This window comes from Peromyscus maniculatus, chromosome 5, assembly GCF_049852395.1.
Source record: "Peromyscus maniculatus bairdii isolate BWxNUB_F1_BW_parent chromosome 5, HU_Pman_BW_mat_3.1, whole genome shotgun sequence".
NCBI classification, from domain to species: Eukaryota; Metazoa; Chordata; class Mammalia; order Rodentia; family Cricetidae; genus Peromyscus; species Peromyscus maniculatus.
Genome location: NC_134856.1, coordinates 95,655,267 through 95,779,218, shown reverse-complemented (window position 1 = coordinate 95,779,218; position 123,952 = coordinate 95,655,267). Strand labels below are relative to the sequence as shown.

The window sequence follows — 123,952 nt, the reverse complement described above, 5'->3', positions numbered from 1 at the left end:
AGGCGTACAGATGTCTGCACCACGCCTCCTCCTCCTCCTCTGTAGGAACCTCCTCTAATTCATCTGACTGAGTTTGTCACACGCTATGCTAGACAGGGACAAACCTGGGATGAGCGGCTGACCCCAGTGCAATCTGGTTGATTTGTAAATACTGAACACTCGCCGCGCTCAGCTAGTGAACACTTTATCACTTTTGCTTTGTCTGCATTCCTAGAGGGTGGTATTTTTTCTTATTTTTTCTTTTTTTACTATTTAAAATATGACTTTTGGAGGGGGAAGGGGTGTGTTTGAGACAGGGTTTCTCTGTGTAGCCCTGACTGTCCTGGAACTCGCTCTGTAGAACAGGCTAGTCTCGAACTCAGAGATCCGCCTGCCTCTGCCCCCACCCCACCCCACCCCACAGTGCTGGCATTAAAGGCATGCGCTGCTACTGCCCAGCTCGAAAAAAACTATTTTCAATTAAAAAACTAAAATGTCATCGGGCAATGTGAAGGGAGAGTTCAATGGGGGAATAGCTTCTGGGTGTGTGGGGGGGTGTGGGGGGTGTCCTTCCTCTCTCAGTGCTGGGAGCCATCTGGCCCAGACCTGTGCCTCCGTTCCCCCTGGCTCTTAGTATCTTTTCACCTCCTTTTCTCAGGGTTCCCTGAGGGAGGGATTAGATAGAGACATGCCATTTAGTACTGAGTCCTTGAGGTCTCTCACTCTCTACACATTGTCCAGCTATGGGTCTCTGTAGTCTCTTCTTCAGGAGGCAGTTTCTCTGATGATGGCTGAGCAAGAACACCGACCTATGAGTATAGCAGAATGCCTTTAGGAGTCATTTTATTGATCTAGCTATATCTATGTATTTATGTGTATATGTATAATATATTATATATTAAGGTGTAATATGAATGTAACATAGAAGTTTGTATATTATATATTATATTATACATATGAACAATAGTATATATATACTATAGGAACAATAGCATATATATGAACAATAGTAGTTGGTTTTCTCCTAGTTCCCTGGCCTATCTAGTCTCAGGTTCTTGGCCACCTGAGCAGTGTCAGCCATGGGATCCATCTCATTTTCTTTATTTCACTTGTCCATTGGCAGACATCTAGTCTGTTTTCAATTTCTGGCTCTTATGAATAGAACAGCAATGAATGTGATTGAGCAAGTGTCTCTGTAGTAGGATGTAGACTCCTTTGTGTATATGCCCAAAAGTGGTATCTTACTTAGGGTTTCTATTGCTGTGAAGAGACACCATGACCACGGCAACTTTTGTAAAGGAAAACATTGAACTGGGGATAGCTTACAGCTCAGATGTTTAATCCATTATTGTCATAGCAGGAAGCAAGGCAGCATGCAGATAGACATGGTACTGGAGAGGTAGCTGAGAGTTCCACATCTGGATCCACAGGGAGCAGAAAATGTCAGTGACGCACTGGGTGTAGCTTGAGCATCTGAGACCCCAAAGCCTACCCCCAGTGAGCACTTTCTCCACCAAGGCCACACCTACTCCAACGAGGCCACACTTTCTAATAATGCCACTCCTATGAGCCTGTGGGAGCCATATTTTTTTCAAACCATCACAAGTGGTGCAGCTGGATCTTGAGATAGATCTATTGCCAGCTTCCTGGAGAACTTGTCACACTGATTTTATAGTGACTGTACAAGTTTGCACTCCCACCAGCAATGGATGAATGTCCCCCTCACTTCACATCCTTGTCAGCCTGAGCTGCCATTTGTTTTATTGATCTAGGTCATTCTGATGGATGTAAGATAAAATCTCAAAGTAGTTTGGATTTGCATTTCCCTGATGGCTAAGGATGTTGAACATCTCTTTTAAGTGCTTCTCAGCCATTTATGTTTCCACTTTTGAGAATTCTCTCTTTTGATCTATACTCCATTTTTTAATTGGGTTGTTTTCTTGATTTCCAGAGTTTTTAGTTCTTTATATATTTTAGATATTAGTGATCTATCAGATGTGTAGTTGGTAAAAATCTTTTTCCATTTAATAGCCTCCCACTTTGTCCGATTGATGGTATTCTTTGACATACTTTTGAGTTTCATGAGGTCTCATTGTTTTTCTTAGTGCCTGTGCTATCTGTGTTCTGTTCAGAAAGTCTTTTCCTGTGTCAATGAGTTCAAGACTACTCCCTACCATCTCTTCTATCTGATTCAGTATCTCTGGCTTTATACTGAGGGTCTACAACCCTTTAGAGTTGAGTTTTATACCAGGTGATAAATATGGATCTATTTGCATTCTTTTACATTTGGTCATCCAGTTCGACTAGCACCATTTATTGAAGATGCTCTTTATTTCCAGTGTGTATTTCTGGCTTCTTTACCAAAACCCAGGTGTCCATAGGTGTGTGGATATTTATATATCTGAGTCTTCAGTTGAATTCCATTGATCAATGCGTCTGTTTTGTGTGCCAATACCATGCTATTTTTATTACTATGGCTCTGTAGTACAATTTGAAGTTAGGGATGGTGAGACCTCCGGCAGTTCTTTTTTTATTTAGGAGTATTTTAGCTATCATGGGGTTTTGGTGTTTCCACATGAAGCTGAAAATAGCCCTTTCAAGTTCTGGGAAGAATTGTCTTGGAATTTTGATGGAGATTGCATTGAATCTGTAGATTACTTTTGGTAGGATGGCCCTTTTTACTATGTTAATCCTACCGATCCATGAGAATGGGAGATCTTTCCATCTTCTGATATCTTCTTCAATTTCTTTCTTCCGTGTCTTAAAGTTTTTTATTATACAAGTCTTTCACTTAATTGGTTAGAGTTACTCTGAGATATTATGTTTTTGAGGCTACTGTGAAAGGTATTGTTTACCTGATTTCTTTCTCAGTTCATTTGGCATTTGTATATAGGAAAGCTATTGATTTTTGTATATTAATTTTGTATCCTGCTACTTTGCTGAAGGTATTTATTAGCTGTAGGAGTTTCCTGGTAAGATCTTTAAGGTCTCTTATGTATACTATCATGTCATCTGCAAATAAAGATGCTTTGACTTCTTCCCTTCCTATTTGTATGCTCTTGATCTCCTTCAGTTGTCTTATTGCTGTAGCTAAGACTTCAAGTGCTACATTGAATAGATAGGGAGAGAGTGGACAACCTTGTCTTGTTCCTGATTTTAGTGGAATTGCTTTGAGTTTCTCTCCATTTAAGTTGATATTGGCCGCGGGCTTGGTGTAAACTCCTTTTATTATGTTGGATTACATTTGTTGATGTATATGTGTTGAAGCATTCCTGCATCTTTGGGAGGAAGCCTGCTTGATTATGGTGTTCTTACATTAATTTGCCTACTTGATTCCCTGGCGTGGCCAGCTAGTTTCCATGGAGATGGTGTCTTGGGTCAGACAAAAGGGTGGTCGGGGGGAGGGTAAAGAAGGCTGCAGAAGAAGTACACAGTACCCTGGGAATCATAGTTTTCTTTTAAACCGTTCCTGGGTCAGAGAATCGGCTCAGTGGGTAAAAGCACTTGCTGCTAAGCCTGCCGACTTTAGTTCAATCCTGGGATCCACGTGGTGGAAGGAGAGAACCAGTTCTCACAAGTTCTCTGACCTCTGTATGGCCACGCACACACACATAAATAGTAAATTTCTAAAAAATAAAGCCTAGTTGAGGCACAATTTACAAACAAAAATGCGCCCATTTCTGTGAAACTGTTTGGCAACTTTAACAAATGGACATGCAGGTGTGACTGTGTCCCCAGCCCAAACAGAAAGTCAGCAACCCTAAAATATTTCCCTGCAGCCTCTGCGATGATGTCAACACATCCTAGCCCCAGGGGTACCAGGTCACCATACAGCAAAGCTGCGTATGTTGGACACTGTGGACCAGACAGACGAGGCTGGATGCTCTGCCTGTCTTTCTGGAGGCATTCATTTCTCTCCAGAGATGGGGCTCATAGATACAACAGTGTCAGGTTTTCTGCACCCCTCTCTGACTGGAAATGAGGGCAACCCAGCTGCCCTTTGCAAGGAATGCTTGGCAAAATTCCTGCATTTCTCTTCTTTTGATTAACATAATTTTTCACTGTTGTCTTAACACTGTTTAAAGTAAAAAAATAAAAAAAGTCTCATGTATTTCTGCAGACATTTAATAATCTGCATCTACGTGAGGTATTCATTGCCTTGCAGAGAACAACAAGAAAGGGCTGGCAAGGTCTGTTTCTTCCTTCCAGAATCCTTCAAAAATTATTCTTCTTTCCTGAGTGTCCCAGAAAACTGACCTTTCTAAAAGCAATTAGCTTTGAATATTTAGTAAAGAATAAAGTCAGTCTTATTTTAATCCATAAGATACTTTAGCTTTGAATATTTTGTGGAAAAAATTCTCTTCTCTTACGTATAAATAGTCATATATTTTGCATAAGCCATATGTACATATGCTTTTTTTAAGGAGTAGAGTCTGTGTAGCCCAGGCTGGACTGGAACTCTTGGCACTCTTGACTTACCCGCAAGTGCTATAATTACAGGTGTGTATGCCATCATGCTGGACTCCTCTGTGTGCTTTTAAAAGCATTATCAAAATGGAAGTTTACAATGTGATACATTTATTTGGTTCAGTCTGTTTCTGCAGCTTCAGTGGTATATAGTATAGTGCCATTTTTACTTACAAGTAAGCTAGTACTAGCAAGAACACTAATTCAGATCATATACATATATACATAGTATACATATACATAATATATACACATTATATAGTACATAATACATATATTTAAAAGGTTCTCACTAGCCGGGCGTTGGTGGCGCACGCCTTTAATCCCAGCACTCGGGAGGCAGAGCCAGGCGGATCTCTGTGAGTTCGAGGCCAGCCTGGGCTACCAAGTGAGCTCCAGGAAAGGCGCAAAGCTACACAGAGAAACCCTGTCTCGAAAAACCAAAAAAAAAAAAAAAAAAAAAAAAAAAAAAGGTTCTCACTATACAGTCTTGGCTAGCCTGGAACTCACTGTATAGACCAGGCTGGCCTTGGACTCACAGAGATCTCGAGCTTCTACTCTTCAAATGGGGACTTAAAGGCACGTGCCACTACACTAGGTGAGGCTCCAGGTTTGATCCCCAGCACCAGCCCCCACCAAATAATCTTCATATAATTATGTCTATCTACAATAGTGATCAAAGAATTATTTATATTCAAAGTATCTAAATTTGAATGCTTATATAAAATTAAAAGCTACTTTTCACTTGTTTATAAAATAAAACTTCCTACTGGACAGATGGCTCGGGGATTCAGAGCATGTACTGCTTTTGCAGAGGACTTGAGTTCAGTCACCAGCACCCATCTTGCAGGGATTCTACCCACCAGCTCCACGGCATCCAGCACCCTCCTCTGGCCTCCAAGGTACCTGCACTCATGTACACAAACACACATAGTCACATAATTGAAATAAAAAAAGTTCTCTTTCTCCTAAGAAGTCAAATGCAGATGATAAGGACAACATTTTAAATAAAATTATTTAAGTAAACCTAAAGTTTTAGTCCTTGATAAATAATATCTTAGGAAGTATATCACAATAATAATTATAATTTTATTATTTAGTATTGAGTCATATAAGCTGTTTAATATTGCTAACTATTCTTTAGCTGCTGCATTCCATTGTTGGGAATGCTACTCTAATGTCTGAGTACACCTATAGCCATAAGCTGGAAATACATAGGGAGACTGGAAACTGGATCTTTGCGACTTCTTAGAAATAATATCCACTATTCGAGAATATGTTATGTTATGAGATTAAGGGTAACTAGTTCCCCAGTCCCTTCTTCTCACTAAGAGCTACTTATTGAGACCCCCCCTCCATGTAGCCTGAAGCCATGTCCAGAAAAGCACAAGCCCAGGAGCATCCAGCCTGCTGTCTATTGTGAGGACACGGGAAAAGAGCTGGTTCCAAGAAACTTCAACACATGAATATTTATTTTTAAATTTTTATTTATGCATATGTGTGGGTGAGTGCACGTATGTGTAAGAGTATATGTGTGTGAGTGCATGCATGTGTGTGTGCATGTGCGTGTGCATGTGTGTGTGTGTGTGTGTGTGTGTGTGTGTGTATTTGTGTAAGTGTATTGTTGTGGGATATTCACCAGAGAAGACTGCTTGGACATAGGCTTATGCCAATAGAAAATCTTTATTAGCTGGCTGGCGACTACGCTGGATGTTCAGGATCTCAGTGTAGACCCAAGCTTTTCTCAGGATGAGCTTTTAAGCACAAAAACCATGTTCTGGATTGACACACTTCAGTTGACAAGAACAGTTAGCCAGCACACACACATTTTTCATGAACCAGTATTTGCAAGTGCTGAGGAGACAGAATGCAGGCTGTCTGGCTTGGCCTCAGACACATTTTTTTTTTTTTTTTTTACCTACCCAAGTTTATCTGTTGTTGAAAAAAAGAAATGAGATTAGCTGGGCACAGGGACACATGCCAGTGATCACAGACGTGGAGACAGAGGGATCAGGAATTCAAGGTCATCCTCAGCTACACAGCAGGTTTAAGTCCAGCCTGGGCTACATGAGACTGTTTTTTAAAAAGAAAGGAAAGGGAAAGAAATAGAAATGGAGGGAAGAGGGAAAGAGAAGGGGAGAGGAGGAAAAGAGAAGAAGGAAGGGGAAGCAGGAGAGGGGAGAAGAGGAAAAGAGAGGGAGAAGGAAGGGGAAGCGGGATAGGGGAAGAGAAGGGAGGAATATCATTAGCAAAGTAAACTCAAAGTGTAAAGTCTACATTTTGTCCAAGTGCTAAACATACATAACTAAAAGATTGAGAAGTTATTCATGTTACTATGAATTTGAGCACCTAAATAGTCTTATCACTAAAAATTATTTTTTTAGACTGTTTTGAAACTACCTGAGAGGGAGGTAGAAATTGAAAAAAGGTATTTTAAAATGATAAAAATAATATAATAGTTCATATTTCAAAATGTAATAGTATTAGAAGCAATAGATAAAACACGATCTTAACAATAAAACCCAGCAGTATCAGTTTTAATAGTTCTGATTACTTATTATTGTGGGACTTTCCTAATATCAATAAAATGAATTAAAAATGGAAAAGCCAAAGAAAATTCTTTCCCCGCTTTGGGAATATTTTACTTAAAGCAAAATAAATAAATCAAACAAACCAACCCCCCTGAGACATGTAGCCCAGGCTGGCTTTGAATTCCTGATCTTCTTGCCTCCCCTTCCCAAGCTCTAAGATGAAAGGCATTTTTCACAACACCCACATAATATTTTACTTTTAAAATAAATAAATTTAAAGTTTTGAGTTTGGTGTGTGTGTGTGTGTGTGTGTGTGTGTGTGTGTGTGTGTGTGTGTGTGTGTGTGTTTAAGAAAAAGATTTGGAAATACACATTAGCAAGAAGTGCCGGTTAAACCTCTGGAGACCAGCAGGTGGCACTAAAGCCCCTTTCACGGGCCTTCCGGTGGTCAGTAGACTTCCCCAGCTGCCTTATTGAAAGCAGCCTCTTTCAAATTAGAAATGTATATACTGTTGTCTAAATATTGATTCATTAGCCGTGCACATGTTGTAAAATTCAGTAAAACAATGCTTAAATGCCATTTATGGTGCTACAGAACTTAAAAATGTTTAGCTGTTCTTAGCTAGTGAGAACCATTCAGTCATCTGCTTAATAAACCCATTAAATTATAGGTGTGGGAAGCCCTAGTCCCTTTCTTTCCCTCTCTCTGCCTCATACTACGCTAACTTTTGCTGACTACTTGCCACCACAAATATTGATTATTGATTAATTGAAAAAAACCAGAACTGACATAGATTTTAGAAATGCCAACTAATGATAATAAATGGTTTATTATATTTATGTTCCACATCTTTAAAAAGTTAAATACAGGATAGGTGGTGGTGGCCCATGCCTTTAATCTCAGCACTTAAGAGGCAGAGGCAGGAGAATCTCTGAGTTCGAGACCAGCCTGGTCTATAGTGTGAGTTCCTGGACAACCAGGGCTACACAGAGAAACCCTGTCTCGAAAAACAAACAAACACAAAAAGTTAAATACAGGGGCCAAGGGGATGGCTTGGTAGGTTAAGAGCACTTGCTGTGTATGCACAAGGACCTGAGTCTAAATTCCCAGAACCTTTGTGAAGAAAAAACAAAAGCTGGGTATGCTTGTGACCACAGGGCAGAGTCAGTGGAGACAGGAGGATTGCTGGGACTTGCTGGCTGCCAGCCTAGTCCAGATTCAATGGGAGACCATGTCTCAAGGGAATAAGGCAGAGTGACAGAACAGGACACCTGATGTCCTCCTCTGCTCACCCCTTCCCCCCCACACACACATACACACTAACAGGTGTGAACGATATGCATCTTATGTACATCATGTATACTAAACTAGAAAACGTTTAAGTAGCTGGGCAGTGGTGGTGCACACCTTTAATCCCAGAACTTGGGAGGCAGAAGCAGGCAGATCTCTGAGCTCGAAGCCAGCCTGGTCTACAGAGTGAGTTCCGGGATAGCTAAGCCTACACAGAGAAACCCTGTCTTGAAAAACCAGAAGAAGGCTGGGCAGTGGTGGTGCATGCCTTTAATCCCAGCACTCGGGAGGCAGAGGCAGGCAGATCTTTGTGAGTTTGAGGCCAGCCTGGTCTACAGAGTGAGATCCAGGAAAGGCGCAAAGCTACACAGAAAAACCCTATCTTGAAAAAAAAAAGAAAGGAAAAGAAAAAAGAAAAACCAGAAGAAGAAAAAAAGAAAAGTAGAAAGAGTTGAAGTAATAAGATGTATAGAGTAATATTTATTATTATCATTTAATATTTAATAACATTATTCAAAGTGATATTACTTGTTCCTGACAAAGACATATTTTAACACATTACCAGTAATATGGTAAGAATTACCACTCTTTAGGAAGCAATTTGGAAACATGTGTCTGGAACTCGACATATGTGCATTCCAATTAATGCACTAATTCTATTTCTGGAAGTCTTTAACAAGCCAACATTCCAGAGCCAGAAACAGACGATTATCATCCTATTGTGTGGGATGTCAGGTTTTTTTCAATTATAGGGACTAGAGAGAGGGCTCAGTGGTTAAGAGCACTGGTTGCCTTGTCACAGAACCAGGGTTTGTTTCCCAGCATCCACATGGCAGCTCACAACCTTCTGTAACTCCAGTTCCAGGGCATCCGACACTCTCTTCTGTTCTTTTTGGGCACCAGGCATACACGTGGACATATATTTAGGCAAGATGCTCATACACCTAAAATAAAATTAAAAGTTAAAAAGATAAGTTGTATATCATTAAATATAAATATAGTTAATAGAAATACATAGTCTTCTCTTTCTTTTTGAGACTGAGTCTCACTATGTAGTCCTGACTAGCCTGGAACTCACTACGTAGACCAGGCTGGCTTTGAACTCACAGAGACCCAACTGCCTCTGCCTCCCCAAGTGCTGAGATTAAAGGTGTGTGCCACCACACCCAGCATAAGTATAAATATTTAAATGTAGTCTTCAAAAACTGTAGTTTGATAACTTTAAACAAAAGCAACCAAAGATATTTTTCTAGTTTATCCATGCATATCAATAACTTTTTGTATAGTGTCATATTTTTGTCTTAAATCAACCTCTAAGGTTTTAAAGCTTAATATGCATGAATTTTTCCTATATTTATTTATTCTTATTTTATGTATATTGATATTTTGCCTGTGTGAGGGTGTCAGATCTTGGAGTTACAGACAGTTGTGAGCTGCCATGTGGGTGCTGGGGATTGAACCTGGGTCCTCTAGAAGAGCAGTCAGTGCTCTTAACCACTGAGCCATCTCTCCAGCCAGAATTTTTCCTATAAATAACTTCATGTAAATAACTTAGTGGAGACAATATACCAGGACTTCGATAGTGCGTATTTTGGGTCACACTATTTTAATGGCATTCCTTAGATGGAAAATAATTGTACCCTCTAAAGAAGGCTTTTAGTGCTGGGGTCAGTTTTCCAGAGACAAGGAGCCAGGGAGTGGATGCAGTCCTGTTAAAGACACTGGGGGCTGGGAAAACCACAGTAGCAGAGTGCCTGCCTAGCATGTGCAAAGCTACAGGTTTAGGGGTGTGTGTTTGTGTGTGTGTGTGTGTGTGTGTGTGTGTTAAATATTGGGAAATTTTGAATTCAGTTTCTCAGAGGAACTTCCTGGGGAAAAAAACAGTATTGTACAGTCAAAACTTTCAAGCTTGTTTTTGTTTATTTATTTTGTATGTATAGGTGTTTTGCCTATGTGTATATTTGTATATCATGTAAAGTATCTGGTGTCCTCAGAGGCCAGAGGAAGGCATCAGATACCCTAGTTTGGAGTTAGAGTTGTGAGCTACCTTGTAGGTGCTGAGAATTGAACCTGGGTCCTCTTGGAAGAGCAACCCGTACTCTTAACTGCTAGCCATCTTTCTAGCCCTCACTATTTTTAATTATGTGCATGCACATGGTACATGTTACATGCATGTGAGTGCTGGTGCCCAAGATCAGGGACAGCAGACCCTACACTTGGGGAGCTGGAGTTGTAGCAATTGCAAGCTGCTCCATGTTGTGCTGGGAGTTAATCCTCTGCAAGAGCAATGCTTGCTCATGACCTCCGAGCTATCTCTCCAGTCCTCAATAAACTTTTTTGTAAATTGCCACTTAAGCTGGATGAGGTGGTACATGGCTTTAATCCCAGCACACAGAAGGCAGAGGCAGAGGCAGAGGCAGAGAGATCTCTGTGAATTCAAGGCCAGCCTAGGGTTTATAATGAGACTCTGTCTCAAAAAAAAAAAAAAAAAAAGTAAATCAGAAAAGAAAGTAAATATTTGGTTCTATGGCTTCTTAGAGAATACTAACAAAACATTGTCATCATCATCTGTGTGTGTGTGTGTGTGTGTGTGTGTGTGTGTGTGTGTGTGTGTGTGTGTGTTGTGTGTATCTGAACCTGGGTCCTCGTGATAGAGGAGCAAGCATTTTTTTAACGACTGACACATCTCTCCAAACACAATTTCTTTTTTCTTTTCTTCTTATTCTTTTTTTTTTTTGAGACAGAGCTTCATTTTCCAGGCTGGCCTTGAACTCACTGTGCAGCTGACACTACTGGCCTTGAACCTCTGGCCTTCCTTGCTCTACCTCCTAAGTATTGGTACCACAAGCATAGGTCTGGGCATTTGTTTATTTTTAGTTGAACTCTTCCCGTATCCTGGCCCCTTTCCTTGAACCTTCTTTTGTCTATAGACCCAGTGTCTCAGAGCTCTTGCGTCACAGCCACACCTTGGCCTAGGACTGTGACTGCAGCCCCCTCCTCCCATGGCTGTGCTGGGCTGTTCTATCAGCTGTGGTGTCCTGTCCTTAATGATGATTTTACTTCTTGTTGCTGTTTTGTGACAGCGTCTTTTTATGTATCCTAGGCTAGCCTTAAACTCACCATGTAAGCCTAGGCTATCCTTGAACTCATAATCCTCCTGTCTCAGCCACCCAAGTGCTAGGATGCCAGGCATGTACCATCACTACCACCAAAAGTAAGGCTTTATTAAGGCATCATTTACATATAAAACGGTGACAAAAAATCCAGATTGATATTTTGCAGTATGCTGTTCTTAACAGCTCTTAAGTTATATCCATCCTCTTCATGTATACATATGGTGAACTTGGCCTCTGGGTATCACTAGTGAATTAGTGTAGCCTCTGGGTATCACTAGTGAATTAGTGTAGGTATCACACTGTATGTAGATCAATGACCCTTGGTGCATCTCTGACCTCTTTTGCATTTCTCCTGCCTCTCTCCCTCAACGTGAGCCATTCTAAACATGAGATATACTTCCACTTGAAGACCTTTGCAGTTATTGTCCCTTCTCTTAGCTCTATAGGTATTGTCCCCGTCCTGGTTAGCTTCAACTGTCAACTGGACATAACCTAGAATTATCTGGGAAGAGAGCCTCAGTAGAAAAACTGCCTGTGGGCATGTTTCTTGAGGGACTCTCTTAATTGCTGATTGATAAAGGAGGGCCCAGCCACTATGGGTGGCATCATTCCCTAGACAAGTGGTCCTCAACTGTGTAAGTAAGTTAGTTGAGTCTGCTTGCTAGCCAGAAAGCAGAATTCTCTATAGTTCCTGCTGTGCTTCCTCAGCTATGAAGAGATTCCTTGGTTGGATATAGTGCTGTGTGGACCACCAAACAGGCTTGCCTTCAGGTTCCTACCTTGAATTCACTCCTTGATATATACCTCAGTAATGCACTGTGACCTGGAAGTGTAAACCAAATCAACCTTAAGTTGCTTTTGGTCAGATTCTTTTAGCACAGCCACAGAAGGGAAAGTAGGGCGGCCTCTCTGTAGGTCGCTGTTTGAGTACCCCAACCTGGTTTTGGTGAGTCCTTGCCTGGAGATTGCACAAGAAGCTCCAGGCCATCGTCACTGGCATGGCACCTCTTCTCCTTTCTTCAGCACATACTGCTCAGCATGGCACATGTATCTGTCAGGCTTGTTTACCTCCTGCCTCTCAGTCTGAACTGGAAGTGCTCTGCATGCAGAGATCGATGTCTGCAACACTCACTGACACAGATCAGGCACTCAATAATTATTCTTTGAATTTCTTATCAATTTGACAAAAGCGTTTCATTTTTCCGTAGTACAATCCCCCATGCCCTGCCCAGATTGACAAGATGATACTAAATTGCAAGGGTGACTCACAATTCTGCTTTAATGCTTCAGCCATTTTTGGCTAGAAGTTCTTGATGCTAGGTGAGTGAACAGAAAGAGCTAGACCACACAGGGGATCCTATGCCTAGTCAAAGATTCCAACAGTTCACTTGGAAGTCAGTTGATTGGACCTCCTAAACTTACTTTCAGAACACTATGGGCACAAAGGGACAACTTCAGAGAAGCCTGAGAAGATCGCAAGATGCCAGAACTGGAAACCAGATCTGCCCCCTGGGAAAGGCTGGCCCTGGAAGGACAGGAACAGGTACGTTGAATGCCAAGGGCATTTGGTGCATTTGAGGAGATGTTGTCCTGAAGACAGGGGCATCAGGGAGCAATATAGAGGGCCCAGAGGAAATGACAACTCTGTTGGGAAGAAGACATCAGCAACTCACAATCTAAGAGTGATGATGCTTAGAAGATAAGCTTGTCGAAACTGCCAAGAGAAGATATACAGAGGGGGTGCCGAGGAGAGCTCAGAGGGTGGAGGGCTTGCCTGTCGTGCATGAGACTCAGGGTTCAATCCCCATCTCCGCATAAACCAGCATGATAGTGCATGCCCCAAATCCAACACTTGTGAGGTAAAGGCAGGAGGATCCGAAGTTCAAGAACATCTTTTTGGCTACATAGTGAGCTTAAGGCCAGCTTGTGATACATGAGACCCTGTCTCAAAAACAAAAAACAAATAAACAACAACAACAAAACAGCAAGAACAAAAGTAAATGAGAGTAAACTACAGGATATGGAAAATCATTGTAATTCATATACCTAACAAATGGCTCATAGTGAGACTATTTAAGAAATTATTCCAAATTATACATATAATCATATGTGCATGTTTGTGTATGTACATATAATGTATGTTTGCAAGGGGATGCAGTAAAGAAATTACTGAAATGGCCACTGCATTATCAGGGGAGAAGGCTTTTATTGTTGGTAAGAGAGAGAAAATATCCAGAGGCTACTGGAAGAGTCCAGAGCAGAGAGAATAAAAAAACAGACCGGACATGGCCAGGGCTAGGAAAGTGGAAAAATCATGCAGGGTGTAAGGAGGATGAGTAGCTAGGGGGAGGGAAGCTTGTGAGCTGGAACAGACCTGGGGGTTTATGGTAGAAGTGGGGGTGAGTGAGAGATGCCAGGATGCTAGCTAGCATGGATTAGAAAGGTGTAATACATACTTGTGACTAGAGACTGCAGGAGCCTGGAGGCCAGCATGGACTTGGATATGCTGATAGGTGCCACAGGTATATGAACCGTATGTTTCTTCTGCAGGGGAGATGACTCCTTCTGTCAGACAGAAAACAAGTTCCTGAGGGACTCTGGCTTTTCTTTAACCACAAGAAGTCCTTCTATAGTCCATCTTGAGCACATTTCTAGATACGTGCATCTCCCCAGACCTATCCAAACACACACACACACACACACACACACACACACACACACACACACACACACACGGAAAATGAGAGCAAGATACCCGAACAGTCAATAAAACAACCGTGATGTTCTCCACATTAGGTGTAGCCCATCAATCAAAGCCACAGTAGGGTTTCACTTCACATGACCAGCATGGCTGATGCAAGAGAGATTGTCAGGGTCTGGGGGTGAAACTCTGTACTTGTCTAGCATGCATGAAGCCCCAGGTTTCATCCCCATGGGGGAAGAGGAAAGAAGAGAGGAGAGAGGGAAAAAGAAGAGAGAGATAGAGAGAGGAAGGAGAGAGGGAGAGACAGATAAACTAGCATATAGGAGCTGGGCGTGGTGGCTCACACCTTTAATCGCAGCACTCAGGAGGTAGAGGCAGGTGGATCTCTGTGAGTCTCAGGCCAGTCTGGTCTACATAGAGGGTTCCAGGTCAGCCAGGACTGACATAGTGAGGCCCTGTCTCAAAAAAAAAAAATCTAATATACTGCTGGTACAAATGCAAATTGGTACAGATACTTTGTTAAATTATTATTTCACAATTACTTAAACTCTTAGGTGTGCTGTTCAGAGCAGAAATATGGATGTATATGACCAGAAGACATGCCTAAGAAGACCCACAACAGTATCATTTGTAACATCTTGACCCAGGGCCAAGCCAGACATCCAGCAGAAGAATGGACACATGTGCTTGGAATGCCACACGTGGGAATCCTGCTCAGCAGTGAACCAACACTCCATTGCTCTGCACTGTAATTAGACTTTCACAAGCATCCTGGTGAGCAACAGGCATCAGATATGGAAGGATGCACGTGACATAATTGTACACATATGAGAAAGTCAATGGCTGCTAGTGCCTCTTACAGAACTAACCTGGACAGCAGGGATAGGAAGTTAATGGGCAGGGTGAGGGGTTTCTGGGCTCCTGTGATGGTCTCTTTCTGGATGTGGGTGATAAAATGTGCTCACATTGTGAAAAAAAAAAAATCTTCAAGCTGTACATTCTACTTTTCAATATACAAGGTATATACTAATAGAGTACTTTTTTTTTTTTTTGTTTTTTTTTGGTTTTTCGAGACAGTGTTTCTCTGTGTAGTATTGCGCCTTTCCTGGACCTCACTTTGTAGACCAGGCTGGCCTCGAACTCACAGAGATTCACCTGCCTCTGCCTCCCGAGTGCTGGGATTAAAGGCGTGAGCCACCACCGCCCGGCAAATAGAGTACTTTTTAAAAAATTATTTAAAGAGAAAAGACAGAGCCGGCCTTAGGCAGCACTCGGGATGCAGCAAGGCCCAGATGCCAGGCAGAAGGCCCAGGCATGAGAAGTAGCCTCAGGCAAAGACAAACAATGAGAGTTACACAGTCTCACAGCCAGGAAGAACGAAGTCGCTCTGGAGAGCAGAGCTACACAGACGGCTTTAGCACAGACAATCAGCTCAGGGCACAGAGCTGCCACTGACCGCTTCCCTTGCCCCAGTGGCACATCTGGATCTCAGCTACTGTGGTTGCAAAATAGAAATATGACAGAGCTCCCAAGATTTCTATGATATGGAGAATGAGTTTACCAAGTATTCGCTATGGTAATAGTCTCTTTACTTCAACAGGGACAAGAGGTCAAATTTAGGTCCCATGAACAATGTGGAAACCCACAAACACAGAACAAGGGTCAAAGGCAAAGCTGAAGACACCCTGAGAGAGACTCAGGTGTGTTTCTGAATCCTGGGCTTACGATGCTCCAAGTTCAGAATGTAGACTCTGCAAGAATCAGGTTGGGAAGAGGATGAGGAAAGAGAGAGACCTGGACCTAGCAGGGTATTTTGTCCATAAGTGTGACACGTGGTAGTTTCTCCTGCCCTGGTACGCTTCTTCCATCATGTATAATGGAGTCTGTTTTAAATGAACTAATTTTATTTTATATATGTAAGTGTGTTATCTCTGTGTATGTATGTGCAGCACATGTGTGCTTGCAGAGGTTAGAACAGGGTGTTAGATACCCTGGAACTGGAGTTAGGGATGCTTGTGAACTACTTACTCTCCTGGTGCAGGAATCCAAACAGTGGTCTTCTGTAAGGACAAGAAATGATCTTAACCACTGAACCATCTCTGCAGCTCCCTCTACTCACTCCGTTTTCCCTCCTGAGCCAGCACTGGCCCTGGGACTTGCGTTGACCAATACAGTTAAAACAGCCATGATAGTCTTCCTTGCCATTTTTGGTTTGCTTTCTTGGAGTCCAGCTGGCAACTATAAGGAAGGGCAGGATCCCCTCCTGGAAAGAGAGACCACATGGAGAAGCTAAGGAGACAAGGAGAGCCAAATTCTCCAGCCAAGGGTCAGAGCCAAGACCCTCAGCAGGTGAGAGAAGCTTTCCTTCTGGAAAGCTCAGTGACCCACACAACCCAGATGGATCAGCAGGTCCTGGCTAACATCTTAGATAGCAGAATCGTCCATTCAACTCACAGAAGCATAAGAAATAAAAAATACTTGCTGTGTTAGGTTTGGAATTGGCTCGACATGTTAGGTAGGATGGTTAATGTTACATTGTCAACTTGACAGAATCACCTGGAAGATGGGCCTCTGGGTGTGCCTGTGGGGATTGTCCTGATGGTACTGAGGTGAAGGAATGTGCCCACTCTGGGTGGCACCATTCCCTGGCTGAGACCCTGGATCACACAGATGGAGAAGAGAAGCTGAGCAGCAGTGTGCATTTGCTGCTCTTCCTTCTGACTGTGGACATCATGTGACCAGCTGCTTCCCGCTCCTGCTGCTTTGACATGCTTGCCATGGTGAGCTGGATCCCGAAAATGTCAGCTAAAGTAAACCCTGTCTTCCTTAAGTTGCTTTTCTGTCAGGATACTTTTATCAAAGCACCAGAAAAGCGGATGGCTTCCATGTATAACTGTCATCAAAACGAGTGTCTCACAGTGAACAACTGCTAAGGAAAACCCAGCCCGCGTGCAGTGGCTGTGGGGTCAGGGAGGAGGAAGCTGGAAAGGATGTGCAGAGCTGATGGAGCAGTGAAGAGGAGCTGAGAGCACAATGCCAGGACCACATCAGAACCTGGAAGAAGCGTGGCAAGGGCTGTTGGTGACCACGAGACCTGTACCGCGTTAGACTCCTGCCTGGTAGTCTTGTGAGCTTTGCAAGGAGATTTTCCAACACAACGTGGAAAGTACCAGTTGCCGCATTTTAACTGCCTGTGATAAGACAAAGGAGCAAGATGAGATGAAGAAAGGACTGCCATGCTGCTGTGATCAATAGTTGACAAAGATTACCTGAAGGGAGGGAGGTTTGGGTTCATTATATCTGAAGGGATACAGCCCGTCATGTGGGGAAGGACATGGTGGCAGGTGGCGCCATGGTGGCAGTAGTGTGCATCTGGGACTCTTTACCTCCTCACATCTTGTCAGAACAGGAAGTAGAAAGTGGACAGGAAGTGAGGCTGAGCCAAAAACAATCTCAAAGACCACCCCCAGTAACCTATTTCCTTCAGAGAGCCTGCACATCATAAGAAGTCTCCCAAAACTGCATCACTTGTTGGGGTACAAGTGCCCAAACATGTGAGCCTATGGGAGACATTTCATGATACTGTGAAATTCAAACTATGACACTGTACTAAAGTGTTAATCTAATTAATCTTATCAATAAAAAATCAGGAGTTAAAAACCTGAAAGATCAGAGAAGCTGGGGAGCAGCCGCCAATTGCTTCCTACCTCTTCCATTCCTCAGTCTAAAAGACCAAGATCCTCTCTCAGCCCTCTCTCTACAGTCCTCCAAACCTCTATGGTCAGCTAGTTACTAGCTCTACCTCCGAACTCCAAGCTAGCTTTATTTATCAGAACACAACCAAAACATCACACATTTCCCCCTTTTTGTCTAAATAAAAAGCGAAGGCTTTAGCTAGCATAGTAAAACTATATACAGTAAGAATGATAACTATATTCAAATATATAAGATAATAATTACACTAACAATGTCTAGTACATTTGCATTTGACAAATTCAGAGAAAATATTCCATTATCTAGCCTATCTTTGGTGAGTCCAAAATGTTGTACCTAATTCACTTTCTATCCTAACTTGCATTATCAACCCAAAACTATCTGTGTCTCTCAACTTACACACTTTATACCTTATACTCTTTATACCTCTTTGGTGAGTTTCTTTTCTGAATTTGTTAACAAGGAATACTATAACTATCTAGTCTTCAACTCCATCAGAGACCTGAGAAGGAAATAATATTATCTGAGTAAACAGGAAGTACAGAGCAAACAAATTCCCAAATTTAAGAAATGACAGAAACAGCTGGCTACCTGGACAATCACCCAAGATTCCTGTGCAATGTTGGGGCATCCATCTTTGGCCTACACACCTGGAATATCTGATAGACTTTTCTATGAAGCAGGATTTCTAAAGGACTGTCCCACCTTGTCTTGGCAAGGTTCAGCAGTTACTTCCTTTTGTGTCCTGCTTGTCCAATTTGTACAGTGTACTGTCGGCAGTTGATAGAAATAGCATGAACACAAATATAAGTGGTGTGATGGCTTAAATGCAGGGAGGGTGCTGGGATGAGAAAGGGTCACAGACATTGCTGATGGGAAAATGGACCCAGATTATAAAAGGGTGTGTGTCACAGTGAAATGTGTACTATGCATTGCAGAAGCAAGAGAAAGACCCCTTGGAACAGCCGCAACACAGGAAATCAAAAGCCCATGTTTCTGTTTCTGCCGTCCTCTGGATAGGACTGCAGCCTTCTACACAGCCCGCTTTACTTTTCCATCAGTAACAGACTGCCTGACAGAGGCAACTTAAGAGAAAAAGGACTTTGTTTTGACTCACGGTGTGAGAGGATGTGGTTCACCGTGGTGAGAAAGGCATGCTGGAATTCAGGGTGGCGGGAATGTGCACCAACTTCTCCTCACACTTCAGCAAAGCAGAGAGCAGAGAGCACGAAGGCCAGACCGTGAGGATCGCCACTAATGCAGGACTCCCAGCTGTCCCATCAGGTCAGCCCCAATGTCCCAAAGCAGCAGCACCAGCTGGAGACCAAGTGTCCTGACACTCGGGACATTCATAGTGAAGCCTGTCTGACTGTGAGCCAGAGCGAGTCCTTCCCAGAGCTGCCTCTGCGAGGTATCGGCTCTTAGTGAAGAGAAGAGTTGCCGGCACACTCTCTTTTTCCAGCAGTTCTCATGGCAACCCATGTTTCACTGTCCTTCAGTAACTAGTGTCAATCCTGCACTGTACTCTGCCTGCCTGTGGTTTGCCTTTAGCTTCCCTACCCAGACGCAGGTAGACCTGGAGAGGGTGGGGAGGAAGCTAAACCATCCGGGGCAAAGAGTCACAAATGATGAATTCTTAAAGGGCAGCCTTCTTTTCTCTGTTATCCTTGTGGAATTTACTGTGAAACAAAACAGCATTGCCTGCTGACCTTATGCGAACATCTGATAAAAATGTCATCCATGGGCGGGGGAGATGGCTCATTGGGTAAAGGTGCTTGCTGCCAAGCTTAATGGCCTGAGTTTGATTTCAGGGACCCATATTGTGGGTCTCTTGAAAGTTGTCTTCTGATCTCCGCAGATACTCACACAAAATAGATGAATGAATGAATGAATGAATGAATGAATGAATGAATGAAAGAAAATGTTTTAAAAATGTAAATATATCAGTCATGGCCAGAGGAGATGGCTCAGGGAGTAAAGATGTTTGTTGCCAAACTTGACAGCCCGAGTTCCGTCCTGGGACTGGACCCACATGGTGGAAGGAGAGCATGAACTACCACAATTTATCTTCTGACCTAGGCACCGTGGTGTACCTACACACACACAAATACACACATACATACATAATATAATTTTAAGTCATTCCTTTAGTTACATAAGGATCTACAAACCAACTTCCAGAATTTATTAATTTTTAGCATATTTCACTGTTTTTTTGGTGTATGTATATATATTATTTTATTTTATGTGTTTGGATATTTTGCCTGCATTTATGTCTGTGTACCACATTGGTGCCTGGTGCCTACATAGACCAGGAGAGGGCATAGAATCTCCTGGAAATAGATTTACAGACAGTCGTGAGCCACCATGTGGGTGATGGGAATCTAACCTGGGTCCTCCAGAAGAGCAGCTAGTGCTCTTAGCAACTGAGCCATCTCTCCAGCCCCTAGTTTTGTTATATTAACAACCAATGTCTGCCTATTAAAAAGAAAGTGTTGCCGGGCAGTTGTGGCACATGCCTTTAATCCCAGCACTCAGAAGACAGAGGCAAGTGGATCTCTGAGTTTGAGGCCAGCTTAGTTTACAGAGTGAGTTCCAAGATATCCATGGCTGCTACACAGAGAAATCCTGTCTCAAAAAACCAAATAAATAAATAAAAAGAAGGTGCTAGAATCCTGCCTTGGTTTGCAGAATTCTGGGGGGAAATGGTGCTAGTAGAATGCTACTGTGTATCTTCTGTAAGAACAGTTCAAATAGGTATCCCTTAAATGTGTTCCCTCTTCTGCAAGACAAGCCTGTAAAGACTCATGTATGTTGCTGCATAAGATGACTTTTCACATGCTTTCCTCTCACTAGCTTATGAACCATCTTTGGAAAGGTTCCAGGTTTGTTATTATGTGCTTGTCTGATCCTGTTTCAGTGCCTTCATCATAGTAAGTATGACAATGGGCATATGTTGGCTGGTCTGCTGTGTGCAAATGTTCAAGATGAGCACATAGGAAGCTGTGCTGGGCTGAACAAATTTTGCCAAAACAAATTCACCCTTTAAATGCATAAGCATTTTCTTCCAAAGCATATTTCCAACATCAAATGTTGATACAAACTTTACTTCACCTTCTCTGTGATGAGCAGGCTTGCTAGAGAGGACACCCAAGGCAGAGAATCACACTAGCATCCTCAACTCATGATGTCATCGTATGCATTCATAGCCCTGTTCTCTTCAGCTTATATAGCCCTGGCCAGCGGCACCATCTGAGGTTACAATGCCACTCAGGTGGCTCACGTCACCACTTTCCATTCCCTCCCACTGCTGGAGTCTCATTTTAGCCTCGGGGATCACGAGGCATGGAGTGTCCCGAATGTCACTTGTAGAGATAACATTACTGTTTGCCTCTACTGTCTAATGACCCTGCGCTAGCACCTAGCATCACGTGCTGTGCGTGTGACTTAAGAGGAGGGTGTAAGCAGAGGGCTTCGCTTGGGGCTGATGTGGCCAACAGAAAATGCAAACAAGGCAGTTTCTTGGTGCTCAGTTACAAACTTGGCGTCCGTCCCTATGTGGCTGTAGCCCACATCCCACTTTCCCTGCAGCAAGTGACAATAGTATTTAAATACTCCATTTCCAAGCGTTAGGAGTCCCTGTGTTCTGGAGTTCCCACCATCTGCATGGTGGAAGCAGGCATGGCAACCCCCACTTTCCCATCCAGGAACATCTCTTTGGGACCACCACTTCCATTTTATGGCTTTTCAGTTTCAGCCCCATCAACATCCCCTCAAAGGGAAATACAGAAATAGAATCAAGAGAGACAAGGAGAGAAGGCGGGGCGACAGAGAGCTTCTTCAGAGCCCCATGGACTGTTTGGAATTTCCTTTCTCAATAATCCGCAGATCATCAAAAATAGGGTCTGTCTGCCTTCTGTGGCCATGCAAAGTTTTAGGTCTGGGCCCCTCCTAACTCAGATATGCCACTGGGGTGGTGGGGAGGGCCCATGGGGCAGGGGTCGCTTAAAAGACAGCTGCTCCTGAGCTCGGGAGCTTACCCTTGCCAGCCAGGAGCCGTTGCCAGGTTTCTGGAGTGTTAGAATAGTAAACAGTTGTTTCTCAGAAACAGAGATAGGGTGATCCACAGCCTCACATGCTAAATTTAAATTTCATTGCGCTCTTTCCTAACAACAGGGATCAGAGATTTTTCCAGCCGGGTGGGGTGGAGAGAGACGTAGCTCTGGGGAGGCTGGAGGAAGGAACCACTGGGAGATTTGGTATGTCCAAATCCCAAAGGATGCTCTGCTCATGTGCTCACAGTGTTCCTGATGTTTTGAGATGAGCCTAGAAGCCCTCAGGGAAAATTAGACTGGGAGGTGTCACAAGTTCTTGGCCATTGAGCCCAGGGCTGCCCCTGTGAACTTTCTCACAGTTAGCAGGAAGCAGCTAAAGGCAAATGGTGTGGACCTAATTAAATACTGACAACAGTCCACTGAGAACCTCAGGGCTGACTGAGCCTTGGGGCTGTGGAAGGCTTAGAGGGTAACCTCGGGTGTCATCATCCATGTCATCAGTACAGGGGTGGCTAAGCAGATGAAAGGCAGTGGAGGGGCTGAGGACAAACGTACGAGCACCAAGTCCTGAGTTCAATCTCTCCAACCCACATAGAAGTCTGACATGGAACACGTCTGTAACCCTAGCCGTGGAGAGGGTGAAGACAAGCGGATCCCCGGAGCCTCTTGGCCAGCCAGTCTAGCTAATTGGGGAACTCCAGGTTCAGGGAGAGACCCTGTCTCAAAAAATAACATAGAGAGCAGCCAAGGAAGATAACAGAGGTCAACCTTGGCCTCCATATGCACGTGCATACCCATCTGTGTGCCCAAACACATATGTATGTGTACACACAAACACCACACACACATACACCCAAAAATAAAGTGATAGATAAACAAATAACAATGATTATAAACCTGGAGCTTGGAGCAAGGCTTGAAAGCAGAAGTAGAGCATCCTCCCAACCACCCACATCTCAGCTCACTGTTATGCTCCACGCCCTCCCTTACCTGTGCAGTTGGGACAAAGACTTGAAGAGAAGGTGAAGCACAAAATGCAGATGTTTGTTTGAGCCATGACCTTTGAACTCTTAAAGCAGAGAAGGAAAAAATCCCACAGAGAAAGATGGAACTGCCAGGAAGAAGTTTCTTAGTTCAGCGACCAACATTTCATCTGGCTATTTAGTTACATAAATACAAAGTCAAACCCAAAAGTGGAAATGGGAACATAGCAGGTACTCTTTTCTTTTTATTACATTTAATTGATCAATGGCTGGCTGAAGTGTGTGTGTGTGTGTGTGTGTGTGTGTGTGTGTGTGTGTGTGTGTGTGCGCGAGGGGGGTGAGAAAGAACAGGATCCATGGTGAGAATGTGGATGTCAAAAGACAACTTGAGGGAGTCCTCTCCTTCTACTATATGGGTCCCAGGGTCTGAACTATCTATCTGTCTGTCTGTCTATCATCTATCTATCTGTCTATCTTTTTTTGAGTAAAAATCTCATGTAGTCAAGCTAGCCTTGACTATATAGCCAAGGATGACCTTACATTTCTAATCTTCTTGTTCCCACCTCTGAAGTGTTGGGATTACAGGCATGCATCACCACACCATTTTATACACTGCCGAAGAGGGACCCCAGAGCCTCCTGTATGCTGGAGAACCAACTGAGCCCCAGCCCTTCTGAACTCTCTTGGTATGAATACTGGGACATATTTGCCTTTCCCCATGTGTTACTTCACTAATCACTGTGACGAATGATTGACAAAAATGACCTAAGGGAGGAGTGGTTTTGTTCAGCCTGTGTTTTCCAGAACCATCGTGGGGAAAGCGTTCATGGAGGAGTTCATGCCAGCTGGAGTGTGGAAGTACCTCACACCTTGGCAGATCAGGTAGCTTAGAGCTAGACGAGAACTAGAGGCCTCTATAATCTCAGTTTATAAGGCTCAGTCCTCTATAATCTCAGTTTATAAGGCTCAGTTTAGCAACTCTTCGGCTAGCTAGGCCACATCTCCCGAAGGTCCCACAACCTCCCAAAACAGCGACACCATCTGGGGACCGAGTGCTCAAACACGAGTCTGAAGGAGACATTTCAAGATGCTGCAGTAACAGCCACTCTTCTGTTCTTGTGAGGAAACCAGCACCAGGTTTCTAGAATGTTTGAATAGTAAAGAGTTCACCCCCACACAGGAAGTGAAATGAGAGAACAGGAAGTAAGGTCAGCAATAAAACCTCAAAACCCGATTTCCAGTGATGTACTTCCTCCAGGCTCTGTCCCCCAAAGGCTCTATAACCCTCATAAACAGAACAAGTGACTGGGAACCAAGTTTTCAAATACATGAGCCTATGGGGGACTGTTAACATTCAAACCACCACAATCTCCAGATGAACGCCTGTCTTCAGATATCAATTACTATTGGTGGCAAAGAATTAGAAAATTAAATATTTGTTTAAGCCTTATGACCCATTAAGTATGACCTACCAAAGCAATGTGTTTTTAGGGTTTATGTTCTTGTTTCAATTATTTTGAAAATAGTTGATATCACTTTGTTCTAAACCAAGCATGGCCCTTTTTGGAAAGAGCAGAGTTTGTGAGAATTCTCATTTTAGCTTAATATAAACAATATTTTCCTTGTGTACAGAGACTGGGTGTTGACCTTGCTTGGCACCTGCCTCAATTTGAGCATCTATAGACAAACACTCTTCCCCCTTACTATTACATAGAACACTTCTGCTACCCAACATACTGGGGTTTGACACCCTATACTCAAACAGTTCTCCAAGGCCTTGTTCATAGCAGTTGGATGCTAATGATAGTTAATACTGATGGTGAACTCAACAGAATCTAGATGTACTTAGAAGATAAGCCTCTAGGAAAGGACATGAATGATTGTCTAAATGAGGTTAACCAAGTTGGGCAGACCCATCATAGCTGTGACTGGCATCTTCCCATGGGCCAGGGTCTGGACTAAAGACAAAAAGAAGAAAACAAGTGGAGCACCAGCATCCATCTCTGTCTGCTTCCTGCTACAGGAGCAATGTGATCAGCTGCCTCAGGCTCTTGCACCATGACCCCCTGGCTGTGGTGGACTGTATGAGTCAAAATAAGCCCTTCTTTCCCAAGTTGCTTTTCCTAAGGGTTTTGTCACAGCAATAAGAACAGCAAAGAATATAGTGCCCTGCAACTCCATGCTGTTTTTGACATTAACCAAAGCTAGCACAAACCCAGTCATTAAGTGCTCAGTCCCACAAGCCTGTGGCCCTCTTCAGATGTCAGCTGCAAGCTTCCACTTGTGACTCCTACTTCTACCTAGTTGTACCCATAGATTTCAGATGGTATCTGGTTGAATTCTTAGTTTTAAGGTTGGTGGAAGTTAGATTGGTTAAAGTTAGATTGATGTAGTGATGCATGCCTTTAATCCCAGCACTTGGGAAGCAGCTGGCAGATCTCTGTGAATTCGAAGCCAGCCTGGTCTACACAGTGAGTTCCAGGTCAGACAGAGCTACATAGAGAGATCCTGTCTCAAAACAAACAAACAAACAAAAACAAAATAAATAAAACCAAAAAAATTGTTGGAAGTTAGTGGTCTGCTAAGTTATATAACCCAAAGGTGTTTCCTCATAGTCATAAAAACATTAATTTAGTGGTGAATGTTGAGGATAAGTGATTTCTAAGAGAACTAAAGACAACCAAAGTAATTTTGGTTCTAGATCTTGGTAATGGTTAATTTTCATTGTGAACTTGACTAGGTTTGGAGTCACCTAGAAGACACACCTGCACCAGCCTGTGAGTTGGAGACTTGGACTGAATAAAAAGGGAAGAAAAGAGAAAATGAGCTGAGCACTAGCATTTATCTCTCTGCTTCCTAACTCTGGGGCCACCTCATGCTTCTGATGCCATGTCTTCCCCACCATGATGAACAGTCTCTTCAAACTGAGCAAAAATGAACCCTCTTTTCCTTACGTGACAGGCAGTTAGTCACAGTAACACAACAAATACAATCTGCAGCATTCCATCCCTTTACAACCTCACAAGTTCTGGTCAGTATTGGCAGGATCTTCAACACAGACATCAGTGCCTCAGAAAATTTCAGTTGACAGTTAAGAGAAATGGTAATAAATATCAGTTCTTTGCTCACTGAGTCCTTCCATAGTCTTGCCAAGGTGATCATGCAACATGTGTTAAGTGAGTGAGTGTGTGTGTGTGTGTGTGTGTGAGAGAGAGAGAGAGAGAGAGAGACAGAGACAGAGACAGAGACAGAAAGACAGAGATAGAGAAAGAGAACAGAGACAAAGAGAGCACTTTGCTTGCACCTATGTGTGTGTACTATATACACGCTTGTTGCCCACAGAGGCAGAATAGGATGAGTTAGAGATGACTGTGAGCCACCAGGTGGTTACTGGGAATTAAACCCAGGTCCTTTGGAAGAGTAACAAGTGCTCTTGACAGCTGAACCATCTCTCCAGCCCCAACATGTGTTAATTCTTGACAATGACCTGTAGCAGCTTTTAGAAAGGAGACAGCAGCTACGTGACAGATCTGCCTAAGATCCCTCCAACTGTGGGTGCTTAAAGACTGCAGCGTCTCTTTAAAAGCTGCAGAGCTCCAGGGTACACCATCTGCTTCAGGCACAGGGATGATGACAACTTTCTGGCTTGTGAGTGTGTAGCATCCCAAGGAAGGGGTTTCCTACTCTAGTTACACTGTCTCCTGGACGCAGACTTTGGAACTGTGGGGAAAGAGGGTTCCATCACTTGTTTTTTTTCTAGTGGTTTCTCCATGGCGGATGAAAGCTAACATCCTTCCCTCTCTAAGTCTGCTGACACCACATCCTTCTGGCAGTCTTGACTAGAATCAGAAGCCCACACACCAGCAGACTCACTAGCTCTCAGCGAGTGTGTCCTGGTGACCCTTGGCTATCATATCGGATTCTTCCTCATTCCATCTAATAAATGTTGCCTTGGGTAATAACGTATGCATTCCCTGCCCCTTATATCCTTATGGTAAAACTTGTCTAGGTTGCCTGTTCCATATGTGAAATGCCAGTTGATGGGGAGAAGCAATATACATGGATTTTGGCTTTATATTTCCGTACACTGTCGACACTCACAACCACAGGGCTATATAAAACCAAGCGCTATTATCAGCTCTGACTGAAGGGAAAACAAGCCAGAGAGGTGTGCCAGGGTAGGAAAACCCATCCTAAAAAAAGATATGGATGTCTTCAGTTGGTTGGTAAGAGTCTCCAATCTTGACTGCTCACGTCAGCTTAGCCATGCTGCGAGAGTCTTCCTTGGTGTGTTTCCAGGTTAAGCACTGAGGCTCTTAAAGGACAGCATTGGGACAGGGCAAGAGAGCAGCTGGGTGAGAGTGTTCTGTATTCAGTGAGTTAGAGGGTGAAGCCCTCCACTTTCAAGTATAATGCTGTGGCTTCCTCCCTGGGAGTATTCTGTTTTAAAGCGGACAGCTCTGCTAGAAATCCTGGGGGCATTGTTGGCTGAGGACATGAAGGAAGATGGGCCCATTAGATATTTGGGGGTGGGGGGAGCTAGATCACACTCTGTCCTGTTTTCATCCAGGGTTTTGCCTGGTGGATTAGCGGATAGATAAGACACTGGTGACTAAAATAACAAAATTTCCAAGGAAATTGGTTTCTTTGGGTGTAGAAGTAGCTTGAGGCTTCTTAGTCATGTTTAAGGATCCTTTTGAAAATAAAATTTTTTTTTTTTTTTTTTTTTAGATTTATTTATTTATTATGTATACAGAAGAGGGCGCCAGATCTCATTACAGATGGTTGTGAGCCACCATGTGGGTGCTGGGAATTGAACTCAGAACCTCTGGAAGAGCAGTCGGTGCTCTTAACCACTGAGCCATCTCTCCAGCCCTTGAAAATAAAATTTGTTCATTGTTTTTGTTGTTGTTTGTGTTGTTTTAATGGTTAAAACTACCAATAGGACCAGCTACCCGATTGTCAGGGCTCAATGCAAACTAAAAATATAGAATGTCTTACTTTAAGGATTTAGTGATTAAGGATTTTAAGGGCAAGATGGAGGAGGATGCATTCAGGAGGGTAAGGCAGGAAGGTATAACCTTCCTGGGATAAAGTGAGTTCCAGAGAAGCCTGGCTATAGAGGAAGGCCCTGGGTGTGGACGGGAGAACAGGTTGTTGGTTATAGCGGGGTGTCCTGTGTCACTAGGAAGGAGGGAGGGAATGGTGGTCTTGCATCAGTTGCACACACAAGGGATGCCTGGAACAGGACTAAGTACCCTAAGCCCTCCCTCCTTGGATTCTCTCAAACTCCATATTGGTTCTCAAGTAGATTCCAGGGCAGGAGTATGGACCATATTAGGAACTTGACAGAAGTGCTCGATTTGGGCCTGGGAGATGGTTCAGTTGGTAAGGTGTTTGCCATACAAACACGAGGACCCAAGTTTGACTCTCCAGCTTCCACATACGTGAAAGCCAGGTGTGGACATGGCCAGCAAGTTGACTCAGTGGGGCCTTCTGTGCAAGCCTGGTGACCCAAGTTCAATCCCAGGAACCCACACAAAGGTGGAAGGAGAGAACCAGCCTCACAAGGTTTCCCCTGACCTTCACCTGCCCACATCATACATGTGAACACTAATAAAAATAAATAAATAGCAAAACCGTGGACAGCTCCTGAGGAACAAGAGGTTGACTCTGGCCTCCACAGGTGTGTGCACTGCCATGCGTGTGTACTCACTCACACATGTGGTCCCTTACACAGATCCAGACAGACACAGGAAGATCTCCACCTATGTTTTAACAAGCTTGCTTCCTCTTCCCCTCACGATTCTACCTCGTGCTCGGGTTTGACAATCCCTGCCATAGGCAACAACGAATGAAATGGATTTCAGAATAGAATCAGGCTTTGGTATCATGTGGTCGCACCACATAAAGACGCCCTTAGCTATGAGGAAACTAGAGCATGGCGAGGCAGGAGGAGCGATGGGTCTTCTTCCTACTGAGGAGACCGGACCAAATGTTTCATTTTCATTGCTTAATCACTCACGGTCACCCGGCCTGTAAAGCCAGATCATATCCCAGTTTTAAAAAGGAGGAAATCCAGATGCCAGAAGAGTTCGATGAGTCAACAAGTGGCCCTGGGATTTAAGCCCAGGGCTCCTGAATCCCCTCTCCGTGCCCCTCACCCAGCCTTCAGGTAACATGAGCTGGCTGACAGGTGGGCCGCGTTGTTCTCCCCCAGGGCCTAGAGCCTCAGATCGCAGCTCCAGGCAGCCAGGCTGGTTATCGCAGGAAATGTCCTGTCCCGTGTCTCATTTAGGGATGGGGAGGAGACACAGTAGATCTAGTGCTTGTCTTGCAAGCCTGAGGACCTGAGTTCCACCCCCAAAGCCGGTGTTTAAGAAAATTGGTGCGACTGAAGAAATAGCTCAGTGGGAAAGGCACTTGCCACCAGGCCTGAGCACCCGAGTTCGATCCCTGGAACCCACGCGGTAGAAGAAGAGAACTTCTGCAAGTTGTTGTCTGACCTCCACGTGGGTATGTGTGAACACACACACACACACACACACACACACACACACACACACACACACGGAGAGAGAGAGAGGGAGGGAGCCACACACCCACACCCACATGGATGCTCCAAATAAACAAACAAATAAATGGACAAAATAAAACACAAAACTACATGTGCTTGTAATCCCAGAGCTGAGGAGGAAAGTATAGATGGATGCCCACGTCTCACTAGCCTGTCAATGTAGCCTAATATGTGAGCTCTAACAGTAAAAGGCTGTCTCAAAAAAGAAAAAGAAAGATGGCATCCGAGGAGCAGTATGCACGAATGCCCCCACACAGGCCTGCATCCCCCTCCCCACATTCAAAGTGGACAATTTTAGTTGGAACCGCAAGGACTTGGGAACCTGTTGCTTTGAAGAAGTCTATTCAGGAGACACACTGAACTCAACAGCCCATAACTCACGTCTTGGGATTGTCTATCCCAATGCAGGGAGGCCTGAGGGTGGGGGCAGGGACTCTGAGCTCTACAGGACGCCTGCTGCTCTGCAGCCCCATGTCTGCCTCCTGCATTCCTGACGTGAAGTCACTTTGAAGGCCTTTGGCCGTGGCTTATCATTTTTTCCATTCTCAGGCCAAGGCTATTTGCAGTCCCTCCACCTGTCACCATATGTGTTAGTCTGAAGAAGGCCGAGGGCAGCTTCATTAATAGCATAAGACCGGCGCAAACTCGCTGGGAACACCGTGCTTTCTTTGAGGGCTGCATCCCAGGGACCCGGGATGAGTCTTCACAGCTTCTCAGCTGTGCTGGCTTCCTTCAGTCAGATGCACACTGAGTGAGTGTGTTTCTCAAAGGGCCTGAGCTATTCCCATTTGTAAATGAGGAAAGTGTAATCACTTACTAATTGTACAATATGCTAATGACTACAGAAGTCGCCACCAGTGGCCGACAATGCGGATGCTATAGTAGCTTGCTACCCAGGAAATAGTTGTGGGAAAGTCATGAAAAAGCATGCCTAAAACTGACTAAAAACTAAGACTAAAACTGAGAGGAAAAGCCTGATTTTCAGAGAGCAACATGGAGTGTAAAATGCTAAAAAAATAAAATAAAATAAAAATAAAAAAATTATCAACAAAACAATTAATATGGGAACTTGTGGTGAATGTTAGTCAGCAAAAATGTAGCAAATACTTAAGAATGAAACATTAAACTGTAAAACTCCTGGAAAATACAGTAGGAGAAAATCTAGGTTATATTGGCTTTTTAGATAGGTCACCACAACTGTAAACAACTGAAGAAAAAAATAAGTTGGGCTTCATTAAAATTAAATTAAAACCTTTGTTCTGTGAAAGGCAGAGAGGCTGAGCCAGCAAACAGGAGGAAATATTTGCAAAGTGTGAGTCTCCAAAGGAGGTGCGGGCTGTGGCCATGGCTCAGTCTGTAAAGGTCCTTGCTGCCAAGCCTGATAGACCTGAGTTTGATTCCCAGGACCCACCTGATAGGAAGAGAGAATCTGTTCCCACAATTGTCCTCTGACCTCCACATCACACACACACACACACACACACACACACACACACACACACACACACACACACTTTTGGATTAAGGATCAAGTGTGGATTGGTGAGTGGTTCAGTGAGTAAAGGCACTCACTCACAGCCAGGCTTGACAACCTACCACGATCTCTGGAACCCATATGATGGAAGGAGAGTACCAGCCCCCAGAAAGTTGTCCTCTGACTTCCACATGTGTTCTCTAGTCTGCCTCTGTCTCCCTCTTTCTCACACATACACAAAATGAATGAATGAATGAATGAATGAATGAATGAATGAATGAATGTAATTATTTCTAGAAAAAGTCAGATAACATTAATCCTCACAAAACACTTGCAGGGTGCTGGAACTTCAAGTAGCATTAGAGATTTTCAAGCCTGGAGTTTTCATTTTCTACGCGTGTGGATGTCTAGTCCCGAGTGGTACCAAAAAGCTGTCTGAAATCTCACCACCAGAAGGGCCAGAGCCTGAGTCAGCCTGTCTCTGACGCCAGTTCTCTTCTGCCACCACATCCTGCCTCTCCCACCCCTGGTGAGGGTTAGAGCTGAGGAGGCGCCTTAACCACTCAACCTCAGGATTATTATCCTCACAGTGAGAGAGCTGGGTGTGTCCCCAAGATTCCTGATATAACCTAAAAGTTCCAGCTCTGCGTGCTTTGAATATGAAGCATCCCCCTGACAGGCTCTCTTGGCCCCCTGGGTAGTGCTGTCTGGAGAGGCAGTGAAACCATTGAGAAAAAAGTCTAGCTGAAGGAAGTTGGTTATTGAGGTGGTCAGTGAGCCTAGTCGGGTGAGCCTGGAGGCTTATCGCTTGGCCCCAGTTACAGCTGGGTCTTTCTCTTCTTCCTGGTCCCTGGGAGAAGGGCTAGCAGCCTCGGCTTGCTGTTGCTTACCTACTGAACCACTCCCTACCGCCATGAATGCCGCTAACATCTTCCCTGCTTTGAAACTGTGAACTAAAACAAATCTTTCCCCTACACTGTTTCCGTCAGGTGTTTTGTCCCAGAGACAGGAAAAGTGGTAAATATTTTGCTTTCTAACACTGAACATTAGTGGATGGCAAAAATAGGCAGCTCGGCTGTTAGAGAGCTTCGGACTCCAGGCAGTTAGTAACCCAGGCACAAAGTGCTTTTTCGGTGAAGTGCAAGGTGACTCAAACTCGGCAAGAAAATCACCGCATGTTCTCCCTCGTATGTGGATCCTCGCCTATGCTGCGTATAAACACTGTAGCTGTGGATAACGCACAATTTAGAAAGGAGTCTGTGAGAGGGTGATAGTGGGTGGTGGACACGCCGGTCATGGGAAAGGACACTGCGTGAGTATTTTCCTAGTTTTGATTCTGTCATTGCTTCCCCCTCCCCCTCCCGTTTCCTCCCCTCCCCTCCCCCCTTTCCTAAGCTGGGGCTATGAATTCAACTTTCTGTGTATTAAAGCACTTAGAACCATTTTTGAATTTCCAAAAGAGCCCGACAAGTGTTATCCTTTGAAGCAATGACTACGAGGGTTGGATGTTCTTTTTAATTCCATCAGCCGTTAATGCAACAGGAATTAGACATGACTAGTCACTGGATATATTTGTCACATTGACCCACTTAGAAACAGTGATTTTAAAAAATCTGTTATTAGGGGAAGAGTTTTGTAACCTGATTTTTTCCCCTTTTTCCTATCATCCTGTTATAGTATTGTTTAGTATATAAATTACATTGCCATACACAAAATAAAGTATGACTTTATTCTTAAAAACAAAGTAAGATTTTGAAGGGAAGCGTGACCTGTCCATTGCTAGAAGAGTCCTCAGAGTCTATCGAGCCTTTCACTGCTGAGCTCTGGTCATATTTTCAACTGAACTGTCTTAAGGATTAAATTATGGGGGGACTTGGAACGTGGCTTTCTGTCAGTAGGACAGCCACTACAAACCTGAATCATCTTATCTCCCTTTACCGTTGCCGGATCTCCCCCAGAGGGGAGTTTAATAGCCCTTCAGTGTCGCTCAGACTTCCTGTACCGCCTGGCTTCTTTCCCTTTAGAATATCAGATTCTTAAGGAGAGATTCGGAAAGTGACACACAGTGTAACTGATATCTGAAAGATGTGTTTGAGGATTTCTCTTGGAAAAGGGAAATAAAAGCTGCTAACAATTTCATCCTTTTCCAGAGAGCCAGCATATCTGTATACAAGTGAAACAGGGACAATGAAAGTGTATCACTCAATACCGCAGTTCAAAAAAAGGTAGACAAGAAGACTAAGCAGAGGGCTGGGGTACCGCTCGGAGAGGAGCGCAGTGCTTGCCCGGCAGGCAGGAAGCCCTGGGTTTGATTCAGAACTGGATGTGGTGACACATGCTTGTAATCCCAGCACTTAGGAGGTGGAGGCAGGGGCATCAAGAATTCAAGGTTGTTCTCAGCTACGTTTGTATTTTGAAGCTAGTTTTGTATAGCTAAGATCCTTTGCCAAGCAACCAGAAAGAGGGCTGGAGACAGCTCAGTAGTTAAGAGCACTTGCTGCTTTTGCAGAGAACCTAGGTTCCATTCTCAGCATCCAATCATCTGTACCTCCAGTTCTAGGGGATCTAACACCCCCTTCCTATCTCTGAGGACACTAGGCACATGTGTAGCATACATACATATATACATACATATACACATGCATGCATGCATACATACATACATGCAATTACTCACACAGAAAAGTAAAATTTCAGACCTGCCAAAGAGAAGCAGCTAGCCTTCCTTGAAATATATTCCATTTATAATAGGAAGCAGAGATTAAAAATGGCAGTTTTTAATCTCCACCAGTGACAAGTGTTCTCTGAACATGAGATTTCATGTATGTGGGCATACCTGAACAGCTTGTACTCAATGACCAATCTCGTCTCCACCAGGCCAGATGCTCCCTGAATCAATCCTTCCCTCTAGCCCAGTTGCTCTCTGGGCTGGCACGGTTTGGATGTGAAATGCCCCCAGAGGTTCATGTTTGAACACTTGGTCCTCAGATGACGGTGCTGGTTTGGGGAGATTGTAGAATCTTTCATAAGTTGGGCCTACCAGGAGGAAGTGGATCTATAGGTGTGGACCTTGAGGTTTATAGGTTGGTTGTGCTTCTCGTCCACTTTCTGTGTTCTGGTCTGCTAAGGTGTGAACAGGTAGCCTCACGTCCCTGCTGCAGCAAGCATGAGTCACACTGTCATGCCTTCTCTGTGATGAACTGCATTTTTAAAAACACTTTGTTTATTATTATGTATACAGTGTTCTGTTTGCATGTATCCCTGCAGGCCAGAAGAGGGAGCCAGATCTCATTATAGATGGTTGTGAGCCACCATATGGGTGCTGGGAATTGAACTCAGGACCTCTGGAAGAACAGCCAGTGCCCTTAACCTCTGAGCCATCTCTCCAGCACTTTTAAACTGTGAGCCCCAATACGTCCTTCTTCCCTTGCTCAGGCGTTGTGTCCCGGATGAGAAGATACCCCCTCCATGTGCTTGCTCATTGAGAAAGAACAGGCCCCTCAATACAGGGGGCAACTACTAACGATGTCTACAGTCTGCGTTCTCTACCTCCCCCAACCCTCCTGCATACCTCTGTGTGGGCTCTTTTCCCTGTGTCTTCTCAAGGAGTGATGTATCCACCCACTGTGCATGTCAAGAATTTAGATGGAAGCCTAGGGACCTTCCTCTGTCTTCCTACGCCTCCATAGAATCAATCAAGACATCCTTTTCTTCTACCTTCCAAACGTCACTCAGGCCCACTCCCTTCCCTCCATCTTCTTCTCCATCTTCCTAGGATGTTTTGAAGGAATTGTTCTAGTTACTGCCCATGTTCTAGTCAAAATTACAAAATACAGGTATGTACTAGTTAATAACAGTCCAACCAACAATAGGTCATATATCCTATGGTGGCCCAATGAGATCAATAGCAGAGCTAAAAAGATTCCTATATTCTAATAATAGGATAGCCATTGTAGCATCTTAGCCTAACACATCATTGGTGTGTTGTAGTGATACTGTTGTAAATGATATAACTGTGCTATCAATAATGTCAAGAATAGAACATATCACAGAGAAAGCCTGTCTCAGGAAAAAAAAGAATAGAGTATACAATTACATACTGAATATAACACTTGATAGTAAATGACAATTTCCTGGCTTATGTATTTCCTACTCTATGATTTTTTGTTGTTGTTGTTGTTATTTTAGAGTGTACTTTTACTTATAGGAAAAATGGTTCGCTGTGAAACATCACACCATGTTACATCACAGCAGACTCCCTGGGTCTTTTGACTGCACAGAGAGACCCTGCCGAGAAATTGACCTTGGCCCTCTGGGCTTGTGTGGGTGCGCCCTATGACATCCACACAGCCCCAAAAGTCGCATGCAGGTGCTGTGCTCAGGAACTCCCCTCTTAAACACAGGTCTTCAGCTTCTCCCCTTTCTTCCTCCTTTCCTGGCATTAGGCTTAGTCCTTTCCTTCTGACTTCCTGCATTTCACCTACCTATATTTTTCCCCTTTAAAAAGGAGGAAATAAATAAAGCCTAAATAAAATCTTATTATCTAAGAACTAAACTAAAGAAAAAACTCTACCGTGTCTATCTCAGACATTGTCCAAACAAAGCAATTGGCACAAATGGATGGAGTGGTGGTTTTAATGAGAGGTGACCCCCGTGGTCTCAGGAATTTGAAAATTGGGGGTAAGTTGGTGACACTGTTGGGAAAGGGTTAGGAGGTATAGCCCTGCTGCAGAACATCTGTCGCTAGGAGCAGGCTTTGAGATGAAAAGCTTCCTGTCATTTCTAGCTTGCTCTCAGCTTTGCATTTGCAATTCAAGACATGAACTCAGCTCCTGTTCCTGCTGCCATGCCTGCTGCTTGCTGCCATAATGGACTCTTAGCCCTCTGGAACCATATTCCCAAATAAGCCGCCTTTTGTACATTGCCCTGGTCATGGTATTTATCATGGCAACAGAACAGTGCTGAATACAGATCGTTCTGAATGGACAAGTTTAACAGTGCGTGCCATCTAGCTCCAAGCCCATAGGAACAGGCATAATCTCCTAGTTATCTGGCCAGGGTGGGTCTTGGACGACTCCAGCAAGGACAAGGTTTCCTCTACAGATATTCAAGTTTGCCAAAATGGAAAACCAAGGAAATAGAGTCAGATGGAGATGATGAGTACAAAAGCTTTGGTGGACTAATGCAGATACTGAAATGGGGGTAGTTAGGGAATAAAAAAAAAAAGGCAGGAACCCAGGATATGGAGTTATTACCTGGATGGGCTGAGCAAAAGAAGGAGACTTCTGGGAGTATCTCTCATAGTGTCTTGTTCAAATGCTAACGTCATATGTAGAAACAATGGCAACATTCTTTGTGTAGAATCTCTTGGTTCAAATGGCTATCTAGGCATAGGAGACTGATGGCTGATCTTTGTTGTCAAGTTGACACAACTTGGGTAGAGAGAAACTCAGTTGGTGGATTGCCTTTATCTTTTGACCTGTAGGCATGTCTGTGGGGCATTTTCTTGATTGCTAATTGGTGCAGGAGGGCCCAGTCCACTGTGGGTGGTGCCATTCCTAGGCAGATAGGCCTGAGCTATGTAAAGAGGCTAGACAACATGAGTCAGGGAACAAGTCAGTAAACAGCGTTCCTCCATAGTTCCTGCCCTATCTTCCCTTAGTGACTCAGTGATGGATTTGAAGGGTCCAGGAATATAGGAATAAAAAAATTATAAGTTTAAGGCATGGAAACTGACAGCCATCAGCTTGGCCAGAAAAAAGGGATTAACCTTTAACTGGGCCCATCTGTGTTTTATGATGGGCATCTCTGTCAACAACCCAACTGTTAGTTTTCTTTTACCCTTTTTAGCCCTGGGGTTAGCTATTCTTTGATAACCCCATCCACTCACTACCGAAACCAAAGTTAAATTTTAATAAATTCTACATGACAACCTGCCTTGCATTGTTTTGTACCCGCCCCCTCTATGAGAACCCAGCTTTGTAGAAGTTGAAGGTTTGGGCAAACATCAATTAACCGAGTCAGGAAGGGCTGCAGGGATATACAAATATTGTTTAGCTGAAACCCCCTAAAATCTTGTTAATGGAAAATTGTAAAAAACTATAAACAATTTGTCTCTAAAAGTTTAACTTTGCTGGGTAGTGGTGGTGCTCTCCTTTAATCCCAGCACTTGGGAAGCAGAGGCAGGTGGATCTCTGTGAGTTTGAGGCCAGCCTGGTCTACAAAGTTTGTCCCAGGACAGCCAGGACTGTTACACAGAGGAACCCTGTCTCAAAAAATCAAAATCAAAAACAAAAACCAAACAAACAAACAAACAGAAGTTTAACTTCAAAATTGTAAAAATTCCTTTGTCCATGTCTAATGCTTTCCCCTTACTATAAAAAGGGGTTCATAATCCCCCTCTAACTGCCACAGCCTCAGAATCTCCAGCATTTGGCTGTGGTCAGCTAGCTGATTAACTTTTGTGCCCTGTGGTGATTTGACTTTTTTATTTTTATTTTTTTTCTTTAATCCCAAGTGCTGGGATTAAAGGTATACACTACCACCACCCGGCTCTGTCTGCCATTATTGAATGACCCCGGACCCAACAGACTCTGATCAGAAGTGTATGCCAAATAAACCGTTTCTTCCATAGTTTCTCCTGGTCGTAGCGCTTAACACAGCAACAGAAGAGCAAACCAGAACAGAGAATACAGCTTTTGACCAGATGGACTTTTGAAGTTCCCTGTCTTATGAAACTTCAGGAGAGACTGTAATTCCTTCCTTTCTCCTCTCTGTCACCACTGTTCTTACCCCTTTCTCTATCCACACAAGGGCCAGTGGTCAAGGAGGGCAACCAACAGTGCTGAGACAGTGTTGCTTGCAGAAAGAGTGACCTGTGTGTTAGCTACTCTGCCCATCTCGGTGACCAAGTGCCCAGCAGAAGCGACTGAAGGGAGAAAGGATTTATTCTGCTCTGTGGGCTCTTGGAATACCGATCCATCGTGGTGGGGAAGGCACCATGGTGGCAGTGGTTTGTACCTGGCTTGTGGGCAGCAGAGCCGCAGGGCGGGAGGGAAGTAGGGCTGCACTGTAGGCTTCAAGGCCTGCCCCCTCCGTGACTCACTTCCTCCAGTGAGACTCACCACCTAAGTTTTCTGCAAATGGCGTCAGTGGGGGACCAAGTGCTCAAATGCATGAGCCTGTGGGGTGCATTTTACAAATCATAATGACCTGTGTGGGATAACACAGAGTGATACCCAATACGCAGTCACATCCGAAAAGGAAACTGCACCACAGTGATTATTGTGTAACCTCATTTAAGTTTTACAAGAATGATATTTATGCCTGAATATTCGTGGAAAACTTCCGGAAGCATTCACAAGTCTCTGTTAACGCTGGATGTTTGTAAGATTAGGGAAAGTGTTCCATCTATGTATACAATTATTTAAAAAAAAAAACAAACAGACAAATCAAAGCACCTCTAGGCACAATGGAAACTGGGTCTGCATGCCACCCACCTATATTTTCTCACCTTTTAAAGGAGGGGACAGTGAACCCAGAAGCAACTTGAGAAAAATCATAAACATCATCAACAGAAAAGGGAAGGTGGGTTGATATAGCAAAGGCTGAGGAAATGTCAAGGATTTCCTGTTGGTTTAAAGTTGTTCTCAACAGTAAGTAACAATAATTGGATTGGTTTTAGCTTTTGTTATCTTACCCACGCTCTTTCTGGGTTTGGGAAAAGGACCCAGGTGTCTTAACTGATGGAAAGTTCAATAGAAGCCTCTGTGGGCGGATGAAATTCGAATGCAAACTTGAACTACTCAGAGAGATGCTGTGTTCCATTCTTGATAAAGCATTGTTCGCTGAGCTGGCAGGGACACAGATGGAGTGAGAAATGTTGCCATTTGTTATCAATGCAACCTGTGCTCACCACAGGAAAAAACAAATAGTAAAGATTGTTCAAAATCAATGGTGAAAAACCCACATCTGTCCACCCCCTACCTACTCCCCATGGTTTGTTGAACAGTTTGGGATGTTTTCTTCCAAATACAGACTTTCTACAGTCGGATATGATTTTATTACCTCTCCTTCCCTTCCTTCTTTCCTTACTCCCTCTTTCTTTCTCTCCTTACCTCCTCTCTTCTTTACTCCATCCTAGCCTCCCTCTTCTTTCTCTTTATTTTTAAGACAAGGTCTCATTCTGTGGCTCAGGCTGATCTAGAACTCACTATGTAGAAGAGGTTGGTCTTGAACTCATGGCAATTTTCCAGCATCAGCCTTCCAAGTGCTGAGTTTACAGATGCGAGCTAATATGCCAAACTTGATGGACCTAATCAAGTGATTATGTGAGTGATATACATGTTCATGTGTGAACATACACACAAAATAACTTTTGTAATTTGCTTTTCATTTCTAAGTCATTGATGTCTAGGCTTGGACATTTTCTATAAATTCCTTTGTGGTCCCCGTATACATGGACATTTGATGTATTTGTTGGGTAGGTTTAAAAAACCTTGGAGTTTCTGAGCCAAAGAAGACAACTGAAATTTGGAGACGGTAGTAAAAAATCTTTTCCAAAAGTTGTGTGAGAAGACCTGGCAGATGAAGGTCACTCACACACCTGGCCCAGGGTCACTTGCTCTGGGTAGGGAAGAAAAACCACAGCGCCATTATGGTGAGCCAATATATGGTGGAGCCTGGGAGAGACAGAGAGGCCGAATAGTTCATGTTCTGTGGAGGGAGGCAGGTCTGAAGCGGTGACAGCAGTAACGAACAGGCTGATGTGGGAGGCCTGCTTGCCACCCGAGGCCATAGTGACATCCAGGCTAGGGATGCTGCCAAGGGCCATGTCTGGGTCCATGGTCTTGCCACAGTTGTAGTCTGTGACTCCTGCTATCACCAAAGACTTTGAGGTCACCCAGAGTCTGAGCCGCCACGTTGGTGCTCAAGGGTCATGCCACTGCAGGGGACACCCTGGTCTGAGCAGCTTGTGCTGACACCTAGGGCCATGGAGGTGTCTGGGCCTAGGCTGCAGCCAAGGGTCATGTCTGGGTCCGGGGAGTTACTGCAGTTGGGGTCCGTGTTGCTATCCATGGTGTCTGTTGCCATCGAGGACTGTGCAGATGCCCAGGGTGTGCGCCACCACTTGGGGTCATGTTGGTGTCCAAGGGCCACCCTGCATTGGGGTGATGCTGATCTGGGGGGAGCTGCATTGCTACCAAGGGCCATGGTGTCATCTGGTCCTGAACTGCTCCCAAGGACCATGTCTGTGCCTGTGGCCCTACCGCAAGCAAGGTCTGCATCAATGTCATTGGCTCCAGTGGGCGTGGGTCGACACCTAAGAGTATGTTGGTGCCTAAGTGTCAGGCTGCTGCCAGGGTCATACAGATCTGGGTGGCCTGCACTGCCACCCAGGGCCATAGTGACATCAGGGCCTGAGCTGTGGCCGGGAGCCATGTCTGGGTCCTTGGTCCTACCACAGTTAGGGTCTGTGTTGATGTCCATGGCTCCTATTACCATCGAAGGCCATGTGACCGCTCGGGTCCATGTTGGAGTCTGGGGATCACACTACAGATGGGCTCATTCCAATCTGAGAAGGCTATACTGCCACCTGGGGCACGGTGACAACTGGGTCCAGCTGCTGCTGCTGGCCATGTCTGGGTCCATGGTCCTGGTGCAACTGGGGTATGTTGATGTCTGTTGCCCGTGTTACCACAGGGGCCCACTCAAACCATGTGTTGAGCCAAGTTTTGAAATACAGGGCGGGGCTGAGCTGGCCCTCCCCTTCACTGGCCTTGGGAGAACCACCTCCCGCCCCACCCCCACCACCCCACCACCCCACCCCTGCATCAGAGAGCCAACCCCGCCTCCTGCTGGCCCTGCCTCTCGTAGGAGGGCTAGCCCCCAACACTTGGGAAAGCTGGTCTCACCCCTCACCACAGCGTTGGTGAGCTGGCTCTGCCCCTCATCTGAGAGGGGTGGTCTCAGCAGCCTGACTGATCAATTTAGCTACCACCCAGGCAGATGTCCAGGGCTTTGAGTTGGCCCACCCTAACATCTACCCCGTCTATGAGCTGGTGGAGTGTGTGAAGGGACTGGCTCTGTGGAACTATAGCCACCGGACCTCCATGACTTAGGGCAACAGCAGGATATCCAAGAGGAGTTTCGGTGAGGGTCCATTACTGATGATGAACTAGAAGCCAGGGCCTTGAACCAGACCAACAACTCATTGCAATGAACATTTGCAAGTAAAGCTGTTTGGACAAAAGAGTGACTGTGTGACACACGGCAGCTCCCAAGGCCACTAAGATGAATAGAGATGATGGAGAGGCAGGAAAGATGGAGTGAAGTTTTAATATTCTTATTTGTTTGTTTTAATATTCTTATTTGTATTTTTTTTAAGTTTTCCTTTGTGTGTGTGTGTGAGGGGGGAATACTACAAGGGTGAAAGGCAGATATGGAGGGACTGGGAAACAAGTTGGATTGGTGTGCATGATATGAAATTCCTAAAGAATCAATACAAATTATGTTTAAATTTTTAAAAAAAGTTGTATGGAAACCACATTACAGAAAAATTAGCTTCCCCCCTCAAGAAAAAAAAAAACCAACCACTTAGCCAGGTGATGGTAACACACATGCCCACCTTTAATTCCAGCCCTTGGGAGGCAGAGGCAGGTGGATCTCTGAGTTTGAGGCCAGCCTGGTGTACAGAGCAAGTTCCAGGACAGTCAGGACTGTTACACAGAGAAACCCTGTCTTGAAAAAGCAAGCAAAAAAGCAAGTAAGCAAGCAAACAAACAAACAAATAAATAAAATATACACAAAGGAAGTGTGTCTAGAAGAAAAGAAGACAATAGTGTGACAGGGCTCTTGACCGTGGATGTGGGTTTTATAATAGTCTATTTCATGTTTGATCAGAGTGACTTTGGGCATGTCATGTCAGCTTACTGCATTACAAGCTGGGAGTCATAGCTCCTTCCTCCTGGGTGGCCACAGGTGTTAAAGAGGTAACACATGTAACCCCCGTACTCTGGTGTTCAGCACACAGGGAGCCGCCACGTGAGGGCTGGGGACTGAACTCAGGTCCTCTGCAGAGAGAACAAGTCCTCTTAGCTTCTGAGCATATCCTCAGCCCTACCTTAAAAAAGATTTATTTTCTTTCTTTGTGTGTGTGTGTGTGTGTGTGTGTGTGTGTGTGTGTGTGTGTGTGTGTTAAAGGATATTTCAGAGGAGTAGAGACATTACAATTCTTCAATCATGGAATTTTTCAAAAAAATATTTATTTATTTATTTACTTTTCTCTCTGAGTGTACACACATATGTTGAGGTCAAAGGACAAGGTGTAAAAGTTGGTTCTCCTTTTTTCATGTGGGTCCTGGGGACCCCTCCTTCCCTCTCAGCCATCTTGCCAACCCAATCATGGGATTTTTTTTCACCACCCTAGGTGTTAGCTTGGCAGTTGACCTGAATAAAAATGGCTTGGAGATATTCCTGTGGAAATGCAGAGGTGACTTCCATTTCTCTGTCCCAAGTTGACCTAACTAGGCCCTCTGGCTCCTTAGCAGTGACTAACAACAGCCCTCAGGTCAAGTTCTAGGTTGTACCTGTCAGGCCTCTCCAGAGAAACAGAGTCAATCTCGGTAGGGTCAGACGCTGAATGGCTTGCACGATCCAGGGGACATCATCAGTCAACTGAAGGAACCCAGAGCTGGGGGGACCAATGGTGCAATTCTAGTCAGAGGCTGAGTTCTGGAAGGCCCCTAGAGAGCCACTGACATTATGAGTCCATGTTTCAAGGTTGGAGAACCTGGAGTCTGACAACCACATGTGAAAATCTCAAAAAACAAAAAAGATGGGGGCTGGAGAGATGGCTCAGTGGTTAAGAACACTGGTTGCTCTTCCAGAGGTCCTGAGTTCAATTCCCAGCAACCACATGGTGGCTCACAACCGTCTATAATGAGATCTGGCATGCAGGCAGAACACTGTATATATAATAAATAAATAAATCTTAAAAAAAAAACCCAAAAAAGAAAACAAAGCAAAAGCCACATTAGCCCAAGGATCAAGTTTGCCTCTCCCCCCAATCTCGTCCTTTTCCCTTCCACTCTGGCCCCGGCCTATTGAGTGATGCAGCTTCTCCACTCACTTTTGGGGCCACATGTTAATCTGTGCACACAGCAGACGTGGGCTTTCCAGATTGTCTAGGTTCCCTGCATCTGGTCAAGATTAAACATATCAGCAACTATTAGTTGGACAGTGGTGGGGAAACTGTTTAATTCATGTTTGATTTCTCTCCTGTGTAACTGGAGGTGGTTCTCTTACTGCAAATATAAGGTTGTTGTGAAATTAAATTAGCTAACATCCAAAACATTCCCAGGGGCACATGGCACAAAATTAGTGTTTAACATGTGTCAACTATAGTTATTAGTTAAAAACAAAAAACATTGTGTTCTGAGACTAGAGAGGCGGCTCGGCAGTTAAGAACACTTGCTGCTCTTCTAGAACTCCGTGAGTTCAATTCCCAGCACCCATATCAGGTGGTTTACAACTGCCTGTAACTCCAGCTCCAGGGGATCCAATGCCTTTGACTTAAGCCTGGCTTTGGGGTGGCAGGCTGGAGCCCAGGCTTTTGCCCTAAAAGCTCTGATTGATTACAGATATCAAATGTTTTTGGAATATGGAGGTGAGTGACGTCATCAGGAGTCATATTAGAGGGGAAGGCTTTAGAAGCTTTAAACATGTGCAGAATGTCAAACATTGGAATTTGTAAGACACACTGAAAGAACCACCATCTGTGGGTGCTGAGCCCATCCAAATTGTTAGGGGGAACAGAGAAATACAGAGTTTTTCAACAGCTTTGTTGAGATATAATCAGTGTAAAATGAACTCCGCATATCTAAAATGTACGATCTGTTAAATTTTGATATGCATATGCACCTGTGAAACTATCAATATGACAAGATAATGAACACATCTGTCACCCCAAACACTTTCTTTAATTTTTTTTGTTACATCTATTTATGTGTGTGTGTGTGTGTGTGTGTGTGTGTGTGTGTGTGTGTGTGTGTGTCTTACACACACATAAAGCGGTAAGACACATTTTCAGGAATTCTCGTCTTCCACCTGTTTGGGGCACAGGGTATCTCTTGTTTCTGCTGAGATGCATATCTGAACTTCCATCTCACTATGGGACTGTTGGAATTACAGGTGGACACTACTGTATCTGGCTTTTTGTGTGGCTTCTTTGGACTTGAACTTGGGTCATCAGGCTTGGGTGGCAAAGGCTTCTATGCGCTCAGCCATCTCATGCTCCTGTTGCTATCATTTTAAATTCCCACCACAGTGTGTGAGAATTTGCATTTTCCTGATGGCTGCTGCCACTGAACACCTGTTGGAGTGTTAGATTGCTGTCTTTTTCGGGACCTGTACATTAGACCTATTGTTTCTCTACTGTTGTATTTAAAGAATTTCTTACATAGTTTTGCAGTCTCTGTGTGTAGCCCTGGCTGGCTGTCCCAGAACTCATTTGGTAGATAGATTGGCCTCAGACTTACAGCAGTCCCCTTGCCTCTGCCTCCTAAGTGCTTGATCACAAGCATGTGCACTGTACCCATCGATATGTTAGATATAGGTCTTCTGTTGGAAAGACAATTTGCAAGATTTAAAAGTCTTATTACACATTACTGGGTTCAGTTTGCTCACATCTCCTTGTGGTTTCTGCATGTCTGTTGATGAGGGAACTTGGTCTACAAACTCCCTTTCTTGAGACTGTTCTTGGGTTAGGTGCAAAGGTGTTGCTGGTCTGGTAAAACGAGTTGGAAAGCTGTATTCTGAAAGAAATTGTATAGGATGATAGGTATTTTGGGGTTTTTTTTTTAATTGTTTTGTGGATCTTGCTGGAGAAGCCATCTGAGCTGGAGATGTAATATAATTGGTTTTTGTATATTGACCTTGTTTGCATCTTATACCTTTGAGAAACCAGCTAAGTTAATTCCAGTGGATTCTCTGAAGGTTCCACCAGCTTTCCTACATAAAAGGCCACACTATCACAGTTTCATTGTTCCTTTCCACCGTAAATGACTGCTTTTTCTTCTGCCTGGCTAGAGCCTCTAGTGTAAGACTGACTAGAAGCTGGCAAAAGGCAAGCCTGCAAGTGTTAAGGGTTGTTTGTTGTTGTTCTCGGTAGGAGTCTCTTGGTTGTGCTCAGAAAGCAGAAACTGTCTTCCTAGTTTCCTAGGAGCTGTGTCTATAGTAATACTGAGTTCTGTCAAATGTGGTTTTTCTTGCTTGTTTTTTTCTATCTATAGAGATGATCATATGCTTTTTCTTTATTAGCCTGCTAACAGCAGATTAAATTTATTGATTTTAAGATATTAAACTCATACTTCACTTATAGAATAAGACCATTTGATGATCATGGATCCAGTTTACAAAAACAGTGTTAAATGTCTTTGCAACTGATTTTCCTGAAGAACCTTGGAGATATATATATGCATATACGTGCATTACTAAGGAGCACAACCAATAACAGGCAGAAAAACAAGCTTGCCTAGGGTCAGAGTGTTTTTTCAAACACTAATGCAACACATTTGCTGATTGCTTAAGTTTTTCTGCAGAAAGGTAGATGTCAAACTTCTAAGGAACTTGGGAGTTCCAGGCACACATATTTCCTCTTGCAACGTGGCAGCAACTTGGCAGCCTTGAGCCACAAACAGTCCTGTAGCACCTGCTGGCAACGTTTACCAAATTGGGATATAAACTTAACTAGAGGTACCTACCCTCTCAGATGGCCCGTATTACTGGGCGCCTAATGCTGTATGCAGCTTATAGCGGTGGTTAATGCATGATTGACTTGAAACGTCAACCTTCTTGTCCCATGGCTCTTGGCTTTGCTTCCTTGGGTGGCATAGTTCACGGGGCACGGCTAAGCAGGACTAGTGGATGAGAGGGCACAAGTGCAGCACGGCAGGGAGAAAGAGGAATGTAGGGAGAAACTGGCCACCAGTCCGTCATTGTCAGTTCTTAATTTATGGCTGGCAGGTGAGTGCTGGACACTTCCTGCTTTGGCATGGTTCCTGACGTTTTGATATAGTTGGTTCAAGTTTTTTGCCTTGAGCCCTTCAGGTGACTCAAGGGAAGGCAAGGAACAGGGTATTCCGGGGCTTTTAAATGAGGGAAGAAAGGATAGAATGAGGAGGAGAGAGGGCTGGGGGTTAGCGGAGGGAAAGATGACAAGAGAAAGGAGAAAGGAGGGGGTAGCGTTGGAGGAAGAGGAAGAGGGAGAACAGGGAGGAAGGAGGGGAACAGGGCGTGCAGGAGAGGCAGAGAGGCAGAAAGAGAACTAAATCAGAGGAGGAAAAGAGAAGGGAGAGACACAAATAGAGGGAAATGAAAGGGAGGAGTGGGCAGAAGTAATAGGGGAAGCGGGAGGGCGGGAGGGAAGGGGAGAGGGAGAGAGAGAGAGAGAGAGAGGGGAGAGGGGAGAGGGGAGAGGGGAGAGGGGAGAGGGGAGAGGGGAGAGGGGAGAGGGGAGAGGGGAGAGGGGAGAGGGGAGAGGGGAGAGGGGAGAGGGGAGAGGGGAGAGGGGAGAGGGGAGAGGGGAGAGGGGAGAGGGGAGAGGGGAGGAGAGGGGAGAGGGGAGGAGAGGGGAGAGGGGAGAGGGGAGGAGAGGGGAGAGGGGAGGAGAGGGGGAGAGGGGAGAGGGGAGAGGGGAGAGGGGAGAGGGGAGAGGGGAGAGGGGAGAGGGGAGAGGGGAGAGGGGAGAGGGGAGAGGGGAGAGGGGAGAGGGGAGAGGGGAGAGGGGAGAGGGGAGAGGGGAGAGGGGAGAGGGGAGAGGGGAGAGGGGAGGAGAGGGGAGAGGGGAGGAGAGGGGAGAGGGGAGAGGGGAGAGGGGAGAGGGGAGAGGGGAGAGGGGAGAGGGGAGAGGGGAGAGGGGAGAGGGGAGAGGGGAGAGGGGAGAGGGGAGAGGGGAGAGGGGAGAGGGGAGAGGGGAGAGGGGAGAGGGGAGAGGGGAGAGGGGAGAGGGGAGAGGGGAGAGGGGAGAGGGGAGAGGGGAGAGGGGAGAGGGGAGGGAAAGGAGGGGTAAGGGGGATTTTTCAGCTAACTCTTGGAGACACGGTAAACTCGACTTTGCAGCAGGTCTTTGGAACTCGTGGGTGCGCTGCAGGAGGTGGGGCTAGGTCCACAGGTGTCCGCTTCCCAGTCGTCGCCCTCCTTCCCCCTCGGTCCCTCCTTCCCTCCAGGTAGCTGTCCGAGGTGCCCCTAGGTCATCCCTGGGAGCCAACCCGAACAGGGGTGGGCGGAGTCAAGGCGGCGGGACCCTGAGCGGGACTATCCTGCCAGCCAACCGCACGTGCTGGAAGCGGAGGAGTGGGCGGAGCCTGGGTGTGGGCGGGGCCTTCCACACGTGACTCTCAGAGGGCTATTAATCCGCTGGTCGCTGCTTGCCGGCGTGCTGGTGCTTCGCCGGAGACTCTGCGCCCAGGCGTGCCGCCCCAGGAACTGCACAAAGGTCACCGCAGCCCGCCGCCTATCCATCCATCATCTGCTCATCCATTCATCCATCTCTCTTTCGTCCGTCTGTCCATCCCTCGCGCCGCGCTCGCTTCCCAGCCGCCCCAGCCGCCCAGCGCCATGAACCAGATAGAACCCGGAGTGCAGTACAACTACGTCTACGACGAAGATGAGTACATGATCCAGGAAGAGGAGTGGGACCGAGACCTGCTCCTCGACCCGGCCTGGGAGAAACAGCAGAGGAAGGTGAGCAGGGTCCCTCACGCATGTCTGTGTTCCGGTCCCCATGGGGTGGGGGTGTCGCCTTTTGTGGCCACTAGAAGAGGCCCCCTGGTGGAGGTGCTGTGGTCCTCCCAGCTTCCCACCATACCCGCCCCATCAGAAAGGACAGTAGATCCAGGGACAGGCAGGACACCCGTGTGTGTGTGTGTGTGTGTGTGTGTGTGTGTGTGTGTGTGTGTGTGTGTGTGTGTGTGAAGTTAACATAAGTCAGAAAACAAATGATGTTCAAAAGATTTTGTTAGCCTAGAATCTGAGAGTCTCAGGTCTGCTCTCCTTTATGACCTTGGCCTAAAGTTGTTCTGTGACAGGTCCTGCTGTCTTCATTTGCCCCAAGCCTGTCTCCCCACTAAGACTCAAAATGAAAGCCCGCTCTTCGTAAACTTCCATAGGTCTGGCCCCAAGAGTGGTTGAAGACCATTTGTTAAACATGTTGGGCTCCTTAGAGAGGGATGCTGTAGAACCCTAGACATTCACCCACAAAGTAATAATCATTTCACACTCTATTTATAGTTCATTGAGGTAAGCACACAGGGATGAAGGAGGCAGCCAGCTCCCAAGAGCTCCCTCCCCGTCCTGGTTGGTGCTCTCTGGGGCCTAATGGAACATTCCACTATTTCAGGGTTTCTTCTTGATCCTCTTGGCTAAGCCAGATAGGGGACGCTCACCAGGAGGCTAAGTTCCACCTTGATTTGACTGGGCACCGAGCCTGGATGGCAAGGCAAGACAGCAGACTAACCCAGCATTGTGACAAAAGCCAGCGTCCCAAGCCAGTGCCTCATGCCTACTCTTCTTATTTCTTCTGGGCATGAGGAAGGTGGATTTCCCTCCTAAGAGCCTACTTTTAAGTCAGTACTTAGTGTGACTTGTAGGGTGCCCGGGGGTTTCTATGGCTGCTCCTGTGGATGATTGTGTGGCAGGGCGTGGGCAGTAAGTGTTTAATGTTGGAAATCTATGTGCCATCTCTCCCAGTGGTGTGAGCAAGAAGGAAAAAGGCCTCATGCTTGGGTAGTGATCAAATAACCAAGTGCTACTTTTTAATATCAGTATTTCTCTTTTCTTGTCTACTCTCTCTTAAATTCCCAGTAACAGTTCTGTTCTTTAACCTTTCCACTCCACCTCATTTAAGTAGTATTGTCCAATTTTTTTTTTCAGTTTTAGGATTCCTGTGTGATCTGTTATTACAATTGTAATAGCACTTGAAGTATATTATTCAAAAGCTGAAATATCACCTGACCCAGTTCAAAAAAATTCCAAAAAGTATAATACAACCGTTATTTCCCCCCTTAAATATATTGAGCTGAATGTGGCACCACATGCCCATAATCCCAGCACACAAGAGGCTGAGCCAGGAGGATTGCTGCAAGTTGGAGGCCAGCCTGGAATACATATTGGAAAAAAGTGGGGGCGGGGAGATAGCTTAGGTGTTGGAGATGCTAGGGGAAGCAAAGTCCAGACTTGCTCAGAACATAGACCTGAACGGATGTGCACACAGCTCTTTCCACTTTTGGTAGAGAACCTGCTGCAGTCAGTGAAATTGTGTGGAGCCATGAGCTCAGTGCAGCCAGGGCAGTGGCCTCTATATTTGTCCTATGAGCCACTGTTGGAACCGGGAGCGGACAAGATGCCATTGTTTCTATTGTGGGCCACCTTCTCTGCACTTGCCATTTCAGTGATATGCCGGGTATGTGATCTGTCAACAGATGCTGGTGGCTCTCGATGACGTTGGTGGCACGCTAATGGATGTGGTGCCTAATTATACCCACAGTTGAGAGGCTTGGGACTGTGGTAATCCCTGCCCCCTGGTGTGGAATGCCTTGCTGCAGAAGGCCTCAGGAACAGTAGAGTGCTTTTTTTAAAGGTCACTCAAGAGATGTTGGACTTAGACTGTGTGTGTGCTGGCATGCCCACCTTATCTGTGAGGGGGTATTGGGTCCATGGAGTAGACTCTACATGGTCTATAAGGAAGGTTGTGTTTTAAATTTAACTACAACTCAAGGAGAGGGGAACAGTTCCTGTAGTGTTGAGATGGAACATTTAAAATAGTAATGAAGGCTGGGAATGTAGCTCATTTGGTAGTGTCTGTCTAGTATCCAGTGGGTCCCAAGTTCAATACCCTACATAAACAGGGTGTGGTGGTATATGTCTATAATCTCAGCACATGGGAGGTAGAGACAAGAGGATCAGAAGTTCAAGGTCATCCTCAGCTACATAGTTCGATTTGAGGCCAACCTGGGATGCAGGAGATTCTGTCTCAGAAAAAACAAAAACAAAAACAAAAAACACCAAACAAACAGGAAACAGGAATGTCAGCAGAAAGTATCAGATTATAGCCGGGGTGAGAGAGAAAAACTATCATTTAGGACAGTTTAGGGATTCTTGTTTCCAGGTAAGTCAGGCTGCCCTCCAGGGCTTGTCAAAACCTTTAACACTGATCTTCTCCCACACACGTGGGAGTCTAGAAACAGGCTTCCTCTGGATCAAGCAGTATGCTCAGCGTTAACCTCCAGGGAAGCCTGGGAGATGGAAACCTGTCAGCAACAGTCCTGAATGTGCACTGTCCCTGAAAGTACAGGACAACTCTCTTTCACCTCATGGGAGGTGAGAGCAGGTCTTTAAAGAAAACTTATGTTCCATCTTTAATGTGTACCTGATTCCATGATCATGACTTTTGTAACCTGTGGACATTCTGGTGTTGCTGTATTCTTTCCAGTTTAGTTGGCCTTGTTCTTCATGGAGCTGTCTGCTGGCAGCCTGGCCACCCCAATAACATGTGGCCATGTTGGATCAGGCAGCCTGGAATGATAGGTGTGTGGGAGCAGCTGGACACAGTGTGAGGATTAGACTAAGAGGTCAGGATCTTTTGGACTGCCCCTTCTGTGTTCTGTGTGGGCTAAGGGCACTTAAGGGCATGAAGTCCAGGCCCTCAATATTGGGGATTGAACCTGTGGCTTCATAATACTAGGCGAGTGCTCTACCACTGAGCCACACCCCCAGCTGTGACATGAACTCTTGGGAGGTTTTTATCAGGAGAAAAGGAACTAATTGGCCAAATGAACAAGCTTGTGGAATTTCTCAGATTCAGGAAGCCCTGATGGTTCTCAGCTCTACTTGGTTCTTTCTGTTGAACTGCAGTTGAGTCCACACATCTTTCAAGCTTCAATTTGTTTATTTATGAAACAAAGATAAAATTCTTTCATGCATCACCAGATTGTGCCTCAGTCAAGTGTTTAAACTGTGTTAGTTTGAAGGGGCTTTATATACCGTAAAGGGATCCATATGTATTAAACACTACTGTCAGTCTTATAAGGCAGTACTTGTTAATTTGACCAATTGGTCTGACAGTCATCGGCACTATGTTTGGACTTGGGAGAGAGAATGAAGTATATGATTCAATCCTTGGTGATAGCAAATGCTGGATGCTCATCTAAAGCTTAAAACTTCTGGGAGGTGGAATAAGGAGAATCACTGTGGGTGGAGAATGATAGGAGAGGGTTTACAAGAGGGTAGAAGTTGAACTGGGCTTGCACTGAAGTAATTGTTAGCTGAGCGAAGAGGGGAGAGAAACAGCCTTCTTGAGCCGAGAAATGGTGTGAAGCCCTGTTGCAGGTTTGGCGGAGAGATAAGGAGGGATAATTGCTGGACGAATCTAATTAAACAAATGTGATCTTCCCAGGGGGTGTCCCTGCACCTAAGACTGGAGACAGAGGCACTGACACTAGCAGTGTCTAATGAAGAGCATCCCTTTATCATCCAGAAGACTGGATGGGAAGCTACTTACAGGATGTATCATTCTGCACAGGGCATGAACAGCTGTGTCCAAAGTGGCTAGCTCCCGTGTCTAGATAGTCTTACAGGCCGGAGAAAGCTTTTGAGAGTGGAAGGATAAAGGAAGAGGTGAGGACAGAATCTTGAGTGAGTTTTAGGAAGCCTACACACCCGACCCAAGGAAACAGTTCTTAAAAATACATGCTTAGTTTGCCTGGGAGCTTCTAAGATGCCCCAAATCACTGTTTTTGTCTTCTGTCATTGGGAATAGGATGTGCCCTTGTCCTTTCAGGCAGATTCACCAAGAAACGTGAGACCAAAATACGATTTTCTATGCACGTGGGAGGAGGAAGAGAAGTCTTAACTGGGAACCTTAATTAACGCAGTGTCAGAGAGCTGTCAGAAAGCCCTGCAGTTGGTTGCTGCAGCTAGGAGACGCCCACGGAAAAGGCGCAGGCTGGAGTGGGCGGGGAGCGGCGCAGAGGAGTTGGTATGGAATCCGTTGGAGGACAGTCAGAACTCTGCCTCCGTTTCCCTGGGAACGGGACTAGTTCTTCCCCAAGGAAGAGAAAGCTAATGGTGGGGAAGTAAACTTAAATGCCGCTTTCAAAGGAAGGGAACTCTTAAGTGCAGGAACGTGGACTCCTGTGTGTTCAGTGTGTGCAGGTGCACTTGGGTGTGTGGGGGGGCAGCGGCAGAGGTTGATACTAGGTGTCTCACCCGGTCTCGTCCCACCTTATTATTTTGAGACAGGGTCTTTCATCAGTGAGAGACCCGAAGCTCACTGATTCGGCTAGATTGCCTGGCCTGCACCAGAGAACCTCCTGTCTCAGCCTCCCCAGCACTGGTTTTATAGACACATGCCTCTACAACTGCCTTTTGATGTGTATACTGGGGATCTGAACTCAGATCCTCATGTTTAAGCAGCAAGCTCTTTACTGACTGAGCCCTCTTGCCAGCTCTAGATGTGGCTCTTCCTGTAGAAGCTCCAGGAAAGTTTTAGTGTAGTTTTATGTTGTGTTCTGCACAAGCACACATCTGAGCACAGACTCACCCAGGCATCAACACACACTCTTTCCCCAGTGTTCTAAACTGGAAAGTGGCAGGTATGGGCACCTAACCCTGGTGATGAGGAGATGATGAGTGGACACAACGTGGATGTCACTCTGTCATTCTCTTCCCACAGTCACTGATTACTGTATCAAGATGCCGTTCTGACTCCTACACGTGCGGTCCATCAGTTCCCGGTTCCCATGGTGTCACTTTCTAGACCTACCCCTTCTTCCTCTTGTCTCATTTCTAAGTCTTTCATGCTTTCCAAATTCTCTGCCCTGGCTAAAGGTGGTGGCTTCATGTGCAGTTCTTCCCCTGTGCTCTGGCTTGTCACCAGCTTTTGTCCATGGCTCTGGCAAGAATGATCTTGGAAAGACATGAGCCGAGCTGAGGTGTCCATGGCTGCTGCCACCACCTCCTCCTCCCCACCTCCTTCCCTCCTCCCCATTCTCTCCTCCTCTTTCTTTTGTCAACTGAAACTGAACCCAAGCCCTATGCACCCCAGGAGAGGACTCAACCACAGAGCAGTGGTCCCAGACCTCCCCACAGTTCTGAAAGGTGCCCCCCTCTGGTTACCCCTTATTATGTTTCACCTGCTCCTTTATGTTATGTGCATCCCCTCTCCTCCCTCCACTTCTAGGAGTCATACTCCCCCATTTCCCATCCCAGCATCCCCACGCTGAGAGGCCTGCCTGCTGGGATTGGAGTGTCTTGATGCCCTGTCTCCTAACCAGGGCTCAGCAGTGTCTCTTCTCTGCAGCCCCAGGCCCCTGATTGAGCTTGCGGAGAGAGCTTGCTCATACTTGTTGAATGAGCAGATTATGAACCATCGTTCTGAAAACAGTGAATCTAATTAGCTTTTTAATTAAAAATTTAAAAAAAGTTTAATAGTTTTTAAAAAGTTGTGTGTGTGTGTATACAGGGTTTTGGGGTTTTTTTTTTGGATGCCAGAAGGCATTTGATCCCTTGGAGCTGGGGTTACAGGTGGTTGTGAGATGCTTCCAGCCCTCCCCGCTCCCTGTTTTTTTGTTTGTTTTGTTTGTTTTACAGTTTCATATCTCCTTGAATTCCTACTAACCTTGTTTTGTAGTGCTTTTAAATAGAGAATGTGGCCAGTGAGATGACTCAGTGGGTAAAAGCACTTCCTGTACAAGCCTGATGACCTGAGTTTGACCCCCAGAATCCACATAGGTGAAATAGAGAACTTCCCTCTGCAAAGTTGTCCTCTGACCTCCACTTGTGGCACACAAGCGCACATTCACAGATACATCACACACACACACACACACACACACACACACACACACACACACACACACACGGGAGGGGGTGGGGGAAAAGGGGACTTGTTGGGACGAGGAATGGGATCATCAAGAGCAGTCAATGGGATAGAAGAAGGTAATAGAGGGTGAGTATGGTTGAAATACGTAGTGCTGGAGAGATGGCTCAGCCATTAAGAGCACTTGTTCTTGAAGAGGTCCCAGGTTCAAATCCCAGCACCCACATGGTGACTCACAACTGTCTGTAACTCCAATTCCAGGGGATTCAGCAACTTCTGATCTCTGTCAGCACTGCACACATGCATGTGATGCATAGAATGCATGCAGGCAAAAATACTCATATGCATAAAATTAAAAAATATTTTAAAAGTGCTTGTATGTATTTGCACATGTCATAATGAAAACCATTATTGTATAACTAATATATGCAAATAAAAAGAAGAAATAAGAAATGTATTTTGTATAAAAGAAAATGAAGAACAGATAGAAGTGATGTCACATAGTATGTGAGACCTTAGAGCCACACTGGCCTGTGCAGCATTAGTGTGTATCATGTTTTAGGCCATGAAGTTAACATGACTGAGTTGTCATGATTCATTTGTTTTGCCAAGGGGGAAATAAATTTGTTCATCATAGTCTGCACTGATTGCTGTCTACTTTGAAAATAGATTCTTTGTGGTGTCTGGTACAGTAGTATGTGTGTAGTGGGGTGGAAGGTGAGGAGCCTGTAGCTTGCAACAGACTTTCAATGATTGTTAAACCACATGGTTCAGTGGAGAAGTATGAGGTTGTTTGGGACAAGTGGGAACCGTATGTAGAAAGAGGCTACAGTTGAGTTCTGTGCAGGGAATTGTAACTGCGACCACAGGGGTGTATAAGAAATCTCATCTTTGAAAGTCTCAAGGAATCTTCAGACTAGGGAGGTAGAAGAGGGAGGATGGAGTCCAAAATCACCCTGAGCTCCTCACTGCATTCAAGGCCAGGGTACTGGGAGATGCTGTCTCTGAACAGCAACAAAAAGTTTTCAAGTGACTTTGTAACAGTGAGACAGATGTGAAGACAGTAATCGCTGAGGAGGGGGAAATCTCGTTTCTCTTTCAAGATACGACATGTATCGGGCAGAACTGGTGATCCTGACTCTCCCAAACTGCTTGTTCAACACCGAAGCCTCTTTACCCATATTGTCACTCAGACTCTATTCCAAGTTCACTGCCAGGACCACCAGACAGCTGGGCTGTCGAACTGAGCGGTGACCATGCTACCTTGATCTCCAGTGGCTTTAGTGTGCATTTCAGGGAGTGAGGGAAGTGTTGGGGGAGGCTAACCTGTGGGATGTGGATTGAGGAAAGACAGAGACCAGGGAGGGGCACAGGGGATGCAGTAGAATGAACTAAGAATGGAGGACTCTAGAGGAAGAGGTCACAACAACTGAGTGTGGATGCCATGCTTTTCTGGATGAAAACATGCATGAGTTACACAGCTTGGGACTGTGCAAATTTGTCAAGCTGTCTCTGATTTTTCCTTCTGGAGAAATTGCACCTGGTGCCCTGATGGAAGATCAATGGTGATCCCAGATCTACTTCCTTGGAGCAGAAGTCTGGGCCTCTGGTACTGTGGAATGGAGTATCTCTTACTTCATGAGACACTTTACACCTTCAAAGCAAACTAAAGCTGTGAGGGATTATTTGAGGGTACACGCTCAAGTCTGTGGCATAACCCCGAGTATGACCACTGGTAGGCTTTATTAAGAGTGACATCATTGAAAATTTGTAAGGATTACTGAAGAAACTAGACTTTAGTTTCATCTTAACATCCGAGGTGTAAAATTAAACTTCAACATTAGTCATTAATTTACATACACACACACACACACACACACACACACACACACACACACACACACACACCACTTTTTCCCCTCTTTCTGAGGGGGAGTTACAGTTTGTAGACTATGATGATCTTGAACTCTTGCTACTTCCTGCCCTGTCTTCCTAGTGCTGGAATTACAGGCACAAGTCACTGCTTCAAACTCCCTATTTCATTATTTGAGAAATTATGGAGACAGATTGTCCTTACATAGGTATTTTATTTTAAGATTAAAAGACAAAACCAGGCAGTGGTGGCAGCACACGCCTTTAATCCCAGCACTCAGGAGGCAGAGGCAGGCGGATCTCTGTGAGTTCGAGGCCAGCCTGGGCTACCAAGTGAGTCCCAGGAAAGGCGCAAAGCTACACAGAGAAACCCTGTCTCGAAAAACCAAAAAAAAAAAGACAAAACTGTTTTGCATATTGGATAATTTCAATCATGAAAATGGTAAATGACACATAGGATTTTGTCAGCTTAAGAGATTCCCCTGTAGAGAATACTTTTTGTTTGCTTCTTTGAAAACACATTGGGTCAGCAAAAATAGCTCAGGAGTAAATAGCTCAGGAGTAAATAGCTCAGGAGTAAATAGCTCAGGAGTAAATAGCTCAGGAGTAAATAGCTCAGGAGTAAATAGCTCAGGAGTAAAGAGCTCAGGCACTCTCCACTAAGAGTGACAACTTGAGTTTGAATCCTGGGACCTACATGATAGGAGAGAACCAACTCCTGAAAGCTGTCCTCTGACTCCCACGTATGTACTGCAGCACACACACACACACACACACACACACACACACACACACACACTTAAGTAAATGTAATCTTAGGATTGTTTCTAAAAGGAAACAGATACACTGATGAGAGACAGGTGAGTTGGAGAGACAGAAGCTGTGGGTTTGCATTTTACACACCAACTCTTCCGTTCTACTATTTCACTTTTATGCAGTTTGAGGTGATTGATGAGTCTGTTGACTATTTTGGCCATGTATTTAGATTTTTGGAGAAGCACCTCTTTTTTTTTTCTTTCGATAGAACACTAATCCCCAAATTAAAAGCAAAACCCCAGCAGACAGTAAAAGTGATATTTTAATGTATGGATTTTCTTCTCTTTTTGCCAGTGGGTTTTTAAAAGGTGTGTGTAGGAAGGGATTTTGGCACATCATTCCTGGTACCCTAAACTCTTCACTGTATGGAGCGGAGGCGCAACTGTTTTGAGAATTTCTAGACATCATTTTAACCATATATGTGTCACTGTTCGATTTCACAAAAAAAAAGAAGTGCAAGACACACATTTTTATCTTCAGTTTTTGCTCAGAGATGTTGAGTCACCTGCCGAATGGCTGCCGAAGATGGGGAAATGGTAGCTAGAAAATGCACATAGAATTTTGTCTGAATGAAAAAGATGCATTTTATCTTACAATTGAAATTTTGTGAAAGGATAGAGTTGCCAGTTACTCTATTGCATATTTTTTGGGTTATAAGTGGTAAAACTAGATTTCAGGCCCAAGCTTCTTAACTATAAGGGTAGGTTAAAAGTGGGAGGGGGGAGGCGGGTAGACGAGAGGTGACTTGGTGTTTAAGAGCACTGGCTGCACTTACAAAATACCCAGGTTTGGTTCCTAGCACCCACATGGCAGGTTACAACCATCTGTAACCCCGGTTTCAGGGAACGTGAAGCCCTCTTCTGGTCTCTCTGGGCACTAGGCACTCAAGGGGTGCACAGATAGACATGCCGGCAAGATACTCATACACATAAAATGAAAAAAAAAAAGATAGTTCTGTTTTTGTCGCTGTCTGCTCAGATCTATAACCAACAACCCAGAGCAAGTTGGTGAATTTTAGCTGGGGTGAAAGTTGAATTAAAAGTCTAGAATTTGAACTGGGACTATAGCAGAGTTGGTGTAGTGCCTGCCCCAATGCACAAAGCCCCGGGTTTGATCTCCAACACTGTATACACCCTCTGTGGTGGCACCTACCATCCAGCACTTAGCAGGTGAAGGCAGGAGAATCAGAAGTTCCAAGTCATCCTCAGCCACAGAGAGGTTTACATGACACCCTGTCAAAAATGTCTAGCATTCAGTACATGTGGTTTTTCACGCATCTGAAACCTCCTGCCCCTGTGGGAATGTCTGTGCCTCTGGGAATGTTTAATTTCAAACCTTACTAACTGGGAACGTCTGATGAGAGTGGAAATCCTGCATCTTAAGCTCTGAGTACACTATCACGCTAAGGCTTTCTTCAAGCAGAACTCTAGTGGTTGCTTCATCCAAGAGAAATGCCCCGGTAGGAGGAAGGGACCCCAGGAAAAGGCAACCAGCCTCTCTCACAGTTTTCAAGGACATCCCACACACAGCTCATGTGTGGGGGTAACTGCTTGTATGTTTGACTGAGTTCCTGAAGCAGAGCCAGGGGCCTAACTAAGTATTTGAGCATGCACATGTATCCGGTGAAACCATATGAAGCTCAGGGCCAGCAAGATGGTGCAGAGGTAAAGGCGCTTGCACTTGAGTTTAATTCTGGGAACCCAAATGATGAAAGGAGAGAACCGACTCCTGAATGTTGTCCTGTGGCTTCCTCAGTTAAATTGTGGTATGTGTACATGTGTACAGCCACACCCTTCCCCCACAACACAACATAAATATATGCGATAGAAAAAAATTAAAACATGAAATTCTTAATGCTGACTCCCAAAACTACATTGGGGGGGGGGGGAGGCAGGCCAGGTAAGCACTCTACCAACTGAGCAGCCTGCGGCCCTCACCCCACTTTTTGTGTTAGCCTCTTGCTATGCACCCAGGCTAGTTTTGAACTAAAAATTCTCCCATCTTAGCCTCTCAAGTGCCAGGGCTAAAGACTGGTGCCTCCACGCCTGGCGTCTGAGAGTCTCGATGAGAGACTGCTTTGCCGCTGTTATCCGATGTCTTCAAGGTCCTTGATCAGGAGCACAAAACCCCCAAGTGGAGTGGCCTCCTTCAGGGAGGCAAAAAATGGTGTGTTCAAAGCCAAGAGTTGAGGTCAGAGCTGTCCCCCCCCACAGATGTCTGTCTGTCTGCGGGGGGTGGGGGGTGGGGGGGGGAACATTCCGAGGTCAGAGCCCCCTGGAGAGTCAGCCTAAAGTGTTAGAAAATGATAGTGCAGAGAATCACATTATGTTTAGATACATTCTGCTTTTATTTATTTGACTTCTTGTTATGAAAATTTTCAAAAATGTGCAGAAACAGGGAATAAAATACATCCACCCCTCTCTTCATGGGGAAGAGCCAAGTTTCACAAGTAGGGGCTGTTCAATTTTAAAAGGAAGAGAGATATTTATGGTTACAAACACTTTGTAGGAGAGCAGCTAGGCACTGGGTAATGGGCACTGGTGGCTTACTCAGTATTTACTATTCATTTTGTTTTTACTTAGTCTTTTTTTGCAGTATAGGAATTGAATCAAGAGCTCCACCCACAGAGCTACATCCCCAGCCTCCTTTATATATTAACACAGGACCCCAATAAATTGTCCAGGCTAGTCTGGAGTTCACTCTGTACCTTAGGCTGGCCTTAAACTCATGATTCTCCTGCCTCAGCTTTCCAAGGAGATGAGACAATAGGCATGTGCCACCAGGTCCTGCTGCGTCTGTCTCCTTGTTTGGAAGTCTTCCTTCCTCCCCAAGGTCCTGTGCTGCCTGCTGGGCTTCCTCTGTGCTCCATCCTTACCCCACTACCCCTAAGTCCAAACTAATCTCTGATGCTCTTTACACGATGTTTTAATCATGGGGAAAAAAAGGTTCCTAAGACCTGCCTTTCTGGAATAACCAGTATTTTATTTTATTTTTTAACGATTACTATTTTATATGTAGAGATATTTTGTCTATATGCATGCCTGTGCGCTATGTGGGTGCCTGGTGCCCGTGGAGGCCAAAAGAGGGAGGTGGATCCCCTGGAATTGGAGTTACAGACCATTAGGAACTGTCATGTGGATGCTGGGAACTGAACCTGGGTCCTCTACAGGAGCAGACAGTGTTCTTAATGGCTGAGCATCTCTCCTGCTGGGGACCAGCTCAACTCTGTGTCTTTATTGCTTTTTGTTCATGTTATGTACTGTGTACCTGGTTTCATAAGCATTTACTCTCATGCTTCATACAATTTGGTATTAATCTGTGCCAGACATTAAGGATACTTACTTGTACATTTGAAGAGCTAAAAGTTACATATTATTTAAATACATGAACCTTGAAGCTGAAGAGAAGACCCAGTGGTTAAGGGCGTGTTGCTGCCCCTCCTGAGGACCTGAGTTCAATTCTGAATACCCATTTTGGGTGGCTTTCAGTCATCTATAACTCCAGCTCCAGGGATCAGATGCCCTCTTCTGGCCTTCTTAGGAAACTGCATACACACACACACACACACACACACACACACACACACACACACACTCACACTCACACTCACACACACATAAATAAAAACAGATCTTTAAATATCTGAATCAATAGCAAAGACAGACATCTTGCTTTGTTTTTCTAATGGTTTTAGACTTTTCTCAGAATTACAGGAATTTTTTTCTAAAGTTTGGATGCTTGGAAATTTAAGGATAAAGTGAGAATACATTTATTTACTGTAGTCTAAAATCATCTTGAAGGAGGCATTTCCCCTTAATTCCCTAATGAGACACAGGTGGTGTGTCACTGTTTGAGCCCTTTAAGGACTTGGTCAGGAAGCAGGAAAAACCGTGTCAGAGATGCCTGGTGTGTGACAGTGGCCTCTATTGCTGGAGCTGGCATCTGGTAACTGGATCTGCAGGATTCCAAAGGATTTATCTTCCTCAGTACCAAAGCCTGGACAGGGTGTACCTTCGTCCTGAGGACTATAGCATTTAGTGTTGAAGTACAGGGGCTTTCGCATGAATATGAAAACTCTTGAAGTAACAACTTAGTAAGAGATGAACTTCATCTGGCCTGGTGGCACATGCCTATAGGCTCGGGAGCTCAAGGTCACCTTCTGCTACATAGCAAGTCCAGGGTGAGCATGGGCTGCATAAGACTCTATTTCACAAAGAAAGAAAGGAAGGAAGGAAGGAAGGAAGGAAGGAAGGAAGGAAGGAAGGAAGGAAGGAAGGAAGAGAAGGAAGGAAGGAAGGAAGAAGGTAGACTTCAGAAAACTAAGGTTTCTGGATTGTAACTAGTTTGGGAATATGGGAAGTTAGTACAGTAAAATGATTAGCATAATTACAGATAAACAGGGAAGAGGAAAAATTGTGAATCTGGGCTAACAAATTTTATATAATTTTGGGGTTGGAGTTAAAGCTCAGTTGATAGAAAACTTGCCAGTTGTACATGATGCCCTGGGTTCCATTCACACCTCACACAACCAAGCTTGGAGATAAATGCTTGTAACCCTGCATTGGGAATAGAAGTAAAAGGATCAGCGAGTGGTTCGAGGCCAGCCTCAGCTACATAGGGAGTTTAAGGCCAGCCTCAGCTACACAGGGAGTTTAAGGCCAGCCTTAGCTACACTGGGAGTTTAAGGCCAGCCTCAGCTATACAGGGAGTTTAAGGCCAGCCTCAGCTACACAGGGAGTTTAAGGCCAGCCTCAGCTACACAGGGAGTTTAAGGCCAGCTTGGGAGATAAGAGACCCTCAAAATTTTTGTTTTTTCCAACTCTTTTTTTTTATTTTTTACTTTTTTCCCATTTATGCTGCTGGCTTTAAACCAACCCAGTGCTTGATATATTCAAGGCAAGTGCTGTACCACTAAGCTACATCCCAGCACTCCAAATTACTTACATTTAAAAAAAAACTTTGGTATTTATTTTGCATTTGTGTGTATGTGCATACCCATGTACTATGGAGATCAGAGGACAGCTTTCAGGAGTCTTTCTCCTCACCATGTGAGTTCCAAGGACTGAACTCAGGTCATCAGGCTTGAGGTAAGTGCCTATACCTACTGAGCCCAGTGACTTGCTGGCCCTCCAGATTACTTCTCTAAGCTATTTATTTCAAAGTAGTTGCATAAGTGACATGTGTTCATTGTGAAATACAAAGGTGAGAAAAAGTTAAAGGCACACATCAGAGAAGAGCAGAAAATATTTTGTCTCAGTGCCTCCTGGCCGACTATGAGCAGTGGTGTAGGAGCATGTGCTTATCTTTAAACCACAGCGTGGAATTGTCTGAAATGATTCAAAAAACAAAGACTTCATTCTGCACTTTCGTGAGCATTTCTGGGAACCTTGCTTTAAAATTAAACACCAAAATATTTGATGTGTGTGGGTGTTTTGCCTCCGCGTGTGCCTGTGTACCAAGTGCATGCCTGGTGCCTGTGAAGGCCAGAAGAGGGTGTCAAGGTCATCTGGAACGAGAGCAAATGTTGTGAGTGCTGGGGACTCAGGTCGCCAGGAGGAGTAAGTAGTCAGTGCTCTCATTCTCTGAGCCATCTCTCCAGTCCTTAGGGAAGCTTCCTAATGAAGAAATCCCAGCCTGACTACCTGCTGGGTGGAGTCAGCAGGATGCTGGAAATGCCCGACTTCCCAGTGTTTTTGCCATATGGTAAGCATTCCTCGCATATGTAAGGAAAGCTGTGCCTGTACCTTACTGAGAGGTCTGGGGCAGCAATGCAGACAGTATGGTGTACTCCAGAAAGCTGCTTCCTCCCAAGTGAATGCTTTCCTCCCTCTGTGTAGGCAGCCATTTATTTGGGTCCCCCAAAATAGTAACAGTATGGATGGTAAACTTGAATTAAAGAATATTTGCTGTCTGTGTGGTATAAGCTGCTCCCCCAGTTGCTGGATGGGCTGAGGGGGGAAAGCATCAGTGTGCTTTTCTTTAAGCTTTGAATTCACCCTCAGGAAGAGAATGAGCAAAGTATAATAAACTGAGCAACAGTTGGGCTGCCCGGCCGGGGAGCTTCGTGTTCTGCATGGTTCCCTGGCTCTGAGGGAGCAAGTTATTTTGGGAAGCATAGCTCAGATCGATCAGATGTAGCCTTAATATGGTTGCTCACCAGTAAGTCCTTGGAGGAATTCTCCACCCATCTCATGCCAGAGTTGGGCGGCAGGTGTGACCCCACAGAACACCAGGCTAGTGGCTGAGTTGGGCTCTGGGCCTAGCACAGCGTTAAAGCTTGCATGATCAGGCCCCAGCAGCTTTCATGTGACCCTTAGTGTTTACTCCACCCCTTCCTCTTTTACAGAGAAAATGGATTAGACTTCCATTATGAAGATGTTTGCTTAGTTTCACATATGTGTCTAGCCTTAAAATAGTTGGGGAAGAATCACACAGTTCTTGTCATTAAAAGGAAGGGCTTCCCCAAGATCAGCTGTGACCCGTTGTTAGAAGAGAGGATGCACAGGACTAGGTGTGGCTCAGTGATAGAGCACTTACCTAGCCTGTGCCAGAGCCCCGGGTTCCACTCCCAACACTGAAAAAAAAAATAGCAGAAGAGATCATATATATTAGCTTAAAGCTTTTTTCTATTTACTTATTCATTTATTTAGTGTGTGTGCATACACACACACACACACACACACACACACACACACACACACACACACTTGTAAGCAGGTGGATTTGTACCAAGGCGTGCTTATGGAGGTCCGAGGACAACTTTCAGGAGTCAGTTCTTTCCTTCTATCATGTGGGTCCTGGGTGTCAAACGCAGCCTTGGTGGCCAGCCCTTTTGCCTGATAAGCTATGTCACCAACCTCAGGGGGTTTTGTTTTGTTTTGTTTTTTAAATTTTGCTTTAAAACCAGATGTGGCAGCACATGCGCAGGAAGATCTCTGTGAATCCCAGGCCAGCAAGGACTACATAATGAGACCCTGTCTAAAAACCAAAAACAAACAAAATTTTGTTTTGAGAGGCTGGAAAGATAGCTCAGCTGTTTAGAGTATCAGATGCTCTTCTAGAGGACCCTGGTTCGAATCCCAGCACCCACATAGTAGTTCACCGCTACATGTAACTCCCTCTTCTGACCTCTGTGGGCATCAGGCACATACATGGTGTATACATGATATACACACAGGCAAAACACCCATATGCCATAAAATAAAAATAAATAAATAAAAATTTAAAAAATTGTTTTGAGAATTTTGCAATGTTCCTTGAGTGAGCTTGCATTATTGGCTAGCCTTGGGGCTCTGAACCTCAGAGTATTTGTTCTCATTAGAAAGCTTAACTCCAAGGTAAGGGCGGCAGAGGTGGGGATGAGTAATCGCAGCCGAAAGACAAGAATCAGGAGCGTGAGTAATGGACTTCTGTAAGCTGTGCTGAAGTGTTGTGGGGGCTTCTCCCGAGCAGGAGGAAATCAACAGATGGAAGCTGCTTGGCTTCTTGATAAATGTAAGATCTTTGTGAGGCAGAAAAAATGCTAGATAAGTCAACCTAAATCCAGCATCAATTAGTGAGTTCAGTGTCAGAGGGAATGTGAGGATACCCTTTGGGTTTCACTTATTTTTGACGTTTTGAGACTGGCCTCACTGTAGAGCTAGAGCTCATTGTGTAGCCCAGGCTAGCCTGGAAATCACTGTGTAGTCCAGCTTGGCCTCGAACTCCTGATTCTCCTGCCTCTTTGTCCTTTATTTTAGGATGTCAGGTGTGTACCACCATGCCTGGCTATGTTGTGCGTTAAGGGAAAATTTGACATGGAAAAAGGATATAGAGAACCATGATTTAGGACAGTTATTGGTTTTGTGGGGCAAAAGAGGTGGACTGCGATATAAGATCAACAAGTAATAGATGCCTTGCTCCTGTATGAACTGCTGCTTACCTTCATCAAAATCAATCAAGTTTCCATTGAGGGAAGAAGTAGATCATTGGGTAAAAGCACTTGCTGTGCAAACATGAGGATCCAAGTTCAAATCCTCAGCATCCATGTAAAAGCTGGGTGTGACTGTGTACACCTGTAATCCCAGCAATGTGTGGGAGCGGAGAGGGGACTTGATGGCTGCCAGCCTTGCTCCAAGTTAGTGAGAGACCTTGTCTGAAAGGAACAAGGAAAAGAGTGATAGAGACACCGAGCATTCTCCTCTGACAGGCATCCCTCCAAACACATATAAACTGTACACATTCATCTCATGCAATATATATATATATATATATATATGTGTGTGTGTGTGTGTGTGTATGCATATATATACATATATATATAGTGTGTGTGTATGTATGTGTGTGTGTATATATGGTAAAGAACACTGTTGCTCTTGCAGAGCGCTGTTCAGCTCCCAGCATCCACATTGATTGGCTCACACCACCTGTCATTCCAGCTCCATATGTATATACCCACACACAGACACATACACACAATTAAATAATAAAATAAATCTTAAAAAAATTACATTTTAGCTAGGCGATGGTGATGAATGCCTTTAATTCCAGCACTTGGGAGGCAGAGGCAGGTGGATCTCTGAGTTTGAGGCCAACCTAGTCTACAAAGTGAATTCCAGGACAGCCAGGGCTACACAGAGAAACCCTGTCTCGAAAAATGAACAAAACAGAATGAAAGATTACACTGTAGACTGGAGTAGTGAGTGTTTAGCCTGTCTGCACATCTTTAGAAGGGCTCTGTTAATAAAGACAGTTCTTAAATAAAACTATGTAATGGTAAATCCATGTTAAAGATGTTCATTGGACTTGAGCTAGTGGCAGTCCCCTGCCTCAGCCTCTTAAGTTCTTCCATTACAGGTGTGAATCACCATACCCAGATTAAATAGGTTATTTAATTAAATTGATGTCATGTGTATGACTGTAGACCACAGATAAGCATATAAGGTCATTGATGTCATATGTATGACTATAGACCACAGATGAGCATATAAGGTCGTTGATGTCATGTATGACTGTAGACCACAGATGAGCATATAAGGTCATTGATGTCATACATATGAATGACTGTAGACCACAGATGAGCATGTAAGGGGCTTAGGAGCCCAGCTCTCTCCCTGTGGAACTCCACCTTGCCAGCCATTTCCCACCTCTATGTTCCATAGCTATGATTTCTTCCATCCTTTCTGGAGGTTATTTTGTTACTTTTGTGTATGTGTTGGGGGTAGGTGGGTGGGTGGGGTATATGCATGTGTATGTGAAAGTCAGAGGCCACCATTATAGGTCTTCCCTATCACCACTCTCCATCCTAGTTTTTGAGGTGGAGTCTTACTGGGCCTGAGCTCACCATTTTTATTTTGGCTGGCTAATGAGCCCCCAGAGGTGGGTACTGGGGATCCAAATGCAGGTCCTCACGCTTGAGCAGCAAGCATTTTAACCACAGAATCTTCTCCTTACTCCCTTTTTCTGGATGTCTTGAGGAAGATTCCTGCATATCAGAGAGATCACTCCTCAAACCCCAGTTCATCCAGGCTAGATTCAGCTCTGTTGAAAAACCCAGAAAGCATTATTTCTTGCTGCACAACTTCTTAGCACTTGCGTTTCTGAATTCTGAGCAGCCTGTGGTTTAGACAGAAGGCAGACTCTTGAGTTTGGCAGTTGAAGCCTGAAGTTCCCAGTTCAGAATGTCTGATTAAGGCCAGGTCTGGATAAGACTGCCTTTCTAAGTGCTGGAGGAGCCATGCTTAGCCTGCCCACTTGGTCACCCATGAGTGGATTCTATTTTTATAAACATCCTGTCCAGTGAAGTTGCCTGTTATTTTTGCCCCCTCCCTTCTCTCTCAGCTTCCAGAGTCTTTCTTGATGTTTGAGAATTCTACAGTTAAGTTTGGCATGATAATTTTTTTTAAATGTAGAATTTGAACAGATACATGTTCTGAGCATGTTTGGTTTTTTTAAAAAAGAACTTGGTTACACTTTGAAAACTTGGTAAGTAAGATCATATTCAGCAACAGACTTCCAGGCATGGTGGTAGCTCATGCCTGTGATGCTGAGAAGCTGAGGCAGGAGGATTACAAATGTGAGGCTAGCCTGGGCTACAGAATGAAACCCTGTCTCAAAGAAAAAAGCGTGGGCTAAGGATGTATCTCAGGTGGTAGAGTGCTTGCTCAGCATGAACAAAGCCCTGGGCTCCAAACCCAGAACACCATACATTGGATTTACTGTAAAACCAACACTCACTCCGGAGGTGGAGGCGGTAGGGACAGAAGTCTGGTTTGGACCACTTAGGGAGTTTGAGGTTAGCCCGAGACACACAAGAGAGACCCTGTCACAAACAACTCTCAAACAAGAAATGGTTATGACATGCCACTGTACTCCAAGGACTCCTCCCACTGAGGTCAGAGAACCTTGGTTTTCTGCATCATTGACTTTACCAGCTTCTCCTGAGTGTTCAGTGAAGATGGCGGGGCTTCGGGAAGCCCTGGAGATGTTTGCTGGCATTCCTACCGTGAAGACTTTGGGGTGCATCGGCTTTAGATAGACAGCATCCAGAGTGAGTCCCTCCAGCTAGGGTGTGCTGGACTGACTCCACAAAGGTCTTCTTCTCTTTTCCCTCTCTCATCATTTCCACATCATTAAATATGCTGCCAGTGCTAGCCTTGACCCTCACTTTTGCTAATGAAATCCAGTGTATTTGTGGCCGAGACTGTGCAAGTTGGGATTCTGAAGTGGGATGGACAGGCCCTGGTCCTCTGGGTGATATGAAGAAGGCAGTATTGGAGATGCATCCAGTGTATTATGAACCATGTTCTGATTTAAATGTAACTTTATTATTTTAATTGTCCCTTGGCAATAAGGCTCTTTTTAAAAAAAAATTACATAGGCAAAGATAACTTTTATCAGAAAAACTGATATCTTTTTATCAGATTAAGTTAAGATATGCTAATATTGGCCAGAAAATTGGTAAAGGCTCCTGCCACCAAGCCTGACAACCTGTTTGATTCCTAGGACCATGTGGCAGGAGAGAATCAACTCCCACAAGCTGTCTTCTGATCTCCATAAGCACACCATGGTGCAAACACACACACACACACACACACACACACACACAATAAATGCAGTTTTCAAGGATATGTGCTAATGACAGGACTGAGGGTGTGACTCAGTTGGTAGACTGTCCACCTAGCCATGCATGAACCCGGAGTTGGAGTTCCATCCCCAGCGTGGTATAAACTAGACAAGGCAGTGTGTGCATACCTGTTCCCAGCACATTTGGCTTCTGGAGACTGTCTCGGAAAAAAAACAAAGATACAGTAACAATGCTCTTTGTTCTCTGAACAGTGGTGTCAGTGCTCTTGATAAATCTGGGAAAGATGAAGACTTGGCAGCCACCCAGATGCTGGGACAGAGACCTTGTATCCCTTTTAGCCTGGTGGCAACAACCTAAGGACTGTGCTAAGCAACTGTGTGTTTATCTTCAGATATCAGAGGTGGGATATCTCCTAGGCTCAGGCAGGCTTCAATAACAGCTAGGGGTTGGTTGTCTCTGAGAGACCTTTCCCTACCTGAGCAAGACTCTAAAGTGGCTTGATTCGTATTCATTCATTCATTCATTCATTCATTCATTCATTCATTCATTTTCTCTCCCTCCCCTCCTCCTCTACCTTTCCTACCTCCCTCCCTTTCCCTATCCCTCTCTCTGATTTCCTTTCTTTCTTCTCTCTCTTTTATAAGACAGGGTCTCACCGTAGATTAGGCCATGAACTCACTCTGTAGTCAGGGGTGGCTGACCTGTGCTTCCCCATGTCACAGTGTCTAACATGATCTTGGAGATTAAGCAGAGGTTTTGTTATCAGAGAATGAAAGAACTTCTGGGCGGTGGTGGCGCACGCCTTTAATCCCAGCACTCAGGAGGCAGAGCCAGGCGGATCTCTGTGAGTTCAAGGCCTGGTCTGCAGAGCGAGATCCAGGACAGGCACCAAAACTAAACAGAGAAATCCTGTCTTGAAACCCCCCCCCCCCAAAAAAAAAGAACTTCCTACTGTGTAGCTTGATACCTGGCCATGTAAATTATGAGAACATTGGGGTTCTGAACAAACTTCAAGGCATCCTGGAGATTGATGGTAACTGGCTTGCAGGATCCTTAGGATTAATGTTCCTGGTGTTGTATACTGCTTGCTTTAATTTACTTATTTTCAGCCTGGGGATGGAACCCAGGACCCTGTGCATACTAAACTAAACAAAAACTGTATCACTAAGCTCATCCCAGTCCTGCTTTGGTGAAGTTTTTTAAGATTCTATGAATAGTTGAAAAGTGCACAACCTTGAAGGTGTGAGGTCTTTTGGTTTTTTTTTTCCCTGTTGGATGATTATTGAGTCTTATGGTCAATGTTTTGTCACTCCTGTGAGTGCTTTCTGAGTTCAGAGACTTCCTGAATGAAGTAGAGGTCTGCAAAACACTTTCCTTGATCTTTTCCAAGATGGTGAAGCGTCTGAATATTTAATTTTGTTTGTTTGAGAGAGAGTCTCTCTCTGTAGACTTGCTTGCCCTGGAACTGGCTATGTAGATTAAGCTGGCCTTAAACTTGAAGATATCCCCATTTCTGCCTCCCAAATGCTGCGATTAAAGGCGTGTGCCACCACACCCAGCTGGATATTTAAATTTAAGGCCACACTGTTGGCTTCTTGGAGTGTGTGTGTGTGTGTGTGTGTGTGTGTGTGTGTGTGTGTGTGTTGCTACACTTCTTTTTTTTTTTTTTTTTTTTTTTTTTTTTGGTTTTTTCGAGACAGGGTTTCTCTGTGTAGCTTTGCGCCTTTCCTGGAGCTCACTTGGTAGCCCAGGCTGGCCTCGAACTCACAGAGATCCGCCTGGCTCTGCCTCCCGAGTGCTGGGATTAAAGGCGTGCGCCACCACCGCCCGGCGTGTTGCTACACTTCTATGCATGCATGTGTGTCTAGAGGCCAGAGTCAATCTCAGATGTCTCTTCAGGAGCCACCCACCTTGTTTGTTGAAAGATCTCTCTCTGGCCTGCAACTCTTCAGGTGGCCTAGGCCAGTGTGCCCCGAGGATCCTCTTGTCTCTGCCTCCTCAGCTCTGGGATTACAAGCGTGTGCCACCATGCCTAGCACTTTTATTTTTTTAACATAGTTTTCGGAGGGTTTACATGGTTTTCATATGGGTTCTGGGTGACTAAACTCAGACCCTCAGGCTTGCAAGGCAAGCTCTTCACCAGCTAAGCTGTCCTTCAAGCTGCTACGGCTTTCCGGGTACTTGTTGGCTGGGGTTGGCACTGTTGCATTCATATGCACTACACAGTGTCACTCTTTGTGTGGTGTATACACTGTCGAGGCTTTTCTGTTGAGGGGAAGGGTCAGGAAGGTTCATAGTGAGGCAGTTACTTCTTGTGGCAGCTGCATGGATGAGAGGCAGGGGTTTCCACCCTCAGGGTTAGGCCACCTGCTCCCTGAGAGGGCAGAGTGTCCTTTCTCAGTGGCAGTGCTGAAAACCATCCCCTTCAGAGAATGAGCTCTGTCCTCCTTCCTCTACCTCCACCAAAGATGCCGAACGCATGGGCAGCTCTCTAGAACTCCCTTTCCTTCTGCAATAGTGATCAAGAACCAGGAAGGTGATCAGTGGTTGTGGCAAATTAGGAATTCATGAAGTAGGAAAGAAGACACCGTGAAAGCAATTGTTATAAATAGAATAGTAAATGGAGCATTAAAAAAATCAACTTAAAACAAAATTGTGTTTTTAATATATATGTTTAAATTAATTCAGTTTTTCTTTTTGGTCAGAGTGTATTCAGAATCATCTCGCCAGGTAACCCTGGCCAGCCCACTCCTTTGTTTCTTCTCCTAATAACCATTTGAACTATTTCAGTGCTGATCATGGCAGTGATTGTACCTATTTTATAGCTGAGCAACCATCAAAATGTGAAGGACAAATAATTGCACAATGTCACAGTCAGAAATAGAATGTGAGTTCTGAGCCACGATTTCAGGCTGGATTCAGCTCCCTGCCCATCCTCCCTGTTCCTTTTTGGGAAATTTTGGCTGTCCCACCTGAAGGTTTCAGGCCAGGGCAAGTGTCAGGGCAGGCTTAGAACACACAGTGTGTGCTTCTTGACTCCCTGAAGAAAGGTAATGATAAGTAACTTCAGAGTCGCAGCATGCTTTCATGGTTCCTGACCATGCTCTTGTAGACCATTCTGTCTTATCTCTGGTGAACTGACAATACCTCCCTGCTCTTGACCTTCATTCTGTGGAGCCCGGTCCATTGCATTCAGAAAAACACTAAGGAGTTTCCATTTTAGAGAATGTGTCTGAAATGGGTGTTATATGTAGTAGTTACTGACAGAAAAGGTAAGCAAAGGAGAGCAAAGAAATGTGTTAGTATATTGCCCAAATTTGTCTGGAGAGCAGGCAGTGGTGAGGGTTGAAAGACAGAGTGGGAGCAGACTTAGAACCTTTTTACTGAGAGCAACCCAGCCAGGCCTGGTGACACAGGCCTATGATTCCAGCTGTTTAGAAGTCTGAGGCAGGAGAATCACAAATTCAAGACTTGCCTGAGCTACAGCGTGAGTCAAAGTCAGCTTGAGTAACTTAGACCCTGTTTTTACTAAGGAGGTAGCTCATTGGTAGAACATCTGCCTAGCATTTATGGAGTCCTGTGTTCAGTCCCAAGTACCAGAGCAAAGGCAGAGGAAGGGGGAGAGAAGAGGAGGAGGAGGAGAAAGAAGAAGAGGAGGAGGAGAGGGAGGAGGAGGAGCAGGAGGAAGAGGAGGAAGAGATGAAACAGACTCTTCTAGGTCATTGATTAGTCTTTGTGTCCCCAGCAACAATCTCTTAAGGTACACATGTGACCAAAGAAGAATGATAAAAAATAATTACACAATAAAAGAAAACAAGCCAAAAAAACTACATGAGACTGGAGAGTCAATGGTTAGGAACACTAGCTGCTCTTCGAGAGGACTTAAGTTCTGTTCACATGAGCACACACATGGTGGCTCACAACCGACTGTCACTCCAGTTCCAGGGGACCTGACACTTTCCTCTGGCCTCTATCGGCACAAGGCATGCACATGGTGCACAGATATGCCTGCAGGCAAAACACCCATATACATAAAATTTTAAAAAATTTAGCTGGGCGGCCGTGGTGCCTTTAATCCTACACTCAGAAGGCAGAGCCAGGCGGATCTCTGAGTTCGAGGCCAGCCTGGTCTACAGAGCAAGATCCAGGAAAGGCGCAAAGCTACGCAGAGAAACCCTGATGCTGCCCAAGGCTGGAGAGAAGGCTCAGCGGTTAAGAGCACTGACTGCTCTTCCAGAGGACCTGGGTTCAATTCCCAGCATGCACATGGCAGCTCATACCTGTCTGTAACTCCAGTTCCAGGGGATAGATCCAACATCTTTACACAGACATACATACAGACAAAAGACCAATGTACATAAAATAAAAGTAAATTTATAAAAAAATTTAAATTACAGATGTAACTACTTTCCTTAAATCATTCCTCATAAAAATTTAATAAAATATTCTATGAATGGATGGAATGTTAATCGGTGTACTTAATTAAAAAGTGAAGCCAGTAGTAAACAGAGCAGCTGAACAGCACATGTTTCTCTCCTCGGTTCAGCGAGGACCTAAGTTATGCTCACCATTAAGTACACAAGTTGTTCTGTGTTATCATTTCCCTCTGGGAAAATCAGTGGACTTAGGTTGTTTGTGAAAGATGGAATGGCCGCTCCTGTTCTCTCACGTGCTCCTGGAGAGCCTCTTCAGCTGATCCCTGGCCGCCATGCTTCAAGGTTTGAGGAGCATTTTTTCCCGGAGCCTCTGGGTTGTATTCAGGACTATGGCAGAAATAAGAGTCTGTTGGTGGTTTGAGTGTCCCACAATCTTACCAAATGGAAGCAAGTGACTGACACGTTACCAGAACAGGACCAGAATCTTGGTCCCACTCTGCTGCTTCCTGGGCTTGGAGAGCTCCTCTCTGGTCCAGGGATGAGCACCACTGGAAGGGGAAGCCAGCTTGTGCCTGTAGACTACCCACAAAGTACCTTGGCGGTTGTGATTCTCTGTGTTCTGGGTAGGGATTCTGTACTTACTCCAGTAGTCTAAGGACCACACACAGCATCTCTTTCCTTTACTTACTCCCATTGTCTAAGGACCACACACAGCATCTCTTTCCTTTACTTACTCCCATTGTCTAAGGACCACACACAGCATCTCTTTCCTCTACTTACTCCAGTAGTCTAAGGACCACACACAGCATCTCTTTCCTTTACTTACTCCAGTAGTCTAAGGACCACACACAGCATCTCTTTCCTTTTGCTGTGACAAAGCCCCTGGGGTGGTGCCGATCACAGACAGGGTGTATCTTTCTTCCTCCCTCTCTTCCTCAGACATGCCCAGCAGTGCCTCCTAGGTGATTCCAAATCAGTCAAGTTGACGGTTCATCTTCACACCCAGAGCAGCAGTGCCTGTCACTGTACTTCTGTCTGTTATCTCTGGGACTTTGAGCTTAGTTTATTTGTCTTCCTTTCTGGCTTGTGGTTCTCTGAATTCTCTCTCTCTGTCTCTCTCTCTTTCTCTCTCTCTGAGACAAGGTTTCCCTGTGTAGTTTTGGTGCCTTTCCTGGATCTCGCTCTGTAGATCAGGCTGGCCTTGAACTCACAGAGATCTGCCTGCCTCTGCCTCCTGAGTGCTGGGATTAAAGGCGTGTGCCATGGCCGCCCGGCTTGGTTGTTTTAATATTGTTATTACCTTTATTTATTTATTTATTTATTTATTTATTTATTTATTTATTTATTTATTTATTTATTGTGTTTGTATACATAACACTCTGTGTGTGTGTGTGTGTGTGTGTGTGTGTGTGTGTGTGTGTGTGTGTAAGTTGAAGGACAACTTTTAAGAGTCAGTTTTCTCCTTCCACCACGTGGGTTTGCCAGGCTTGACAGCAACTGCCTTTATTCCCTGAGCGTCTTGCTGACCCTCCCTCTAACATGTTTTTATGTTTGCCTCACTCCCTTGTTTTTGACACTGGTTCTTGGTATGTAACCCAGACTGACCTTGAACTCCTGAGTCTCCTGCCTCAGCCTTACGAGTGACTAGGATTACATTCACATGCTACTGTGCTTAGCTATGTCCCTATTTCTGAGATATCTAAAACACTTGGATTTATCACTAGGTGCAGAGGAATGGGAATAGGGAGGTGGAAGAGGGTTTGAGCTGGAAGGAACATGGTGGAGGGTCTCAGGCTGGCTAGGCAGCTTCTGGGGAGAGCTGTGGGGCGGGAGACTTTTGTGTCTTTCCTCCATGGCCTATCTTCAGTTCTCAGAGTGCCACTTTCCTTTAAGATGGGGCATCTGGCTAGGGAATCTAGTTCTGAGGTCCCTCCTGGAGTAATGTGTCCTACCTTTGTGGCTACTTGAGTTCTCCAAGGTTCAGTTCCCATGGACCTTAAATATGTGTGTGTGTGTGTGTGTGTGTGTGTGTGTGTGTGTGTGTGTGTGTGTATGTATGTATATATCTATATATGTGTGTGTGTATATATACATATATATTGCTGTATATTTTTACATCACTAAGCATGAACACCTACAAAGAAAGTTTCAGAAGGTTGTAGGGTTTTGTTGCTGTCTTGTGTATCCTAAGGATCCAAATACTTTTCCCAGAAGCCCCTGTGATGGCAAAGGTATAGGAACAATGTTCCTAGGCTGTGCCAATTAAAACTGTAAATAGAATCAACGTTAAACATTCTAAGAAGCCGTATAATTCCATTTCAGTATGTATTGGCCTCTTTGCCAGCAATTATCATGGAGCCATGTGAGCCCCCTTCCCACGGTACTCAGCTACCCCCTTGGTTGGTGCTTTGGAGAACTCTGTTAAAGACAGGATGCTTCCCGGGGCTGCACCCTGCTGAACACATTGGCTGTTTAGATTACACTCATTCTCTGGACTTGCACAACCTTGTAATATGTGTGATAGAAAACCTCCACTGTAGTTGTGCCCGAGAAAAGACATGATCAGCGTGATTTTCACAGCATTCCGTGGGGTGTTAGAAGCCTGTGCTGATGTCGTGAGCAGCTTTGGGGCTATGTACAGAAGTGCCTCTGATACCCTGACTTCGAAAGGATGTAAATGATAAGACACCAAGTACTACAGCTAGTCCTTTTTAAAGTAGAGCCTAAATAAAAGCAACTCTATAAATGTTTACATTGGTATGTTTTCCTCTCTGCCAATTTTTAAGTGATCTGGTATTCTGTGTCTTTCTTGCACGATCACAGACATATGTAATTAATCTTGATGTTGTCAGTTAAACAAATAAGAGCACCTTTCAGGTAGTTCTGTTGTTGTGTAGTGTTGGTTCTTAAAAATTCTTTCAATTTTTTAAGTGTGTGTGTGTGTGTGTGTGTGTGTGTGTGTGTGTATGTCTAGGTCAAAGGACATCTTTCAGGAGTTGATTCTCTCCTTCCACCCTGTGGATCCCAGAAATCTAATTTTAGTCTTCAGGCTTGGTGGCGACCTCCTTTACCTGCTGAGCCATGTTGCTGGCCCTGTTTTTGTTTGTTTGCTTTTTGATTGTTTTGTTTGTTTGTTTTGACAGAGTCTCATATAGCCCAGGCTGACCTCAAACTCTGTATGTAGTCGGAATGACCTTGAACTCCTAATTCTCCTGCTTCTACCTCCCAGTGCTGGGATGAAACCTTGTTTTTATTTGGTACTAGAGACCAAACCTAGGGCTAATACATACCATGCAAGTACTCTGCCAATTGAACTACATCCCCAGCCCCTAAGTACATACAGTGACGTTACACTTAAGTAACATTCTTGTAGCATGTTACCTTCAGATAGCAAGCCTGATATCTAGAATGATGCTGGGAATGCTCCGTGGCTGCACCACCTCACACTGAGCCCTTGAACCATGACTGGTGTAACTTCGAGGCTACATAAGTCTCAATAGCCACTTGGAACTAGACACTGCCCTATTGATAGGTTCTAGGTCTATTGGGGCTTCCATGTTTATGTCTAAAGCCCAGGTGTGTTTAGGAGAAGCAATTAATCATTTAGACTCTCGGGGCAAATTTGATTTCTGTAAATCCAAGAAAATGCTTACACATTTTGCCATTGAATTTGTATCAGCTTCATGTAGTCATGAAACAAATGACTGATAAATTCAAAAGTCCCCTTTATTACCTGGGAGAGTTGGTTTTTATGGGCACCGTGCTTGTGCCTGTTTGGGAGAGGCTGATTTTTCTCATCGGGAGTACAGATCCTCTTTATGTGCCCCCTCCCTGCCCCTCCCCCATTTATTGTGCTGGGCACTTTGTTCCTGAGCCCCGCAGCTGTTGTGACAGGGGGACAGTTTGCATTCTTAGCCAGCAGCTGCCTGAAGCATTTATAATCTGGTTTTGGCAGGAAATAGCACACAAGTGAAAGCCAAGTTAAAAGAAGCTTGAAAAATAACAGAGTAACTTAGGGTGGCACTAATGTGGGGTCCGTTTTCCTCTGCAAATTGTGCTAGTGACTTGTTAATGTGATAGGACCTAGAGGCATTCGGGGTGGGGCCATGTTTAGTCAAGTTTAAAATCCAGAATCTAGGTGCTGGAGACATGACTTAGTGATTAAGCCCGTGTAGGTCTCTTCCAGAGGACCCAAGTTCAGTTCCCAACTCCCCTATCAGGTGACTCACAACCAGCTGTAACTCCAGCTCCAGGTGATCTGACACCTTCTTCTGAGCTCGTGGGACCCTGCTCAATCCCTCTCTCTCTCTTTATCTCTCTCTCTCTCACACACACACTTTAAAATAAAATAAATCTTTAAAAAAATACAGAATCTGAGCTCAATCAATTAAAACAAACGTAGTATATTATTTAAAAAATAAAAATAGTAATAACCTCCTAGGAGCTTATTCTATGTCTTGAGCTCAGATTCTGTATTTTTTTTAAAGATTTATCTCTCTCGCTCTCTCTCTCTCTCTCTCTTTATCTCTCTCTCTCTCTCTCTCTCTCTCTCACACACACACACTTTAAAATAAAATAAATCTTTAAAAAAATACAGAATCTGAGCTCAAGACATAGAATAAGCTCCTAGGAGGTTATTACTATTTTTATTTTTTAAATAATATACTACGTTTGTTTTAATTGATTAAGCTAGGAACTTAAAATTATTGTTCTTTCAAGATAAACTGATAATTGGTAGTTATGGGTCCCTCCCCTCCTCTGCGCTATACTGTGACAGCCGCCCTCTACAGAGAGCGGTTTCAACATTCCTTCGGCATTATTTATGTCTCTCTTCAGCAGGCAAGCTTACTTCTGCTGAATTCAAGGACTAAAAGCATGCCCTTACTGTCTCTTTCCTTCAAAGTAAGCGTTCGTCAGAAGGCTCAGGGCCTGTGTGTCCATGTGGAGCCACTCACTTCTCACTGAAGGTGAGAACCCCTCAGAGGCGGAGGGAGCGAGGCCTCAGCAGGCAGAAGCACTTGTTGCCACGCCTGCCACCCTTAGCTCTGTTCCTGAGGCCTGAGGCGGAAGGAGAGAACAGACTCCTGCAGGTTATCCTCTGACTAACACATGTGCATCCTGTCACTCATGTACCGCTCTCCCCCACAAAGTAACTAAACAAATACGTAAGTAGATACGTGTAAAAAATTTTAAATTCCTCAAGTTGTAGTTGCAAACAAATGAATTTTGTCCCTCAGGAGATTTTACTGAGTGTTCACCCTGTGTCTCCGATTCTTCTCTACATTGAATTCTGTTTCCTGTAGAAGGCCAGGTGGTCCCAGCCTCTGACAGACCCTTTCAGTGGTTCTCAACCTTCCTAATGCTGAGATACCTTTAATACAGTTCCTCACGTTGTGGTGACCAACCATGAAATGACTTTGATGCTACTTCATAACTGTAATGTTGTTACTGTTATGAATTGTAATGTACACATTCGATAGGCAGGACATCTGACACACAGCCTCTGTGAAAGAGTCCTTTGACCGCGAGGGGGTCACGACTCACAGGTTGAGAACCACTGCTTTTGAAGGAGCCAGGTGCTGTCCATGAAGAAGAGATCTGCCAGCCGCTTGGCCTGTGCTCACCGAGTCTGGTTTTCCTTGCAGACCTTCACTGCCTGGTGCAACTCGCACCTACGGAAAGCTGGCACCCAGATCGAGAACATCGAGGAGGATTTCAGGAATGGCCTCAAGCTCATGCTTCTTCTGGAAGTCATCTCAGGTGGGTGTATAGACTTTGGATTGTGTCTAACATGGTTATCTCAGGTAGGTGTGCAGACTCTGGACCGTGTCTAACATGGTCATCTCAGGTGGGTGTGCAGGCCCTGGACCATGTCTAACAAGGTTATCTCAGGTAGGTGTGCAAGCTCCAGACCATATCTAGCATGGTCATCTCAGGTGAGTGTGCAGGCAAGCCAGGGCTACACAATAAGACCCGTCTCAAAGAACAAGGCCAAGGCCAAGAAAATCTTTTTCAAAGAGCAATCTGCCTGGGTTGTTTTTTTGTTTTGTTTGTTGTTGGTTTTTCCCCCCTGTTCTAAATGAATGGATTCTGTATATAATAGACTTTAAAAATGTTTAGGGCTCAATGTGACAGTGCAGCTCTATAATTCCAGTCTGAATCAAAAGGATCACCATGAGTTTGAAGCCAGCTGAGGCTACATAGGAAGTTGCAGGCCAGCTTAGAGTAAGTACATGATGAGATCCAGACTCAAAAAAAAAATAAATAAATAAAAGAAAAGAAAGAAAATGAAACAAACAAAGAACCCCAGTAAAACAAAATAGTATACTGAACATCTCAACACAAGAGAAAAAATAGACACTTCTATGCTCCCTGCCACGATATCTGCTTCATCTTTAGTCCACCTAGTATAAATTACAGAATGGCAAGCCCACTCTGGTCCAGATAGCCTCATAACCAGATGTCTAGGAAGCCCTCGCAACTACTCCTGTGACTTCAATTAGGCTACCTGACTTCCTCTAACAGCTAGCTAGCAACTCTGAATGCTCCAGGGCCACTAACTGGCTTTTCTCTTTGTGAATGTGAAGCCTGGCTCATGGCCAGACCCAACATACTGATGTGTCTGCAAAGAGTGCAATGTCCTTAATGCCACGGCTCTCTTGGTCACATTGGCCTTGAATGTGTTCCCTCTTGATCATTTGGGGAAACCAGGAAGACGTCAGAAGCAGTGGGGTGATCATTTCCTCTTTTAAAAAAAAGCCTAGACTCTAGTATTTAACCCCTTGATCCAGAACCAAGGCAGTACTCTGAATGCTTCTCTTTTCTTCCTCCAGGGGAAAGGCTGCCCAAACCTGACCGGGGCAAAATGCGGTTCCACAAGATTGCGAATGTCAACAAGGCTCTGGACTACATAGCCAGCAAGGGGGTGAAGCTGGTGTCGATTGGGGCTGAAGGTAGGTGAGAGGTGACCTAAGGAGAGGTGGCCTGTGCCTTCTGTTTCCTCCTCCCTCCCACCATGCTCCATGCCTGCCTGTACCACTGCCCTACTAGGCACTTCCTTCCTATAGACCTGAGAACCAGGAGTGGGGACCAGAGTCTAGACTCACAGGTAAAGAACAACAACAAGTATCGCACCTTGTCTTCTCCAGACCTATTACTGGAATGAGAAAGAAGATTCGTGTCTGAAGGACTCTAGGTTAGGAACTGATCACTAGGACCAGGTGTGGTGTTGAGACATGTCTGTCATTCCAGAACCTGAGAGGCTAAGGTCCATTTAAGTTTGAGCGCTGTCTGGCTACATAGGGACTTCAAGGCCAGCCCTGGCTGCATAGTAAGACCCTGTCTCAAAAGAAAACAAAGCAAAATGGAATAAAACTCCTAATTTCTAGGAAGGGAGCAGCCTCCCCATTGTCTGTGGAAGACTTGGCATGAGGGGAGGCCAGGAGCTGGACCAGCTGCATGTCACCATACATGCTGAGTCCTGCAACTGCCATTTAGGGAAGACTGCAGGGTGGGGCAGGACAGAGATGAGAGGAGAGTGTATTCTCTCTGATGGAGTCCCAGAACTCCTAGGTGGTCTGCAGCAACAGAGCATATACAAGATTGGTGCTTATTATTAACTCAGAATTCGTTCAAAGGAGAACCATTTGCAATAAATGCCACACAAGCAGACACTCTGCAACACTTGTTTAAACAGACGGGTCCGCTCATGCGTATCCTTGCCAACGAGTTGTGTACTGATTGTGTCATCTGTCCATTAACTTGTTTTTCTCACCCCAGAAATAGTCGATGGCAATGTGAAAATGACCCTGGGTATGATCTGGACCATCATCCTCCGCTTTGCCATTCAGGACATCTCAGTGGAAGGTAAAAGTCTTAAATGGTGATCCAGTTGTCTATTTGGAAACTGTGCTCGTAAATTAAAATTTCAGTAGGATATTGTGACACTGAATAGTCACTATCAAATGAGAGGCATCTAAGTTGAGTTTTCAGAGACGGTATATTTCTGTGGGAAAAGCCCCTGGTGGCGCTGTTCTATTCTTGGGGTGGAATCACTTTGCAAAAGATGAGCACATGTTCAGAGCAGACGTTATTTTTAACATGGGTCTCTGCACTGCATATTGCACTAGGAAGTTCACAAATTAACTAACAAAATAGGCAGAGGGTTTTCCTTTTCTCTTTGTTTTCTCTATCCTTCCCTCTCTCCTCCTTCCCTCCCTTACTCCCTCTCTATTCCTTCTCTTTGTCTCCCTTCACTAAGGATTGAAACTGGAGCCTTGCACATGTGAAGCACATGTTTTGCCACAGAGCCATCCCCCCACTCCCCTAGGGCAAAATTCTTCAGGGTTATAGCTAAAATACCTTGCTAATAAATATAACAACAACAACAACAATAATAATAATAATGAAAGTTGGGCGTGGTGGTTGACACCTATAAACCTGGCTCTGAAGAAGGTATGGCAGGAAGATCACAAGTTTGAAAACACCTTAGGCTTCATAGTACCAGGGCTATGTAATGAGATGCTGTCTCACCCCCCAAAACATTGTCTACATTCCTCCAAATAAAGAAGAAAAAGAAAGGAGACGCTCCTAGCTCAGCTAATGCAATAGTGTGAATCAATCTTCAAAATAGTATCTACTCCATAAAGTGGGTTTGACTTTAAATATTTAAATTTAGTGTGTACAGCTGACACAATTATGACAAATTACTGTCTTTTTAATAAAGTGGGAACCTTTAGGAAGCATGTTGTTATTTTCATTAGCATAAAGAAATACACTTTTATAGAACCACATTTGCAGGAGTTTTTAAATGCAGACTGTGCGTTCTTCAGACTAGCTGTCATTCCTGAGCCTGAACTGAGGTTTGAATGTCGTTATCTCTTAGTTTGATGTTTTAGATGACATAAGTGGGTTTGGGCTTCTAAAAAGAGAATCCCAAGTGAATTAGAAGTTCTCTATGGGCACATACTGCAGGCTCCTTGTCAGCTAGTACAAAAGCAGACAAGTGGAATTTTTAAAGATTTATTTTAGTTTTGATTATGTATATGTATGTGGGGAGTGGTGTGTGTGTGTGAGTGCAGGTGTTCTTGGAGGCCAGAAGGGAAGTCAGAAGGAAGTCAGCTCAGCATGGGGGCTGGGAACTGAACTCAGGTCCTCTGGAAGAGCAGTGTGAGTACTTGACTACCAAGCCTTCTCTCCAGCCCCATTGGGTGGTTTTTTAATGATTGCTGACTGATGAGTCACTAACAGCACCAGAAAGACCAACATCAGAGCCTCTTCTAGCCTGGGAAGGACACTCCACCTCTTCCTCCTGAGGCTTGGTTAGCTGTTAGTTACCAAGCTAAAGGAGACTGAGTACTCGGCAGTCCCACTTGCCCTTAACCTGTTCTGCAGGTACACATGCTGTGCTTTGAGAGTTAAGTAGGCAGTTCTAATTTTCAGAATGTCAAGTTGACATTTGTCAACAGCACTGAATTCAGATTTAAATACAAGAGGTGCTGATGAGATGACTTAGCAGGCAGTCTGAGCCTGACAACCTGAGTTTTCCTTCCAGAACCCACAAGGTAGAAAAAGAGTACCAACTCCTGAAACTGGCCCTCTGGCATCCACAGGTACACCGTGGCGCGCGCGCGCATACACACACACACACACACACACACACACACACACACACACACACACACTTTAGTTTTTAAAAAATTTAAAGAAATAAACATTTAAGAAAAAGATTTAATTACACTAATCAGACACTTGTTAGGCTAAAAGGCACAGTAATAAATTTTGTTAAAAGTGAAAAAAAAAAAAAAAAAAAGAACAGTAATAATGACATGCAGAGCCAGGGAAGGAGAGAGGTAGCAAGCACATCAGACCGGAACGTGCTGGTAGGTATGAGTGCTCTGTTTGGAGATGGGATTGGTCTAGAACTCCTCCTGCCATCTCCTGAGTTTGGGATGAAGGGGTCCAGCAAATCCTTCTCCAGTCAGCATCACAGAGGTGAAGGGGTTTGTCTGTTTGTTTGTTTGCTGATGGTTGTTTTGGTTTTTCTTTTTTGTATTTTTGTTGTTGTTTGGGTTTAGGTTGCTGGATATTGCACCCAGGGGCATGGGAACACTAACCACTCAGGTATTCTACTTCTGAGCTACATCCCATAGCCTTGGTTACAATTTTGTAATTAGTGATAAAGCAAATTTCAAATTTTTCAGGTGTAGCTATGAGAATGGCATGTCTGAGTTTCCCCTAGATGATTTTTTTGTATGTCTAAAACAGAATAGCCTTTCTCTGAGTGCTTTTCCTTCCAGACACCTTTTCTTGATGTCATTACAGAAACATCTGCCAAAGAAGGTCTGCTACTGTGGTGTCAGAGGAAGACGGCCCCCTACAGAAATGTGAACATCCAGAACTTCCACACCAGGCATGTGCCAGGGCTGTCGATCCCTGTCTTTCCCCGCAGAGCCCAGGGAGGCCAGGAGAACCACATGGCTTTTACTAGTATCTCCTGTCCAGGGGGTAGTTTCCACAGCAGAAGTGAAGTTATCTTTTTCCAGTACTTAAGGTCTCCCAGAGGAAACAGTCCTTTAGGGTTTGCAAGCAAGGGGTCGTGTTTATAAGTGGAGGCTGTGCTGTGCCAGGGTCCTTCCGAGTCTGATTTGGGGCTCCTTATGGCAGGAGTGGTGGACTCTTATCTGTGACAATGGGACCCCAGCAGACTCTGCCACCACTCTGAGCGCTCTGCCAACCTGGTGCCACCTGCTAAGTCCCTCAGCTTTAATCACTAAAATTGAGAACAAATGACATTTTAAAAATGGCAGGGAACAGGACAGATGCAACCCAGACCTGGCATGGGAGTGCAGCGTGGCTCTGGCCGCAGGCTTAGCTCCCAGGAGATTTTCTAGGACTGTCACATGTGAGCAGAGGCCTGGTCACATTTTCATCCTTTGGATGGTGAGTTCCCATGGGTCTGTGGATAGTGAGAGAAAGGAAGGACAAGGTCACATCACAGTGACAGACGGGGAGGTACTTCTACCTAGAAAAGTATTAGATTAATGGCTATGGAGAGGGAGGGTCATTTTCCTTGAAGGGTGTGACCCTTGATGGGTCAACCATACTCCAGTGGATTGTCCCCCATGAGTATATGGACAGCACAGTTGGACTTGACAGATTATTTTTTAAAAAAGAAAGAAGGAAGAGGACTGGGAAGATGGGGATAGATCTAGGAAGAATTAGGGAAGAGTAGGGGATGAGGACTAAACCATATGCCTATATGATTCACTCAAAGAAATACTTTAAAAATTATATTTAAAAATATGTTAGAATATCTCCAGGATGGGAGCACCAAGCTAGGCCTTCAAGCAAAGGAGAAAGGAAGCATTCCCTGTCCCAAAGAAGCTAGGGAGAGCTGAAACGGCCAACCAGGGTGGAAGTCAGGCTCCCATGTTTGCCTGTATGTAGCTGTCTCCTCTTCTCACACTGAAGCCCTTCCAAGTGATGTTGCCATCAGGGTCTTCTTCCATTTCTAACTCCCTGAGGGATCCCGCCCATGCCCGCTCTCACTGACCCTGCTGTCAGCAGTACACTCAGAGCCGAGCATCTAAGAGGCCATTAATAGTGGTGTCTGTGCCCCTGCTGACATCCAAGTTTGTGACCTTCTCACCTACAAGCTTCGGCCTTTAAAAAAAAAAATAAAAGTAAGCTCAGAATGGTACCATCCATCTGCAATCCCAGCACTTAGGAGGCTGAGGCTGGAAGGGTGAGAGTTTGAGGCCAACCTGAGCCATGCTGAAGGACCCTGTCTCCAAATAAATAGATAAATCAATGAAAGCAATCCCCCGAGGAAAGACAGAGTAGCTGGGGGACGGTGTTGGCTTTGAAAGTACCATAAGAACTTTCAGAGGGGTGCATCTCCCACATGGGGTCAGTATCCTTGGGGAAGGGGGTTACTGGGCAGTATCAGGTAAGGACCAGAGTGGAGACTGGGTAAAAAGTGAGTAGGAAACCCCAGGATTAAAAGGGTAAGGACAGTGGTAGACTTATCTCATTTCCCATTGCTGTCTGTGCCAGCACAGAGTGGACAGGGCCAGGGTCCCTGGCAAGGCCGGGCCTGCTCAAAACGGAAAGGAGAGGGAAGGGAATGGAGATATACATGGGAAAGTGCAAGGCGGGACCATCCGGGACCATTGGTGTCACTCATTGGGGAGGTCCCTTTGGTATGTGACATCAGATGGGAACAGCTGGTGTCTCACCCAGGGGAACCCCAGGTCTCTTCATTAACCCACCTTCTTCTCCTCTGTGCTGTGAAGCTGGAAAGATGGCCTTGGACTCTGTGCCCTCATCCACAGACACCGGCCTGACCTCATTGACTACTCAAAGCTTAACAAGGTCACTCTTTTGGGGTGGTTTTCAGTGTCACCCACCCATCACGCTCGGCATGCCACCCTGAGAATGAGCACATCAGCACTGACTAGCATGGATGTGGGCTGCCCAGAAGGCTGTACATATGGTAAAGGTTTTCCAGGCCTAGGTTAGAAAGATGGACAGTGCCTAGGGTCTGGGGAAAGGTTCAGTTGCTCTCCTCCTTTTTAATGTGGCACCAGGAGACTGCATATGTTAGGGAGAGCTTAGTGAGCCATATTCCTTGCCCTGAAAAATTCACTTTACCTTTCTGAAGGATTCTTATGTATCTGTTGAGAACTGATTAATTTGTTTCTCACACAGGATCATCACAACTATGTCATTGTTGATGGCAAGAATTAGTTTTTTGTCTTATAAAAGAAGCTTTGGAAATTGGGGGTGGGGGTGGGGGGTTAACCTTAGAAATCAATTCAATGTTCTAGGTCTCAGATGAGGTTGGAGTTCAGTGGAGTAGTGTGGAAAACGGGGGGGGGGGGGGGGGCTCTTGTAGCTGAGGCTGGCTTTGAACTCTTCGTCTTCCTGCCTCTCCATCTTAAGTACCATGATTGCAGGCGTGCTCCTCTCACAATTCCATCTTTAAAAGTAATTCTAGAGTGAGGTATGGTGCCCAGCACTTGGGAGGGTGAGGCAGGAGAGTGGTGAATTTGAGGGCAGCCAACCTAGACTATCCAGCAGGAGTCAAGGTCATTTTAAAACGTAGGTTGTGGAACAAAGAGAAACCAGGCCCTCCTCTGGAATTGCCATGCTTCAGAAATAATAATGCAGGAAGATTTAGGGCCGAGAGTATGGCAGTCTCAGACATGCTTGCCTTGGGCTGTAGCCACAGATTTCCTGCTGGTGTGCTGAGCTGGCCGTTCATGTGTGCTGTGTATTTTGGGTTGGAAACTGGCTCTATTGCATGCTGCCCTCACGTGTGTGGCATGTACAGTTGTGGCGCAAGCGCCCTCTGGCTTCCCTCAATCTCCTTAGTTATCACTTGCCCCATCTCCATCCCCCCTCCCACCCCAGCCTGTCTTCAGATTCAGAGCATGCCAAGGTTGATTTGTTCCCCAAAAGATGACGGCGGAGGTACCATGGTAGAAAGTAGCTTTTCAGGCTAGCCAATGCTCATAAGCATATATACATTTTCCCCATGAATGTTTATTGCATTTATAAAATGAAGAACTTGTTCTAAATAGACTGTTTCACTACCAATTTAGAGTGATCAGTTTTTAGTTTGAAAGTGAATAAACTTGTGGAATTAGTCATCCGTAGTGGGTAGAAAATTAGTAAGATATAATGACAAGTAGTGCTTTACATTTTTTTATATCAGAATCTATTCTGAATAAATGTATGTATGCATATATTCTCAATATATGTAAGCATGTGCATAAAATCATGCATACATATTCACTGAAGTTTCACACTAACGTCAGTGCTTTAGTTTTTGTTAGTTTGTTTGACACAGGGTCTGGCTGTGTAGCCCAGACTCCCCTTGAACTCAGGGCAGTTCTCCTGTCTCAGCCTCTCGAGTGCTTGGATTATGGACATGAGCCATCACACCTGGCTTCAGTACTTACCAGTCCAGTGTTGTAGACCTAGAAAGTGGGAGAGCCAGGGCTTGCCCAGGGTCACATGACTTCCTGTGCTAGGAAGTGCTGACTTGCCACATTTCATCTCTTTAAATAACAATCTCAACCAAATGGTTGCCACAAAGTCTCACTTTGTTTTGGGCTCTGGAATCTTGCTTAGATATTTTTTTGAAAAATTTTTTTTTTATCTAACTAGTAAGCTTCATAAACATAGCCATAAAACAGGCAAGTAAGATTTGCTTAACAAGATTAATCAAATGAATATATGCTTTATTGAAACAATACTTAGTTAAAGACCATTTTTGCCTGATATAATCAGATACGCTGTGAAGTAAAGGACATGACAGTGGTGTTCTCTGTGGGCACATCTGAAATGTGTTTTTGAAGCCTGAGGCTTTCAGGTGGTCCCTTGTAGTAAAGGAGACTGAGAACACTGCAAAGCAGGGCACTTTCTAAGATGTTCAAACGGGCAGACGAGATGGCTCAGCAGGCAGAGGTGCTTGCTGGCCAAACCTCACAACCTGAGTTCAACCCCTAGACCCGTGATGGAAGGAGAGAACCAACTCCTGGAAGTTGTCCCCTGACCTGCACATGTGCCTGCCCGTGCGCGTGAGACAGACAGGCAGACAGGCAGACAGACAGACAGACAGACACACACAGACACAGACACAGACACACACACACACACACACACACACACACACACACACACCAATAATAAATTTAAAGAAAATTGAAATATTTAAATGACACTGCACTAAAAGCTGGTTGAAATTGTCCCTGAATTAGCACTGTTGATCATTTGGATTTTTCTCTCTTACCTTCATCCATTTCAGATTTATCATAGTTCATCTCTTTAAGAGATTAAAACAGTTTATGTCAAGTCTTTAGTTTTTCAGTTACACATCTCTAGTTAACCTTGTTATGCATGTTTAGCCAATTTCACAAGGTATAAAAACATAATTTCCTGTAAAAAGAACATGACCATTGTGAATTCACTTGAGTTTTTAATACTGTCATATTCTCACCTTTAACATAATAAAAGAATCATTTCTGCTCTTCATAGCCACCTAGTACCTCTCCAGTGAGCTAAGCATTCACCCAGTATCACCTGCCCTTCATCTTCCTATGCCCCAGCTCGCTTATATTCTAAATCAGCATACCAAGCTGAGTGTGGTGGTGCATACCTGTAATCCTGGCCCTAGGGAGTAGAAGCAGGAGGGTCAGTTCAAGGGAGGACTTGTGAGATGTGTCACACAAACAGACATCACAGTATGATTGGGGTAAACATCTCCAAGGTCACCTTCCACATCTGGAAAATGGCTTTCATGATTTAGAATGGTTGAGGGTTTTTCCATAGCCCTAATGCATATCAGGATGTCCTTTCTGACTGGTAACAAAATATCTGACTCCCCACCTCCTAATCCAGCATTTGCCCTCTTACACCCTGTGAGGTGGAGCTGCATGGGTCCTCCTGTGGTTTCTGTGACTTCTGATGTTTCTCTCCATGTCTCATAAGAAGGAACGTCGTGTAATTCTAGTCCTGTGTGAGCGGGAAGGTGCCCTTCCTGCAATGACATGTGTGTCTTGTTCATTGCTTTGGTATTTTAAAAACCTGGTTGTCTTGTTTTCTATACAGGATGACCCCATAGGAAACATTAACCTGGCCATGGAAATAGCAGAGAAGCACTTGGATATTCCTAAAATGTTGGATGCTGAAGGTGAGATGAAAGAATGCCTACCAAGTTACACAAAAACAGAAGCAAAAACTCTATAGATTGCAAAAGCTGTGGCTGGGAATGGGAGCTTTGTAAGCTATAGCCATGTTACATCTGAAGTACTTAGGATTCCAACAAAGCTCTGTCCCTCCACACATGAGTATTAGAGTTCTGTGTCTATCTTGCTCATACATGATCTTGCTAAAAATGGGCCAACAGAACTGTAGAAGCAGGATTTGACAAAAATTTCAGCTTTAGATAAGAACTAGAATGTAAGCCAGGTGGTGGTGGCACACACCTTTAATGCCAGCACTCGGGAGGCAGAGGAAACGGATCTCTGTGATTCTGAGGCCAGCCTGGTCTACAGAGTGAGTTCCAGGACAGCCAGAGCTACACAGAGAAACCCTGTCTCAAAAACAAACAAACAAACAAAAACAGAATGCTTTGGTAAATAGATTGAGATCTAGATAGGGGTGTGTGTGTGTGTGTGTGTGTGTGTGTGTGTGTGTGTGTGTGTACAGATACATACATATACACACTGTCAAAAATATGTATACATATCCCAGGTGTGTATAAATATGTAGTATGTATGTACATGTTTATACATACTACATATTTCTACAGATCACATAGACAGTGCTACAGTACTGGAGATTGGGTTCAGGGCCCTGTATATCTATGCACGCACTCTACCACTGAGCTGTATTCCCAGCCCTCCTTTTACTTTCTAGTTTTGAGTCAGGGTCTCAAGTCTCATTAGGTTACCCCGGCTAACCTTGAACTCACCTCACCCCACAGTCCAGCCAGGTCTTTCGATCCTCCTGTCTCAGCCTCTCCAGTAACTGAGATTCTAAGTCCACACAGCAGGCTTTGTTGGTTTGCTGTTTTTTAAAAAGACTTTCTGTGTTGTGTTTTGTTTTCAGTAGCAGATGCTTTTCTCTTCCCTGTGGAGAGATACATTTAGCAGATAAATCCCTTTGTGAGATTTAGCACTTAAGAGAAAACAAGTCTTCCCAGCTAAAAGCTGTGGAACAGAATTTAAAATATGGACCATTTGGCCCTCAGTGTACTAACCAAACTTTCACGTTTTGTTTTGAATTTATCTAAATGAAATTCAATGTTGACAGACCTGGGAGGACTTTTGTATAGTTTGCAGTTTGCCAGTTCCCCTTTTGGGGACTTGTTTCATATACTTCTCTTGTCCCTTTGGAGCGGCAAATTCATGCGGGTTGTACCTGCGGCCCACTGTTGAAAGCACAGGCATTTGGAGAGGATGCATTCATTTCATTTATCCGTGAGCAGTTATCCCTCAGCAGACGTGTACTGAACACTTACTGTGAGCCAGTTCCTGTCTGCTGGGAACTGTGGGATCCTGAGCTGTGTAAGCTCCTGCCCTCTGTGGCTCTGACTTTGTTTTTTTGCTTTGTTGTTGTTAGTGCCATTATTCCATCATGGGAATTCTAATTAGTCATCAGTCAGTTCTCTTAGCGCCGAACAACCACAAGCTGGGTGGCTTAAAGCTCCTTTCTCCCCACAGCTCTGTCTGGACTCGGAGTGTTGGTCAGGCCAGAGGCTGAGGGGAAAAGATCTTTCTCTACCTTTGGGGGCTTGAGAGCCCCAGACTCCTCACCCTGTGGCAGCATTGGTCCAGGACTGCCTTCTCTTGGAGTCTGCCTCCACCTGTCCTTGTGGTGTAAGGACACCTGCTGGGCTAAGTGCTCTGTGTACTCCAGCCTCAGTTCCTCTTCACTCCCTCCGCTCTGGGGTGATCCTTCTGCAGGAGGTCCAGGCACAGCTGCTGGCTCAGCCGTCCAGACCATGGCAGCAGCTTCTCAGTTAGCAATACTCTAATCCACACCCCATGCCGGTGCTAACACTTGAACTCCTTGGTGGTTCTCACAAGTACTCAGAACACAGAGAGAAGGAAGCCTTCCTGTGCTTCCTGCCAGGCTCTCTAGAGGGAGAATGCAGAACAGGAACATAGAAATGCCCCCTTCCAGCTTCCTCTCCTAACTGAATTTGTATTCATGTCGTCTCCCCATGGACTCTTCCATGTGGTAAACTAACCACCAAGAACTCTTGAATTAATATCCAACGTGGATAAATACGTTCATCTCTCTGCTCATTAATGCCTCTTGAATGCCTGTCCCGAGTGGAAGGGCCAGGGTTGCTTTCAAATGCACATTCATGGCTGTAGCAGGATCACCATTACTGCCCCGGCACTACTCACGATCTCCTCCGTTCTGGTTCCCCTTAGTCTCCGGGTCCTGCCTGGGTATGCAGTTATCCTTCACTTTGTCATCTGGCTGCAGGCATGCTTTAGCACTTGTATCATTTCCTCCTCCCTTTCTCCCACTACTTTCTCCTTCTTTTCTTCTCCCCTCCTTTCCCTGGCTCCCTCTCTCCTTTACTTCCGGTTCTCTGAGCAAGGTCTTTCTATACATTCCAAGTTGACCTTGAATCCACTATATAACCCAGGCTAGCCCAGAACCAGAGGCAACACCCTGCCTCAGCCTCCCAAGTTCTGGGGTGTCTTAGGGTTCCTATTACTGTGAAGAGACACCATGACCACGGCAACTCTTATAAAGGAAAACATTTAATTGAGGTGGCGGCTTACAGTTTCAGAGGATCAGTCCATCATCATCATGGTGGGGAGCATGGTGGTGTGCAGGCAGACAGGGTGCTGGTGACATCTTGATCAGAAGGCAACAGGAAGCCCACTGTGACACTGGGAGTAGCTTGAACATAGAACTCGAAGCCTACCCCCAAATGACACACTTCCTCTAACAAAGCCACACCCACTTCAACAAAGCCACACCCACTTCAACAAAACCACGCCCGCTTCAACAAAGCCACGCCCACTTCAACAAAGCCACGCCTCCTAATTGTGCCACTCCCTTTGGGGGCCATTTTCTTTCAAACACCACATGGGGTTACAGGCATGTGCTCTTCTGCCTGACTATTCCTTTGTCTTCTCCTTTAATGATCCGTAATGTTTATACACCGCATTAACCATAGCTGTAGAAGAGTTGGGCAGGAATCTTGTGACGGTTGGGATTGTGATGGTGTTGGGTGCAGAGCGAGCCGGGATGTAACCACTGCGGATTATCTTGTGTTACCAGAGGGGTGCTGTGGTCTGCTCTCAGCCCTGTTCTCACCACAGAATTTGGTAGCCTTTCCTCCGCTCGTTCGCTGTGCTGACGGGCCCACATCTCCTGCTGCCAGCTTAGCCCTGACTCCCGGCAAGGCCTTGATTTCCACCCGCTCTTGTCACTCTCATCCTGGGATATTTGTGTTGGTCTCTGAATCCACATGTGGGCTATCATGAAGGCTAACTGACCTCCTGAGCCATGAACTTCCCTCCAAGTGGAAACTGGGAGCATTCTTCTCATCCTGCCTACCATACTTTCTACCACTGGTAAAAATTGTATCCACCTCGAACCTGTTTGGAGGTGTGCTCTGAGTTTAGATCTGTGAGCACACATGCGTCTTGTAGACCCATAGAAGGGATCTTGTTGACCTCAGCCCTCCAGGTCACAGAAAGCCCGTGAATGTGCTAGAGTTCTAGGAGCCTCATGTGCTTTCTTGTAACTTGGGCTTTTCTGGACCTACCGAACTCTCTCTCCTCTCTGCAGTCTTTTTCTTTCTCTTGGCGGTTCTCACAAGCTCTCAGAACAGAGACTGCAAGTGTGACTTCTGTGATTTGAGCCAGACTCAGACAGCCACTGCGTGGTGGGGCGGGCTCTCTCTGAGACCTCCCAGAGGAAGTGCTTATCAGAAGCCTGCTGTTGGAGCATCCAAGCGCTTAGCCCTCTATTCTCCACACAGATTTAGTATACACTGGCAGACCCTCCCGGATGACAGAGCCGTAACTCACGAGTCCTGTTACTATCGTGCCTTTGCTGGTGCACAGAGGGGAGGATGTGGAACGCGTCACCACTCCGTCACCTTCTGTGTCCCCCTCACCCTTCCTGGCCCCCTCTCCTCAACAGGGAGACAGTCTGGTTCTGAGGAAGCAGCCCTTGGTCTTTTATAGTCTAGTTTTCTTTGAAACTTTCTGCTCGAATGCTGGTCATGTTGTTTTCCAGAAGGTTCCATAGGCTTAGAGGATCCCACATTCTTTCTACTCACAGCTTCAGAAAACTCAAAGTCAGAGTTTCACTGTAAAGAATGACAGGGTATCATTTTATCTCCCTGTGTGCATTGGCCCAACCACATCTATGGACAGGTAAAAAAGCACTCACCAAAAATGATATCATAGGAGGAAAGCATGTGTGGTCACCAGGTTCTGTTTCTCTTCTGCATGGTCTGCCGCAGCTAATACAAATGGTAGCAATAAGCACAGCCGTGTTTGCCCCCTTCTTTAGATGTTTCCTTACTCTTTGTGGGAAGGTAAGTATGTTTCGAAGGTGTTAAAGACAACCCACCTCCGGCAACCACACACACAATGAGTTCCACCTCTCTCTCAGGGTGGTTTCCAGAGCAGAGAGCTCCCAGGCCTGCGAGGGTGGGACTGGGAAGTAGGACAGCCCTGCTGTGTCTCTAGCATCTTTCAAAGTAACCTGTCTTCCTCAGAGCCAAGGTTTGGAGAGTCACAAACAAGACTAACAAAAATGGGGTAATGATCCTGATAGATGCCGTATGAACCCCCATGTTAACATGCCCCATGTTAACATGCTATATATACTTTCAAAAGCCCATGGAAGGATGCAGGGCACAAGCCCTCAATTGGACCATTAAAATATCCAGTTTCCAGGACTGGCAAGATGACTGAGTGGATAAAGGCATTTCCCAGCAAGCCTGATGACCTGACTTTGGTCCCTGGGCTCCACCTGGTGGAAGGAGAGAACTGACTCTCAAGAGTTGTCCTCTGACCTCTATGCATTCCATAGAATGTGTGCATGGGGCATGCATTCCATGGAATATGTGTGTAGACACACACACACACACACACACACACACACACACTCCAACCACACACACATTCATATACTGAATAAATGGGTAAAAAAAAAGTAATCCCCAAATTCCTATTCTGGGGTCATTTGAATGCTGTCCAGCTGCCCCGAGGTTCCGGGTCGTGGGCCCATGAAATGCGAAGCAAAGTGGTCGTGTAAGCTGATCAGTTCCTCCCTCCGTTCACCGTGGTTTCTCCTCTTCGCCTGTGTGTGTCTGTGTCCCGTGTTATTTTTGCCCCCTCAGACATTGTCAACACTCCCAAACCCGATGAAAGAGCCATCATGACTTACGTTTCCTGCTTCTACCATGCTTTCGCGGGAGCGGAGCAGGTACTCCTCCCTTGTGCACGCAGCGGCCTGCGCTGCTCTTCCGTGTGCGCGCGCGCGTGTGTTTCTGGGTGTGTGTCTGTGTGCTTCACATCTGACCTCGGAATCTCAGTGTTTCATAACAACCTAACACAGCAAGTTCCAAACTACAAGTCATTTTTTTTTTTAACTTTAGACAATAACCAAAGTGTTTTTCTCTACTCTTTCCCCTTCTAAGATATTTCTTCTACTTTGTTAGAAATTTGTTAGAAACATTTGTCCATTCTGGGGCGCAGAGTGCCTCGGAGAGTGCTCTGCATGCATCAAGTGGCAAGGGAAGGTGACTAGGAGACATGAAGACTTATCCCATGCTGTTTGTTCTCATTGGCCTGGAAATGACCGCTATTTAGTGGTTTGCTCCATCATTCAAGACTAATTGTATTTTTAGTCAAAGGGATAGAAAGGTTACAACCCCAGAAGCATTCACATACCTCAGAACAGTCTGAGGGACACTGTGAGAGAACAGTCATCCACCTGCTGCAGATTCACCTGTGCCGTTTACATGGGCAACCCGTAAGGACTGGATGGGCAAAGTGTACCTTGTTTCTTCCCTCTGTAAAGGCCACCGTGGAGAGGTGAGGGTAATTGGAATCAGCGTGGTCAGGAGAATCAGGGTTCTAGAAGCCAGGCTTTGGGAAAGTATCCAGTTGGTTAGCTTCTCTGGGCCACATTGGACAAAGATGGATTGTCTTGGGCGGCACAGGGGTGTCCAGCCTGTCGCCCAAAGGTTGCAAAAGCATGCCTATATTTACTTTGCCTGACATTGCAACATTATGTTGTCACCTACAAAGTCCACACTCAAGAACCATGCAATTGAGCTACACACACACAGTTTTTTTCAAGTAGGATTGATGAGATGGCTCAGTGGGAAAGGTATTTGCTGCCAAGCCTGACAACCTGAGTTCAATCCCTGGGACCCGCATGGTAGAAAGAGAGAAGACACTACAAGTTGTCCTCTGGTATCCACATATGTGCCTTGGTACACATATATCTGTACGTACTTGTGCACAGTCTCTGTACATGTACACACACACACACTTATGCACAGTCTCTGTACATGTACATACACACACACACACACACACACACAAAGTAAAATGTAACAGCAAACAACAATAAATAAAGCCATCTATGGGGGTACACTCCTTTAATTTCACCACTTAGGAGGCAGAGGCAGGCTGATTTCTGTAAGTTTGAGGCCAGCCTGATCTACATATTGAGTTCCAGGGCAGCCAGAGCTGCATAGTAAAACTGTCTAAAAACAAATCTGAAGAGTTTACAACATGATGTTGGGATACATTCATTGCTATCCTGGTTACGTGTGGCACATGGGCCATGAGTTGGACACCCCTGCTTTAGGACAGGCACATACCTCTTCTTGATTCATTGGAGGAGCATATTATGAGACATGTGACCCAAGTTCCCTTCAAGATGATGACAGAGAACTATTTATTGCTTCCATGATTCCTCTTGTAGATTAAACAATGGATCAAACAACATCTTAAGGCAAACGTGTAGTATCCTATCTAGAAAGTTCTACCTGTTCCTGAAAAGAGCTGTCTTTCCATGGATTCAAGGTCAATGACATGGTAACCAGGACCCAATCACTTCAGCTCTGAGTTCTGAAGCCAGTGTCATCCCACCCCGTAGAGACAGGGTCAGCATTCAGGAGCATTTAGGTGGACAGTCAGGGACCTGAGATCTTGGTGTCCTTTGACCCACATATTTCTGTTACTAACTTGCTCAATGTTTTATAAAGCTTGTGCTTTAGACTAATGATATCTCCCCGTTATTCCCTACAGTGTATTCAGCCTGCCCTGTAAGTCTGTGTGAAAACTAAAAAAGGTGTGAACTGATTCATCCGCTCTCCCCCCCCCAACCCTGACCCAGACTGCACCATTTTCAACACACCATCTCCTTCAGCCTGCCTTGCCCGACCACGTCCTGCTTTCTGTGTGTTTGCACGCGTACCCTTGTCGACCAGCCATCCTGTTTACCTATTGTGTTTTGCAGGCCGAGACAGCGGCTAACAGGATATGTAAGGTTCTTGCTGTGAATCAAGAGAATGAGAGACTGATGGAAGAATATGAGAGGCTAGCGAGTGAGGTAAAGGAAATGGGTGGCCCCAGCTCTGTCCACCTGCAGCCAGGGGTGAGGCAGAGACTGCCAACGGATTGTCCATGTTTATTTTTGTACTCTTCATCCCAGAGAGAGTGAAAGCAGAAAGCACACCTGGGCTCAGAGGTTGCTTATCCTGTAGCAACACGCCTAGTGACAATGCGCCCCTCCCCCCCCCACACACACACAACCCCCATGGTCTTCGCAAAGACTGCAAAGCTTAGCCGTAGTCTGCATGTTTGGAGGTGGTAGGAAGGGGACTCTAGTCTTAGCTCTGCCCCTGCAAGGTCAGACCCTCAAGGCAACATCATGTACCTTGTTTTTTTTCCCCCTGGCTTGTGGGCTACTGACATCATGTAGGATGCTCTTTGTGTCAAGAGCCCTATTCAGCACTGTGACCCCATGTGAAAGGAGTTTGCATAATCTTTTTGGGAGAGGAGGTGTGATGTGTGTGGGTGTACACAGGCCCAGAGTGGGATCTGAGGTCACCTTCCAGAACCTTAGAGCCTCAGGGATGCATTTCTGTGGCTCTCCGTCCTAATTCTTGATTTGAGCAATGCTTTTACAGGGTTTTTTTTTTTTTTGTCCTTATCATAGCAGAGAGGGTACCAAGGCATCTTTGTTGTGCTTCTGTGTTCCTTTTGGTGACACAAGCCAAGGCCGAGGGGCCCCAGAGCTGTGTCCTCAGAGACAGAACTCAAGTAAAGAGCCATATTCAAGACCAGATAACTTAAACAACATTTTAAAAATAGTTTAAAAGGTTAAAAAAGAAAACAAAAATAAATACAAGACTAAATAATTTTTACCTTAACTTGATTGACCTGATATTAGTCTGTGCTATGAAAATTACCAGCCTAAGTGGGTTTAATCTTCCCAAATGGGCATTTGATGATGATTCAATCAAAGTAAACGAACTGGATACCTTCATGCTGCTGATACGAGGAAATTTTAGTTGTTTGATTCCCACTACGCTTTTTCCTTTTGTAATTTTTTGTTATTATTGCTGTGGAAAAAAATCAAATTTGTTGGCAGTAAGGCCAGTCTCATACTTCAAGAGTTTCGTATGTTCATCACAGGAAGATGGTTAATTGTCAGGAATTTTCTTACTTGTCACATCATTAACTTAATTTTGCTCTCATTGCTGTGATAAAAGAAAAAAAAAACACCTTAAAAAAAAAAAAACCTTACAAAAGTAACTTACAGGAGAAATGGTTTATTCTGACTCAAAGTTCCAAGGGGACTATTGTCCCCTTGGAAAAGGAGGCATGGCAACAGAATCCTGAGGTGAGCTGGTCACATTGCATCTACAGTCAAGAAGCAGAGAGAGATAGCCAGGCGGTAGTGGCACACACATCTTTCATCCCAGCACCTGGGAGGCAGAGCCAGGCGGATCTCTGTGAGTTTGAGGCCAGCCTGGTCTATAGACCAGGACAGGCACCAAAACTACACAGAGCAACCTTGTCTGGGGAAAAAAAAAAAAAAAAAAGCAGAGAGAGAGAACAGGAAGGAAGGCCGGACTGTGAAAACCACAGAGTCTGCTTCCAGTGATTCACTTCTTCCAGTGAGCGGCTTCCTCCTAACACTTTCCTGAACAGCGCCACCTGCTGGGCAGCAAGTGTCCAGACACATAAGCCTGTGAGGGACATTCATATTCAATCTGCAAGTTTTTCGTTTACTCTTGTGAGAATGGTGGCATCATCATTGTAACTAGTTTTTATTCTAGTCTGCTGACACTTTCCAAGGGATCAGTACACATATGAGTAAATTAAAAAAATAAGTAAATAAAATAAAAGGGGGGCTGGGGAGATGGTTCAGAAGTTAAGAACCTGGCTGTTCTTCCTCAGCCTGGGTTTGAATGCAGTTTGAACTGTCTGTAGCTCCAGTTCCAGGGGCACTTGAACCCACTTCTGGCCTTTGAAGGCATGTGATGCACAGACACACCTGCGGGCAAAGCACTCATACACATAAAAAGTAAAATCTCAAAGAAAAAGTATATAAGTGACTAGGTGTCCAACAGGTCATCTCTGAGACCCCGGTGGTGACTCAGGAGAAGGGAAGATACTCGTTTTGGGGAATTCATTACTCTTTTTACTTACTCATTGCTCATGGATTTTCATAAAAACTAGATGATAAATCCTCCTCTGGCCCAGAGTCTGTCTCAGGCTTATAGTACATGCTCTAGGAGTAAACTCATTAGACCTGAGCTTGTTTTTTTCAATGAAACCTTTGACACGCAACCCAGTTCCTTGCTGAGCGTATCAACCCCATTCTTTGCTTTATTTCGCTTTTCCTTTTAGAATTTGAAAGCTCCATCAGCATTTGTCCGCTCGTGTCTGGTTGCTGTGTTTCTTGTACATGTCACATTTTTGTCAAACACGACTTCGTGTGCTGACCTGAAGTTCAAGTTAAACCTGTGTGTGGTCTCATTGGGGTGGTCACTGTGGCCCTGGGTGGACACTGCTGTTCATTGTACCATGCACAGAGCTGTCTCCCCCCTTGAAGTCAGTGCAGTTGTGACCATGTTCAGTCCTTTGGGAGCCTGAGGGGAACTGGGTCCAGTCATTGGGCCCCTTTATTTTTGAACTGGGAGCAGTTTGCTAGTATTTTCAGCTCCACTTTTTATGTTTGGAAACAGCTCTTGGAATGGATTCGGCGCACAATCCCCTGGCTAGAGAACAGGACACCTGAGAAGACCATGCAGGCCATGCAGAAGAAGCTGGAGGACTTCCGGGACTACCGTCGTAAGCACAAGCCCCCCAAGGTGCAGGAGAAGTGCCAGCTGGAGATCAACTTCAACACGCTGCAGACCAAGCTTCGGATCAGCAACCGGCCAGCTTTCATGCCCTCCGAGGGCAAGATGGTGTCGGTGAGTGCCACAGTTCATCCCCCACTGCCTTTGGTCTCCTGAGGAGGCCTTTACTTCCTGAGTGTGACTGTTAGTGAATGACCCTGCGATCACTCCATTTTTGTGGGTTGAGAGATTACCGAGGCTGAACCCCAAGACTTTGCATGTACAGGGCAAGCATACCACCTCTCAGCTACCTCCCCATCCCTTTTCAGATCTTTCTTTCTTTCTTTTTTTAATCTTGCAGCCCGAGTCACTAGCAGCCAGAGTGCTTTATTTATACAAAATTAGGTAAGCAGGGATAGATTCACGTTGTTCCAAAACACAGATCATATCATTTTTGGTTTTGGACCTGTGTTTCACTTTTTCTTGTTCATCTTTTAGGCATCGTTGGTAAATTATGACAGAACAGATTTATCATTTCTAATCATTTTCCCTCAAGTTTTGATGGACTCTGGACTGACAGCTGGGGATCAAATCTTTCTTTTAAGAAATGGTCTTACGAAATTGGTAGGCTGACCTCGAGTTCATTAAGTTCCCCAGGCTGGACTCAAACTTACATCCCTCCTGCCTCGGCCTCCTGAGTAGCTGGGATTATCAGTGTGTGCCACCAAACTGGGCATTTGTTACTGATACTCTACCCTCTCCCATCATGCAGTTCTTGGTTTCATGAGATGGTGCCCTGCAGGCTTTCAGCAACGGCTCTGCTCCTCCCCACCTCCCAGACTTGTGACCTTGCCCTTGCCTAGGTTCTCTATAATTTACACCATCTAGCTCTTCTTGGGCACTCCCCTTCCTGCCGTTACCACTGACCCTCTCCACCCTGTGGGACTTGGTCCACATTTGGAGGGGTGTCTGTGCAACTGATAAGAACAGCTGTGCTAATTTAAAAGGCCACCATGGTGATTTAGACATTTGGAAACCAAACCGGCGGGGTGGTTAGTTGTGCAGAAGAGACAAGGAAAGATTCAGCCAGAGGACATCACTGTCAGATACGTGTTGGAAGATTCATGGGAGCCACATGTGATACCTGTGGCCTCTAACATTTCTCATTCCTCAGGACATTGCTGGTGCCTGGCAGAGGTTGGAGCAGGCTGAGAAGGGCTACGAGGAGTGGCTGTTGAATGAGATTCGGAGACTGGAGCGCTTGGAGCACCTGGCTGAGAAGTTCAGGCAGAAGGCCTCCACGCACGAGACGTGGGCCTATGGTAAGCGCGTGAGATTCCAGGTCCGATTTTACAGCATCTTAGTGTGGGCCCGGGAGAGGGCTCAGTGGATAGAGATGCTTTCGGCCAAGCCTGACACCCTGAGTTAGAACCAATTCCTGCAAATTGTCCTCCATCCTCCATAGACACGCTGTGGCATGTGTACGCACTCACCACACACACAACAAACACACACATACAACATACATATAAATAAATAAATAATTGTAAAAAAATTTAATCCAAGTTTTGCTGGGCTTGGTGGTGTGTATCTCTCTAATTCCAGCAGAAGGCTAAATCAGGAGGTTCCTCGAGAGTTCCAGCTCAGCCTGGACTACACATTGAGTTCAAAGCTAGACAGGGCTCTAGAATAAGGTCTTGTTTCACAACAGTCAGGGGTTTGGAGAGATGGTTCAGCAGTTACAGCTGTGCTCTTTCCCGGCAGCACCCACAGCAGGGAGCTCATAACCCTTGTCACTCCAGCTGTAGGGCATCTGGTGACCTTTCCTGGCATCCACAAGCACCTGCACATACAAGCACACACCCACACAGAGACACATACATACCTGAACACATAATTAAAACTAAAAATAAGCTGGGTGGTGGTGGTGCACGCCTTTAGTCCCAGCACTCAGGAGGCAGGGGCAGGCAGATCTCTGTGCGTTCAAGGCCAGCCTGGTCTACAGAACAAGTTCCAGGACAGCCAGGACTACACAGAGAAACTCTGTCTTGAAAAACCAATAAATAAATAAAAATAAAAAAATAAATCTTAGAAACAAACAACAAAGAATGGACATACTGTAACTGTTTCCCTGCTAAGGCTTCTGTGAAGCATCAGTGAGTTCATATGATAAATGTTTCAGACAGTGTCTGACACAGCCAAACTGCAATGTTGTCATTGTTCAACGTGCACGTTTGCTTTCCATTTCCTGCTTTATAGAATTAAATTGTCACTAGTCAGAGAGTAAATGTAGATCTGGGTACCCGGTCATAACAGTACTAGGTTTAAGATACTTGCAGAGAGGGCTGGAAATGTGGCTCAGTTGGTGAGATGCTGGCTTAGATGCACTAACAAAGCCCTGGATTCAATCCCCAGTATCACATAAATTGGGTATAGTGGTACATGCCTATATTTCCAGCACCAAGGATGTAAAAGCAAAAAGATCAGAAGTTCGAGGTCATCCTTGGCTAAATACTGAGATCAAGGCCAACCTGCAACTCCTTGTCCAAACAAAAAATTAATAGAGAAAATCTTATGGAGGAATTAGTGGAGGTCCCAAGAAGGAAATCTCTAGTGTTTAGAGTCAGAATAAGCAAACCAGGGCCACATTTCACTCCAGAGTGTAGCTTTCAGATAGAAAACCTGGGGCTAGAAAACCCGGCTGATAGGTCATTTTTTGAGACAGGGTCCTGCTGTGTCACTCACACTCAACATGAATTCACAAGGCTCTTGTCTCAGGCTCCGGGGTGCTGGGATTACAGGTGTGCACCACCGTGCCCAGCTAAATGAATAAGCGTTTTATTCAGTCGTCCCTTGTGACTCATGGAATAATTCCCATCGAACTGTGTGTTGTGGTAGGAAAGAAGACATTTGTGATTTAGAATGATGCAGAATATACTTGCTTTTCCCACCCCACCACCTTTCCTGCTGGGCACCTCCCCTGTGAGCACCCAGGGGGCTAGTTGTTGCTTGCAGGCTGGTTCCTATCCTTCCTTGAAAGCTCAGTATTCTCTGAGCACATCCTGGTGTGGGGAAGCTGCTGTGTGACTTCGACTTTTCATGCTTATTTAATTGACTAATATATTTAGGCAATACTGGGACTTGAACTTATGGCCTTTGCATATCCTAGGAAAGCCCTCTACCACTGAGCTGCAGTCTTCTGTTTCCTTTTTTATTTTGAGACAAAGTCTGACAGAGTTGCCCAGGCAGGCCTTGAACTTGTGATCCTGCTGCCTCAAGCCTCCAGATTAGTTGGTGTAACAGACCTGGCCTCATGCTTCTTGCTGTTCCCCTTTGCAGGCAAAGAACAGATCTTGTTGCAGAAGGATTATGAGTCAGCGTCCCTGACGGAAGTGCGGGCCCTACTTCGGAAGCATGAGGCCTTTGAGAGTGACCTGGCTGCACACCAGGACCGTGTGGAACAGATCGCTGCCATTGCACAGGAGCTCAAGTGTGTGCTGGTACCCAGAGTGAAGGCGGTCGTGGGCTACGGGCTCTATGCAGGGTCTCCAGGGAGCAGGCACTCTTCCCCGCTGAGTTCCAAGGGTCAGGCTGGAGCCCCCAGGGATGGTGATTTTGGTATCTAGAAATGTAAAAACAGGTTCAGCCTTGCTGTGTGCCAGAGTCCTTGGGTCCTCCTGTCCCTCACACTTGACCCTCATAGAAACTATTCTGCTTCCAAGGAAATGAGGTGTCAGAGTGGAGGCCAAGGCCTAGCAGCCTGGCTCACACTGGGGCAGGCGGTAGGACCCATGGCTCATGCAGAAAGAAAGGCCAAAGCGAAGTCACTGCCTCAGCCCTGACGAAGCCGTCTGCCTCACTTTTCTAAGTTTTGTTCTGTGGGAACAGATGTCGTGGTGCTTTTAGTAATCATTGTGCAGATGTTTTCTGCCTCTGCTTTATGCCTGTGATTCCTGGGATGTGTACAGTGTGTGTGGAGGGCAGAAGAGAGTGTCAGATCCCCTGAAGCCGGAGTTCCAGATGGTTATAAAAACTGGGTTCTGGGAAACGAACCCAGGTCCTCTGCAAGAGTAACCAATACTCGTAACTGCTGAGCCATCTCTCTGGCTCCACATCTGCAGAATTTTTATTGCCTATCACTTAATAATAAAAACAAAGTAATTAAAATGTACTTCAGTACGTTGCTCCCTGGTTCCTCACTTTTGAGGAGCATGAACCCCTTAATTAACAAATGGGGCTTCATAACACACCACATCTCAGGTTGGCCCATATAAATCCTTCATCTTTTCAGCCTCACATTATAGCTGGACCTTCTATCATGGTTTTATGCTGCTTGAATGTTGGCTCTTTGCTAATTAACAGCCACTCACTAATAAAATGAGGGCTTGAAAAGGACTCAAATTATTTAGTGTACTGTAATGGCTCCCGTGAGTAATTGGAGCAGTCTTAAGTGTTGCCCATAAACTTTAAGCAATAATTTTTATATTATTATGACTGTTCTTCCTGGCATCTTTGGTGCTGTTTGCTCCACAGAGCTGAGGTGAAACCAGGCATGAGATTTAGGTTGTGTTCATCTAACTGTCAATAACATTCTTCTCCTTCCTGTCCATCCTAAAAATAAGTCAGAGATTTTTATGCAGTTCTCAAAAGTACATAAAAATAGTCATTGTGAGCCCCAACTCCCCAAATGTAGGTGTCCATGGAGCCATTGTATAAGAGTCAGGGAAAATGGGGAGACTCCAGAAATAATCTCAGAGGGACGGCGTTGGTGCTTCCATTGTGGTTTAGCAGGAAGTTCCTGCAGTGTTCACTCTTGCTTTTTGAGACAGCGTCTCTCTGTGTAGTCCTAGGTGTTCTGGAACTCTCTGTGTAGACCAGGCTGGCCTCAAACTCAGAGATCCCCCTGCCTCTACATCCCGAGTATTGAGATACTTTTTTTTTTTTTTAATTAATCTTGTTTATTTTGGGTTTTGAAGACAAGTCTCACCTTGTAGCCCAGGTTGTCCTGGAACTTACTATGTAGTACAGGCTGGTCTTGAACCCATGGCGATTCTCCTGCTCCAGCTTCCTGTGTGCTGAGATTATTGATACAAACCACTATGCCTGGCTTGATTTGTCTTCTATATTTGTCTATAAAACTGGAGATACTTTTTTTTTAATAATAATTTTTAAAAATAATAGTGAATGGGAAGGTGCACACATGTATACCATCGTGTGTGTGTGTGTATGTGTGTGTGTGTGTGTGTGTGTGTGTGTGTGTGCAGATCAGAGGGAACTCCCAGGGGTTGGTCTTTGCCACCCACCTTACTGAGACAGGGGCTCTTGTTTCTGCTGCTGTACTGTGTACTGTAGGCCTCTAGTTTTTCTCTTATCTCCCTCCCATCATGCCATAGGAGTCCTGGGATTACAGGCATGTGCCATTTAGCTTTTTAATGTGGGTTCTGGGGACTGAACTTGGGTTGTCAGACTTACATAGCTAGCATTTTTACCTGGGGAGCTATATCCCCAGACTCCTTAATTACTTTTTCATGTATGTTGTCAAAATGCCTGACAGAAACAACTTGAAGGGGGAAAAAGTTTATTTTTGCTCACAGTTTCATAAGGATTTCAGTCAGTCAGGAAGAAAAGACCAGGAAACTGGGAGAGCTAGTGGATTTCTTTTCTTTTTCTTTTCTGCCCCTGCCTCCTGAGGATGGGATTGAAGGCATGTGCCACCATGACCTAGCGTATCTTAGGATTTCTATTGCTGTGATGAAACATCAGGACCAAAAGCAACTTGGGAAGGAAACGATTTATTTCAGCTTACATGTCCTGATCAATGTCCTGAAATCATAGGCCATCATGAAGCAAAGTCAGGGCAGAAACTTAAGCAGGGGAGGAACCTGGAGACAGAAACTGATGCAGAGACCATGTGGGAATGCTTCTACTGTCCTGCTCCTCCTGGCTTGCTCAGTTTGTTTTCTTTCTTTCTTTGTAAATTGTTTCTTTTTATTAGATTTATCTTTTATTTTATGTTTGAGTGTTTTATCTGTGTGTATGAATGTGTAATACTTGTGTGCTTGGAGACTATGAAGATTAGATGAGGGCATTGGACCCCTGGAATATGGAGTTAGAAATGGTTGTAAAACTACCGTATGGGTGCTAGGATTCGAACCCATGTCCTTTGAAAGAGCAACAAGTTCTCTTAACCACTGAACCACCTCTCCGGCCCCTCAATTTTTTTTAATGTATCCCGGAACGACCACCCACAATGGGCCTGGCCCTCCCACATCAATTATTGATCAAGAAAATGCCCTACAAGCTTGCCTGCAGGCCAGTCTTATGGAGCCATTTATTCAATTGAGGTCCCCCCTCCCTGCCCCCTCTCAGATTACTGTAGCTTGCGTCAAGTTGACTTGAAACTAGCCAGCACATCTAGAGTGGAGCCAGAGATGAGGATGACCTTCTAAAGCCCACTCTTGGTGACTCACTGATGCCACCAGACTCCACCTTCTTCAAATTCATGCAACTAGCCGGGGACTAGGCATTCAAAACATGAAACCATAAAGGACATTTCAGATTGAATTATTCAGAAACTTCTGAGAAAGACTTGTCTCTTTAATGTTTACTCTTGAATGAACTACTGCCTTTCTATTTCATATCAGTGTTATATAGCTGCTCGGAGACATTTACTAGATTTGTCTTTTGATTTATAAACCAAAGTAGACACAAGACTCTTAGTCAGCCTGGGTGTATTTGTAGATAGCTGGTGCTTGCTCTTAAGAACTGGACAAGCTTTAATGAGGTGACAGGGAGATTCTGTTCCTACCAGAATGTTCTGGAAGAACACTCAGATAACAATCGTATGCATTTCCTCTGTGCAGCAACACAAACAGCAAAGTCAGTAAACATGAGCTAGTATATGAAAAAAGAAAAGGCGGTGTGTGTGAGACAGGGTAGAAGTGCTTGTGGCCAGGCCTGATGACCTGAGTTCAGTGCCCAGGACCCACGTGGCACAAAGAGAGAGCTGACACTTGCAGGCTGACCTCTGACCTCCATTGCACTTGTGTCGTGTGTGTGTGTGTGTGTGTGTGTGTGTGTGTGTGTGTGTGTGCACATACACTTTTATTTATAAATAAATGAATATGCAATAAAAATTTTTAGAGTAGTGGACAACTACTGCCTTAACTCAAAGTTGAATAAGCAGAGAAACAAACTAACAAACTAGAGCCTCAAGGGCGTGGTTTATAGGGGAGCAGGGCACTTCTCGGCTGTTTTTAAAGAAGCCGCCTGCAAATGCCTTCTGGTCTTTACATTCTTGCTCTCTTCTTAGCCTAGGAGGGTGGTTGGGTTTTATGCAGGACTCAGACGTTTATCCCTGAGATGAGGGTAACTTTCACCCAAGCTTTTCCTTTTGTTCTGTTCTTTCTACCACACTGGAGGCATCCACCAGTCCAAAGAGTCATTGTCCCTAAATGGAAGAGCTCCATACTGCCCAGTTTTAGAAGTCTCTCTGTGCTCAGTCATGTCCCTGCACCCTCCTGGACTGGTCACTCAGTAGGCAGCAAGCTGCGTGCCCTTCTAGAGGAGCCAAGGACACAGAACCCTGCAAGCCGACACCTCCTTCCCTGTGACTCATTTTTATGTTCCAGTCACCATGGCTGCAGCTTGCTCTCTGGACTGACCTGGGTCAGATAGTTGGCTTTCTTTGTAGTTTCCATTTAAAAGTCATGCTCTCAGGAGGCCTCAGAGAGTACACAGGGAAGGAAAGCCAGCCAGAGGCATCGAGAAGACAGTGGTGCCTGTTTTAAGAACTGTTGACTAGCATGATTTTTAGTAATTTTTATAATTTATGCCAAGTGATAAATACTTCCAACAGGGACAGTTCACAAAACCCTGAAAGTTTCTACCAGTTTTCCATACATTGGTATTTTGCATATGTGTATGTATGAGGTGGAGACCAGGGGTCCCTGAGAGATGTGGAGAGGTCAGTCTCAGATGTTTTCACCAGTCACTATCCACATTTTTTTAAAGACAATTTCTGAACAGCCAGAGGGCTTGCATGATTCAGCTATGTCAGCTGCCTAGTGAGCCCCAGGGGTCCCCTTCTCTGTGTTAAGTGGTGATCACAGCAGCACATTTGTGGAGGTCAGGGGACAACATAGGCATGAAACTCAGGTTGTCAAACTTGGTGGCAGCTGAGCCATCTCACCAGCCTCCCCACCGGCTTTCTATTAGGTCTTTTTAAAAAGGCGTAGGGGTCGGGGGTGGGGGTGGGGGTGGGGGGGGCAGCAGGAGATGGCATCAGTGGAGTGCCTGCTGTGTACGCATGAGGACCTGGGGTCGGGAAGACAGTGGGAGATGGCATCAGTGGAGTGCCTGCTGTGTACGCATGAGGACCTGAGTTTGATCACGTTAAACCCATTTCAAAAACCTGGCACAGGGGCTGGAGAGATGACTCAGTGGCCGAGTGCTCGATGACCTGCTCTTCTGGACTCCACAGGCGCGCGCGCACACACACACACACACACACACTCACATGCACACACACTCACACACACACACACACACACACACACGCACTCACATACACGCGCACGCACACACACGCGCGTGCACACGCACGCACGCACGCACGCACGCATACCTCTTCCCTGTTTATCTCCCTCACACCATTAATCTTTCTTTCTTGCTTTTCCTAGTGAACTGGACTATCATGATGCTGTGAATGTCAATGATCGTTGCCAGAAGATTTGTGACCAGTGGGACAGATTGGGGACACTCACACAGAAGAGGAGGGAGGCCTTGGAGGTGAAAAGCTTGAAGATCTATTGACTTGAAAACTCCTACTAGAGGCTCCATAATGAAACCAATGGTGTTAATTGTTTCTCTGTGGCCTCGTGCAGAGAAAACCAAACATTCTCCAGTAAATGGAGTCTTAAGAAGAATGTGGAAAGTGGGAGTCAGAGGAGCGAGGGAGGCTGGTGGCCTTGTGCTGGAATGTATCAAGTCAGCAGCAAAATGTATTTTTCAATTTTAAAATGTTTGAGGGGATTATGGTTGAAGCCGTTTGTTAAGTTGCAAGCACTACAGATTTCCCAAAGTTCTTTTGAAATTTTTTAAAGACTTATACATTATTTTTAATTTATGTGCATGAGCATTTTGCCTATATGTATGCCTGTGTACTGCTTACGTGCCTGGCACCTTTGGAGACCAGAAGGGGGCAAAGTTACAGATGGTTATGAGCCATCATGTGGGTGCTGGGAATTGAACTCAGGTCCTCTGGAAGAGCAGTATAAGCTCTTAACCACTGAGTCATCCCTCCAGCTCCACCGAAGTTCTCCTGTGCCAACAACTGACTCAGGATATCAGCCCATCTTGAGATGTGTACCTGGGAAATGGCAACAGATAGGGAAGGGAAAAAATGCTAGAAAATAAGTCAGAGGATATAGCTCAGTTGGTAAAGTGCTTGTCTTGTACACTCAAAGGCCTGGGATCACTTCCTCGCATCCCATAAACTATATTGTTAACAGTGACTAATCAAAACTCAGGAGGTAGACGTAGAAGGATCAGAAGTCCAAGGTTATCCTTAGCTGTGTAGAAAGTTCAAGGCAAAGCTGGGCATAGGGGTACATGCCTTCAATTCCAGCACTCAGGAGGCAGAGACAGGCAGATCTCTCTGAGTTCAAGGCCAGCCTTGTCTACATAGTGAGCTCCAGGATAGCCAGAGCTACGAAATGAGACCCTGTCTCAAAACAAAACAAACAAACAAAAAGAAAGAAAGAAGTTTAAGCAAGCCTGGGATACATGAGACTTTTAATAAGTAAATAATTCGCTGCTTTAGCTGAAAGAAGTTGTATATCTGTGAATTTTCGAGAGGAGCACTTCAGATACTGTAAACATGAGACTGCTCTGGATGGTATTAAATGCTTCTTTAACTCAAAAGGCCCCCAGGGAATAAACTCAGTGGTAGAGCACTTACCTAGCATAGCCAAGGCCATGGTTTCTGTCCCCAGCACCAAAACTAAGCAAACAGAGAAGGCCTCTCAGAGACAGGGAGGGTTTACCGTCACTCCAGCAGCAGCTAGTATAAACAGCAGGATATACTTTATTGATCTGGAGACATATTTACATGTGTTTGCACATCTCAGGGCTTTAAAAAGTGTATTTAATCTTCAATAACACTCACCTCTACTTAATCTTCAGAGAACTGAGAAATTGCTAGAAACAATTGACCAGTTGCACCTGGAGTTTGCCAAGAGAGCTGCACCATTCAACAACTGGATGGAGGGCGCCATGGAGGACCTGCAGGACATGTTTATTGTTCACAGCATTGAGGAGATCCAGGTGAGGGGACTCGAACCCAATATTCTTTCAATTAGTGTATATTTGTTGTATAAAGTGGTGTGTTTGTTCAAGTATTTCCTGCACCCAGGTCTTTATTCTGCATTACCCTCTCCTAACCCCATTCTGCCCGTCTCCTTCCTTTTCTCAAATAGTCTCTCTTCTGTTTTCATGTCACATGTGTGCACGTGTGTATGTGCCTCAATATGTATATAACACCTAGGTTCTGGGCTGGTAAGATGGCTTCGTTGGCAAAGGCACTTGGCCTCAGTCCTGACAGTCTGAGTACAACCAGCAGAATCCACATGGGGGAAGGAGAGAACTGATTCCCACAAGTGTCCTCTGACTTCCATACACATTCTGTGTCATGCATGAACCCGAACTCACACCAGAGAGAGAGAGAGAGAGAGAGAGAGAGAGAGAGAGAGAGAGAGAGAGAGAGAGAGAATCTGTAAAAAGGGAAAATAAAAGCCGAGCAATGGTGGTGCACACCTTTAATCCCACCACTCAAGAGGCAGAGGCAGGTGAATCTCTGAGTTCAGGCCAGCCTGGTCTACAGAGTGAGTTCCAGGACAGCCAGGGCTACACAGAGAAACCCTGTCTCAAAAAAATGAAATAAAATAAACAGAACAAAAAGGAAAATAATAAGAGTCCAGATTGAGGAAGACACCTGATGTTGACCTCCAGTTCACACCGTGTGCACACAAGCGTTCATGTCACCACATATGCACACATACAAGAACCTCCAAACAGCACCCCTGCTGCCTGCCAACCTAAAGTGTCTTACTCTTATATTTCTCCAGAGCACTCAATTAAGTCTATAAATAAGACCTGCTGGCTTTGATGTTAAGAAGAACAGCTACTGTCAAGTACCCAGGACCCAGTTTATTCATAATCCATTTATGGTGAATGTGAGATATATATAATAGACTATAAAGAAAACATACATTTGTAACTCTCTTTCCAGTAAAATTGATATGTCATGAGGGCTGGCTTTAGTCAGTAAAGTGTTGCTTTGTGGGTACAAATTCGTGAGTTCATTCCCTATAATCTACATTTTAAAAAAATGAACAAATTCGGCATGATATTACATGTTTATAATCCCAGTGCTGGGGAAGTGGAGATAGTCTGGGACTAGGTGGTCAGCCAGACTAGTCTAATCAGAGAGCCTCCAGGCCAGCGAGACCTCCGATCTCTACATACATATGAACACACATACAGAGTTCACACTAAAAGTCTGGGTGTGGTGGTACATGCCTGTACTCCCAGAAGCTGGGAGCAAAGAAGGAGAATCAGGAGTTCAGGGTCATACGTGACGACATAGCAAGTCAAAGCCGGTCTGGCTACATGAAACCTTGCCTAAAAATAAATGAATGTACAGGTGACACTCCTGTCATATTGGTTCTCTGCCCTGTTCCCTGGCCTAGAGTCTGATCACCGCACATGAGCAGTTCAAGGCTACGCTGCCTGAGGCTGATGGGGAGCGGCAGTCCATCCTGGCCATCCAGAATGAGGTGGAGAAGGTGATCCAGAGCTACAGCATCCGGATTAGCTCCAGCAACCCCTACAGCACCGTCACCATGGATGAGCTGCGAAACAAGTGGGACAAGGTGGGCAGCTGGGGGCTGGCTGTGGGTTGAGGGAAGGACAAGGTGAGCAGCCATGGGCTGGGTATGAGATGAGGGCAGGATTAGATGAACAGCTGGCCGTAGACTGGATGAGTGATGGGAGAAAGGGTTGGGGGAAGAAGGAAGACCTAATTCAGCATCACCCTCAGACTTTCCTTCCTTCCGGGTTTTATAGATGTGTTAAATTGTCCTGTTGTTTAGCAGCTGCTGTGATTTGTGGGGAAAGAAAATAGAAGTTATTTTCCTTAAAGAAAATACTATAAATTTTGACAAAGATATTAATACTGTCAGGGAAACATTTTCAAACCTTGGCCTGAGAGGGCTCAGTGGGTGAAGGCCCTTGCTGTACAAGCCTGGGGACCCAATGCCCATATCCCACTTAAAGGGAGGAGAGAACCAACTCCACAAAGTTCTCCTCTGACTTGCACATGCGTGCGGCAGCATGTGTATGCATGGAACACATGCATGCATGCTCACACACTCACTTGCACATGCACACACACTGTTGTGATAGTGACCATAACTGGTTCTACTGAATCCTGTGTTCATCTGATGCTCACATTCATAGATAAAGGAAATGCTGACTTTCAGTCAGGGAAAGTGAAGGCTTTCCCACATTCAAGTTCATGATTCTGTGCTGTGGTCCCAGCCCCCATGGGCTTGGTGCTGCAGGAAGAGGCCCTTTTCTTAAACACCCGTGACTAAGCTGTTCTTTCAGTAGTCCCTTGGTGTCATAAGGTAACTGTCAGAACTAGTCCCTTGAGCAGGGACTCCCATTCCCCTCTGTTCCCAAAACCTCTTTCCTCCCCTCCCCCCTGCTTGCCCCTTCCTCCCTCTCCAAACCCTAGAGTCCTAATATCTGACGGTGAGCTCATCCTGTGGTCATTCCTGTGAGACCAGAGCTGGCCTCTCACCCTGCTATCCTTGGGCTCTGACAGGTGAAGCAGCTGGTGCCCGTCCGGGATCAGTCCCTGCAGGAGGAGCTGGCTCGCCAGCATGCTAATGAGCGTCTGCGGCGCCAGTTTGCTGCCCAGGCCAATGCCATTGGGCCCTGGATCCAGAACAAGATGGAGGTAGGTGGTATCCTTCCTGGAGCCTTCCGGAGCCTGGACTTGGTACTGAGCTTCAGAACAGCACACCCCTGCCTTGTTTCCTGTCTGCCCCACGTTGTCTGTGACCTTTGTCTCTCCATGCCAAGGGCTGTTGGAGAGGTCAGAGTGTAGGGAGAGGCACACTGAGAGAGGCGCATTCCCACTCCCATCTCCCATCAGTGACAAAGCCCTTTTTGAGGTTCGGTCTCACCAGGAGCTAGACTTTTAAACCATCCCTCTCTAAAGAGGGCAGGTGAAGACTCACACACACTTTGTGTTTCTAGAACATTCAAGGCACAACAGCGTTGGAATGAATGGCCCTGAGGGTCTGGCTTCATTTTATAGCTTTTCAACAATAGCTAGGAGATATTTTCTGTCTCCCCTTTGGGGTAAAATGTTAACTTGTAGAGGTATAAACACCTAAAATTGTAAGAAATTCTCCCCAGTGGTCTGATACCTGTCTGGCAGCTCTGCCGATGTCTGTCAGTCCTAGGGCCCCCAGCACCACAGTCAATGTGCTCAGAACATGTCTCCACCCTTCAAGAACGCCAGCGGGACTTTGCTTACTCCCGCTTTGGAGTGATTGATTTGGTTGATTTTCTTTCCCCGTTCTCTAGACAGACATGAACTCCACCTAATTTCATCTTGTGATCTTGTCACCAGTCTGTCTGGGAACATCTAGTGCCTTGGGCTGCCTGGTGTGGCTGTGGCCACTGGCACAAAGCCAGAGGCCCTCTCTCTGTCTGTCTCCATGCTCACTGTCTGCATCCAAGCGCCCTCTGTCCACCTGCCTGCCCCCCCCCCCAGAGTGCCCCCTAACTTTCCTCTACTTGCCTCCTGCTTACCCCTGGGAGACTGCCCCCCTCATTGAGTGCCCCTCTGACCCCACACATAGGAGATCGCACGGAGCTCCATCCAGATCACAGGGGCCCTGGAGGACCAGATGAACCAGCTGAAGCAGTATGAGCACAACATCATCAACTACAAGAACAACATCGACAAGCTGGAGGGTGACCACCAGCTCATCCAGGAGGCCCTGGTCTTCGACAACAAGCACACCAACTACACCATGGAGGTATGACGGGCGCACGGGCAGGCTGCGCTTTGCCACCGACCTTGACACCTGCTCAGCTTGTTTCCTCACACACGTCTCCCTCTCTGTGGAAAATGCTGTACATGTGAACACTAGAGAGATTTATGTCTTCCTCCTTACCGGGTATGGAAGAGCACTGTGAACTGTTACCAGTGCCAAACAATAGTTAATTGTCAACCTTCTTATTGCTGCCACAGTGAAGTCATTACACTTCTTTGGAGGGGTTACCAGAACTTAAATTGTCCTCATTTCTTCCCATTGTGTTTTGGTTAGGTTTTTTGTTTGTTTGTTTGTTTGTTTTTTGTTTTCGTTGTTCTTGCTATTGTTTTTGAGACGTGGTATTATATGCCCCAAATGCTCCTCGATCTGACTGTGTAACTGAGAATTATCTTGAACTTCTGAGCCTCCTGCCTCCACCTCCTACGTGTAGTGATTATAGGCCTGTGCCACCATGCCCATTTGTTATTAGTTATTTTAAAAATTAGCATATAAAGTCAAGACTGTCCCTATTTCTGCCAGTCTGGTTCAATTTGATGTCCCTGGGAGCCATTGGGTATAACCCAGTGCCTATCCAGCTCTTTGGTAAGTGGGAAGATGTCTTTAGTGACAAATAGACCACATGTTGAATATTTAATCTCCATAGTGTGGACTTGGAGATACAGTTTAGTCATAGAGCACTTGCCTAGCATGTGCAAGTTTCTAGCTTTACCCCCTAGTTCCAAATATATGAAATATAAATAAATCTGTCCTATTATGCAAAGGGCCATTTTGTAGATTGTCATTTGTAGAATTCTGGTCTCACTTCTTAACGTTTCCCACACTGTAGAGAATCTTGCAAAAATTGAAAAAGGGGAAATGTTTTTAAGTCTGGGAAAGTCAGGCAAGTAGAGAGATGGATGGCTCAGCAGGTAAAGGCACTTACCGTAAAGCCTGACAACCTGAGTCGAGTCCCAGGAATCCATGGAAAGGTAGAGGGAGAGCTGACTCCCAATTTTCCCTGTGATCGCTGCCCATGCACCCTCACCACACTGATAATAATAATAATTAATAAGATAAGTATAGAAAACCTATACCAAGCTGTGCTTACTTCCTGCTTGTTTGAGTCACCCTCCTTCTGTGACATTGGTGCACTAGAACCTCCTTGACCTAGTGATTGTTGGTCCTTCTCCTTGGTAGCACATCCGCGTTGGATGGGAGTTGCTGCTGACAACCATTGCCAGAACCATCAACGAGGTGGAGACCCAGATCCTGACAAGAGATGCGAAGGGCATCACCCAGGAGCAGATGAATGAGTTCAGAGCCTCCTTCAACCACTTCGACAGGGTACTGCTCGCTCGCTCTCTCTCTCTCTCTCTCTCTCTCTCTCTCTCTCTCTCTCTCTCTCTCTCTCTTTGTTTGAAAGGCAGTTATATCTGGAATAACATGCATACTGTCACTTTGAGTCCTTAAAGTCTCATGTATCCCAGGCTGGCTTTAAGCTCCCTATGTGGCTGGGGATGACCTTGAACTCCTGGTCCTCCTGCCTCTACTTCCTAATTACTGAGATGATGACAGGAGTGTGCCATCATACCTGGCTAGTCACTTCAAGTCTTGCTGCTCCAAAAACTTCACAAGGAAACTGAGTGACACCAAGGGAACTAGCTATCAAACAAGCAGTGGTGACTCCTGATGCCATGCCAAGTGACGGGTGCATCAGGGCTTTTGCTTTGTTTCCCGGGGCTGGGGATTAGCTCAGTGGTAGAGTGCTCAAATATGAAGCACGAGGACCTGGGTTCAGTCCTCGGCTTGGGAGAAAAGGGGAAAAAAAGTCAAAATCTACAAAAAAAGATCAAACAAAAAAGTAAACCAAAACAACAATGTAACTTACTTTGTTTCCTGCAGACCCTTTAACTGGGACACTATAGTTAATATCAAAGCTTAACTACCCTTAGTGAAAGCACCTGCTTGGGCTGGAGACGTGGCTCGGTGGTGAAGAGGTCTCCTGTTCTTGCAGAGGACCTGGATTCAGTTCCCAGCACCCACACAATGGCTCACAACCAGCTGTAACTCAGGCTTCTGACCTTTGAGGGCCCATGCATACATGTAGTATAAACATGTACACACAGGCACACAAACATAAACATTAAGTAAATAAATGAATATAAAATGTGTTTTAAATGTAGAAAAGGTTTATTTACATTAAACATTGGAAACAAAGAAAGTTTTCTTGGAGTGTGTTGGGGTAAGAGATCAGATGTTTAGGTTACTTCATGTTCTCGTTAACAAGATGGGACCTTGCATGAGGGAGCAGAGGCAGGAGGATCTCTATGAGTTCCAGGCCAGCCTGGTCTACATAGTAAGTTCCAGCACAGCCAGGACTACTTAGCGAGACCCTTTCTCAAGAAATAAAAAAAGAAAAGAGAAAGAAAAAAAAAAACAGTCAAATGGGATGGCAGGGCCATGGAGGCTGTGGATGGAGAGCTTCCTCCAATGGGCATCTGAGTTGCTGAATGTCATAAAGAGCAGGAGTGATATTACCAGAGTTGTGTTTCTGGAGAGGCTCATCAAGATGCTAGATGGGAATGGGTGTGTGTTTGTGTGTTGGAGTGAAGGTCCGAAACGGAGCAGAAGTCTGCAGAGCTTAGTGACTAGATTTGAAGGCTGTGTGAGGGAAAAGTGATAGGTGACATAGTCACCCCAAACTCTGAGGGCAAGAGGGGGGTGCTCATGTGCCATGTCCAGTAAGCCAACCCTGCTACCCCAGCAGTGGGAGGCCAGTTTCAGAGCAAAGCCAGGGAGTCTGCACAGAACGATCTTCTCCAGCAAGTGACCATCTGAGACGAAGAGAGAGAGGTTCCCACCTACAGAGCTATTGCTCTAAAGCGGGTGCAAGAGCCAGAGCAGGGCACCAAGGGAAGTGGACAGAGGAGGGATAAGGCAGAGCTCAGGGCTGCAGAGTGGCTGACACTGGGGGAGGCCTAGACCCACAGGCCTGAGCGCCAACACAGGCCTGAGCGCCAACACAGGTTCCATTCGTAGAAGACAGAACTTCTACTATTAGGTCTCCGAACTGGCCATTTCCTGAGTGAACAAAATCAACCGAATTACCAATAAAGTCATGTACGTGTTTGAATGTTAGCGTCCCCCTCACAACCCTGAGACATGTACAAAGGAGCACTTTCCATCCTGCTCAGGATTTTGCATCAGCTATGATCTACAGAACTGAGACCACTGTACCATTGGGTTTGGGGGGAAAGCTGAGCTTGCCACACAGATGAGGCCACTACACTAGGCCCTGGATTCCATTCCCAGCATGCATCTGGACACTAGGTCCCAAGGCTGGATGAGCAGCAAGTTTCCAGCTCTAGAAATGTTTGCAGTATGTGCTATTATCAGTAGGTGGCAGTGGTGAGCTCCTGACTGGCTCCTGCTGCCTTTAATGTGGGTTCTCTTAATTTTTAATTAGTCTTTCTAGCACCTGCCTCCCTTCTTTCCTTTCCTTTTATTTTTGCAGCTCTGAGGATCAAACCTAGATTCTCATGAATGTTAGGCTGGCACTCTTCCACTGACTTACAGCCTAGGCTCCTCTTCCCTGCTAAAAAGGCTATTTTATAATGTTCTTGTACCGGTGGCTTTGTCCTCCTATAAGTCAGGGGTGACTTCTGATCTTGGTTGGGTCCCAGGTCAGTGGGCACTGGGTCTAGCAGACCTTTTCATCTTGTCCTTAACTGCCCTCTCTCTGTTCTTTGCATTTGCACAGAGGAAGAACGGCCTGATGGATCATGAGGATTTCAGAGCCTGCCTGATTTCCATGGGCTATGACTTGGTAAGACACAAGCTGAGATTTTACTGAGGTCTGATATTGTATCAAGCCTAGATTGTGGGAAACAATACTACATGTTTACTTTTGAATTGGTTGTAATACATTTGAATTGGTTCATTTTCATATCACAGGACCATGTTTTTTTTTGTTTTTTTTTTTTGTTTTTTTTTTTTTTTGAAGATCTGCCTGTCACTATAGGAAAACAATGCTACAGAGTTAAAAATTCATTTTTGTCCAGTAACCAGCAAGGTTTCCTCATGGTGAAAGCATCAAGGATATGGGTTTTCCTGGCAATTCTTAAAAGCTTTATTAATATAATTTACATACTCCACTGAAACCACTTAACATGTACAATGGCATCCAGTATCCTGAGTCTTAAAGTGTGTTTTCCTTTAATATTTTAGAAGATAGAAGAGAGATTCTTAAGGGCTGGACATGATGGTATAAGCCTTTAATCCCAGCTCTTTGGAGGCAAAGGCAGGTGGATCTCTTTGAATTCCAGACCAGCTTACTGTACATTGAGAGTTCCAGGCCAGCTAGAGATAAACAGTGAGGTCGCTGTCTTTTTTAAAAAGGAGAAGGTGGAAGAGCAGGGGGAGGAGGAGGAGAGGAAGAAGACAGATTATAGTAATATATCAGCTAAGAAAAAATACTTGCTGTGAGCTGTGACAAACATAGTGTGCTCAATTACCTTTGAGAAGTTACATATTTATCTATTTTGAAACAGTATCTTGATAGCTCAGGGTAGCCTTGAACTTGCTGAGATTTTCCTGCCTCTGCCTCTAACCTGGGGGTTAGAGTCCCAGCACTGCAAGAATAAATTAAATATATAAAATTTCAAAAGAAGCCAGAAAACCAGGTGGGTGACGTATGCCTGTAGTCCCAGCACTTGGGGTGTCTTGCCTTGTAGCCCAGGTGATGATAGCTTGGAACTTATTGTGTACTCCAGGCTGGCCTCAAACTTACCATCCTTCTGCCTCAACCTCCTGAATAAAACACTGTTTTTTTTAAAGCTTTTTTTTCAGTGCTGGGGACATACTAGTCAAATGCTCCGATACTTGTGGGGCGTTTACCCACCAACCCCACAGCTCCCCAGAGTTTTCTTGAGTGTGAGCAGCAGGAAATATTAGAAGGATTTATTGCAGAGAATCTTGCGGAGATAAACAGATAGAAAATAAAGGATAGCCTCTAGAGGGCCTGGAACCTATTCCAACGGGCCCGACTGTCTCTGCCCCAGGGTTTTTATAGAGACGCCAAGGGGTGGAGCAAAAACCTCCTCCCCCAGCACAGCCAAGTGCAGACCATCTCAGACACCTTCACTCAGGCCCGTGGTCCTGACCATCCTCTATGCGGATCTGCTGGGTAAAGCCACGAGGAACCCGAGAACGGGCTCCCACAGATACTGAGCTGTACTCTCAGTTTTTAATGAGTATTTTAAACATGACCTGCTTTGATTCCTCTGGTAATTTAAACTAAGGAACAAGCACTATCTTACTACTTAATTACTCTTCCTAATTATGTAATATAAATTAGAAGAGCATCGTGGGCTACCCAATGGACAGACTTGTGACATGCAGGGGCTTCCGGCTTGATGCTAAGCAGCTTTTAAAACTGATAAAAACGAGACTGTCACCCAGCGGGGAAGCCCTTTTCAGAGAGTGAAGAGAACCATGTGGAGGATTCTGGGAGTTCTCAAAGCTTGAAGCACTCACTGCCTCTGTACCTCCTCGCCTTAGGGTGAAGCTGAGTTTGCCCGGATTATGACCCTGGTTGACCCCAATGGACAAGGCACTGTCACCTTCCAGTCCTTCATTGACTTCATGACCAGAGAGACTGCAGACACGGACACCGCAGAGCAGGTCATCGCCTCCTTCCGAATCCTGGCTTCTGATAAGGTCCGCCTGGATAGATTTTCCTTTGTTTTAAAACGTCTTCAATTATCTTTGGGTCTCTGGGGGCAGTAAGTACACACAAACATGGGCCTTGGCATGTGTGGAGGTCAGAGGACAGTCTCAGATGCCAGTCTTGCCCTCACCTTGTTTCAGATATGGTCTCTCTTGCTCCATTTTGCAAGGCTGGCTTGCCTGCAAGCTTTCAGGGATTCTCCTGTCTCCACCTCATATCTCACCACAGGAGTGCTGGGATCATAGATGCATCGTGCTATATCCAGGCTTTAAAAAAGTGATTTGCCCGTGTGTGTGTGTGTGTGTGTGTGTGTGTGTGTGTGTGTGTGTGTGTGTGGACAGTTCTCTCCTTCTGCCCTTACATGGTTCCAGGGACAAGGAGCGTTCTCCAGGATTGTGCAGCTTTTACCTTCAGAGCCAGTTCACCAGCTGGACATTTCTAATATGAATTAAGCAGGGGTTTATAGTCAGACAGACGTTCAGGGAAAGAGTAAAGTTCATCTCAGAACATGAGTAGGGGAGGGCATCTCAAAGGAGAGTTGCTATATGTGTGCTTGTAAAAGCTCTATCCTCAGATGTCAATCTTGCTTTTTCCTTTTTTTTTTTAATTCTTCAACTGAGACAGCAAGAAAAATGGTTTATTGTACACGAGTTACACTTGGCCACAAGTGAGAGCAGAACCTGTCCAGAATGCCATAGGTCCAGGGCAGAAGGCTGGGGACACTGTTTTGGTTATAACAAAGGCAGTCAGGTCTCTCAGGTGGTCTCTGCGAACAGATGGTGATGTTCCAGGTCCACTGAGACTTATAGTGACACTGTCCCAAAAACTTGTACCATCGCCCTGGCCTTCGGCATCCCTTATTTCTGCTCCTTCAGCCTTCGTGGGTGCACAAACTGGTTTACTTGGACCTCTGCCTCAGCTTTCTTCTCCTGCACTTCAGCCTGCGCATCCTTTTCTTCCTCCACTTGGCTCATGGCCCGGGAGTTTCCAGGAAGATGGCGCTAAGGCCAAGAGCAATCTTACTTTTTCTTTAAGAGACATTTTTTTCTAGCAGTTTTTTTTTCCATATTTTTAATAGAGCTTGAAAGGGTCTCTGTTTTCTAAAACACCAGTTATGTGAAGTCAAATGACTCACTCCTGTGTTGTCCTCCGTGTATGATGTAAACCAACTCTACCTGTGAGGTGGTAATGTAGATCAGAATGTTTATCACTCACATTTGGTCCAGTTTGAGAGAAATATTGGCGATAACTCTTCATGTGCTTCTAAGAAGCATACTGAATTTCCTGCTGGCCACCTTGTAGACTCACCCTATACAAACCCAGCTTTTGTTCATCAGTTGGTACAATGGGTAGTAGAGGCCCTACCTGTAAGCCTTGCCAATGTAAGAAATGTGTAACTATTAAGATGGCTTATAGTCTAGTGTTCTCTGCATTTAATTTGCGCCCCTTGTGTGTTTTTTTTTCAGCCCTACATCTTGGCAGAGGAGCTTCGCCGAGAGCTGCCCCCAGATCAGGCGCAGTACTGCATCAAGAGAATGCCCCCGTACTCAGGTCCTGGCAGTGTTCCTGGTGCCCTGGATTACACAGCCTTCTCCTCTGCCCTCTATGGGGAAAGCGACCTGTGATGCTGTTTCTGTAATCCCTGACCCTATCAGAATGCAATAAAGGCTGAAGTATAGGTTGTTTCCTGGAAACCTTGATAAATTTTATTAAGAGGTGTGGTGAGCTGGATGCGGTGGCACACGTCTTTACTCCCTGCACTTGGGAAGCAGAGGCAGGTAGATCTCTGTAAGTTCAAGGCCAGGCCTGTTCTACCTAGCCAATTCCAGGCCTACCAGGGATGCATAATGAGACCTTGTCTCAAAAACAAATAAACAACAACCACCACAAAAGAGAGATTAGAGTGAGGGAGGGGCTAAGAAGAAAGGTAGTCTGTAAAGTGCTTGCCATGAACACAAAACCTCAGTCTGATCCTCAGAACTTACACTTAAAAAGAAGAAGAAGAAAAAAAAGATGGCTCAGCAGGTAAAGGCGCTTGCTGAAAAGTCTTAACAATCTGAGTTTGATCCCTGGATCCCAAGTGGTGGAAAAGGAGAACCACAAGTTTTCCCTGTGGCTTTCACACACATATATACACATGCACCTGTACGTATAGGATCATGCACATGCTCAGATAGTTCTCTGTAATGAGTCTTTCTCTGTCCTGCCCACCAGCTCCCAAATAATGACATGGAGACTTACTGTTAATTATGAAAGCTCAGCCTATAGCTTAGGCTTGTTCCTAAGTAGCCCTTACAACTTAAACTAACCCATTTCTATTAATCTGTGTTTTACCATGCGGCTTTTTACCTTTCTTTCATTCTGTGTGTCCAACTCCCTCCATATTTCGTTGGCATCTCCCCTGTGCCTCAGTTATCTCTTCCTACTTCTCTCTGCCCAAAAGTCCTGCCTATACCTCCTGCCTAGCTATTGGCCGCCCAGCTATTTGTTAAACCAATCACAGCAGGCTATCTTCACACAGAGTACAAATACCCCACAACATACTCCTTGCAGCTTGTCCTTTGCCAGCCTACATCAGGCAGAAGCAGTTTCAGTGCCGTGTGATGTAATGGTACTTTATCCGTGGGTTTCTCTCTGAAATATTAGCTACATGAAATGAAAGGGTAGGTAGGTTTGTTTCTTTGATTAAGTGAACCAGATCCTACTCAAATACTATGAAAATAGGGTGCTCTCAGAACAGAAGTGAGTGAGGGTGTGAAAACCAAAACATTCAGGATTCATGACTGGGAGAAGCAATCACAAACTGATACTCTGAAGGTCTGGTGAAGGTTATGGTGTTTAAAATAAATCTTCATGCTGTTTATGTTTATGTGGTTATCCTTGGGAGGACATGTTTAGGATTCTAGCTTTGGATTTTTTTTATCCAAAGATAAGCTGGACTTAAATCTAAGTGATTCTGTCATGTTGTCAGTGGAATGAAGCATTATGAGATAGGCCTGCCAGTGGGAAAAACAGATTGCTCAAAAGATCTTTAGTATTAAAAACTTTTTTTTTTCTTGAGACAGTGTTTCTCTGTAACTCAAGCTGGCTTCAAATTGGCTATCTTCCTGCCTCAATTTCCAAATTACAGAGAGATCATAGGTATATGTCAATATGGCCCCCTTTTAATAATTAAAACAAACAAAACTTTTTGGTTTTTTTGAGTCTCATGTAGCACAAGTCAACCTTGAACTCAGTATGTTCCTGAGAATGACCTTGAACTCCTGATCCTCTTGCCTCTGCCTCCAAAGTACTGGGACTACAGTGTGTCACTAAGTCAGGCTCATTAGATTTTAACATTTTATTTATTCTATTATTACAGTTTAGTCTGTTGTGTGTGCATATGGCCATGTGCATGTGGTAACGTGTATGGAGGTGAGAGGACAACTTCTGGGATTTGCTTCTGTCCTTTTACCATGTGGGTCCCAAGGATCCAACTCCAGTTGTCAGGCTTGGTGGCGGGCACCTTTACTTCCCGAGCCATCCTGTTGGCCTTCATTCATATTTTTGAATAATTAACTTTTATTATGTAATGTGTGTGTCTGTGTAGGTAAGTGTACATGGGTGCAGGTGCATGAGAAGGCCAGAAGTGTTGGATCCTCTGGAGGTGGAATTACAGGCAGTTGTGGGCCCCCAGACATGGGTGCTGGGAACTGAACTCTGGTCTTCTGGAAGGGCAACGAGTCTCCTTAACTACTGAGTCATCTCTTCGGCCCTTTCCCATTAACGTTTTTGAGGCAGAATTTGCAGCCATCTCTTCACTGTGTAGGACAAGACAGCCTGACTTGTGGGGGAAATCTTCCTTGGGACTGGAGGTGATTGCCAGAGATGGAGGTGGAGTCAAGAAGGAAAATGAGGTGTCTGTTGCTGTCTCTTGATTCCAGATGCCCAGAGCCTTTTATGTCTAATGCTCTGTTCTTAAATAAGGAGCTGGCAACAGCAGTTCCCAATGGCACAAGAAGGCTGCAGTCTGGGGACACCAGGTGGAGCTCTCATGCCTTAGCAGGAGAGGGCTGCCTTTCTCAGTTGTAGGAGGTAAGGTTTCCCCTCTGACCCTTTGCACCCCTTTGCTACATTTCTCCTGGGAGTTAATAAGCACTAAAGGTCAGGGCTTCACCTCTTGGACAGGACAGTGATTCATAACATGGCTCTGTCTGGGCCAAGCCCCACCCCCTCAAGGACATAGGACATCATCTGTGCTCCCCACTGGGTGTCTTGGTCTAGTCAGTGTGCATTCAGTTTTCCAATCCTGTTGTCTAAAGCTATATGACTTCCCAGAATCCCCATCATGCTGACAGCTTGCAGCAAACAAAGTGGGAACTCCTGTGAAATGTTGGTCCTTACTGATCAGGAAATGAGCTATAAACACCCCAAACAATTGCTAATTGCAATGAAAGTGTGAATAGAGAGGCAGCAATGTGCCTGCTAACTATGTCTGTTTCCTTGGCTTTGATAGGTTGCCACAGCCAACTGGAAATTTGTTCTTTCCTACTTACCAGTGTGTCCTGATACTGACCTTTCACCTTGGTCCATTTTCTTCGTTTGCTTCATAATTAAGTAGTTGACAGTTTGAAAATCTCTGAAATACTTGAACCTTTGAGTTTAATGTCAGATGCTTTTGGGGTGGTGTATAGGTAAGCTTTTGACCATTTGAAGCAGGTGCTATGCTCCAACTGGAAAGGTGAAGGAGAACCCTGGGAAGTTATTCCTCTTCACTAGGTACTTCTGTTTTGGGGTGGCCATGGGTAACTCATCTCCCTAATTTTATTTTATTTTTTTTACCTCTCCACAATATTCAGTAAGAGATTGGATCGGTACTATCTAATAATAAATGAGAAAGGAAACTAAGCCATGAAAAACAATAAAATGTTTATACTGTCATCCTAGAAGTTGTTTTTATTTCTGATCATGAGTTATCAATTAAATTTGTCAAAGAAAAAAAGCATCTCTGTTTTTATCATTTTAAAGGATACGCAGGCAATTTGGTTAGCTGTAAACAAACTTCTCATATTTGAAACATTCATTTGGTGTTGTGTTTGCCTCCTTTAAGGAGACAAGACTGGTTGGGGATGTGGCTCAGTTGGTAGAGTGCTTACCTAGCATACATAGAGTCCTGGGTTCCCAGCCCCAGCACTGCATAAACCAAATCTGGTGGCACATGCCTATAATCCTAGGATTCTGTAGGTGGAAAGGGGAGAATCAGAAGTTCAAGTTCATCCTTACCTACATAACTCAGAGTTCCAGGATAACTTGGCTTACAGGAATGAGACTCTGCCTTTAAAAAAATAGGAGTGGGGGAAACTTGTATGTAGTGTGGAGTAAACTTGAAATGGGGGAATTGGGACAGACCCACTGTGGGGTGAGTGGTGCATGACTAGGAGGAGTGTTTAAACAGTAGGTCAGTTCAGAATTCTCAGGAGATTACATATTTGTTAATTGTCCACACACCCAGTTCTTACTTTCGGGCTTCACAGTATGAAGGTCTGGGCTGTGACTTGGACGTCTGTGTTTTTATAAACTCCACAGGAATTCTGCTTAATTCCCATCTGAGCCTATGGCTTACAGGAAAGATCATTTAGTCATCAAACCCCCTAGAAATTAGAAAAGCCCTCACTGGAAAGGTTAATAGGGAATTGGACAACAAAAGAGTGGCCAGGCCAAATCACTGTGTTGTCTGTTTGGCAGAATAAAAATGCGTGCACATAGCCAGACATGGTGACACATGCCTCTAAGGCCAGTGCTTGGGAAGTAGCATCATGAGAATTAGAAGTCCAAGCTCATCTTTAGGGAGTCAGGCTCTCTGGGTCTATATGAGGTCCTGTTTCAAAACAAGTTCCCACCGCAGCAGTTTAGGCTTCTCTCCTGAGGAAACCAGGGGAAGAGAATGCTTGTGAGATCATCAAGGGACATGCACCACTCCTCCTCCATGGTTAGGAACTTCCGGGAAGGGAAGCCAAGCTGGCAGGTGGCTAGGAAGTGGGTTGCATGGGCCTTTGCAAGACCCGACCAGAGAAAGAGGAAGAAGATTCACTCTGTAAACAGTGGTTATGCAGGAAGGCAGAAAGTCTCTGTGAAGACACAGCATGATCCAGGAAATGGTATTATGGTCATAACTTAATTGAAAAAGGTTGAAATGAGGATAGGGGTTACTAGGAATGAGGTTCAGAGGCTAAGACCCAGGAGCAGGCCATGGGCTCCACTAGAAAGAAAACAAGGACAGATCAAACTGGGTGCACTAAAGCTGCAGAAGCAGACTAAAATCTGTGCCAGAAATGGACTTTTTAGTTATTTATATTTGGTTTTTG

The 123,952-nt window shown here is 45.1% G+C and overlaps 1 protein-coding gene across 1 annotated transcript; it reads left to right on the top strand.

The window, feature by feature from the left end:
* The first annotated feature begins 47,289 nt into the window (after positions 1–47,289).
* Actn2 (actinin alpha 2) lies at positions 47,290–119,302 on the top strand. The gene is made up of 21 exons (XM_006980163.3): positions 47,290–47,634; positions 77,542–77,656; positions 78,730–78,849; positions 79,676–79,762; positions 82,220–82,307; positions 84,193–84,271; positions 87,515–87,596; positions 92,796–92,881; positions 94,931–95,023; positions 97,671–97,901; positions 98,941–99,088; positions 101,106–101,256; positions 106,448–106,556; positions 107,952–108,092; positions 109,517–109,699; positions 110,656–110,790; positions 111,704–111,883; positions 113,078–113,224; positions 115,641–115,706; positions 117,440–117,598; positions 119,075–119,302. The coding sequence occupies exons 1-21, from the start codon at positions 47,509–47,511 to the stop codon at positions 119,231–119,233; spliced, it is 2,685 nt and encodes an 894-aa protein (XP_006980225.1). The 5' UTR covers positions 47,290–47,508; the 3' UTR covers positions 119,234–119,302.
* Positions 119,303–123,952: the final 4,650 nt, after the last annotated feature.

What these genes read in the sequence shown, in the direction of transcription:
- Actn2 (XM_006980163.3), top strand. Translation starts at nt 47,509, where the DNA reads ATGAACCAGATAGAACCCGGAGTGCAGTACAACTACGTCTACGACGAA. An exon ending in GGTGTCGATTGGGGCTGAAG is followed by an intron (nt 78,850 to 79,675) that starts GTAGGTGAGAGG and finishes TTCTCACCCCAG; the next exon opens with AAATAGTCGATGGCAATGTG. An exon ending in ATCCAGAACTTCCACACCAG is followed by an intron (nt 82,308 to 84,192) that starts GCATGTGCCAGG and finishes TGTGCTGTGAAG; the next exon opens with CTGGAAAGATGGCCTTGGAC.